General features: G+C 39.1%; 5 protein-coding genes across 6 annotated transcripts in view; 3 read left to right on the forward strand and 2 right to left on the reverse strand.

Moving 5' to 3' along the window:
* cnnm4b (cyclin and CBS domain divalent metal cation transport mediator 4b) overlaps positions 1-15,289 on the reverse strand; it is a 50,290-nt gene extending 35,001 nt beyond the window's left edge. For both annotated transcript variants that reach the window (XM_085367518.1, XM_085367519.1), the window contains exon 1: positions 13,877-15,289. In XM_085367518.1, the coding sequence (XP_085223644.1) occupies positions 13,877-15,278 (1,402 nt within the window). In that variant the 5' untranslated portion in view covers positions 15,279-15,289. The remainder of the gene's footprint in view (positions 1-13,876) is intronic.
* A 5,985-nt stretch (positions 15,290-21,274) lies between these two features.
* LOC146621730 (phospholipid-transporting ATPase ID-like) lies at positions 21,275-67,139 on the forward strand. Its single transcript, XM_085367520.1, has 28 exons — positions 21,275-26,837; positions 39,986-40,076; positions 41,541-41,599; positions 45,055-45,168; positions 46,578-46,676; positions 51,477-51,538; positions 53,178-53,250; positions 53,608-53,678; positions 53,795-53,877; positions 54,681-54,839; positions 54,922-55,010; positions 56,321-56,511; positions 56,634-56,842; positions 57,039-57,082; positions 57,560-57,725; positions 57,943-58,131; positions 58,263-58,378; positions 59,336-59,500; positions 59,594-59,705; positions 59,794-59,899; positions 59,980-60,115; positions 60,540-60,723; positions 60,855-61,078; positions 61,630-61,713; positions 61,875-62,120; positions 62,220-62,358; positions 64,942-65,072; positions 65,746-67,139. Exons 2-28 carry the CDS (start codon positions 40,034-40,036, stop codon positions 66,073-66,075), a joined length of 3,624 nt encoding a protein of 1,207 aa, XP_085223646.1. The 5' UTR covers positions 21,275-26,837; positions 39,986-40,033; the 3' UTR covers positions 66,076-67,139.
* Positions 67,140-77,230: 10,091 nt separating this feature from the next.
* On the forward strand, positions 77,231-78,578 carry LOC146621731 (uncharacterized). The gene is made up of 2 exons (XM_085368574.1): positions 77,231-77,955; positions 78,341-78,578. Exons 1-2 carry the CDS (start codon positions 77,231-77,233, stop codon positions 78,576-78,578), a joined length of 963 nt encoding a protein of 320 aa, XP_085224700.1.
* Positions 78,579-90,674: 12,096 nt separating this feature from the next.
* Positions 90,675-97,046, reverse strand: LOC146621732 (uncharacterized). Its single transcript, XM_085366847.1, has 9 exons — positions 96,955-97,046; positions 94,692-94,963; positions 94,001-94,154; positions 93,648-93,894; positions 93,298-93,386; positions 92,961-93,111; positions 91,942-92,099; positions 91,490-91,582; positions 90,675-90,792 (listed from the first exon to the last, which is right to left on the reverse strand). The coding sequence occupies exons 1-9, from the start codon at positions 97,035-97,037 to the stop codon at positions 90,675-90,677; spliced, it is 1,365 nt and encodes a 454-aa protein (XP_085222973.1). The 5' UTR covers positions 97,038-97,046.
* Positions 97,047-129,081: 32,035 nt separating this feature from the next.
* On the forward strand, positions 129,082-130,081 carry ier3 (immediate early response 3). Its single transcript, XM_085366848.1, has one exon. The coding sequence runs from the start codon at positions 129,139-129,141 to the stop codon at positions 129,724-129,726; it is 588 nt and encodes a 195-aa protein (XP_085222974.1). The 5' UTR covers positions 129,082-129,138; the 3' UTR covers positions 129,727-130,081.
* Positions 130,082-144,179: the final 14,098 nt, after the last annotated feature.

The raw sequence follows: 144,179 nt of genomic DNA on the forward strand, positions 1-144,179 counted from the left end.
AAGTGAATGTCACCCACCAAATGGCCTGTTCAAAGAAAATAATCCAATAGACAAGACAGTGAATTCTTTCTCACAAAGAACAAGTGTGTCTGCAGCTTTTATTTTCAGCTTGTCCAGTGGCTTTGAAAATGCCATTTACTTGCAGCACTAAACGGATGAACCTCGTTATTAAAAAAAAAGAGAAAACAATAAAATAAAAAAAAACGGCTAGAACATAATATGTCCTCAGTCATTTGAATAGGACGACTGCAGGCTACAAAGCAGGAGACTGTTTTGATAAATCTGTACCCTCCAAAAAACCCACCACAGCCAGATGGTGTAAATTCTTTTTGAGCCTGAGAAAAAACATTAATCACAGACATTCTCTAGAACTGCAGATAAAGTAAGCAAAGCATGCGAAAGCACAGGAGGAGAGCTTGCTAAAACAGGAACTGAGAAACAATCTGACCTTTACCATAAGAACTGAGCTCTGCTCAACTATTAACTGCAGCTTCTCCCTTTTTTGTGGAGCACTTCCACAGCATTTAGTACCAAAGCGTTTAATGCAGCTGCTCTATTTTCATACGACATCTGAAAATTAGTTTGCTCTTATCAGTTTGATAGATCACTAATTAAACTGAATGTATCAATGGCGTTCACACACACACACACACACACACACACACACACACACACACACAGTCCCAGCAGGTCAGATGACAGTGTAGTTCGTTTCTCTGCCCTCAAGCTTCTATGTCACCAGCCTGTGAACCAGGCCTGCTTGTTGACATGAAATATTGGTGACAAAAAGATGAGGGGGAGAGCAATGAGAAAGGAATGCCACACTTATTCTACCCACACACAAAACACACCCCACCACATATCAGCAGGACCACAGCCAACAACTTCAAAACATATCCACTGTGAGAGGCTGAAACAAACCCGGACGGCAGCAGACGCATGTACGCACATTCACACATGCATACACTTGCTCGTTATGTGGGACAGGTCAAACTCTTCAAACCCGTTTTTCCAGTTAAAACTGGAACCCCGTGCAGATAGAGCTACTGTGATCTTAGGGAACAGCAGGGCTGGAAAGTAATGGCTGCTGAGCATAGCGGATTCTTTTATAAACAAAACCCTCGACAGAGAGACAGAATCTACTTTATTCACCCTCCTGAGCATTTCTACTTTAAGCAGCAAAATTACAATGAAATGCAGTGAATATTAAGAGTGCTTCGCACAGTAAAACAATTTAATCTGGTAATAAACACAAATGGCTTTTAAGTACTGTAGTGTAGAAGATTATTTAAAAATATGACCAAGTGTTGAGACAAATTACTTATGAAAAATAAAAAATAGAATGACATGTTAACTGCTTTCAGACACGATACATGTATCGCCTCTCATCACTGGGCTCACCGCACTATAATTCTCCTGCTCATTATCTTAATTAATACGTTTTAATAGCTTTACTCCATGTCTTTCCCCACCTCTCTTTCCCAGTTTCCCTGTCCACTCTCCACCATCCTGCCTTGAACGAGAGATCTATTAAGCTCACTTCAAGCTTTTATTCATAGACTCTACTTGAGTAGTTTTTGCATGGCTCACAGTTCAAAATATAACCCCTATTTATCTCAAACATGAACTTGATGGTACCCTCACTTCATTCATTGTCTGAATGAAATCATTCTCCTGCCTCCCACCCTCCCTTTCAGCCAACTTTGTTCCAATTGGCAGAACTGAAGGTGTGTTATGCATTAACCCCTTTCTCCAACATCAAACATCTGTGAACATCTGTCTGAAACCAAAAATTAGAGCAGAATAGGGATTATATGAAGATATGTTGAGCTCATCATTTGAATGTTTGGCTGTGCTTAGCATGAGAATCCACCTCGCACATATAGTATATATTTTGTCCCCCCTGCCTGCTGTCGGCTGGATGCCCTGGATGTTCCTGTTGACTACGGAGGATTCATTCTTAAGTTGTCTAAGCTCAAGTTATGCGAATCCTGATCCATACGAGTTCCCGAACCTCACGAAACAACATGTTTACACCTTGCTTGGCACAAGCCTTTGAAAATAATAATTTTCAGAGTGCAAAGGTGACATTTTAGCATCCAGTCTGAAAGCCCCTTCAGGGACGTGATACGTGGGCGTAATGACAGTGGGCACAAAGTAGGTGTCTGTGACTGAAACAGCTTCTTTTGGTGTTCACAGAGTGATGTAATGGGTGAGAATGTCCAAAACTGATTAGAGATTTGGACAGCATCTTCTCAGCAACCAGCTTGAGCGGGACTAGACCAGGGGCTGGCAACTCCAGGCCTCAAGGACCGGTGTCCTGCGGGTTTTATGTCCAACCCTGGGTCAACACACCTGAATCAAACGATTAGTTCATTACCAGGCCTCTGGAGAACTTCAAGACATGTTGAGGAGCTAATTTAGCCATTTAAACCAGCTGTGTTGGGTCAAGGACACATCTAAAACCTGCAGGACACCGGCCCTCGAGGCCAAACTGCACATGAACTTATAACATGCCAAAAAACTCCCAAATACAAACAAGCCGGTGTAATCCAAAACCTTCACTCTTCTCATCCAAAACATGTCAGGAATGACAATGTTGTGTTTATTTTACATGCTATATCACTTACGGGTAATTTGAACTGACAGACAAAGCAATCATGTGTGGCTATGTTTGAGACACAATACAATTCTGCTGAGTTGCTCTTTCTTCGTGCTGACTGATATCATTTTGGCAGTAAGCCGGGAAGTGTTCATGTGACACACTTACACGCGCACGTGCACAAAACATATACACCAACTTGGAGTCGCACTGTCAGCACCTCAAGCCACAGCCACAGGGACAAGACAGGAAGAGAGAAAGACGGGGATGGCTGATAAGAACAGAGAAACTCTGTTGATTGCATAAGTGCTGATTAGACAAAACAAAGGTTCTCCACAAGTTCCCTGCCACTTCTGTCTCCCGCTGCAAATAGTGACAATTTTAATGCAGTACATTGATAACGCTTATCGTGTTGTAGTAAGTTTGTTATGACTGCTGCTCCCAAGTACAAGAAGGAACTCTCCATGTCAATTTTAAGCCAGCACAGACAAGGATTTGTTCAAAAGTGTTCATGACGTTTTGACCTTATAGATGTGTAAGAACTTGGTCTCTTTCATAATGGGAACACTGCTCTATGAGAGAAATATGCTTAGCATCATAGCCTAAAAATAGAAAATGTAATGTAAGGACGGGTTTTGAATTCATCTTCCACTGAACCCATTTAACAGATCAAATATTTTCACGTCTGGATGGCTAACTGTCTTTTCGATTAAGCAACCTTTTATGGAGAGAGCCATAAAATGGCTGTAGACCCATCATTCACGTGGGTTTAATCCCCCATAAATGATATTCAGTCACTGTAGACACTAAAGTCAGCTGACAAGCGTGTGAGCGAGTCAAATTCGATGCGTCGCTGTGTGTGCTTGTGTGCATTTACGCTCTGTGACTCAGCAGAACACCTGAGGGTCTGTCTCTTAAAAATAGAAAGCCAAATATTTGTTAACAGATGAATACAGGCACAACTACCTGTTAAAAAAAATGACAGGACTGGAGACTGCAGTTGAGCGCCAGCTGGGTAGTTAGTTGGTAGGTAAATATTTTGTCCAAAAACTCTAACATGGCCAAATATACAGACTTCAGAAGCTAAAGATGGTTTTGTAAACCTCAGCATTACAGTGTGAACTTGTTTGGCTTCGACACCAGTAATCCTCCATTACTGCCATGTTAAAAAGACACAAAATCCTGGATAAATAACAATATTTATCTTACCAAAGGAACCCATTTAGCGGGCAACCGCAAGAAACCACCACCTTGCACATACCCATTTGCAAACTGCAATCAGGTCTGTGTGTGTACATGGACAAGTGCCAAGCATGCACACTTACCAAAAAATAAATAAATAAAAAATGGTGAGCTCTGGCTAGCAGAAAAAGAAAAGGTGCTCTTTTTTCTTACAAAAGACAGAACAGTATGTGCAGCCACCAAATAATAACAGGACCTTTACAGATTTATAGGGGAAATTCAAAATACACGGTACAGTTCAAAATAATTCTTTAAGGGGACTTCATTTTTTATTTTCAATGGATTTGGGGCAACTGGTCTGTTCGCTCACTACCTAAAACGAGCCCTGTCAGAGAACCATTAAAAAGGCCTAGAGACCAGTAAATGAAACACTGGTTTCTATGGAAAAAAAAAAAAAGTATTTGCTGAGAAGTTTGCGAGTTGTTACTGGAGGTCGCAGCTGTCGCTAGTGGAAATCAGGTGCAAAGAGGCAAACAGTGCCGCAGCTCATCTCCGTTTAAGGCCACCCCTTCCTTTAGGCCGGCTTTTTTCTGATCACTTGCATGATTCAAAGATAAGATTTGAACAGGAAGATTGTGGTTTGTCTGAGACTGACATTTGCGGCATATCCTTTTCTCTGTGACATCATACAGAGACAGGAGTACGGGAAAAACTAGCTTGAAATCTAAAACAGTGATTAGAGTAATCTGAAGCCTGAGCTTTTGGCTCATTAGGATTGCTGACACAAACACTGACCCGATCATTTGAAACCTTGACCACGTTTAATGTGAGCATCCACCGCTGTGGAAAAAAACAACAACAACAACAAAGAAACATCAGGGAAAGACTAGTACTCTGCAAAAAATACAGCGAGTGGACTGCTAATGGGTTAAAGTCATTTTCTCTGATGAAGCCCCTTTCCAATTGTTTGGGGTAAGTGCATAAAGGACTGTCCGGAGAAGAAAAGGTGAGTGCTGCCATCAGTCCTGTCTCATGCAAATAGTAAAGCATCCCATTTGTAGGGCTGCTTCTAATCAAACAGAGTGGGCTCACTCACAATTTTACCAACGAACACAGCCATGAATACAGAATGCTACCAAAACATCCTCCGACAGCAACTTCTTCAAACCATCCAAGAACAGTTTGGTGAAGAACAATGCCTTTTCCAGCACCGTGCCATAAGGCTAAAGTGATAACCAAGTGGCTTGGGGAACAAAACATTGATATTTCAGGTCCATGGCTAGGAAACTCCACAGACCTTAATCCAATTGAGAACTTGTGGTCAATGCTCAAGAGGCAAGTGGACAAACAAAAACCCAATAATTCTGTCAAACTCCAACCATTGATTATTAAAAAAAAGAATGGGTTGCCATTAGTCAGGATTTGGTCCAGAAGTTGACTGACAGCATGCCATTGCGATTTGAAGAGGTCTTGAAAAAGAAGGAGCAACACTGCAAATATTGACTCTTTGCATAGACGTGATGTAATTGTCAATAAAAGCCTTTAGGACTTATAAAGTGCGTGTAATTAACCATGATACATCACAGAAACAACCAACATAAAGATCTAAAAACACTGAAGCAGCAAACTCATTTTTCAAAACTTTTGGCTGTGACTGTAAAATATGTAGGTGTCTTAAAGGGGAGGCGACCGTGGTTCAGGTGGTTGGGAAGCTCATCTGTAACCGGAAGGTTGCCAGTTCGATCCCCCAGCTCTCTCTGTCCTGGTCGTTGAGTTCTTGGGCAAGACACTTTACCCTACCGCCTACTGGTGTTGGCCAGAGGGGTCGATGGCGCGATATGGCAGCCTCGCTTCTGTCAGTCTGCCCCAGGGCAGCTGTGGCTACAACTGTAGTTTGCCTGGATCAGTGTGTGAATGTGAGAGTGAATGAATCGTGGAATTGTAAAGAGCTTTGGGTGCCTAGAAAAGCGCTATATAAATGCATTCCATTAAAGTGGACTATTCACATATTTATAGACGTGACATTTAGCAATAAAAGAAAAATATGAATATAATGTAAGATTAAAGTTTGTTTTGTTATGTTATAAAAAGAGTGGGAGAAGACAATAATATTTTTACAACACATAAAGCAAAACGAATGCAAGGGCAGTAAGTAGGTCCAACTTCAAAGTGATTCATAAACAGCATTTAATTAAAAACCAATTTTTTTTGTGTGAATGTCTGTACAAGGTTCAGTTATCTGTACAATTCCAGCTTTTAGTTGTAACTAACAGTCATTGCACAACCTGGCAACCGCTTTCTACAAAACTGCACATTTTTCTAGAACCATAACACTATTTGTATTCCAGTAAACCCAATCTCTACCAGGAGTTACAGGAACTCTTCCTCTCTAGAAAGTCAAAACAAAAAAAACAAGGACAGATGGGAAGAGGCAAAAACTAGGAAACTGGAAAGAACTGGAGGCAGTGATGGGGGGGGGGGGGGCACAGAGCGAGAAAGCGGGAGACGAGAGACACGCCCACCATAAAAACAGGAGTGGGGACATAGGTTTGTTCTGACAGCCCTATCATGTTGAGATTGGGTAATCTTTTACTCAACATCATAAAACATTCCTTAGAGGCTCAAATAGAAGCTGTAAATACTAGAGATGGCACGATACCACTTTTTTATGTCCGATACCGATACCGATATCATAAATTTGGATATCTGCCGATACCGATATGAATCCGATATAATGTTTTTTAATCAACAAAACTGTTTTTTTTTTAAATATCTTGCTGCATTTTGTATAAGTTCATACTCAAGTTTAAAACAACAACTACACTAAAGCTATTCTGTTATACCTGTATGCAAAAAAAATGTTTCATAGTTCAGCAATACTGATCAATCTAATAAACTTAAACCTACACCATCCTCCCTATTCTGGTATTTTAAAGAGTACTTAGCATAAATATTAAGCAACCTAACTAATAGGGTTCCAACTCCCAGCAACAACAAAAATAAATAAATAAAAAATAGGGAACCACCCCTCACGCTCCACCTCATGATGCTTAATCGACGTAATCAACCTTAATTTGATGCAGTGTGAAAAAAATGCACAGAAATCAATTATTTTTCAAGAAATATTAAATAGATTCAACATCTTTCTTCAACAAAATTGCAGACTGCACAGATGGTACCTTCCCAAAGGAAAAAGTACTATAGCTTACTAGGGTATATATATATTAGACTTAATAGTTACTATATACAGTAATGGACTTCTATTCATTTTGCATCAAATTAAAACTTTGGGTGTCAGATAATTATTTATTAAAAGCTTGACATTTTAAATGAGAATAAGAAAGAAAAGTATGTCTTTGTGCCCCCTTTTCCCTGTTAATGCCCTATCGGCCCCCCTGGCTAAACTTTGCTAGATCCGCCCCTGCTCAGTTACCAGCTGTCAGCTACGTAGAAAAAGATCCTCGAGTAGAAAGTAATATTAAATACATTCTAACAACAGCTGATCAAGCTTAAACGTGCTTCTGTTGTTCAGCCGCTGGTTTCCTCTTTCTGGTGCAAAGTGGGCCAAAAGCAAACTAGAGACACGGACTCACGACAGAAAAGCTGATCAGCTGATCGTTAAGCAGTTTCATGATTGAAGTAGCAGCAAGAAGAGGCAGTCGCTCCATATATCGTTTGTTAAGCTTAACGCAGGAATGCTTTACAAACATTCAGAGATGGACTTACACACTTGCTTTACTTCTCTCGGGGATAACTTTGTCGGAGATGAAATGCCGGGTTGCTAGCGAAGCTCCAAATGCTATCCAGAGCACCGACAGGTCCCGCATGCCACAGCCGCTCTATCACGTGATGCATACTGCTCCAACGTGCTAACGTTCTGAGGTGAGTTACGGCGTATTGCAAGTTTTGTGAGGTGCTTTCGTGATATTTAATGGATCGGATTACATTTTTTATTTTTCTCCGATATCCGATCCAGTAATTTAGGTCAGTATCGGACCGATACCGATACGTAATATCGGATCGGTCCATCTCTAGTAAATACTGCAGGTTCCCGGGCTCATGTTCACAGCTATTTCAGACTTTCTCTAATCCACACAGCATCAAAAGCATACGTACAGGCTCGATTACATACATGCACTCACTTAAATCCTTTTTAAATGGTGCTGAAGGTTCTACAAGGTCTTTTAACTATACAAGGCCAAGACCTATTTACTTTTCATTAGTGATCATGATTGATTACAACTAATAGTTTCTCTTTGCCATCTTAAGAAGGATTTGTTGAACACCCCGTGATGTGTGTATGTCTTTGATCACAACTGTATATCCATGTCTGTGCAAATGTGCAGGGAGTATCACAAGCACCAGCACGAGTGTATCTGTGCTTGCTTCACAGGCACAGAAGTTAAGAGGCTGATGTGTCAGGGCACGTCAAAGCCAACAGTTAAGTTTAGATTAAACAAAAAAGAAAACAAATATCCTCCTCGCCCCTCTGCGAGGGACCACGAGGGTCAGCGTGGACTCAGCGTGCAGTTCTTAATTTCACGCTGAGCTGTCTGCAAAGCAAACAAACCGCCTGCTAGAAAAGTGAACCTGACATTCATGTTGTTTACTGCATTCATGTGAGAATGTAATGCAGTGTAATAAGAGTCCTTGGCCCTGTTCTTTTTATCGGCAGCACTTTGTTTCTTTTTCATGGCTTTGACCCAAACGCAGTGGTCCCAGGAGCTGCTCGTGCTGTCAGGTGGTTGAAACTATGTGCACATATGGAACATCATCAGTGCCTTTCATATTAAATCCAATGTTTTTATACAGTGGATGTTAGAAACGCATACAGACATCTGTGGCTTTTAACTACATCCTTATTTGCCAATAGTTTTCTTACTTAATTATTTCTTAATTTTTTTAGTTACCCGAGTAATTCACGGATTTTAAAAAAAAAGTAAACAAACAGTGCAAACCCACCATCACAAACTTCTGAAGTTTCGATTTTCTTGTTATGTCCAAATGAGGTGGAGAAAGCTGTCAGCTGTTCTAAAAGTACTCACCTCACAGGGTTTGAATTTCAAGCTAATCTTATGAATTTCTTTTAGAAATCCTTCATTTACACCAAACTCTAACCACTACATGGCCCATAAAATCTCATTTTTAATCTGTTTTGGAAATATACCCACAGCCTAACAGACAAACGGTCATTAAACCAGAGCACACAATAACAGGGTGGGTGGGAGGGGCAGATAAGTGCCCGAACGCCGATAAACTGCAGACAATGTGGACGGCCTTGACAACCACCAACAAAAGCACCAGAGACTCAAGATCATACCCATCGTTAAAAATACTATAGGTTTATACACAAGTCAGAAAACATCAAAGAATTACAAATACAGTAAAGAGAACATAGGACGGACATACAGGTTCCCTTTACTCTGCATTCGTGTGTCCAGCCACACCCATCTTCAAACTCAAACCTTTATCTGGCTTTGAATTATTGTACACACCTGAGACCAGAGGCATTTCACACAAGAACCCTGGACAACATCTGGAAAAACAGGTCTGTGCTTTTGTAGGAGGCTAACTTGAGTTATATTGCACAGTTACACACTACTAGACACTATTGCACTGACAAAAATCTGTCTCCAGACATGCAAACAAAACAAGAAAAAACCCCACAAAGTAATGCTATTGTGGTTACTGGGTGGAGATTTTGCATCACTGAGCTTGTGGTTAGATGGCAACAATCTATATGTCATAAATTACACACAATCAATCTTCCACAGTGCCGTTACTTCACTGGATGGTTATAAAGATCATTTTGCTTAATTCAAGTATCAAAATATAATGATTTTACTAGTAAACTCACTTCATACTTAAAATGACAACTTCGTGCATGATGATATTGCTTGTGGCGATCCTTCATTGTGACAAGATTAGTATTCCTAATAAAGATTTTCTAAAGCATTTGTCACTTAATCCTAATGGCATTTTCAAAAGACAACTCCTCAGGGGCAAAATGCAAGCCAATAAAATACACGAATTACAACATGTGAGAGTCTGTTGACAGAGTGCACGTGGATCTCCAGGAAATTCGCGGTTCACTTGTGTTTGTGTGCTTTCTAAATTTTGCCTGATGTCCAGTGTGCACTAAGCCAATTACACAAGAGCCACAAGCAAGGCCATTTTACCATCACCTTTTCATTAAATTATAGAGGAACGAGTAATAGAAGTATGGCCTTTAACCATGTTCCATAAACTTATATGAGAGGTTTTAATTTACCAGTGAGTGTTCGGACTTATGTCTGTAGTAGTTAATTATCACAGAAGCAACTAGTTTCTTCTATAGGACGGCTGGGCTATGTAAAATAAGTGAGTGCAATCCTTGTCTCCTGAGATACCAGGATCTCCAGATATCCAGAAGCTCAGAGGAGAGCTACCTTTCCTTTGTGTCAAAGGCAGCCTGCTGAGGTGGCTGGAGCATCTAATCAGAATGTCTTATGGGCACCTTCCACTGTGGAGATTTTCCAGGCACACAGCTGACAGGAGACCTCAGTGTAGATCTAGAACTCACTAGAGAGATTATTAATCTCATCCGACCTGCGAGTACCTCAGAAATCTCCCACGGGAAACTGGAAAATGCTACTAGGGAAACAAATGTCTGCTTAACCTGCTGCCATCGCAACGTGGATAAGCGGAAGAAAATGTTGGGATGAGGATGAATATCATGTATAAATAAAAGTTTCCTTTAATGTCTGCTGTTGCCATTTCCAGTATGTCATTAAAATTTGATCTCATCTAATAAGGTCACTTCATAGTCCATCTGAAATGTCACGTCATGTTGACAGAAAAGGCTAGTGGGAATAACACACACACTCATTTCCTGTGTGTGTGTGAGTGTGTAACAGACACTGGTATCTATTCAAAACAGTCTTGACTATGACTTAATAGCCAAACTCTAAAATCAAAATGTAAATTCAGTGGTTTTGATTACGTGGAGCAAAACCCTGTGAAAAATCTGTGTGTGCGCTTCGAAGCTGCAGGATGCCATCGCTGTGGTAACTGATGCCGAGCTGCAGTGAGAGGAACTCGAGTTGCAGGCAGGGAGCCGGGTCACAGGAGAAGCAGGGGGTGCACAGGAAATTAAGCCTGCACATACTATAACCACGTTAAAGCCGTCCACCACAGCCTGAACATAGGCTCCTCAGTCACAGCGTGAAGGCTGACATGGTAAAGGTAATACTCTGAGGTATGTTCAGACTGTGCAGTGTTTTTGCAGTATTTGCAAGAATGTCAACATAGCAAATATTAAATCATCCCTTACTGTTAAAAACAGTTTTAAAGAACGTTTGAGGTTTTTTTTTTTTTTTTATAACTGTCCAGCTTTCATACCAATAGTCATATAAAAACAAACAGATATGTGTTAGCGGAAATAGATAACATCAACTCGCATAACAGCAGCTCTCAGACCACAGATTATCATCTCCTGTAAATAACATTACTTGTGCTGCCTGTCTTGAATTAGCTGAAACCATAACAGAACAGCTAGGTATGCATTTCAGCTGTTTCCGTGAATCCCACTGTGAACCCCCACTCCAACTGACCCAAAGTACAGATTCAGAAATGATATGGTTCTTCGTGACTACAGACAAATTTCACTAGGTTTTATGGAACAAATCGCTCACCACATCAAGGTGGACCGCAGCCCTGAAAGTTTCTCTGCATTTCCCAGAAAAGCAGATGTGAGAACCGAATGTTCAGCTTAGTCAGAGCAGACATTATACGGCCAGCTTCTGATATAAGAACAAAGAGGATGATGGGCATCAAGTGCCCTGCCACCTAGATGCTCTTTCTAGGAGACATTCTAGCATAAACCAAACAGTAGTGAGAATGCACCTAAAGGTTTTGTGTTACGTGTGGGGAAAGAGCAGCTTCAAAGAATGTCTAACCCAGATTTTCTCTACACTGGCTGAAGTTTGTGTGAAAAAAGCCTCTTTCCCAACAACCTACATGCAAATCCTGGCCCCTCCACATTGCATGACTAGGATGTCATCAAGGAGAAATGCAGTGACTAGCACTGAGTCTTACTCACAGCAGGCTAATCTACATAAAAGGCATGACATTTGAAAGTACTTGGTTTAACTTTCTGCTGAGAGTCTTTCAAATTATGTCCTTAATTAAATTACACTGACTATAACGTTTGCTTGGCAGAGCAATACTTATTTGACTTAACATTTTAATGTGGTTAAAAAAAAAAACAATACTCCAGTTAATTTATAAGTGTTTCTAATTGTGTTAAAAAGATGATTAACCTTAAGGTCAGACTGCTGTGTTTCTTTTGTTCCAGCATTCAACTCTGCACAGGTTTAGTCAAGTTCCCCCAAAAATCCGCAACAGTTATTTCAGGGCACTTTTTAGGATTAGGTGAAGATCATAGAAGGTTATAGACGGAAGCCCCAGCAATCCGTCCACCTCACATGAGCAAGCACTTAGCAAGAGCAGGGAGAAAAAATGAAACCTAACAGGAAGGTGGCCATCTGCCAAAACTAGCGGGGGCGAGAGAAAAAGATGCACAAATTTATTGCCCTTGCTAAATCTCATCAGCTTGTCAGCATATAAGACGACTTGTACAGATGTCATAAACAGATGTTTATCTGTTGTGTTACATCAGTTCTGCTCTGGCTCAAATTTTTAATCACAAGATGGCGTGATAAAGAGAAGAGATCAAAGTCTTTGAAATCTATTTTAATGTATGGTTATTTTTTCTGTCACAATAGAGGGAGAAATAAAGAAGAGCAAAAATAATAAGTACCGGTACTGGAATCAACTATGACTCATAGCAGCAACGAGAGGCCCGAACATTTTCTCCACTGTAACCTTCAAACTGAAGACTTTAAACACACAAACTTCTCATATTGTCAAAATTACTTAAAGAAAATCTCTCTGTCAAGATTTCAACACTGTAAGCACCTAGATTTACAGTGTGTGTGTTTTTGTATGCACTGCAGTTTATTACCATAGCCTCCCACCTTGCCAGCCGAGCTCACTTCGATGAGCTGCAGATACATCTTGGCCAAATATCACACAGCACTATGCACCACTACAGCAACTCAAAACTCAATTTCCAACACTTGATTAGAGCTAAATGAATTGTTACAGTGAAAGAGACAACATGCCGACAAAGTCCAATGACAGGATATTAATGATACTACAAGATTTAGACACAGTAAGCCAGTGTGTATGTGTGTGTGTCTGTGTCTTTGACCTTCAGATGAGAAGCCTGAGGAAGGAAAAATATACTGCAGCGGGAGATAGCGTCAGTGTTTGTAAATCGTCCTGAGAGCGAGTGTGAACACGTGAGCCTGTGTGTGTGTGTGTGTGTGTGTGTGTGAGGCAAAAGAGAGAAGTAAAACTGGGAAGTGTTATGGTATCTCAAAACACAAACCTGCCTAGCTTTCAACAGAGAACTTTCTGTCTGTCAAGTGATCAAGAGAACTACAACTACTTCGAGAAATAAACCTACTTATGGAACCTCACAACAACCTTCTGTTAGACAGATATAGCAAATGATTAAGACGACACTTTGATAAACTTGAACGAATACGTTTTTCAAGAAAAAGGGCATCTACCACTGAGAGACCATCTCTAGACAAAATACTTGACCCACATGCAGGAGTTGTGGTGCAGGTAGGATACATCTCAGGAATTAAACTTTCATTTACTCTTAAATTAAGCGATTTGATAAAGGGAAAGGTTTAAATAACCAGTGTCACACTTCTACTGAAAAGAGTTGAAAAAACGACCAGTCATATTTTTGAGAGCAAACTTAACCCCTGACTCTGTGGGTACAGATTCCCCTGACTTAAGCTTGAAGATGCCAAAACACCAGCTTGACTACTGCATTTTTCAGCATGTGGCTTTCAGAGGTCTTATAAGCGAAAACATTGCTGGAGCTCTGATTACTTCATCGTCTCCTCCATGCACCTAAGAAGTGGATGAAGCTGTACCAGAAACATTTGCTGGCACCGTACACTGCTGAACCAAATCACAGGTTTCACTCCTGCGTTATCACACCATATCACCAGCACCAAGATTTCCACAAACCTTTTTTGAACTCCTCCAGCATGGCGTCCAGCTTGGTGTCGTGGAAGACGAAGTGGACCGGATGGTTGTAGAATTTGGTGATGGTCTTCAAGGTGGTGCAGTCGTCTGGGTCCACGAAGGCCAGATCCTTGACGAAGAGGATGTCCACGATGTTGGAGCGCTCGTCTTCGTACACGGGTATCCTGGTGTAGCCGCTCTCCATGATCTCGGACATGGTGTTGAAGTCCAACACGGCGTCGCTGTGGATCATGAAGCAGTTGTTGATTGGCGTCATGACATCCTCCACTGTTTTAGTCCGGAGCTCCAGCGCTCCTTGGATCATGTTCAGCTCCTCTTTCACCAGGTCATTGTAGGGCTCGGTGACTTTTAACATCTCCACTAGCTTCTCTCTGTTGTACACGGTGCCGATCTCCTGGCCCAGCACGCAGTCGAGGAGTTTGCTAATGGGCCAGGACAGAGGGAAAGTCAACAGCATGAACAGCTTGGTGAGGACGATGGTGTTCGCCCCGACTGCTAATCCGTGTCGGGAGCAAAGAGCCTGGGGGACAATCTCGCCAAATATTACGATGCCGACAGTGGAGGCGACGACTGCTCCGACCCCGGACTTGGTGAGGTCGTCCAGGAGGATGGTGAGCGTAGTGTTGACCAGGACATTACCGAGCAGCAGTGAGCACAACAGGTAGTTGCCCTTCCTACGAATGGGCTCGATCTTCCGCGCGTACTTCTTCTCCTTCTCTGTGCCGCAGTTCTGCACGATGCGCAATTCCATCGGATCCAGCGCCATCAGTCCCAGGTTGAGCCCGCTGAACATACCGGACAGCACCAGCAGGAAGCAGATGAGGATAATCTGCAGCCAGATGGGCAGGAGGGACTTCTTCGCTTCCACCACGCGCAGCCTGCCGTCTTCTTCGTCCATCAGGTACCACTTCTGATCCCGGGCGTCCAGGACGCACAAGCCGAACACTTTCACCATCTCATTCTTACGGAGCTGCTTGATGCTGAGGGAGACTGTCCCTGAGGTGTTTTCGTCGTTTACCTTCATGGGTCCCCTAACATCAATATCATTCTGATCTTTGGGACAAGTCCTGTTTAACCATTTATCTGAGAAATCATCATCTTCTTTATTACTGACGAACAGTTTACCGAACCCGATGATATCCGAGCTGTTGGGGAACAAGTGGAGCCCGTAGACCCTTAAGGAGATGTCGCTCCCCTCGGTCACCTGAATATCTCCCCTTTCGGTGGTCTCGGCTGGCTTGTCGCTCTTCTCTAGCCTCATGCCGAGTATCCGCGTGGTTTCCCTCGAGTCTGAAACCGAAGCTTCAACCAGCCTCGTCGCAAAAACGTATGAAAACACGAATAAAGTTAACGTAAATCCCCAGCCACTCGAATCCATCGCCATGTTTGTTTCGCTCTCTGCCAACAGGCGAACTGACGTCACCTACTCGTTTCCACAAGCCCGCCTCCAAATTTACATATAAATATCACCCAATCGGAAGCGTTTACGTCACTAAAACTTGGGCCGAGCCCCAACAGTTTCATTTTTTTAAGGTCGACTGACGAAATTTCTTTTAAAGGTGGACCGTGTGGGAGCAGACGAAAATCAACGCATGAATGATAAACATTCACGATAAACAAATTTTAAATACACAAGTCATCCAATAATCACCTTTTATGATATTTTCCCACAACGATTACACACACATATATATATATATATATATATATATATATATATATATATATATATATATATATATATATATATATATATATATATAAACTTAATTATTGTGAAAAAAGATAAACAGTGTTACAAAGTAATTAACGTGGTCTTTAACTTCATTTTTATTGAAGAAAATACCAGTTAAGTTGTATATTTAGCTACTCTATGGCACAGAAAAACCCAAACTGAGTCATAAAAGTATCAACTGTCTTAATTGTGTTTACCCGTATGACACGTCGAATTAAAATACAAATGCTGAAGCAGTATCAAAATAAGTAGAATACAGAGAAATGTGTTTAAAGTCAATGATTTAGTCTACAGAACCTTTGTAATCGCAGTATGCACAATGTGACAGTTAATGAAATCAGTTTAACGAGATTAGAAGGGGTAAGTAGTGTCACTGATTTGAAATACAATGCATGTTAATGTTTTCTACTGTCTCTAGTAATGCTATTAACACTCCTCTGTGTGCTGTGAGCTGTGCAAACTGAATATTTGAGGCAAGAAGAAAAACCTTGGGTCACAAGTGAATAGAATGCCAAACTAGACACACTCACCGGTGGATAAGATACAACACCAAAGACAATGAAAGGATTAATCTCTGAAACACACATGCCTCTTAGCATTTTGAGAAAATAAATAAAACGTTTTAAAATTTAGTTTTTAAATAGAACCACGTGTGTAAATGTATTACTTTAATCTTGAATTACTTTTTTGTTGACATTGTATGTAAATGCAATTATTGAGGGCAGAGCACCATCTAGTGGTCAAACCGTGGTGAATGCAGCCTAACGTGCTGGTGTGAAAATAGTGAAGGAAATGAGAATGATTCTAATCGAATGATTCTAAGTAAAAATGAGGCTCAGAATTGTGTATATACATAATAAAGGCCTTCAGGCATGCAGCTACACCCATACAGGATCTAATTCAGTTCACTGGATGGATTTGTAAAATGTGAAAACTGCAGTGAAAGGATTAAATTCTCTGCATTTACTTGTAATTAGTGACAGAAAACTTTTTTTGTTTTCTCCGCTGAGATCAGGCTGGAAAATGTTTCTGGCCCATCTGACAGCTTATCTGAACCTGTTTTCAGGCTCTTTGCACTCCTTCTTTTCCCACCTTTAGGTCTTCTAGTTCTTGAACATCTTTTAAAACTGTTGCCTTCCTCCATCCTTCTGACAGTAACTTGTAGCCTTTTTTTCAACCTTTAATCAGATGTTGTTTGGATTAGTTTGTTTTCAGAGGATTGTATACTGATGCCTGTACACTATCACTCCATTTTATTTCCTCATGTTAACCTTAAACAAGTCTTGTTTTAGCAAAGATATGCATGATTTCCTGCATCTCACTGTAAGTTAAACTTGTCTTCAACAGAGAATCACATATTGCTCATTCATCCATGGAAATACTGCAAAGACACCTCTTTGGCTTTGTTACATTGAATATATTTGAGAAACAAAAACAAACAAACAAACCAATATGTTCATTTCATTGTATGGTAATCATGTTTGCACGTAGAATTTAGAGGTGTTTAGTATATTCTAAATACATTTTCTTTTATTTGTTTTTTTGTTTAATTTGTGTGTACTTTTTTCTTATTTCTGTTTTATTTTGGATCATACTCTAAACATAAAAAACAAAAGTTCTCCAGACTTTAGAGGACGTGATGAAGAAATAAAGTGTTTTGTCACCAATCCTTTTATAATCTTCTCCACTGTACGATGTGTAATGGTAACACAAATCTCTCTTTAGAGAAAAACCTGGAAGTACATGAAGAGCCACATTATTCATTTGATTAATTTAAACTTCCTTCAAATTTTTATTTAACTTACCTAGCCCTCCTCACAGGGTTGTGAAGAAGCTCGCACATGTTTCTGTTTCTATAATTCGAGGAACTGAACAACATGAACCTTTATTATTTATTCTTTCATTGTGTCAAGCTGAAAAATGTAGCCATTGTAAGGTCCATCATTTGCTTTCCTGATAGTAGTGATAGTATTAAAATTCTGACCATACACTGAAAAAAAGAACATGTTGGATTTACTTAATTCACTAGTGGACATTGGTTGCACAAATGATTTTCTTTGGCAGCAACTTAAACAACTGAGGTAAATTAACACTTAACTTTAAAACACAAGACAACTTGCAAGAAATAGCCAGTCTCCTTTTTCAGTGTACTTCTCTGCATTCATAATTTGTCACTCCACAATATGAGTCGCCACTGATTTTCAGTTGAGTTCTTGTATAATTTGGTGTACCCGGTCTTTTTTTCCCCATTTCCCTTCCTTAGAAATAGCTTCTTCACAGCCACACTTCCACTGAGACCCCTTCTGATGATGCTACAGTGAACTGTACATGGATCAACTGAAGGCCTGATGCATCTCTCAGGTTCTGTAACTTGTCCTTGTTGGATTTTCTCCCTATTTCTCAAGGACCTGACTTTCAGATACTATTCATCAGCTACTTTTAGCCCTGCCACTTCTTTAATATGCCCCTCACTTGTTTCATTAAATATTTTTCAAGGACACACAATATTCTGTGAATAGCTATTTGGGAATCACCTTGTTGGTGTAAAAATACTAATGTATTCCTGTCAAACTATCTTTGGCATTTTGATCAGATTCAACTAAAGAAATGGGAACACATTTTGTCTTTTGTGGCAAGCTACTAGTAAAAAAAGTACCTAAAGAGATATTTAACCACTCAAATGTGTCCAAATGATTTATTTGAATGACGTGTTCACTCCTGGAAAAGAGTAAGAAGACAAAGAAGAATTAGAGGAAGACCATGACCAAAGTGGTTAAGAATTTCCCGGCTGCAGTCACTGACTGCTGATGGATTTTTATGTTTTTAATAATAATTTATGTGTGTAAAGTAAAGGCGAGCCATCTGAAAAGGATGATTACTGAAAACAAATGAAGAATAAAACATATGAAACTTTGAACATGAAGGTGCTTTTTAAAAAATATGTTTTTAGCGACACCTTGTGGCCATGCACAATGCTGTTTTCAGCATTGTGCATGGCGGTCTATGACGAGAAGTGACGTGAAAGCCTGAATTCCATAAAAAAGCCAAAATGTGAGAAGGTTGTTGCAGTAGAGATCTCAGTTCACAGAAGCACACACGAACACAACAGTGTTAATACGTTGTTAGATTACAATATATGGCAACATTTAATTTCTTTGTTTTATACATTCTTATAAAATGTTGTCCTCAACCTTTCCTACTGGTACATATACTCTATGCAGTCATCACTGTGGCACGTTTCACCTTTATAATAATCAATTACTTATAAAAATCATTTAGTTGCAGCTGCTGAACATTGCAACCTTTCTCTGAGTTTTCTGGAGTTGCGTTAGACTTTAGGCTTTAAGCAGTAGTGGTTTCCTCCTTTGGTATTCAGGAAACTGAAACCTCAGACAGGGAGCTGTGAGAAATGCTGCAGAAACTTTCAACCAAACAAAACTGAGATGAAAAAGAAAGGAACATGTCAGTGGTGTAAAAACAAAAGGAAACAAAGTCGTAAATGCCAGTTTCAGGAAATGAAGGTGTAAGAAAGAAGAGACTTTGAGAAACTGTCAAGACATCCTGAAGATTTCAATAATGTACTAAACAGATTTGTGCAGCAGCTAAAGAAAGTGAAAGACAATTTAACTACTCGGATAGCGTTTGCCATTTTTACACTACATTTAGCACCAGTTTAACAAATACGAGTTTTCTAATAGAAAACCTGGTCAGCTTTTACTTTGTACAGCACCACAATGAAACATTCTTTACCACAGCTGCAGCAGAATAAAAGTAAAAGAACTGTTAAAGCTGGCAAATCTGGAATAAAAGCTGTATTTTAACAGTTAAATGTGTCACTGTTTTACTACAGGAGCTACACGTCAGATAAGTTTAGCAACCTGTGAGAAAACTTGGCTTTCTTAAAAAGACAAACATTTAAAATGCATCTGACGTGTTGTTCCTTATTGCCTATGTGGGTGCTTTTATCAGGGCTCAGGGGGTTGGGAAGCGTATTTGTAACCGGAAGGTCGCCGGTTCGATCCCGGGGCTCTCTGTCCTGGTCGTTGTGTCCTTGGGCAAGACACTTTACCCTACTTGCCTACTGGTGTTGGCCAGAGGGGCCGATGGCGCGATATGGCAGCCTCGCTTCTGTCAGTCTGCCCCAGGGCAGCTGTGGCTACAACCGTAGCTTGCCTCCACCAGTGTGTGAATGTGAGAGTGAATGAATAGTGGCATTGTAAAGCGCTTTGGGTGCCTTGAAAAGCGCTATATCAATCCATTATTAAATATGATAAAATAAAGATGTTTTTGTTTCTGCTCTAAAAGTTCAGTTTCACGTTTTCCTACTCTTCACTTTGTATCATAGTAAATAAACAGAAGGAGATATTTGAATCTTCATCTCAGGCCGTGAAGCTCCACCCACCTGCTGTTCAAACCTTGTGTTTGCAAGTTGCAGCAAGTCAGAGTGTTGGCTTAAACGGAAAGCAGTCTGGAGCAGCCAGGTAATAAATAAGGATTATTTTGAACTTTGAATCAGGCAAAGATACTCTACACATCAAGAATAAAAACAGGTCTGGAAATGAGCGTCACAGGTGTGCAGGTTAAAGAGGCTAGTCCTCCCACCACTTCCTTCTTGAACTTTAACTGAACTCTCCTTCAGTTAAAGTTATTCAAACCCCTTTAGCATTTGAAAGGTGTCAGCTGAGGTTTGGGGAGATTATTATTAGCATTTATTTTTTACAAAGTATATCTCAATAAAGATTAAAATGAGAGCACTCATCCTTAAGAATCAGTTGCGACCACTTAAACAAGCTACTATGTGCATGCAGCCAGTGACTGTGATTCTTATAAAACAGCATTAAAGAGACGTGTTATTTCTTTCTTTCTTTTTTGACTTATAAACACTGATATAAAATAACATTTTTGAATATATATTTGTTTTTTCTTTGAAAGATGAATTTCATTTGAGTTTTGGTTCTTACAGTCCAGCAGGCAGGCCTGTGTTGGGAGGGTGTACCCGATCTCTTCCTGAACACAGCTGCCACCCGTTTCTCCGGAGGAGCTCAGGAGTGCACAGCTGGCTTCATTCAGCCACCCAGCAGAATAAAAGCTGGTGAACAGCTGCTCAGTCAGTGAGTCGGTCACCTTGTAGCGTTGGCTTACAGGGTATGTCTGAAACTAGTGACTAGCTAGTCAACCATGACCTGGATGACTACACAAGCATAGTGAATAGCTAGTCTCTTGTTGCAGCAGGACTGTTTCCCTTTTACTTGGAGAATCATTTCCTTTTTTTTAGCAGGATATTTTAGGTTGTGGGTCTCTTGTTTGGTTGAAATAGCGGTGTGTTTCTTTGAGTAGTTGAGTCATTGTCAATAAAACTTTATTGTTTTACACTTTACTGTGTTTTGGCTTTTTCTTTTCCTGGTCCCTTAGCCTTTATTCGGGGGTGTGACACCGTTTTGCTGCCTATAGATTCATATAGAAAACCATTAAATTGCCTTTGCCTCTAGAAGTGGGTTTTTAGGAAACCGGTATCCTGTTTTCTTTTTAAAAGTTTTGTTTCAGGCTCGCCAACTAGAGGTCACAATTGGGCCACAACGATTGACTAAATTTTCACACAACATGACCAGTCTGCTGCTTTGCCTCTTCTCCGTTCAGAACTTTCTGTCATAGTAAATTTCCGTGTTTTGGTGAGTTGAATCTGAGCGAATAAACAGTGCGCCCTCGCAGAGGAGTGTATGGAGACGGAAGTAGAGGAGGGGAGAGCGTACGAGAAGGAGGGGAATGAGGCAGGAGCGAGTTGGTGGACAGGAGGAAAACATTAGCTCTCAATCCTTCACGTAGTTGGGATACTTTTCACTGTCGAAGAGGCAGGGAAGCCACAGCTCAGACTGCACCTCCACCAAGCCAGGACGCACGGTAAGTACCGCGTCGCTGCTCAAGTATTGCTGACCTTGTCTGGGAGTCAAGGAGACGCTGGAGGGTGGGGGAGTGTCGAGATGAAGTTGGGGGAAGAGATGGAGAAGAAAGGCGAGATAGCTGAACGGGAAGCTGCAGTGAACAGGCGAGAGCTGTCTCTCCACTGCTTTTCCTGCCTTTGCGCTCTCCAGGAAAAAGCAACCCAAAAAAGTAACGGAAAGATTTTGGTGGGAGAGAAAAGTTTGGCATTCTTGGGTGTCGAAAGGGAAAATATCGGCTTCGCTTTCTTTCCCCCTCCTCACTGCAGTAGCAGTCATCGTGAAAGCTTCCACAACAATGGGTTACTTCTGTGTTGTGTCGGTTTAGCAAAAAGCTGTTTCCGAAAATTGTTTCAGGAGGCAACTTTCTATCAGCGCGCTCCTCGTAAGAGTGTGTTTGTTGTTTTGTAGACGGTGTCTGAGCACGCAGCACTGCTCAGCTGTCAGATCCCGAGTTTAGTCCTCTTTGGTTTCAGAAAGAAACCACCTGGTATAATAAGAATTGTTTCTTGTTCTTGGGAACTGTAGTGACACTGATCATTTGAGAAGATATGGCTGTACATTGTGTGTCAGCACATTTTGCGGTTTTAGCACTGATGTCAGTGATGAGTAATTTCTTCATCATCTAGAGCGGAAGACTGCGAGGAAGTCATCCTGTGTTTACGGTGCAGAAGCATTACTTTTCTATTCCCAGCCAAACACTGAGGTGTTTAAAGTGTTAATTGTGACTTTGAGGAGGTGTATGTTCAAAACACAGAGGCGTAGCAAAAAAGTAACTGGACGTTAAGCCCTATAAATTACCACCTGAATCTCCCAAATTCACCCAGAAACATCTCAACAACTGCAAGGCCAAATTAACAACATTTGGCTCAATGGATGGAGTTCCCATTTAAAAAAACAAACAACTAAAAAGGAGTTTTTACAGCAGGCACATTAACATTTTGTTTACATTGTACCAGGACTGTTGTGTTGGTTTAGAAATGGACTGTTGGATTGTCTGGATTTCAGCCATCCTGTCTCAGTTTTTGAATGAAGATAAACTAAAGTGTGGTTTTGATTGATACTGCATACAAGATAAAAACGAAAGCATTTAAACACTTTTCAACACTGAACAGTAAGCCTGCCTGATGTTTTAGGGTGTAACCACTTACATGGAAAGGAAACTTAAAAAAAAGCTTTGATCAGCACTCAGCATGAGGCAAGCTCGCTGCCTCTTTCTGAATTTGTTTGTATAAAACAGGCTGATTTCTCAGTTCAATGGTCGGTCTCGCCTTCATTTTGATTTCAAACCATAAATGGTGTAAAAGATGGATGTAGTTAGTGCGATGTTATCCACTGGTTTTTGACATCTTTGAAGGCTGCCATACCCAAAAAATATGACAAGGAAGGATGGGCCTGACTGTCAAATTGCACGCTCATTGGCTAACGAATTGTGATTGACAAGCTGTTATCCAATGAGCTGGTTTCATAGTATACCACAGCTAACACAGTAGTACAAAGATTTAAAAGATGGACATATTATTATGGGGTGTCTGGACCCCATACTCCCTATACAACCATTGCAAGAGCTTGGTCTGCATAGCTGGCAATAAGTTGGACTTGTTCCCGGTGGGTAATGGGCTCCGCCAGGACTGCCCTTTGTCACTGATTCTGTTCATAATTTTATGGGCAGAATTTCTGAGAAGTTTCTCCATCCGGGAGGGGCTCAGAGTAGAGCCGCTGCTCCTCCACATCGAAAGGAGCCAGTGGAGGTGGTTCGGGCATCTGACAAGGATGCCTCCCGGGCGCCTCCTAGGTGAGGTGTTCCGGGCATCTCCTACTGAGAGGAGGCCCCGGGGCAGATTCAGGACACGCCGGAGAGATTATATCACTCTGCTGGCCTGGGAACGCCTTGGTGTTCCCCCGGACAAGATGGAAGAGGTGGCTGGGGAGAGGGATGTCTGGGCTTCTCTGCTCGCTCGGGCTGTGGCCCCCGCGACCCGGCCCCAGATAAGCGGAAGAAGATGGATGGATGGATATTATTATTGTTTTATACATTGTGGCCAAAAATGAGTGACAGAGCCCATAAACTTAACAGGAAAGTATTTATGGATTTCAAGACAGAAAGACGTTTTCTCATAGACTTTTTATTGGGCTGGAAGTGTTTTTGCAACAACAGCTATTGCCAGCTGCTGGCCTTCAGATAAAGAAAGAGGTTTAAGGTCTTCTGCATTGGCCTCAGTTATCTGACCCAATGTTCTGAACTAAGTATTTTAGTCAAAGTCATCTTGGTGTTTTGAAAAGAGAGATGACAATCAGTCACAAGATGATCCCACTTTTAAAGCATATCGGGCTTTATTGTTTATTTTGCTCTCCATGAAACCACTAATCACAAACCAAACATCAGTTTGTATCAAATAAGACTTCATTGGGAAAGGATTTGTTAAGGTCATACACGTGGTGAGACTTAAGGTTAATTTCACATCTACTTCTGTATAATCAGGCCTATTTTGTAACCCCCGGGTTCTTCCTCCGACTGGCCACTTAAAAATTGTCACAGATTCTAAATGTTTACTCTTTTCATACCGGTTGCCCAATCCATCTGTAGTTGCAGTTATATTGCAATTTACTTATGTAACCAAGTTAAGTGCGTTTAGTTTATGACCTAACTCTAGTCTTCTGTTGTGTAGGAAAAGAGCCATTTAGCCATTCACAGTTTAAATGAGTGAATGGGCTCAGGCTTTATTCAGTGTCTCTCTTCACTTACACAGATGTCACGAGACTACAACAATGCTTTGTTTGCTCCATCTTTTTATTAGAGATGAAAAATAATCCAGAGGGCCACAGTGATCCCGTTAATTCTGGTGCTAATAACAATTTTGACTCAAATGTGAAACAGGAAAGATGGCATGACTACGTGACTCTGTAGTTTAGCTAAATGCTGATGATAAAGAGATTTAATGTTGTTTGTCTGTTTTCAAATACACGGCGCTGACACGCTAATATTTGCAACTGTCTTGTGGCATGCTCGACTTAAGATGACTCCCCTGCTGGTCCACTGTTCATGTGAACTGTTTTTACATATAAAACATATTGAAAAAACTATAAAAAAACATTTAAAAACGGAAACTGCAGAAGTTATAGTTTCATACTGTTTTGTGTGTTTTATCCTTTGATACTCTACTTAGCAAAGTAGGCTTAATCATTCACTGCTGTGTGTAAACAAGGTTAAGTATTAGTCGATGCTTTCCTGTTGGTATCAATACATTTTTCTCATTATAATGAAGTGGAAAATAAACTCTCCATCTCTCTTTCTTTTCGTACTCCTGTGTACGTGCACAAAATCAGGTCTGCTGTGCTCTCTGTTCCCCCAAAAAATGAGCAATTAGTGTTAATGTTGCGTCCAACGTAAAATTGCATCACATCCCCGCCATTACCACCTCACAGTCGCCCGATTTAACAACTTTTATGAGAACATGTGAATATCAACAAAGACGATCTGAAGCTTTGGTGAGTTTTGTTAATATATGATGTATGAAAGTGTTGGATAAAGTCTATATTTGACAGTGATGAGAAAATGTTGTTGAAACATTTCACGAATTGTTTAGAAGTTGCTGAAAAAATTTCTGTCTGAGCCAAAGAAGTGTGTCTATAAACAGTCTGATGATGGTAGCAATCGGTGTCAAAACATAGTTAGTCAAGCTGGTCATGAACAGAAGTGTGATTTAAAAAAAAAAAACCTTTACAAACTGATTCTGTGTGAAGAGAAAACTGAAGCTGTTTGGTTAATCAGAAAATGCTACGAGATGTGAAACTTGTGATTGAACGTCAGCTGCCCCGACTAAACTTTGACTGAGGTCACGTGAGGTCTCAGTAATGTCCAGCCTTACGCAAATGCATTTATCACGCATGAAAATCCATTTTGTCACATGTTGAAGGTCTTTAATGTTAAAACATCTGAGTCTTTATGCTACAATGAGAATCTTATCAGGTTTAAAAGGTCAGTCATAATGTCAGTGTTTTATCATGTAAGAGGAGATGGGGAGTGGCTCGGTGGCCTGAGAGGTCAGGTGAATAATTCAGAGGTTAATTGTTTGGGTCTTTTGGTGCAGCTCTCGGGGCTCAAAGCACAGATACTGTATTGTGTCCTTATGTCATAACACTTTCCCATTCTTGCTTTGTTAATGTCTGTCACCAGTGGGTCTTTTTCAGGTCACTGCATACGCTTGCATTGTAAATGCACCTCTATCCAAATAACAAGCAAGAAATCTGTTCAGTTTTTTAAGGCTTTTAAAGGCATCGTTGTCTCAAGATGGAGGGATGTTGTTTAAAGGTTTTTTGTATTTTTAAAAAGAAAAAATGTAAGTCAGAGAGATGTGATCGTTTTCAGTCATGAGAATGTGATCACAGATTCATGCAGAGCTACTGAGCAGAGTGATGTTAATCATTAACTGACAGGAACCTTGAACAAACCAACATATAACCCAGTTTGTTATTTGTTTATTCAACCTATTTCCCGGTCATACTGAATTTTCTTTCTTTCTTTTTTTTTTGGTCCGTTGACCACATCGTGACTGACGTTAGGAGGAACAAAGAAATCAGATAAGTGGGAAATTAACAAACAATAGCCAGGAACCGACTCAGGCTGCACTGTACAATTAATTACAAAAACAAAAAAAAAAGTTAGGGTTTTTTTTTTTGTGTAGCAACACTAACAAAGTTCTATATCCCATATTGAATTGACTTGTAAATAAAACTGTTAAGGTGCTATTTTCTAGTATTCGCTATGTTTAAAGTTGACGTTATTGTTATTATTTTCTCAGAATTTGCAGACACCAATATTTTCAGATAAGGTGTTTGTGGTTTGGTTGCAGGGAAACAGTGCAATAGCCACCACCCAAGAAGTTGGTCTTGGTTCAGCATCTTCTGGTTCCTTTTTTTTCTTTTCTTTAAAAAAAAAATTCAAATACAGCCCAGATAATTAAATACACAAAATATTATTAAAACATATTAATAGTAAAATCGCATAAAAAGGCATTTTCTTTATTTTTTAAAAACTTTTTTAGGTCATATATTTTATTCAATAGCTCTGCAACAGACTGGTGACCTGCCCGTGGTGTATCGCAGCTCTCGCCCTAAGCTGGGATAGGCTCCAGCCCCCCCGCAACCCTGAATTGGATAAGCAGAAGAGGATGGATGGATGGATTTCATTCAATTAAACACTTCATGCCATCTCACCATGCACAGCTTCCTACAGTAGAAATGCATCTGCTGGTGTTGGATATTTGCAAAGGTGAATCTTTCCAACAGTTATTTCCACGCGTCTGGTTACTTGTGGTTTCACTTGCCCTCGTAGACATTTGCAGCTAAGGAATAAGCATCTAAGGGAAATTAAAGCGAGAGATTGCTAAATGTTTCCACTATGGTAGTGGTTTCCCCAAGCGTTTTAACATTTACATTATTTTTTCCTCTGGCCATAATAGTTCTGTATTGCTGCACACAATATGCTGTAATGGACTGAAATCTTGCGGCACCTCGAGGTCTTATTGGGCCAAAATCTCTCCTGAGATGTTAACATAAGCTGCCATAAAAAAATTTTCATTTCTCTTACAAATTCAGCAGGGGATCACTTAATTTCACTCACTGTGTAGTTTCTTTACTCTTTCCTTGTAAATGAAACTAGTTTTCTACGACTCCATCCAGACCACCGTGCGTCAGAGTCATCAAACTCAGTGTCAGTTTCGCTGAACCTGTGGTTTAACTGCGGCCAGGTGACATCCAGAGCCCGAGTGAAAGTTTTACAAACTGCTGTACTCAATGATCTAGATACATTTTAATGAGCATTTTTTGGTTTCATTCTGTCAGGAAGTGGGTTCAAATGTACTGTTCAGAATCGAATCACCAAAAACCTTGCTGATTCCTGCAGATATAAAGTGATAGTGGGGAAAAAAAGATTGATAATCACTTTAGAATTCTTATTGTTTTATCACTACTTCATCTCTTTGTTTTGATAAATCTCTTGATATCTCCTGGTTTTTATGACCAGTGTGAAACACTGTGAGGTCTCAAAAATGCACAAATGTTTTCTTTGTTGAATCACTTTGTTAAAAACTTCACGAGTGAAAGATTAAAATAACAGTCTCTGTCAGTGTGTGTAGAAGCATGAAAGGGTGTTGGTCTTTAAGACTTATTCAGAATTTATCTGATTTGGCTTATAGTCATCTTCTGCTGTTGAGGGCATTTTACAAGATCGCACTACTTCCAGCAATTGTTGAGTTACTGCAACAGTTTTCGGGACAGAAATCTGAAATATACCCCCCCCAACAGCTTCTCTTACTTGTAGTGGGCTAAATTAATAAGCACTATTCTTCACCCTAGGGTAAGATCATTCGTGTGTAGCGTAACATCAGGCTGGATTTATACATTGCTTCTTTAACTTTTCAACCCTTAAATACACCACCACTGGCACCCATAACTTTAATTGTTTTCTGTCTGACTTTATGAGGCTCTTATTTGTGCGGAGGAAATTTGCCACACTCTTCTTTCTTTCAGTTCATTGAGGGTTCTCTTGACATCCCACAGCTTTTCGAGGTCTGAGGTCTGGCTTGTTAGTAGGCCATTGCAACACCCTGATTCCTTTCATTTTCAGTCATTCCGTTGTAGATTTGCCGGGGTGAGATCATTGCCCTGTTGCATAACATAATTTTGGAAAAGATTTTGCTGTTTAAAATCTGATATGTCTATCTAGAGAAATAAGTTCAATTTAATTCATTTTATTTATACAGCACCAAATCACAACAACAGTCGCCTCAAGGCGCTTTATATTGTAAGGTAGACGCTACAATATATACAGAGGAAAAACCCAACAATCATATGACCCCCTATGACCAAGCACTTTGGTAACAGTGAGAAGGAAAAAGTCCCTTTTAACAGGAAGAAACCTTCGGCAGAACCAGGCTCAGGGTGGGCGGCATCTGCTGAAACCAGTTGGCTTGTCTTTGTAAGGTTATAATTTACCTTTGCAAAGGGGTCAAATAACAATACAGAGTACAGCAGCACTACTGGTATTTGACAAAGAATAACAAAGTTATCTACCAACCATGGCCACAGAATGCACTCAGAACATTCCACGCAAATGACAACTTGTACAGATGAGTAAATCTTAACACAGAGGGTTTTATAAAGACAAAACATAATACCATGGAGCCTTTCCTTCTAGCCATAAGAACAGAATAAGAAAACAGAGAGAAGGTCGAATTCCTAAAAATATAAATCACATCTCACATTTGACTTTAGAATACTTTGGTGTGCAGAGAAGTTCACAGTTGCGTCAAATAACTGGTCCTGTGGCTACAGAACAAGTACACATTAACACCCCTGCACCACCGTGCTTTGCAGTGTGGGTTTTTGTTTATATCCTGTGTTTGGCTTTCTCCAACATGGCTGTTATAGAAGTGTGCGCACTGGCTGATGATCAGTTAATCAAGTGCATTTTATTAACAGCACCTGGCTGCTACTTCCCCTCTTAATGCCTGTAGAAGTAGTAAGGGTGTACTTAGTTTTTCATGGGACTGCACAGCGTAGTTAACACTGTATAGTTTTGGTAAAGCGCTTTACTTCAATTCAATAAAATTTTGTTTGTATAGTGCCAAATCACAACAACAGTTGCCTCAAGGTGCTTTATATAGTAAGGAAAAGACCTGGCAATAATACAAAAAAATTAAGAAAGCTCTTGAGCAAGCTCTTTGGCGACGCTGGAAAGGAAAAATTTATTTGTATAGTGCTTTACTGGTCCCTAAGGACTAGTAATGGCAAGCTACATTGTAGCCACAGCCACCCTGGGGCGCACTGACAGAGGCAAGGCTGCCGGACACTGGCGCCACCGGGCCCTCTGACCACCACCAGTAGGCAACGGGTGAAGTGTCTTGGCCAAGGACACAACGACCGAGACTGTCCAAGCCGGGGCTCGAACCGACAACCTTCTGATTACAAAGCAACCTCCCAACTCTTGAGCCGGCAGAATCAGACTCAGGGAGGGGCGGCCATTTGCTGTGATTGGTTGGGGTGAGGGGAGAAAGACAGTACGAAGACACACTTTGGAAGAGAGCCAGAGATGAACAATAAATAATGATTAAATGCAGAGTGGTGGATAAACACATAAAAAGGTTAGTGAAGAAGAGACCTATTGTAGTGTAACTAAGGGAGGATTCAGGGTCGCCAAAAAGGAAAGTTTTAAGCCTAATCGTAAAAGTAGCGACTGTGTCTGTCTCCAAATGAAAACAGAGGAGCCTGAGGCTCTGCTTCCCATTCTACTTTTAAATACTCCAGGAATCACTAGTAAACCAGCAGTCTGAGAGCGAAGTGCTCTATTGGGGTGATATGGTACTAGGAGGTCTTTAAGATAAGATGGCTTCTGCTTATTCAATAAAATTAAATTTGATTCAGAATTTAACAGGAAACCAATGAAGATAAGTCTGTGTAGGAGAAATATGCTGTCTCTTTCTTGTCTCTGTCAGTACTCTCACTGCAGTATTTTGAATTAACTAAAGGCTTTTCAGGAGTTTTTAGGACATCCTGATAATAGTAATAAATGCATGAACTAGTTTTTCAGCATCACTTTGAGGCAGGATGCTTCTAATTTTAGTGATATTGCACAAATGGAATGAATATTTGTTTAATATGCACACTGAAGGACATGTCCTGGTCAAAAATGTCTCTGAGATTCCTCATGATGTTAATGGAGGCCGAGTTAATGCCAGAGTATTACCATCTATTGAAGTTACCTACCAACCAATATACCCACTGAATAAATGAATGAATACAATGAAAGCTAAACAGAAGAAGACAGACATAATTTCCTAATCCCCAAAATAGTTTTAGGTGATTGGCTAATTTTTGACTCAATTATATGTTTCAGCTCTACTTACCTCAAAAGGCTGAAGTGTACGGAAACATTCAGACTGTAAGGCAGCTATTATTAGCAAAAAGACAGATAACACAAGTACTTGCTGATAGAGACACAGGAGAAAACCTAGGGTGGAGGTTTGGGAATGCTGACCCCTGAAAACCAGGATCACCAAAGACAAATTTCAGTTTTTCTGTTAATCATTCTGAGATTATAAGTCACAAAGTCACAGAGCTCAGAGTAAAACGATATGCAAACTGAACACGATGACACCTTCTACAAATATAGTAGGTGGGAAATGACTGCAAAGATAATTCACCATTATCTCTGCTGTCATTTCAAAGGTTTAAATAACCACAAAGAGACAAAAAGCAGTAAAACATAAGAAGACAAGAATCAAAAACAACGTCAGAGAGATGACTGATAAAAAATACATAGGTGGGGAAAAAAATAACCGCAAACACCCAAAACAATCGCATCAGTTATGAGAAACCAACAGACTCATTTTGTGTCTTTACTACGGTAAGTCTGAATTCGTCCAGTGTAGGAAGCAAAGTAGTCTTCCCCCAGAAAACAATCCAAAAGTTTTTTTGTGCATCCTGCTCCTATGATGTGTAGGTATGCTTTAAGCATTGTTTGTTTCATCTTTTGATCTGTGAGCTTTTCCCATCCCTAAACATAATCAGGTAGGAAGTCACTAGAGTAAAACAGCGAGTGAAAGCAAAACATAACCAAGAACAAGAGCTGAACTCCAGTCTCATCAAAAGTCTGCTGGGTTTTTTGTTTCACTTTTTTTACTGTGTTAAAATGAAACCACTACCATGCGGCGATTAGAGGAAGAGTTACACGATGCTTTCTATGGGAACTAACTAAACTAAGTTTGATTTGTTCAGAGGAGCTGATGTAGGAAGGCTCAGGCATCTCACACATCATTGTGTGTCAGATAATGCAGTGTTGTCAAACTACTGGTGTGGCAAAGTGTCACTGGATTATAATATTCATGAGAAGGCTCTGTCACTTCCAACGCATCATTTTTCATCAGTCAGTGTTACTCTTGCAATGAGATGCATTTGAACCAAAAGCACACTCTTTTCTTATTGGTGTATAAATCTAACAGCTACTTTCAACATCTTCTTCATACACATGGGGTCTTCATAGCATAACTCCACACTTTTGTTTTGTCTGATTTGTACACCAGATGCTGGGATCCTCTTCTTATTAGGCAAACGTCTCAACCACATGGATACACTAGTATATAAAGCTAAGAAGAGTTTGGATGTAAATGAGTCGAACAAAGCGTAAAATAGTCCAACGTTCTTCATTTAATCTTTAATGTCTCTGTTTTAGAGACGCTGTAGCTCTTTGTGTTGTGTGACGTACTGCTACCAAAGTCTACCTTGTGCGTTACTGTGAGACACAGAAAACACCTGACAAACAATTATATTCCTTTAATCTTTGACTGAGAAGCTCTTAAACTTGTGATAACATTTAATAGCCATTAAGAGTTTTCCACTGCTGAAACTTTTGTAAATGTTTCCTTCTTTTCTACACACACCTTTTCTCCACAGTGAAAACAGGGCCCATTTATCCAAAACTCTGTTTGCCATTAGACAAAACACACAGAGAGGGAACATGCTTAGGGCTCTGAAAAAACAGCAGCTGTGCGCATTGGCTTATCTGTTACTGCAGGTCATCGTCTGATTGGTTCTTTTATGGAAACTGTTTTGCAACAGCTCTCATCTGCATGTGCAGTGTTGATGTCTATTTCAGGATGGCACTGACATTTGATGTTTGCAATATGTTGATAGCTTGTTGGAGAGCTTTTACCGAAGCTTTATAAATTTGACATAAATATTATAACCACAGCGCTTCAGTGAAGCGGAAATGCATTTTAAGCCTGACGTATGTTATCTTGGGAATTCTTTGGTTTCCTCTAACCTTTAAAAAACATGTTTTGAAGTTTTAAACTAAGACACCACCTTTGTTAATCCACAAGTCGCTTTTGTAATTAGTCATTTGATTGCTTTGTTAGCCTTAAGTAGTAGAAAACCATCCTTTTTCAGACTGGACAAATACAAAGGGAGCTTTTCTGTAATTTGGATTCATGCACACAGAGGAAAAGAGTCTTTCTTTCAGCTGCAATCAAGCAGTCTGTTTTGATAATAGAGCTCTGTTCAGCTCAGAAACCAGAGATCACCGATTGGACAAGACAGCCTTTCATTTGTGTGACCTCTGACCGGCCACAGGTGACTCTGACAACTTGGATACTCTTACACACCTTTGTTTGCATGATGATGGTGTTTGCTGCACTTTAAAGAGGAGAACTGCACAGAGAAAGTGTGCATGTGTGTGTTTGTGTGTTGTAGATGCATAAATCTGTTGTGCGTTATATATGTATGATCTATGCTGGACGATTTTAGTGGGAAGATCTGATGAAGGTTGGGATAAAATTAAGTTTAGCACAAGTTTTATTGTAAATTAAAATTGGGCAGCTAGCAGTTATGTTAATGATGATTAAGTGTAATTGATTCTTGAGTGTCTGTGTGTGTGCACGTTGAAGATAATTAAAACAAACAGTAGTGCATTCATCTGTGAAAGTGGTTTTATTTAAACCACAGTATGTTTATATTCAGTCTCCCCTTGACTCACTTATCTCTTTTCCACTTTGGTTTTAAAGCCAAACGTGAGTCTCAAAATGATTAAAACAGCACAAGTACCATAACTGGAGGAAGTCTTCATCCACTCCAATGTGAAATGTAGTTTTTAAGGATGTTTGACTTTTCGACTCTTTGGTTGGCTTTGTTGACAGATGAATATTTAAAGGATTTGAAAGATTTGTTCTTGATTTGTGTTATTCAGTTTTGTAAGAATTTCCCTACATAGCTAAGCTTTTCGCAATCCATGCCCCCGTGTACCTGAAATTTCAGCAACCAGGAAACTATTGGCTTCCATATCTGCACCGTACTGTATAAAAAGCAATTATCAGACTCTTCTCGTGCTTGATATGATTTATCAGTGAGTGAACATGTGATATTTACAGTAAGAGATTACACAACTCCAGCATGTTTCATGAGCCTGCAGGTTGAATTACATAACTAAACGCAAAAGAATGTTTTGTTTTGTTTATGTGTCATATAACAAAATACACATAACAAAAGTGGATGCCTGGTGCTTCACAGGATCCATAAAAACATGGAAAATCTGCAAACTTACATTAAAAAATGTTCTGCAAAACTATAACCACTATAATATCTCCATGAAACTGTGATTACATAAGAAGTGAACGTAGGAAAATGTTGTGCTCCTCTGGAAAAAGGAGGTGTGTATATAAAACCTTTGGGCCTTTCTTTAAGAATTTACAAGACATAGTCAAAACTAAATGCAAAGACTTTTGTGCAGCAGTGATGGCTGCACAAGTTTCTTTGCATATAACCTAACACAGGATAAGGATATACTGATAAGTCTGCTCTGAAAATTAAAACACGATACAAACACATTCTCCTGTGCTGATACTGTCAATGTCTGCACTTAAATTTGTTTTTATACCAGTGAAGCTCTTTGCAATTCTTGAATATGCTTCTGATATCGCCGCACAATAACACAGAAACATTATGCGTCACTCCAAAAAAAAGTTTATGAAACATCATATTGGTGCCAGATCTCTTTTAAAGATCAGAAAAAGTTAATATAAAAAATAATTCACAAGAAAATTCACTCTAAACTTATCACTAATTCAATACAGGTGTGTATAGTTGTAGGAGAAACCCTTATATTTATCTTGCGACTCATGCAGTGCCTAGATGAAGAAAATTTGCATTAATATCCTTAAAAAAATGAACAGTTTACAGAGTACAAGTAACTTTAATTATATTTTGTTAACAGTACTTGTACGTTGTAATTGATCAGATCTTAGCGACATTCTAAGCTAAAACAGCTGGTAAATCTCTCAGACCATCCATAACTTATTCAGTGGAATCAGTTTGGTCTTTGTGGTGTGTCAACGCAGCAGTAAAACTTGCAAAGTCACAGTCTGCCAAAACCAATTGCATGGATCAGAGAAACTTGAACAATCCACGCCATTTGACATTTGAAATCTTGCTAAGTCGTCCTGATGGCTGCAGAGGAATAAAATGAAACTTTTTTTCCTCTTTCACCAGGCTGGACACGCGTCTCGCTGTCGACCCACATGACTTCTGTGTTTGTCTGCAGAATAGACAGATTTTTTTTTTATTCAACTGAGTCACTTAGTGAATGAATGAGGGGTTTGTTTCCCAGCATTTAAGGGGTCTTGATGCGTGCTCAATCATCCAAGTAAGTAAATCCCAAAAGGTTGTTCATCTGGATGTAGCGTTTTCAGTGGGAGAAACATTTCTCAGACCTCACAGACATTGCTCCTTCAGTAGGCTGGTTTGAGTTATTGTGCAAATGTACTTTTTAAGGTTGGGGAAACCTGCAGTCAGCTGAGACTGAAGAAGTCACTTGGATGGGTGACAAAATGTTTCTCCCCCTGAAAACGTTACATCCAGATGAGCAGAATCAACCTTTTGGAACATTTAAGGGGAGAACATTATAAGTGTTTGTGTTTCTCACAGCTGCACACGTGGAGAAACTCTGGCTTCCTGGTATTTTTTTTTGGTGTAAATAATGACATAACAAGTTTCCTTAGAAACCTCACTTGTTCCATCAAACAAAACTAGTCTGTTATCACAGTGAAAGTGAGTCCTGATAGTGTTGTTTTGTAATCTATCATTGATTACAAAGCAAGTAAGCTCTGTTGACTTTAGTTGGGCAATGCGTCAAACCCAGTTTTTACTTCAGCGCACCATTTCCACCGTAAAATTTCCTATTAAATTCTTCTTAAAAAAAAAAAAGATTATAAGCAGAGTTTAAAGTGGGATTTGGAAGTTGGGCAAACGTAGCAGTCCACCGTGGGGTTAACGAATTATTTATAAATAAGTGACATAATTCATTTGTTCTTTGTGTACAGGCTGTGATCCATTCACCTGTGCTGCTATTCCGAGATTCACTGCTCTTTGTGGAGTTTTCCACAAGATACAACCAGATATGTCACAAGCTACATGGATGATTTCCAAAACTGAAGATATCCCTAAAGCTAGAATAACAGATAGAATTCAGTGAGCGAAACTAATCAATATCACCTAAAATATAAATGTCTGCTACCCTTGGTGTGCCTCACATCTCCCATGAAAACCACAGCTTGCTCTGTACCACTGCATTACAGAGCATTATTACCACATTGCTATAAACTACCAAGTTTAGCCTGGATTAAACCGACCCAGACTGCCTAAAGAAAGAAGAATGTCTTGGTTTAGGCGGACTGTGGGATGTCACTGTTTTCTTGTTATTTTGCAAATATCTCTAAGTATGCATTAACAGACCTTTCAGATTTAGGTGCTGGAGTACCGCCCCACAATGTTTTCCATAGAATTAGATATATCATTTGTGGTTGTAGCAAGGTTGTGTGTGTAAAAGGAGGCACAACTACTCTTTCTAAAATGAATCAAGGTCTGGTTAGAGTGATCCACCGGGTTGAGGTGGACCTACAGAGCAGAACAAGGTCTATTACCATGAGTTACAGTTCAAGTTAATGGAGGTAGTTTGCCAGACACTGGGACTCAAGACTCGAGACAGCTGAATGACGCTGAAGACCAGCAGTGACCAGATTTTCATAGTGAGAGCAAAGGGATTTACCAGTAGTAAATCAGCCATGTTTTTGTCTTAGATGGATGACAAATTAACCAGCCTAGGAGACCATCCAAATGTAGAGTGGGAAAAACAGCCTCATGTGAAAACATTCAGATTTAAGATCGTTCAAATAGTTTCATTGTCTAATTTCGTCTTTCTACCCCACTCTCATTTGAATAATTCTGTTTTATCGAAATCTCCTCAGGGTCATGAGATTTTAAAGGACATCGCAATTAAAATGTGCAACATTAATCTGCAGGGTAATCTTGATAAAGGGGAGTAGATGAACCCAGACTGCTTTGCACTAACACCGAGCCGCTTTAGGCACGTAACTGTAACCAGCGAGCAAAAGCAAAATTAAAAGTATCCTAAAACAAAGTCTGAACACAAAACTCCAAAACTGTGTGAAAACTGAGGCCCTGGCTTCTTAAAACAGACCATTAGCTCACAGCATCAAATATTGCTTCTCACGATGCTACGAATCAACAAAGCCGAAGGACATCTGATGCTTTTTGTTGCGATGCCTCAAACAAAGCGTCAGCGTGCGATGCTTGGAGATGAAAGTATGTTTCACAATGCATTGCATAAGTATCCGGTGGATGTTTTTTTAATTTATTTTTTTTACTCTTCATATATTTCCCAGCATGCATGCTGCTGAAGTCATTGATGGGCGGCTATCTGATCAAAACTGAAATCAAGATAGTTGCACATCAGTCACTTCCTGACACCATCATTTGTGAAGAACTTTGGTCAGAGGGGTCACACTGAGACAATGTTACTAGCAACAACAATCACAATCTTGTGATTGTTAACGCTACAGAAAATCCTGTGATAATAAGAGAGGTGTTACAGCTTTTATTCAATCAGTGAATAAATAGTTTACAAATGGTTTTTATGTTACGTTAGCTAAGAAAATAAAAACATGTGAACACTGTATTTCGTTATGTTAAATTGCCCAACCCCGACTGTATTAGTGTCTTTGTGTGTGTGTGTCTGTGTTTGTGTGTTCTGTATGTATTTCCATACTTTCCTCACATTCTTCAACAAACTCATATGGTTGATATTTATAGCTCCAATGCTGACGTCACCTTGGCAACCAAAGCTGAGAGGCGGGATTCAAAAACCACAACTACTTTTGTGACACACGCTTGCTTCTCTCTCATAACCACATTTATGCTCTGTTCTTGTACATTTCTTGAACCTGCTAAATGTTTTGTGCACTGTATGTGTGGGTGTGTCAGTCTTGTCGCTGTCACACGTCAACACTACACAACAAGCTGTATATTTGCTTTTTAACATTAGCAGATTTTTTCTTATTCAGTGCATTAAAACACAACATCCTCACAGCAATGCAGTCCCACATTGAGAAGGGAGAAAAAGCAAAACCTTTCTGACAAATGCCGCCTTGCTTTTGACAAACACCAGCTCTGCCATAAGCAAGGCTGTGAGATAGCTGATAACAGTCATCATGACTGTCTCTATGATTCCTACTGCTGCTTATACACAGCAAAATCTCCAGTGTTAAATTAACACTAGAGAGTGTCTATATGGGTCCACACCTCTGAGTGTTAAATACAACACTGTTGAGTGTTAAATTAACACTTTTGACAGTGTTATATGTTTAAAAGTAACCTAGTCAGTTTTGAAGATTAACAAAGACTAACACTGAGCAGTGCTGATTTTATAACACTGGAATATTTCTAACATTTTGAGTTATTTTCCAGTGTTAGAAAATCAGCACTGCTCAGTGTTAGTCTTTGTTAATCTTCAAAACTGACTAGGTTACTTTTAAACATATAACACTGTCAAAAGTGTTAATTTAACACTCAACAGTGTTGTATTTAACACTCAGAGGTGTGGACCCATATAGACACTCTCTAGTGTTAATTTAACACTGGAGATTTTGCTGTGTAGAAATGAAGTTGCATAATTTCCTGTGTAACTGACATTATGGTTCCTTCAACTGTATGAGATGTTTCCACATAACATTTTTTAACTTGCATCAAGTTGTTTGTTTAAAATCCTGTCTTTTTAAGAATGTTTCAGCATTTTGAGAGTTTAAATGTCACATCAAACAATATTTAGAAAAAATGTTAGCGGGGAATGTCAGGAAATGATAAATGGGGGTTCTAAGTATCACACTACTTTGGACCTATGACTGCCTCTTTAAAGTCAAATAAGGTCAAACTTTTGTCTTTAAAACCACACTTAAAGTTCTATTGCATTTGTTTGTATTGGCAAAATTTGGGACACGATACTTGCAAAAAGTGACTCTAAATATCACATTACAGATTTCACAGTTCTAACTTTTGCATTTCACATCTGTTTTTCTTTCAAGTTGACCCCAAAATGCTGTATTTTTACTGCATTATAAACTTTTTAAGCATGTTTCAAAAGAACGAAGAAAACAAAATGAATATATGCAAAATGTGATACTATTCCATTTAAATTTTGTGCTCTTGTTACTATTTTTATTTAATATTTATTTCTAAGGATTTGATGGAAAACTTTTCATTACCTTGCCAAGGTAATAAAAGTTTTCCAAACCTTCCTGGATCTAGTTCTGGATCTAGAGCTCCTGACCTAGAATCTAGATCAAGATCGACTTTAAAAGGTAATTATTCCTGAGATGGGCCAAGGCTCTAGTTCAAACCAACCAATCAACCCTTACCCCACCTCTTTGGCAGAGGTAATAATCTTGACTTCTGTAATCATGATTCTCTCTTATAAATTTGCAATTAGTTTGGGGATATTAAATTTATTGAAAAAATCTCCAGTGTTTTACCCATACCCTAACCCAACTAACTAACCGACCAACCCTAACCTCAGCTCTTTGGTAGAGGTAATAATCTCGACTTCTGTAATCATGGGTCTCTCTTACAAGTTTGCAATTCAATTTGGGATGTTAAATTTATTGAAACATTAGAGTTTTACGCATTTGCTGTTGATCAAATTCTTAAATAATATTAAATCCTAATAATAATTTTCTTTCAGTGAGTTTAAAATTGTGCCATGTGCTCCCACCAGAATTACAAACACCTTTTTGTCATAGAAGCAAACCCTTTTTAAATCTACATAAATTTCTATGATTTAGTAATGACATATCATTCTTGTTGCATATAAAATTTGTCTATTTATTTTGCACTAAATCCATTTTGACAAGTTACTGGTTTAAAGGGATTTGCGTATCCTCTTACATAATCCATGTGGTTAGGTTCGGCATTTGGCATTAACAGCTACACATGGTGTTCCTCACTTGGCGGAGACAGATACCACGTCCAGATGTTGCTCCTGGCTCTGCCCTCTTCCTGCCCTGAATGAGAAAAGAAGAAGTGGATTTGTGGCGTAAGAGGGGAGTGTCCCCCTGAGTCAAGCTGTCCAGCATGGGAAACGTATGAAGAGGCCTGATGTAGACCTAGAGCAAGGGGTTTTGGCACAAAAAAGACGTCTTTTCCTTCATTAGATAGCCTAAGAGCTGTGTTTTTTCAGTTTTTTCCCCCTATATCGTAACCATTTCCTAACACACCTTCCATTTAAATGTCTAAACCTTTTCTCCCTGGCCTGAAAATTGTTTCCGGTAAGAAACAAAATGCCTTTTAAAGGGCATTTTGAGGAACGATTACCTCATAGAGCACATTACGGGAAAATGCTCTAATGACGGCTGGCAGCAATTCCTACTTTAACAGCACTGATGTTTCAACTCTTAGTTTCCAGGAGAAAGGCAGTAATATATTCGAGAGTGAATTTACTTCCCTGTAAGGGAGATAATTAGTGACTCATTTGTATCTTTTGTTAAGCCACATTATGACGATTTCTCTTGATCTTAACAGATCGGTATGATGGGCAGATAGCAGGAGGAGGAAGAAGAGGAAAAGAAGATGTCATTCTTTGGGCTGGACTGTGTCAGGAAGAAAGAGAGGGGTAAGGTTTGAGCAGGTTTAGTTTATTAATATCAGCAGATCGCCATAATATTTACCGTCTGTATTTTCACTACTGACATTACTGAAAAAATAAAATGAAAAACAGTCTCAGCCTAAAGCTTTGGAAGAACTTCCCCAGCAGATTTAGTGTTTTTATAATGGCGTTTAAATAATTCTAATATTTAGAGTTCTAAACATTATTGTTGTTTTATATACAGTGCTTGACAACATTTCGACAGCAACTTTATTTCATCAACAGCGAAAAACTTGGCAGTAAGTGAAAGCTCCAGAACTTCAGCTGATGACCTGGGATTGTTTTTGTTAGTGTCAGGGAAGCAAGAGTAACGGGTTAGTGAGGTACGTTAAGCCAAAAGCCAGAGATTTCAGTCTCACAAATGATACTGGAGTTAGGTTGAAGGTTTCACTTTAAAATGCATTTTCACTAATAAATTTCTATACATGTTTTCAGTACAAAAAATTTCTTTGGCATAGAGTAGAATACAATAGAATAAACCTTTATTATCCCAGGAATGAGAAATTTCGGTGTTACAGCTCTTACAGCAAGGAAAAATAAAATATAAAAGGAAGACACAAAGTGGTAGACTGTGTGGACAAATGTGGAATATAGACATTAATATTGCACATTAGTGTGCCCACTAGCAGAAAGCCTGGATTTACTAAGAAATTGATAACTACTATTGCATACTCGAGCCAGCAAACTCAAAAATAGCCCAGCTATGTCGAACTTGCTTTACAGCAGATCGTTCTGGTGAACCCTAATTGAGTCATTGAGGCAGATAAACAGGTCCCGAGACTGTTTATTCAATTAGCTTGGCTTCGGGGCAGACTGAAAGGAAGCTGGGTTATTGACAAGCAAACAGAAGACTGGGTGGAGGCAGCTCATAGATTCAGTTTGCTATTTTTTCCCCTCCTAAATTAGCAAAGATTAGGAGATGCTATAAAATGCTGCAAACCTGTTGAAATATGGACTGGTTCCATTATGGCATGAGGACAGAACTGGTGTTGCACCACCAAAAGCACCAATTCAGCATAAAATAGGTTCCAGTGGGGTTCAGGTCAGACTCCAAAGCACCTGCCTCCAATTTTACAGGCGTTCATCATAACAAACGGAACAGGGGTAAAAAAGAGGGCATAAAAGTTAGTTTTTCTATAACAAGTTATACTGTATTACTGGATTTGAAAGAATTTCTAAATTTGGCACTAAAGCAGTGTATCATTAAACAAGGCCCTATTGCATTGTTGACAAGTCAAAATACTAGTGGGGGAAAAAAATCACTGCTATTTGCGTTTCACAAATTTATAGCATTTATAGTTTCTACACAGTTTTTTATTTTTTCATGCCAGAAAAAGATAAAAATCTACTCGCAGTTAAAAAAAAATATTTAGATACAAATCAATTATGGTCGTGCTTTTTGTTTTTTCATTTTTGTCTTTTCTTTTGCAGAGCTGGAAAGGAAAATCAGAGCAAACGACCGCGAGTACAATCTCTCCTTTAAATATGCGGTAAGTGCTGAATAGAGTATACACTGCGTGTGTGTTATTGGTGAGTTTTCCACTCACAGTTCATCAAAGTGAAATTCTATTGTCCACTACAAACATGACTAAAATAGAGATGGAGATCAACAACAGATGTTGTCGCCCACGTATCTTTTAGACAAAACACTGTTAAACACAATTTCTGTCAGTCTCGATATTAACAACAGGAAAAAAACCTCCTTGGGGCTGTGTTGATGTGTCTGGATTTTATCAAGATACGGGCTGTCAGCCAAAACCAAAGAGCTGAGGTTGTTGTTGAGTAAATGCCTTCATTTTCTGCTCTGAGTTGCTGCTGTCAAGGCCAAACCAGTGTATCAATAAATGTTACGCTTTAAAAACCAAAACGCGAACAAGAAGTTCTTTTAGTCTTGTGAACATAATCATTAAAATGTATCCAAAGCAGACATCATATAAAGTGTGTTCTTTTAGAATTTAGAATCCTCTTTATGGAGGATGCTGTTACTTGAAAAAAAAAAGAATAAAAAATTTGTAAATAATAAAATTTTCAAAAGGTGTTTCAAATAGATGTTATTAACGCTAAGCTGTGTGTTAGCTGTATGCTAACATTCGGCTTAAAGAGGACACAGCCATTAGCAAATAAATGAAAACAGACATAAACAGTCATTTCCTCTGTTTGGGTAATTGTACATTTTACAGTCAAAACAAACTTTCAAGCGTGTGGGTGGTTGTTCTTAGGGAAGAAATGCAGAGATAGCGTGACATGTGAGCTGCAGTCCAGCGAGGCGGTGGGGCTTCTTGATAACATCCACCTGGTGCAGACAAAATGCCTCTCACTCTTTCAGATATCTGTAGGGACGTCAGAAAAGTCACATAACATCCATTAGAAAAACCCTGTGATACTTAAGGAGGAGTTTCATTACAGATTCTGATCTGATTAAACCGTAGACAAAGACTTCTCTGAGGATATTTAATCCTGTGTATGTATTTTGGTTCAAACAGATTAACCTCAACATTTTTAAATGGGTTAATTTTACTTAATCTGAGAGATGCTCCTAGGAAATGTAGTGTAATTATCAGTGAGACATTGTCCTACAACGACCTAAAAATATCTACAAAAAAATATAAATTGAGCAACGCTGAGAGTGGTTAATGCCACAAACAGGTTGCAAAATGAATCGTTTAATACACTAAAGTTTATAACCATTGAGCAGCTAAGGAATCTGTTTTTACCAGTGATAGAAGCTCGAGCGTTTGTGAGGCAAAGCATTTTTCTATTTTATTTATTTATCTATTTTTCTGTAGAACCTCTGCTTTCAGCCTCAGTCACGTCACTTTTACTGATAAGTAAATTACTGTGTGTATGCTGCTACTTAATCACAGATGACTTGTAATCACATAGACAAAAACATGGTAGGAAACCATTAAGCAGTGAACCATTCACCATGTTTTTGTATATACCACTGCAAACATGTAATTACATTCTTTCCCTTAGTCTGTGTTTTGTCCTGTTTCTGAAAGTTCTTTTCTTTCTTTTCTCTTTCCCATCACCCTCCAACCAGTAGCAGCAGATGGCCCCGCCCCTCCCTGAGCCTGGTTCTGCTGGAGGTTTCTTCCTGTTAAAAGGGAGATTTTTTTTTATCCCGCCGTCACAAAGTCCTTGCTCACAGGGGGTCGTTGGATTGTTAAGGTTTCCTTCTAAATACTGTAGGGACTTTACCTTACAGTATAAACCACCTTGAGGTGACTGTTGTTGTGATTTGGCACCATGTAAATCAGGGGTCTCAAACTCAAGCTGTGGGGCCTCTGCTGGCACTGTCATCTCACATGAGGCCACTTTAGTGTTCAAGTAGTACCAATCCCTCAACATGTTTCTGCTCTCTGCTCATATTGCCTTCCTAATATATCATTTTTTGCTTTTTAAAGAACTTATTTTAACGCTGCACTCAGCAACAAACACATCCTCTCTAACAAAAATGTAACTTCAAAGGCCAAATTGCTTTATAGTTCTTCACGTCAATATACGGCCGCAAGTAGGTGACGTGGGCCGAACGTTTGAGACCCCTGATGTAAATAAACCTTAACTGAACTGAATAGTAAGACAACCCAAATTAGTGAATGCTCATATATGTTTTACCTTTATAGAAACGCTTGTGGCTGTTTGCTCAAAGTCTTACCCTTTGGTAATGAGTTAATCTCATCTTCAGTCACTAATTTAATCAATAATTACAAAGTCTGACTGTGCTTAAAGTCAATATAATGTTTCACATTGGTTTGCAGATGCTGCTGGACTTGCTGCTTTTTCAGTAAAGATCCAGAGTAACAGGATAATCCATGACAAACATTCTCTGTTGGTGTCGCGACCGTGGTACGATGTGTCACTGAAGTTTGTTGAAATAAGGCAGAGAGGCTTGGCTCATTTTTTTAGTTTGTTGAATAAAACATAGGAAAATGTCTTATTGAGAAGAGTAGACACAGAACTGCATCAGGGATATGAGGTCTCACTCAGAACAAGTGCTTTCTAACTTTATTACTTTCTCAGGCTGATTACAGAGTGCTCTGATTATTAAATTAGTTGGTGTTACTGAGAATCTTTTCAGGAATATTCAAGCTGTACTCTCACTCTCCTTTATGCTACCTGCCTTTGGACCCAAACATAATTTTAGCCATTCAGTTTCCAAATGACCAAAAGCACAGGCAAATATTTCTTAAAAGCCTTAAATGTGATTACCTACCATTTGACTGTCTTATCACCATTTATACTTAGAGCCCAATTTCCATAAAGCAAGCCATTAAGGTTTTATAGATTTATATAAGTGCAGTCCACAGAGTAAGAGCTTCACACAGTGACCGGATGCTTCGGATATAAGGCTTTATTTGTCCAGTAGTTTCCAAGATGTAACTCCTCACAGAAAACGCTTAAACCATGCCATATCTCATTTAATTTGTCCGTCAAGCTCATCTCTTTGTGTACCTCTGTGCCATTTCAAGCACTCGGGCTACACAGATCACTCTGTGGAAATCCCACACTGACCACTTGCATTTGCACTTTGTGTAGACCCCCACATCAGAAGACTTTCAGTCTCATGCGCCCATGCAGCAGAAATGTCATAGCAAGTACGGGGAAGCCCAAGATGCAATTACAAGATCAGTCCACCTAAACTGACCTGATTCACAAAACGCTCTGGCTGTTTAACCATTCGTCCAGAGTTACCCAACACCTCCACCCATCATTCTCCAACTACAACCCTCATTTAAACAGAAGGCTCACCATCAAATTCACAGTAGGGACAGCTAATTTTGTTTCCTAGGTCTATTAATAACTTTAATAACACTTTGCGCTTCCTTAAAAAATGACACAAATACTTTCATTCAACAAACTCCAGAATTTCTCAAAAGTAACTCTGCTGTCAGTTTTATTCTTAAATTTTTGTCACATCTCCTTTTCTTTCTGTCTTTTACAGACAAATGCCATCAAAACCTCCAAGTACAACTTCTTCACCTTCCTACCTCTCAACTTGTTTGAGCAGTTCCAGAGGATTGCTAACGCTTACTTCCTGTTCCTCCTGGTGCTCCAGGTGAGTTTTAAGCAAACCTGTCTCACTGTTAGTTGCCTGACACACTAATTACGGAGTGTGTATGACACTTTAATCTTTAACTTCTCAAAGAAAACAATGAAGGATACATGAATTAAATTGTTCACTAAAGAAGGAAAAGAAAGACAGAAGGAATTAAAAATGCAGAAACCCACATAAGGATCTGACGTCCAAAATAAAACTGAAAGAGGGAATAACACCAAACTCCCAGAGACAGCGTGATGCAAACAAAGGGGAACAGAATAATTACGCAAAGAAACAGGAAACAATCCTCAGCCGCACGAATCAACAGAACCACAGATAACACAAAGACGTGATGTAATGACTTATTCCCGAAAAAGGATTTTGTTCTTAGACTCCAACTCTTCTCCCAGTTTGTCCAAGAAACCAAAAAAATTAACCTCTGAAACAACTTCTTTATGTTTAATCAGTAACTTGATATATGTTCAGTTTTGCTTTTACTGTCAGAATCACTTCCTAAAACATCAAAGGAATCTTAAAGTTTGTCCACGGTTCGCACTGCAGTGATGTTTATCCGGGGTGGCTGTAGCTCAGGTGGCAGAGCAGGTCAGCCACTAATCAGAAGGTCGGTGGTTTGATCCCAGGCTTCCTCCTGCCTGCATGCCAAATATCCTTGGGCAAGATACTAACCCCGTGTTTGCCTACTGGTGGTGGTCAGAGGGCCCGGTGGCGCCAGTGTCCGGCAGCCTCGCCTCTGTCAGTGCACCCCAGGGCAGCTGTGGCTACAATGTAGCTTGCCATCGCCAGTGTGTGAATGTGTGTGTGAATGGGTGAATGACTGAATGTAGTGTGAAGCGCTTTGGGGTCCTTAGGGACTAGAAAAGCGCTATACAAATGCAGGCCATTTACCATTTACCATATTTAAGGGTGTGCAGTAATCCAAAAACAAGAAATTGCCTCATTATGTGCTAAACAGTCACGTTGCACGACAGAGTTTAAAGTGACCACTGTACCATAACAAAGGAACTTAGACACTGCAGTTTAAATTGATTAATAACCAACATCTGTTTTTTTCTTAATAAGTGCATCTAATCCACCAAAGTACACAAAACAGAAAATAGCTTTATTTAGATTTCCTATTGAAACAAAATTTCAATGGGAAGCAGATTTTGGCAACTCAAACACTACTCGGCAAACACAACACACATGTATAATTAAACAGAAAAAAATAGCAATAATATTGTTTAATAAAAAGTTGTGTTGACAAAGTAAGATCCTCTTTTCAAGTTTAAAATGGGCATAATGCACACAATCCTTTTTATACACACCTTTCTTTTCATTATGTAAGTAAACATACGCCCATGGCTCTTTACTTTATTCCAACCTGAGTTTAAATAAAGTTTTTCTTCTCTGCGTTTTGTGTTCTTCAGGTGATTCCTCAGATTTCCTCGCTGTCCTGGTTCACCACTGTCGTCCCCCTGATCCTCGTGCTGACGGTCACCGCTGCCAAGGATGCAACTGATGATATTGTGAGCACATTTGAAAATGTCTTCTGCTTTTTTAAGGCTAGATAGCAATGAAAAAACCAACATCTACAACCAAAATAATTCATGTCCTTTATTGTACTATTAGAAAAATTAGAAACTAATAAAAAGGTTACGTTTGTATCCACATCTTCTAAGTTTGCAATACAGATTTCTCAGTTTACATTTTAAATTCTGCACCCTGCTAAACCTCAAGTACAGATATGTTATCAGTTGTTATTATCCTTCTCATAAACTTAGAATTAATTCATTTCTAACTGTCACAGTTACTTATTGTCAGTAGATTAGACATGCGACCCTCCCTTCTCCAGACAGCTAACAGCGAGTGGCTAAACAAAGACAACAGCTGGTTATAAGCTAACTTTTGGCAGCAAATGCTAGACTGAAGCGTCCTAAAAATCACACTTTCCCTCTGAGTCCAACAAGGTTAGATCCATTTCAAAGAGAGTTTCACTAAAGCCGTCTAACAGCAGCTAGCAGAGGCTGAGCGCAACACTTACCGAAAATAAAGCTTACGAAATCCTCAGCAACTCACCTCACTGTCACTGTCATAAGACAGGAGTGAGCTTCACTGACTCATCCACTCATATTGGACTCCATTCACAAATCTTTACAGCCTCCTCTGGAGTAAATAGACCTGGACACTCGGCATATTGCCAGAGTTGTTTGTTCTACAGCAGCCAAGTAGCTTGAATTAAGAGGGGTAAGAAAACAGAATTCAGTCGACTGCAATCTGCAAAGTTACCGTATCTGTGATGAGATTTGGCACTCTAACTTTTAAGCTTCCAAATGCAAAACAGGCATGTCAGAAGATGCAAACACATCCCCCACGCACCCCAACACCCAAAAGAAGACCATACAACCATCACTATTGGGATTCTCTATTCAGTCAATTTATATAAACATCAAACAGCCCATCTCAAGCTCAATGCCTCTTCAGGTAACAACTTTTATGCAACTGTCTTTTTAATAATAGGATTTTGGATCTGATGTTAACTGTTAGTCACTCATTATGCGTTGCCCCCCATGTCAAACTTTAACTAGAATCTCCTTCAGAAACTGAATAATGAGAATCCCACCTCGCTTCACTTCAGACTTTGCATCAATCATTAACAAAAAGAGGACACCTGACATATTGTCATTATACACATATTGTCTACGACTTATTTATCTGTGTTTCACTCGATTTTTTTTTAAACTTGTCCTTTAAAACTGCTGTAGTGGCTGTCTGTCCTACCATAAAATTACCTTTTTCACACTATAATCTACCATCTCTCTAGTGCATAGTCTGTGTGATATTAGATAGTACTGATGTGAGACTAGAGCAAGTAATATTTGGTAAATTTAACATTATTTTGTGGCCTCCACTCTATCCAGGCACTTCTGTTGCCTAAAAGACATACATTCAACAACATGTTGAATAAAGGCAGCAACATAAAGAAGTGAGGAGAGGGAGCTGCCAATGAAGCTGAGAGAAGAGTAGATATGATTATTGTAACTCTACTCTGGACTCCAACTCGCTCACCTCCAACGATTGCAGCTTGTTCAGAATGCTGCGGCTCGTCTCCTAACCGGAACTGGAAAGTTTGCCTCCATTACTCCAGTGGTCTCTGATTTACATTGGCTGCCTATTAAATTTTGTATTGATTTTAAAGTTCTGCAGCTTACTTTCAAATGCCTAAACAACCTTGCGCCTGACTATCTCACCGACCTCCTCAGGCTCTATGCTGCCAGCTGTTATTTACGATCATCTGCTAAATTACTTCTGGCCCAGCCCAGACTAGGCGTGCCTTTGCCTCTGTAGCACCAAACCTCTGCCTGCTACCCTTCGTGCCTCTGACTCCATTCAATCCTTTAAAGCACGCTTGAAAACTCAACCTATTCCAACTTGCTAATTCTCACCGCTCACTAACTGCTGTATCGTTACTCATTTCTCTGGATTATCATGAATTTTCCTATCTCTGCTTACTAATGCCTTTGTTTGTTTCTCTATTTCACTTTGTTTTAATGGCTTACTGTTCAGTGTAATCATTTTACTGTTTATTCAAGTCAAAGTCAAGTCAAAGTTTATATACATAGCACATTTAAAAGACTAGTGTTCATCAAAGTGCTTCACAATGAAACCGCAGCGCGGGCAGAACAAAGAACAAATAGTACAATTATACTTTAAATTGCATTGACATGGCGTAGTGCAGGCCAAATGAAAGTCAAACTAATTTGTTTCAAAAACGTAGTTAAACAAGTGTGTTTTTAAATGGGACGGAGTACGGATTTCGACTGGGAGATTATTCCAGAGTCTAGGGGCAGGGATGGCAAATGCACGGTCACCTCTGGTTTTTAAATGAGACCTTGGTTGCATTAGGAGCAGTTGGCTGGAGGATCTTAGTGCTCTCTTTGGGTTGTACGGATCAAGGAGATCAGTTAAGTAGCTAGGGGCCAGGTTAATTAGAGTTTTAAAAGTAAGCAGAAGGATTTTGAAATCAAGTGATATTTGACGGGAAGGTTAGCGAGGACAGGAGTGATCTGCTCATGCCTTCTAGTGCCAGTTAAGAGGCGTGCTGCCACATTCTCATAGCCAACTCATTTTCATTATTTCAGCTTCCTTCAGCTGTCTGCACTCAAGCCAGTCTTTTAATCAAGAGATTGGACGCATGTCCAAACTGTTGCTCAATTGAATATTTCTTCAGACATTTTTGCGAAAATTTCAGCCAATTCCGTCATCTGGGAGTTAAAACTGATTAAGAAATAACTTCCCCTCTCTCTACGTCTACTCTACAAATGGCAATGACAGTTTACCAGTCAGGTAAACAATGACAGCACATTTCATTAAACAAAACCCAATGTGCTTAACACAAATGACCGAAAGCTGCAAGTTCAAAAGGGATACGGCTTTTTATTTAATTGTCAGAATGTTTCCTTATTCTTTTATCAATTTGTGAGAAGCAAACCAGAAAAAAAAGCACTTGTAAAACAATGATTTCAGCAGTTAAGGTCAACCAGACAAATGTGCATGTGTGCCGGTGTTTGCATGTGAGTGGAAAAGGACTTAATGCCAAACCATTAAGACTGGCTCAAGGAAGAGAAACAGAAGTCTTTTTGTTAAGCAGCAGAGATCCTGACTGGTAAACGTCTGCTACTTTCACAGGGTCACTTGGTTCAGGGTTAATTTGATCTCAGCATTCCAGGTGTGACCAAGTGTGGTGAGGTAGATGACCTTGCAAAAGCAAACTATGGCTGGTGTTTGGAATGCAGTTGTAAAAGGAGAGTTTTACAAGTTAGTTTCAAGTCAGCTGCAGAGATTTCAAACTTTGTAATAATGAATTTAAAGTAATGCTACATCCCAATAGTGAGTAATTATTGCTCGATCTTCCTGCTTTATACTGGTGAGAGTATATATCATACTTACTATTGTTTGAGTACTTGCGATTGTTTTATTGTACTTTTTATATTTTACATTTATATTTATTATTGAATCTTGCACCAAGGAAGTGGCACTCCAATTTCGTTGTACTGTGTACAATGACAATAAAGGCTATTCTATTAAATCACTTAAATTGCCATTAAATTTTTCACAAAAGGAAAAGACCCAACAGAATGACTCTTGAGGGAGACGTGTTCAAATAATCCAAGCAGAGGAGGGAAAACTGATATACAGACAAATCAAAGGGACAAAGGCATGTAAATGAACAATAAAAGTAACTAAACACAAGACAAACTAATTAAAGGTAGGGCAAACACTTACAAATGCAGATAAAAAAAGCTAAAGATAGGAAGCAAGATAATCAAAACATTAGGACAAAATATCAGACAACGGCAGAAAGTACAGGAACTCAATATAACACAAGAAATTGTTCAAAAAAATGAGATAATTGGAGATGAGAGAATTCACATATGAGTTGTTGCTAGAAAACTAATTGTTGGTTTTAGAAATTACTTACATTAAAACAATTAATTGCAGGTTTTTTTTTCTGTTTAAAAAATACTGTCATAAATTCAACTGATCAACAGCCATCAGCAATTGCCAGAGAATTGACAACAGAAGTTAACAGTTTTGGATAACCACTATCTTGATGTGATCTCTTCACAAAGAATTAGAATAAAAAGGTCGGGTGATAACAAGGTGGAATGTAAAAGGTGAAAAAAAATAAGACTTTGACTTCCCAGAAAGCAGAACATAAAATCCAGACAGAACCTCTTCAGGTTGTAACACAGAAAGAACAAGTTCAACATTAACTTTATTTTATTGTGGCTGTAACCTTCATTTTCTCTTCAACAGCCTGATCAGCATCTCTTTAATGTGTTGCCGTACAGATGAGTTTCTGCTCTGTGCAAAGCTTCACTGAGTTTGCCATATCTGAGCTGGGCCTTATTCATATTTGAAACAAGTAGTAACAGTAAATGTTTCCAATCAATAAACCACATTTAACCCTTTTGTAATCTGAATATAATTTCAGAAGGGAAGCCACCCTTCAGTTTTAGCTCAGTAGCAGACTCTCTGTCTCACATACAGAAATAAATAGTAAGTCTATGAGACGAGACAAAGAAGTGTCATCATGGAGGGAAGTAGACGTTTGCCTAAGAGTCTGAGGTTTAACTCAGCTAAAACCCTCTTCATTTTGTACAGTCACTGCATTATCATCTCTTCTCGCATACTCTGTTAGTTGGTGACTGATACCTTTAAAGAGAAATTTGGTCACAAAAAAAACAACAACAAATCAGTGAACTCAGTTTGAGTTTCCTGTGACCTTTTCTGACTCAGTCCTGTCATTTTGTTCTGTTTCCCAGAATCGCCACAGGAGCGACAATCGAGTTAACAACCGAAAAGTCCAAGTCCTTATTGATAGAAAGTAAGTTTGTGTGTGTTTGTGTGGGTGGGTGGGTGCTATGAATCATATCCTCATGCACGGATTCAAAGTATTTGATGTTTCAGCTCTGAAGGTGGAATGTCACTTATGTGCCTGTGAGATCCCAAATAGAGCATAGCTCACATATTTGAAATAGTAGACGTAAGAGCAACAACAAAACAAGTGCTGCCCACCATCCTGCAGCTGCTTCCTGTGGCTATATTGGAGCGCAAAAAGGAAAATACAGGTTCAAAAATATCCACTGCGCTTGGCTATTATCAGAACAATTAAACATTATACATCAAGTGAGGTTCTAATTGTTTTAAGGTCTCAAAATTGCCATATGGGATGTTATCACAAGGCCTGTATACCATGATGTGATGATGTTATAATCAAATAAGAGATAAAGCCCCCATTTGTATTTTTACTTAGGAAAGGTGTGGTGGATAAAAATATTTTAACTTATGTCTTCATTTCCTCCTGGCTGCCTTGCTCACTGTTTAGTCCACAAGCAGCTGCAGGAAAAAGTTTACTTCCTGCTGACACAAGGCCGCCTTCTGTTAAATACGCAAAATAAAGATCACTTCATTTTTAGGACTGGAGTAAATAGTTTATTTCACTAAAGCATATGTCCCGTTCATTATTCTGTGTTTAGTCACTGGGGAAGCAGCTGTGCTACTGAGATTCAGAAACAAACTCATACCACAGTACCTGTATTTATTGTGTTTTACATTCTGTTCTGTTTTTCCATTTAGATTTACTCTCCTATATTTTGTGTACTTTTTTTCTGTTTAATTAGAAATTATCAGTAAATTACTGAGTGATTTTTTTCTTGTCATATTTTATTGTAATTTCCTAAGCTCCATTTTCTTATAAGTTGTGTTTAATATTTGCTCCTGTACTTCAGTTTTTTGCAACTTTGAGGAAAAATGAAGTATATCCTATCAGAAAAAGGAAAATGCTGAATACTATTAAAAAGAACTGATTACAGGGTTGTAATAATCATTTTATTAATACAATAAATAGTAATAATGGTTTAAAAAATTCAATAGTGCCATTAGTATCCAAGAAACCTTTTCAATACATAAATCCCAGCAACAGTAGCCTCAAGGTGCTTTTTATTGTAAGGTAAAGACCTACAGTAATACAGAAAACACAGAAAACCCTGATAACAAAAATATTGTACTGTTTATATAATGATAACAAAAAAATACATGAAAATTATTTACAATCTTTGAAAAACTGATGTGAAAATTATTCCTTTACGTTGTTTTGACATGTTAAAGATTACTGCAAATATTAAGAAAACTTACAAACTAGAAAGAGATCATCCTAAAAATATGTCAGCTGTGGGAATCTGAAACACCAATATGAGCAGAAGCATGTAATGGGAAACTTGGCAAAGCATCCAGTTCCAGCCAACTATTAGAAACTCTGGCTATTATTGGCAGATAAATACACAGAGAGATAATACAGGACACTGGCAGGAACATCCAGCAAAAGGAAAATGACTAATATTAGGATGACCTTGGTGTTCAGTGGTTATTTGTGAGCCCTCAGAGCATTTGTTTCCTGACCATCTTCAAAGAAAAGGGAAAGTGATACTGTGCACACACACTTACCAACCTCTCCCTGTTCTCAGGCTACGGAGTGAGAAATGGATGAATGTGCAAGTGGGAGACATCATCAAACTAGAAAACAACCAGTTTGTTACAGTAAGTAGAGCATCAGAGGGTGGAAGTACTTCTTATTTGTTCGTTTTTCTCTTCCCCAACACATAGAATATAAACTGTACTTCATTGTGTTACAGTTTATTGTTGACTTCCTCTGGATGTTTTATTTTGTTCTTGTGGGTTGACTCGGTGAACTTTTAGCATGTCTGTTCAAAGGAACAGACTCATAACCAAATTAGGTTTAGGGGAAGTTTTTCATATTGTAATTTTGACGTTTTCTAAAAGACAAAAGAACAATCAGAGATGTCAGTAAACCTAACGTAAGTTTTTAGTTGAGTAATAAAATCCTGTCATTGATCACATACATTTTTACCATTCATAAATTCTTTGTGATTTCAGGCAGACCTCTTGTTGCTCTCCAGCAGTGAACCACTCAACCTTGTGTACATTGAGACTGCAGAACTCGATGGGTTCGTCTATTTTTCCTCCTTTTTCACATCTAACCACATCCTTCTGTTTTCACTTCCGCTTTATGCAGCCGTCTTCTTTCTTCCTCTTTTTAACTTTCTCGGCTTCTCTTCCTCAGAGAAACTAACCTGAAGGTGAGACAGGCCCTCCCAGTGACGGGAGACCTGGGGGATGATATTGAAAAACTGGCAGATTTTAACGGTGAGACTGTAAACACACACACACACACACACACACACACACACACACACACACACACACACACACAATTTTTTCAGTGTAATGCACTTTGATGTTAAATGTAAATGTGCTATATAAATAAAAATGACTTACCCTGTTAAGGTTATTCCTCACAGTATACATAGAAGGTTTTATTTATATAATAAATAAATGGCAACCTACCCAACGCAATACTCAACGTAAGACATAATAAATAAGTTAAACTTCATTCACAGTTTCTGTAAAGAAATCTGGAAATGTTGTTTATTGTTTATGGCCTCCTTGTAGTTTTACATGTTTTGACTACACAAAATACATGTTTATGAATGTAGTCAATGCCACTCTTTCCATTAATGCTTATTAACGCTGGTAATTTTCTAAACCAGTTATGCCCAAAACAATAGACAGAGAAAAAATTAAATAAAGCCGAGGCATGTAACGGTTACTATTACAGTTATAGTTATTCTACACTGTTTCTTTATTCTCATCAAGGTTTTATCTTGAACTCGTCTTATATAGTAAAAAAGCGCTAAAATTAAGCAAGTGCCAGAAATAAAGCAACGATCAGCAGATGAAAGTGAATAAGTGAAAACGCAAAGAAAGAAAAAGTTCATGTTAGGCTCACGTATTTTCTAACCCATGTTTTTTTTTTTTTTAACCTTCATTTAACTTTAATTCATCTGAAGACAATTTGTGAACGTTATGGAGGTATTTTGATTTTTCAAATTGGTAGATGTCATACTCTTTCTAAATCTAAACCTGGCCGTGTCTTTCCTTTCCTCAAGGTGAGGTCCGCTGTGAACCCCCCAACAACCGCCTCGACCGCTTCACAGGAGTGCTGAGCTTCGCAGGTCAGAAATATTCACTTGACAATGAGAAAATCCTGCTGCGAGGCTGCACCCTGAGGAACACTGAGTGGTGCTTTGGACTGGTGCTATTTGGAGGTCAGACACACATTAATAGGGAACTACTGTAGTGGGAATTATGAAACTTGTGACTTCAGATCATTCTGTTTCTCTTTTGCAGGTCCAGAAACAAAGCTGATGCAAAACTGTGGGAAGAGCACGTTCAAGAGGACCAGTATAGACCGTCTAATGAATATCTTAGTCCTCTTTGTGAGTGCATTTGTTTTATCACATCTCAGGGTCATCAATAATTTATTGTTTTTTAATGAGATTTGTGAAGAAATGAGCTGACTGCTGCTGAGGTACTGAAGTTTAAGTTTACAGTTAAATCAGTTCATTACACTATTTCCCTTCTGCTAATGCACCACAATTTTTTTTTTTATTGGACATTCTCCTCACCAACACTAACGATTTATTTAAAATCAAAAGATCTGATGCAGTAGAGCAGCGCGAACAGGAGAAAGCAAGAAAATTGTGATGTATCCGAGACCGTAAAGGGGATGCATGCATAGTTTGCTAAAGCTTCAAGGTGCAATGGAGTAGCTACTACCACAGCAAAGGAAGACAAAGCCATTAATTTAGTTGGATAAATCAGTACCACTCATTCTTAAAAATGTAAAACTTTTAAACCAAACTTTAAACTACAGTCTGCCCTTTTTTTTTAACCGCATAATTAAATTACATTAAGTACTACAATTTGCCTTGTGGAATCAATAAAGCATCCATAAATGTATTTATTTCTGTACATGGTTGTATGAAATGTTCCCTTTATTTGTGCAAAATATGCATGAAATAACTTTAACCTCTTAAACAAGATCACCCCATTTTTTTTATTTTGAAGTCGGTCAGTTTAAATTGGTAATCTTTCCCACAAACACTGATGCTCCACATGCTTAATTAGTCAAATGCTTCTTTAAACAACAGAACAGTTTTCATCTGTGCTGAGGTAGTTCGATAATTATAAACGTATTAAATGGAAACAAATGAGCTTTTCTTTAAAAAATTTATAATGGTATTTCAAAGTAACTCCAAACTTTTGATTAAAATAAAAAATTATCATGTTTTTGGTAGTTTATCATTACCGGCAATGAGAGATGGTTATACATCTATATACAAGCTTGTATGCGCAACGTCACATGATGAGGTCGAGGAAGATCCCGTAGTGGTTTCCCCCTGAACCCGTGGTGATGGTACTGACCCACATCTTTTTTTCACACCATGGCTCATGTGACAACTCACATGATCAATAGTGGGTCAACGACCCTCAGGACGACCTCCACTAGGGGTCATAGAGTACCTGGGACTCTGCACCATTTGTTTTTAGATCTGAAACTCCTCTCAGATGACATCATCACAAACTCACACGTCTTTTTATTTCAAGCTTAAGCAGATCATGGTTGTCTCTGTTTTGGATCTACGACATTTGTGTTTCTGAGTTGTAGCTGAAGTTTATACACCAACACAGGTTTTTTTTGTATTCCTAAATGACAAAATAAAGCCTCTTTCTACTCTTTCTGCAGATTTTTGGTTTCCTAGCCTTCATGTGCTCTGTCCTGGCGATAGGAAACTACATCTGGGAAAGAAATGAGGGCTCACAGTTTACTGTCTTCCTGCCAAGGCTGGAGGATGATCCTGCTTTCTCATCCTTCCTCACATTCTGGTCCTACGTCATCATCCTCAACACTGTGGTGCCCATCTCTCTCTATGTGAGGTAATAAGTGTGAAATGATGCTTTTATTACCTTGTGTTACTTTTTTACAATGAATTTAACAAAATGAATGCAAAAAAACGCATATATGACTACACGTGCCTCTTTTCAATATCTGCTTGAAGTGTGGAGATCATTCGTCTGGGGAACAGCTTCTACATCGACTGGGACAGGAAAATGTACTATGCCCGCAATGACACCCCTGCTGAGGCTCGTACCACCACTCTGAACGAAGAGCTCGGCCAAATCAAATACGTCTTCAGTGACAAAACTGGAACACTCACCCAGAATATCATGATCTTCAACAAGTGCACTATTAATGGCAAATGCTATGGTAAGAGTTTTAGTCATGAAGCTGAAACAAGAAGACTTTCTACTGAGACTTTCTAAAAATGCATTTTTGGATTCCTTATTCGGAGAAGTTGGATGGTTTTTCACGCACACAAAGGTTTACGTCAGCTGATGCTTTGTTCAATACATTCTCTTCATGTATAATAAAGTTTGATTAAAAATGTTATTCTGCTCTGCAGGAGATGTTTATGACTACACAGGCCAAAGACTAGAAATGAATGAGGTGAGTTTACATATGCAGATTTAAAAATTAAATAAATAAAAAATAGTTTACTGGTCCATATGACTGACTGACAGATGGCGTCTCCAATGCAGTGGTAAAGTTTGGTTTCCCTGAAATAGAATTTTTGGATAGGTTTAAGGAAGGTAGTTAAGAGAAACATTGGACAGAATTCCTGGTCCCTGGTATGTTGAACAGTTTTCCTTTTAGACTGCTGCTCCTTTACTTTCTGTGATTTCTATATTTAGACAGTTAAACAACTTTAGTTCTTTACCAGGTTTACAGTGATTTCACAGGATTATATTATTAAATTAGTTAAAGTTTCTGACACATTTTAGTGTTCTTATAACAGACTCAGTGTGCACTCCTCTCACCTCTCCTCATCAGCCTAAGCAGGTCCAGTTACATTTCTTTCCCTCTCTGCTTTATCCTTCTTTCTTTCTTACTTCTTTTTTTCTTGTTGTACATTTACTCCTGCAGTATACAGACACAGTAGACTTCTCCTTCAATCCGTTAGCCGACTCTCGGTTCGTCTTCCACGACCATTCTCTGGTGGAGGCGGTGAAGCTGGAGAACACGGAGGTCCACGCCTTCTTCAGGCTGCTGGCTCTCTGCCACACTGTCATGGCCGAGGAGAAGAAAGAAGGTGAGGACGGTACAGATGTTTCAGTGAGCAGTTAAAAGGCAGTATGTGTGTTTTCCAGTCCTTTTTTTATTCAGCAGTTTATTGTAGAGGTCCTCCAATGAAAGAAGCTCTGGCTTGAAACTGATCAACGTGAAAGCATTTTTTGCTGCAGCTAGAATTATGAACTTTAATAAATAATCATATTTGCCCTGCTAAATATAAACTTTTTGTTCTCCAGGAGAGCTTTTCTACCAGGCCCAGTCGCCAGATGAGGGGGCTCTGGTGACCGCAGCCAGAAACTTTGGATTTGTCTTCCGCTCACGAACACCAGACAGTATTTCCATCGTGGAAATGGGAAAGCAATGCAACTATGAACTCCTGGCCATCCTGGATTTCAACAATGTCCGCAAGAGGATGTCAGTCATAGGTATATACATACTATATATGTATCTATATATCTGTATATGCTTCCCTATTTAGCTCTCATACAGACTGCTCTTTTTTCCACTGCAATTTGAAACATTGTTTGTTTTCATGTATGTACATTTTTGTATGCAGTGAGGAGTCCAGAGGGCAAGCTGTCTCTTTACTGCAAAGGTGCCGACACAATCATCTACGAAAGGCTGCACCAGTCCTGCAGCAAGCTGATGGATGTCACGACAGAGCATCTTAATGTTAGTATTATTTCTGTGTGTGTTCAAAGAGAGATATTTGACTCTGCTAGGCTATGTCAACTGCATTTGTACGTAGTTCATCCCTACATGCATTTGGATTTGGGATGAACTTGCTTCCCCGGAGCAACAAATTATTGAATTTATATACAAGTATCTCTGATAATCATGATGAAAAACCTTAATTTGTATAATACTTTGCACTGTCCAAAATGTCTGAGCGAGTGCAAAGATAACCAGGTTCAATCTCCACTAATGACCCAAATTTGAGGCCGTACTGACAGAATAAAGAGACATAACATAATAGATGTTTTTAAGTTCATTTTAAAGCAGCAGTTCAAACTAGTGGATTGTTAAGTGGAGTTGAGTACACATTAATTCTTGAGCAATATAAGGCTGTAAAGGTAACAGGCACAACCTCTCACATAATACTTTAAGTAAAGTGCTGTAAGTATAGCACTATTTTTAAACAAACGTGTCGGTACGTTCTTTGTCTTACTGACAGGAAAGGAAATAAAAGATTTAAATTCATGCTTTATGGAAGGAGTTTGTTTGTGTGGGTTTGATATAAGATAAATTGCAGTTCTCATAGTCATCATAAATGGGGATAGATATCCACCACAGCTTCATTTGACTTTATTTGCCTTGTTTTAAATATTTGTGTTTGGACAACAGCAGAGCTGTAGCGCAGGTACGTCAGAAAAAGCTGCCATGTTCAAAGTGCCTTTCTTTATTCCTCCTTCTTCTACGTCTGTTCTTTTAGGGAAGTTTTGGGAAAGTTCTGATTAATTTCTCGCTGTCATTTTTGCTCCTCTAATCTTGAACTGAGCAAGAGTTTGACTTTTGTTTATATGTGCAAATGCCTTGAGCTTGTGTGTGCGTTTGTGTATTAGTGTGTGTGTGTACCTTCTAGTATCCAGCGTTCATCCATATAAGTATACGCATGTGGAATTTCTGCAGGAATTTGCAGGGGATGGGCTGCGGACTCTTGCTCTTGCTTACAAGGATCTGGATGAGGAGTACTTTAACCAGTGGATACAGCGCCACCATGAGGCCAACACTGCACTGGAGGATAGAGAGGGCAAACTGGACCAGTTGTATGAGGAGATAGAGAAGGATCTCCTGGTAAGACGATAAAGGCAGCTCATACTGTAAAAACATAACTGTGTGGTAAAATGAACAGCATTCTGATTATGTGTGTGTTCTGTGTGTGTTCAGCTGCTTGGAGCAACAGCCATAGAGGACAAGTTGCAAGATGGAGTACCTCAGACTATCGAGCAGCTGTCTAAGGCTGACATCAAAATCTGGGTTTTGACCGGTGACAAGCAAGGTACATAACTTTGAATAAGATGAAAGTTAATGCGTATGGGGAACAGACTCCAGTCCACACACGGTGATGTTGATTGTCTGTGTTGCAGAAACCGCAGAGAACATTGGTTACTCATGCAACTTGCTACGGGAAGAGATGAATGATGTCTTCATCATCTCGGGCAACTCACTTGAGGATGTCCAGCAGGAACTGAGGTCAGAGGAAATCTTAGACTAAACATTATTTTACTATCTCATTATGACAGGTTTTCATATACTGTTGATTTTTTTTCTAGAAATGCCCGAACCTCCATGAAGCCAGATGCAGCTGAGAATTCAGAGTTTTTACCCGAAATGGATAAAGGTGTGAAAGTGGTCACAGATGAGGTGGTGAATGGGGAGTACGGCCTGGTCATCAATGGACATAGTTTGGTACATACATACATACAATTTCAGTTTATGTGCATGCTGTCACTCTCAAACTTTAAAAGATGTGCTTACTTTGTAACTGGCGAGTTGCTGCCGTATGCAAATGCTGTCCTCAGTTTCTTACTTAGAGCCTAATTTTTTATTGAGTATGAAAGATGTGTTTATTTGATGAAACAAGCTCTTCTGGAAGTCCAATAAAATAAAAGTACTGTAGCTACAGTGGGGAACTTTTTTTTTCTATCCATGAAACTTTATTTTGAAAGACATTATGATTTAAAATCATCAAACAGCGATGCAAAAAAAGCCCGACCTTTTTCTTGTGCTCATGTTCCAGTCTTTGTTAACAGTCATGGCTCTGTCAGTCACACGTTTTTTATTGCCTGTCTTCTTCTAAGCTCACCTTTTTCTTACCCCCTCTGTCCCTCAGGCATACGCTTTGGAGCACAGCCTGGAGCTGGAGTTCCTAAGGACGGCATGCATGTGCAAAGCAGTGATCTGCTGCAGGGTGACTCCTCTGCAGAAGGCTCAGGTGGTCGAGCTGGTCAAGAAGTACAAGAAGGCAGTCACACTGGCAATTGGGGATGGAGCCAATGATGTCAGCATGATCAAAGGTAGCAGAAGAAACTCAAACTGCTTCATATGAACCTCCTGTTTGTTCTCCAATGCTTTCCCAAGTTTATATATATATATATATATATATATATATTAGTCTTTCTTCATTCTCATTTTTTTCCCCACACAGCGGCTCATATAGGTGTGGGCATCTCAGGCCAGGAGGGCATGCAGGCTGTGCTGTCCAGCGATTACTCCTTTGCCCAGTTCCGTTTCCTGCAGCGCCTCCTGCTGGTGCACGGCCGTTGGTCCTACCTGCGCATGTGCAAGTTCTTGCGCTACTTCTTCTACAAAAACTTCACCTTCACCTTCGTCCATTTCTGGTTTGCCTTCTTCTGTGGTTTCTCTGCGCAGGTGAGAGACGAGTAGTTACAAAATTATGATCGAGCCATTGCAGAAATGCCTTTAACCTGCATTTTCCTTGTAGTCAAGTTAGACTAAACATAATATGACATTCAATCTGTAAATAATTATATATAAACACTCACTTCATTGTGTGTCATGAAAAGGCAGAACAAACCAGTTAGAGAAGTCATAGTGAGATCTGAATTTTAGTATGTAAATGAGAATGGAAGGGGTAGAAAAACCCCCAAACTGTACTAAAACTCTGAACAGCAGACATATTATTAACGATTTGTCTTTATACAGTAATTTTAAAAAATGAGACATGAAGCAGAATAACACCAGTTACACCAGAGCCTAGGTACGGTCAGTGTAAATAAGAAAAATACCAAATTATTTTGAAAGGAAAATAAGAGATACAAAAAATAACATCAGTTTACAAATTTCAAATATGATGCTGCACATTTTGAATGATAATGTGAAGTCTGTTAATGTACTTCATTTCAATTGAGTCCAAAATTGAAGAAGTTGGTTAAAGGTCCACTTCTGTTTTTGCTTTTCAGACTGTGTATGATGAGTGGTTTATAACGCTCTACAATCTGATGTACACAGCACTACCTGTACTGGGAATGAGTCTATTTGATCAGGTAATGGGATCATCTGTATGCATAAAAATATCATGGCCATAAATCTGAGCTCAAATGAATTCCTTCCCGCCAAAAAAAAAGAAAGAAAAAGAAAACCCCCGAAAACAAACCCAAACCAACTAAAAAAGGATCTAATGTCTTTGTCTCCCCCTGCTGGTTAGGATGTGAATGATGTGTGGAGTTTCCAGCATCCTCAGCTCTATGTTCCAGGTCAACTCAACCTGTACTTCAGCAAGAAGTCCTTCTTCAAATGCGCCCTCCACAGCTGCTACAGCTCCTTGGTGCTCTTTTTTATCCCCTATGCTGCTATGTATGACACAGTGAGGGATGATGGGAAGGACATCGCTGACTACCAGTCCTTCGCCCTCCTCACTCAGACATGTCTGCTGTTTGCCGTCAGCATCCAGGTATCCAGAAACCTTTCTTTTGCATAATTTTTCAAATGTTTATTTGTTTATTATAAAACGTATATAACTATAGAACCTGCTGGCTGTCTTTGCCCATAGCTGGGGTTTGAGATGTCCTACTGGACGGCAGTTAACACGTTCTTCGTGTTGGGAAGCCTGGCGATGTACTTTGCTGTCACATTCACCATGTACAGTAACGGCATGTTCACCATATTGCCATCAGCCTTCCCTTTCATAGGTGAGTGACAAACTTGCCATCTCTGACAGCTTTGAGTATCCAATCCATAAATGTAACAATGTGTTTTTTTTGACTGCATGTCTGCTCCGGCTGCTCACTCTTTTATATGAGGCTAAAGTTAATCTCAAGTAATTCAAATAAGACTAACAGTGTTTGAATTGTGTTTGGTATCTTTGCAGAACGTCTGCTTTATGAGGTCACGTGGTAGTGGCTTTCAACATGTTTGTTTTTCTCACTAAATTGATCTACATAGTCTTGGAAAGTTGTAAAATTTGGGATAAATACTTCTTTTTTTCCCCGCTTATTCTCTATATACAAAATCAACATTCAATTTTTCTTAAATTGAAACAGTTCTGTTTTAATACTTTAAAATGTTGAAACATTACTTTTTTTTACATAAAATCTCCTTCTTGATTTAAAGGCCTTTCTTTTTAGGCTACCACAATGTGCAACAATATTTGACAGTCTGAGTGTCTTTAGACTGGGAAAAGCTGAGACACCGTTTAAAGTAACACACAATCCTCTAACGCTGGGCATGCACTGTGCCATTTCTGGCCCATTTTGAGCCGATTTTTCAGTCGTGCGACCGTTTTGGTGATTGGCCCGAGTTTCGCCTTCATCATGTGTCGTGCATCGTGTAGTATACGTGGGGTAACGAGAAGTGATTAACACCTCACGACCAGCTCCCGATCATCAGTCGTTTGGTCGTAAGAAAATCCAACCTGTTTGAAATCCTGTCTGCCGCCGTGAGGGTGTCACCGCAGCCTCTCACACTGCGCACACGCAAACACAGAAATGAAAGTGAAAAGACGGCGCAGCACGGCAGTGCGGCGTGTGATCTGGACACAAGCGATGAAAGCACAACTTGTAGAACTTTGGCAAGCTCATCTGAGCTATTTCGATGTGGCCTCACAAAATTATCACGACCGCAACAACCATGAAAATAGTTGGATGGACAATGCTGCTCAATCACAGCTGCCCGATTAATGTTTTTCATTAGCAATTTAGCAGAGTTGATGGTGGTGGTGTGCGTGTCTGTGTGAGTGAAAGACAGAGAGCAAGAGGCAGATTTTGTGTTATAACCTTCATTTTATGGACGCACAGTGTGAGCACTCAGGTCGCATCAGAGCATCGGGCTGTATAGTGGGAGACCCTGCATCGTGACCTACGAACTTCTAACCCCTGCGAGTCAATCGCACAGTTTGAGCTGAATAACGCGACTGAAAAAATCGCACAGTGCATGCCCAGCTTAAGAGCTTTCACTGCTTCACCCTGGTGTTTTACAGTAGATACCTCTATATATAAGGCTGGAGCCCACCAAAACAACTCCCTGATAACGACTGTGTGATGACTATTCTTCCCGTCCCATGAAGGCCACCTGGGTTGGCTGGCAGACTGTTTACTTAGCCTGATAGTGCGAAGGACACTGTCTCCGCTGAACTCTGGACACACACACACACACACTTACACTGACAAGCACTCACTCATCCCCCTCCCTTTCCAACGCCTTCGATGCTTGTGCCCTACCGGGGAAGATAGCAGTCAACTGGACCAGCGCAGATGCTGCAGGACCGGATGCGCTGTCTACGCCGGCTCTCTCTTACCCTTTACCCGCCCCTGTTGCTTGTCTCGTGTTTCTATGGTGTATTGATAGTCATGTGCTTTTGTGCTGAGGTGTTTTTTCTGTTATCAAACTGTTCTCCCACCAGGAGCTCAGTCTGAGTGGAGTTTTTTTTTCTCCTCCTCTTACCTCATGTAGTGTATTTTCGTTGTTTTTTCCTATCAGCCTACCTTTCTGACATGTCTCCCCAATGTGATGTTTGTGTAAAGTTGGTCAGAAGGTTCCTTTGTGAGTGCGCATGCGCCATTAGCGTGCTGCCTGCTGTAACCCCAAATTTCCCTCGGGATGAATAAAGTATTCTGATTCTGATTCTGATACTGAGGTGTCAGTATTTAAGGAGGTCTGAAATGACAAGGCAATGGAGCCTTTTTGGGTCACAATGATCTGTGGCGACCTGGCTTGTTGTCTAGGAAAAATAATTGTAAGACTATTTAAAATGATTTTAATAACAAGATATTTATAAGAGATAATTAAAAAACCTCTTTGGGGGGAAAGGATAAATTTGAGAACAGAGATACTGCACTCTAACACATCACCTGTAATACAATCTCTTAAAATGAGTATTTCGATGTGAGGACAGCCTGGTCTTACTAAATGTTCACGTGTGTCTAAACATTTAAAATGATATTTACCCCAAGTTATTTTCTTTTTGTTTTGATTATTTTGCCTCAACATGAACATTTGTAACCTTTAGTAAAGTGGAGCTATTACACCTATTACCTTTTTTTATTTGTGGACTCCACGAATACTAATTATCCTTTCTAATGACTCATCTGTTGTTAGGAGAATAATCCAATATTCTTCATGTTTTCATTGCTCTGAGGGTTAACAGGTTAATTTGATATCCATAAAATAGAACAGAATTCATATATAGGGATAAAAGTCTGGGCCAGGAGTACTGTAAATAAAAACTCTTCACACCTGTAATAATACAAACCTTATGTATGTGTGTGTTTATTCAGGAACAGCACGAAACTCCCTGAACCAGCCCAACGTTTGGCTGACGATCTTCCTCACTTCCATCCTGTGTGTCCTTCCCGTCATTACCAACCGTTTCCTGATGATTCAGCTCTGCCCCACCATCAATGATAAGGTAGCAGAGGAGATGCAGCTCTACCTGCTGTGCTTGACTATCATGGGAAACTCACACCTCCATTTTTTTAGGTGTTAGACTTTTTAAGAATCTGCCGGGAAGCTGGTTTAGGGCAGTGAGACGCTTCCTCCTCTCAGTGTGACTTTCGGTTTCTGAGGAAATCATCTTCAGTGTCCTTTTTAAACTATTGCTAATAAACAAGTGTCAAAAAACAGGGAAAAGGTCATTTTACAGTAACGTTTTACTCACAACAAAGTAATCTAGAAACATGGCATAGAAAACTACTCGAAACTAATTCATCGTACTTCAACAGCTAACTTGCCAAAAACAAGTACAGGTTAAAAAGCAGAGCTTATTGAGAATCAAGGGTCAGTGAGTTGAATTGCAGTTTGAGGGTGCAACCTGAATTCTGTGTACCTGAGATACAAGATAGACAAACAAGACGTGATTCATCCTTTAACTAGTTTATTTGGATAGATGTGTTTACTCCTGAGATTCAAACCCACGGCTCTCTGAGGAGTTTCTCAAAGGATTTGTCTTTTTAAAGGTTTTCTCACATATACAATATGTTTAAGATGGACTCATTAACCTTCTGGCTTCTTATTTAACTAAATGTTTCCTTAAAACACCCACTCCTGCATTATAACTGTCTCATTTCCTCCCCAAATGTTAGGTTATGTTCAAAGTGAGGCAGGCGAAAGCAACACCTGCTCCACCAACTCGACGTGCCCGCATCCGTCGCACCAGCTCCCGCCGTTCGGGCTACGCCTTCTCGCACGCACAGGGCTATGGGGACCTGGTGACATCGGGTCGGTTCCTGCGGCGTCCTGCCCTGACACGATCTTCTGGTTTCACCCACGCAGGCCGCACCACTACTAGCTTCAGTCCAATGGGACGATCGGCCGGTTACAGCCCAACGGGACGTCCTCAGAATAACAAGGTCCCAGACGTGGAGGTGACTTCCCTGCAGATGTATAGGACAATCACAGATTCTGCTCCCTGATGGACAGCACATTTAGGACTCTGTGGAGAAATTTGGGAGCAAATAATTAACTACTGACTGGAGAGCTACATGATGTTGGCAGCCAGAAGTGTTCAAAGGTCCTATTTGTTGCAATGAAGAGCTTGCTTGGGCTTTCCAGAGAAGTTCATGTCAAAGATTTTTCATACCTACACAGAAGACGAGGTTTGAAGAGTACATGACTTTAGCTCCTTACATTTTTCTCTGAAATGGTGTCATCAAAGGGAACTACAGCAACAAATGTAGCCACTTATGATGGGTATATGAATCGTCTTCTTAAGATGCCAGCGGATGAGAGGGTGATTAATGAAAGCTTTCTGTCAATATAGATAACAACCGGGTGCTTTGTCTTCAAATAGGAAAGGAAACAATATGTCATCATGTTTACAGGCTACCCAGTCCACCTGGGAGTCCAGCTGGAAAGCAGTGTTTGCAGAGGAAATAACGAGCAAAGCCATGTTGCACAAGATATTGACTTTTTAAAATCTTTTTAAAGCATTTTATTTTCTTAATTTGAAAGCTGTACAAGCGGTCAGCACTTTGGCTGTGTCACAGTGGCAGTGGGGAATAACCAAACGTATCATAAACTGCTTCTTCTAATACAATACCATATTAAGGGCCCAGGGGTGGAGCGGGGTGTAATACTCAGAGAAGAAAACTCATAAATTTATAAGAGAAATGTCGAGGAATCGCATCACTTAAATTTAAGGTTTGGTAAAACCAAAAAGTCACAGAAAGTAGATTTTGGTATGTTGATAGAGTCAGTTGAGACTTATTTAAACACTGTTATTGATCCAAAAATGAATTAAAACATTTCAATGGAGAGAAATGTCGTTGGCGTTGTAGCAACATTTGTACAAAATTTAAATTTGTGAGGTCTCTGCCCCATAATGAGTTTATTTATTTTATTAAAGTTGAGCGCCCTGAATACCCAGAGGTGGGTAGAGTAGCCAAACATTGTACTCAAGTAATAGTAGCACTACCTCAACATAGTTTTACTCAAGTAAAAGTAAAAAGTAGCCGTCCAAGAAATTACTCAAGTAAGAGTAAAAAAGTATTTAGTGAAAATGGCTACTTGAGTACTGAGTAACTGATAATAACATCTGATTTAATGTTTAAAAATGAGCCAATCAGACAGACAAAAATCTGAAGTTTAATACTGAAAAGCAAAATAAAAATACTACATATAAAAAAAAAAACATAATTACAAAATAATAAATCTAATCTTTTCAAAATCATTATGAAACTAATATTTAGAGAAGGTAATATAAATGTTGCTAGAATTGGGTAAAGTACTTCCAGTAACAATACATGGTGATACTTTACTTCTCCAAATGGCACAACAGGCTCAGCAGATAGAATAACATTAAAACAACAAACCTTATGTACAAACAAGAAGTCTCACTTTGACATAAACTGTAGGTCTGTGTCTCGTGCATTTTTGGTTATTATTTTGTTTATTATTGTTTATTATTCATTAAATTAAGTTACACTGAGTAGAGTAGCAAGAATTTCTTCCTCAAGTAAGAGTAACAAGACTTCATAATATTATTACTCGAGTAAAAGTAAAAAGTACAGTGTAGAAAAACTCCTTGAAAGCATTTTTTTCCTCCAAAACGTTACTCAAGTAAATGTAACTGAGTAAATGTAATTAGTTACTACCCACCACTGTTAATACCCCATAATACACCAAAATAAAAAGCAATAATAATGTTTATATGGCCATAATATTCCAGGTTTACACTTTGTGGTTTGTTTGTTTTTATTTGTGTTTATTGTTTTCTTGTGTGCTGAAAGCATTTCACCAAACTTGCCAAATTTGGGAAAACTTGGCAAAAAATATCTTTTTTTTTTATTTACATCCAAACTGTTTAGATATTTAAATAATAAAATAAATCCTGGAGTATAATGAGGTATACTCTTTGCTTCAAGTAAGTTATTGCTTACCTAAAACAAATTATTAGTAAAGGTCAATTTCTTATGAAGCCCCACAGCCCACTGCCCGTTTTTGATTTCTGCCACATTTGATTGATATTAAACACCTGTTCAATGATCCCAGTCTGCTGCTTTTAAGGATAAATTGCAAAATAAATGTGAGGAACTCACGAGATAATTGAAGAGATATGTGAAAAGTACATACAAATATTTTGGACATTGTATCAGTATTCATCAGCGTGTAAACAGAATTAACGAGAAGATATGACTCCTTGGTTGAATGACTCCAAACATTCCCAGCTTGGTGACAAATGTGGGAATGGTGTTCAAGGCTTTTACGTCAATATCTTATAAATCAAAATCAACCCAAACTTTATCTCATTATAAGAGAGTGGACCAAAAATAACTTTTGCAGTTATACATTAACAAACCCTTTCATGTTTATGTGGCTGTGCTGTAGTCATCAAATGGTGCAACATGTGGAGCATAGTGGTAATGTAAATAAGTTAAAGGGCATATCCTACTTGAACAGCACGGGGATACCAACCCAAAGGTTTCCGGTCTACCGGCTTATTATTTTTTACCAAAAATTAAAGGACAGATTGTTCTTTATGTTTCCACAAAGTGGTCTTCAATTTTCTGCAGTGCAACTTTATATTCCTTCCTTTTGATTTACGTTTTGGTTACAGCAGCTGATGCATCCAGATGTTGTCTGGAGCTTGTTTCTAACAGACTGAATTGAGTTCCGGCATCCCGGTGTGTCTGAAACACACCTTCTGTGGCAGATTGTGCCTCCTCACTAATGTCCGATTTTCCTCTGCCATTAAACTAGCAAAACCAAAAGGGGAACCTGTTCCTCATCGAACAAGAAAGTGGACTCTGATGGCTGTATAGAACCTAATCCAAGTAAGACATGCTGTAGAAACTTGATAACATCTACCTGTGTTTGGGAGGTTTATCACAATGTACACACACTACAGAGTTGATTAAGAAATCCTTTAATCCGTTCAGGGACACATTTGGCTTCACATTTGTCTTCATGCCACTGAGCACCTGTTTTGTTTTTTGTCTTTTTCGTGCATTAAAACCGAACAGGGTTTAAAAACACTGCTCAGATCATTCCTATGGACTGTGCTGTATAAATAATAATATTTATACCTCATTGTATTTATCAGATCGCGTGCTTGGTAATCACTTTCATTTGAATTTCATGTATTTGCTTTAAGTTGTAATGTATGTCTGCATTTGTCTTTATCACCATCTCTTTCTTCAAGTGTTGTATCAGCCTGCTAAAAATTGGAGCAAAAGAAAACGCACATGCTGCCTTATTATTCAGATAAAATGATATTTTCTTACTTTTCTTATTTTATGCAACTAAGAATGTTTGATCAAAGATAAAGCTGTTAAAAAAACAAATCAAAGCTGATTGCAGATGTTTTAAGTTCAAAAAGGAAAAATGTTATTTTATACAGTGATTTTCAATTATTTGTTATATTAACGATCACTGAAAGCTTAAACAGTGGTCCAAAACTGGTTTGGTATTTGTAAATTAATGATGTTTAATGTCCGATTTCCCCTTTTTGTTCCTTGTCCGGTTGTGAATGTTGACTCTGTAAAATTTAACCCCCAACGATACTTTTTAAAGGCTTCATACATTGTGACTTTAGAATAAACTACAAAGTCACACAGAAATTAATGCTGGAAGTGAGTGTGGTGAAACTGGTTTATATCACAGTTATTATTTACATTATTTACAGTACAGGCATTCTTTATAGAAACAGTTCAGAGTTAGTATAAACGGAAAAAACATTTTCTGTTGTTTTGGAAAATGATACTGCAATTGACCTTTAGCCAAAAGTCAAAATCAACAGAGCAAGTTGAGCTTTGAGTCAGATGTTTCTAATTTCATTACATTAGATCCAACTTCCCATTTTTTCTGACATCTAGTAAATAAATAAAATGCAAATCCTCCAGAGCTCTTTGATGCTTGTGCACGTGTCACAAGCATGGCTTTTATTTTGGACGGCATCTTTAATTAGGAAGAGGGAAGAATCTTGTTAAAATAAACAGTTAAACATAATTTAACAGAGTTTTGTCTGTTTTATTGATCCATAATAAATTAATTAAGGGTAGTCGCAGTCCAAAACACCTTTTCCAAGTGGTATATTAAAAAAAAATAAATGGTAGCCATACATATAAATTCCAGCATTTATGAGTTTGTTTTTATTATTACTGCATCTGCTGCCTTGAGTGTAACATAAGGGATTTTTGACAATTGTTTCTCAGACATGACAAAAATCAACTTAGCACTGCTCTTTCTGATATCTCCTTCATGTTGTTTTGTACCTTAAAACGTTTTTACTGCAATAAAAAGATTTGAAAGATCAACATACTTCATCGTTACACTCTTTACTTGTTTTTGTTATTAATACGTTGCACTACTTTCTCAGTAAGTTAATAGTAAGTAATAAAAATGCTGCAAAGTGACACTATAGCTGGAGTTTTCTTCCACTGCAGTTATACTTGCACATAATTGGAACATAAGAAAAAGCAGAAGATGTTTTTCGTCTTTCAGTCTACAACAACCGTTTTATCGTAACCGCCTCAAATGTTCCTTAACCTGCTGATTTTTTAACCTGTTCTGATGTCATGACATTTTTGTGAACCTTGATCTCTGCCTACTTTCTGGTTTTGCTTGCTGTTTTCCATTTGTTTTAATAAATTACCACAGAGAGCTCCTGCCAACATACACTGTCTGAGACGTTATAATAAAAAACCCAAAACAAAGGTAGTTAACTAAAGCTGCAGAGCATCATTCAAAGGGACAGTCCCCTCTCTAAATCAAAATAATGGTTCCCCTCATTGTCATTCAGTGTCACTCAGTTCCATAACATTCAGCAGCACTATAGATTTTATACATTGAATCTGAAAAGTGGCCCTCACATCTTTTCTCTAAAAGTTTTAAAGTAGAATAGATGAGTTGTGATAGTGGGCGATACTACATGAATCATCCTCCTTATGTCAGTCACCAAACACACTATGTACCTTGTCATTAATACTATGTAATCAACCCTTTTCACATTTGCAAACCTCAATTCAATTGGGTAAATATCACAATGTTACATTGAAAAGCAACATAATTAGTTGGATATTTTAGCGTCTAAGAATAATTCATAGCGAATGATCAGATTTCAATCTAATCCACCTGTTTTAGGGTGGAGCTTTTAGTTGTCAAACCAGAGGAAAAACTTAAAGAACCATTTGTGGCAAAGCAGATAAGACGAGAGATGAGATCACATAGAGGCAGTTCACTAAATTATCAAGCACTTAAAGTAACATTATTCAGTACAGACACTGGAAAATCACCCTGCCACTCCACAGACCTGCACACGAAGCAAACTGGTAACAGAGTTGTTTCATATTAAAGTTTTTGAATTGATGCAAACCCTCCCTTTACTGCACAGACTAAGCACAGAGCATCATGTGCCACAGTTTCACACATGGAGAACAGATTTGTAGTCCGTGGCATCAATGTAGTGGCAGCCATCCTGTTTATAGTTAATCCTGTTAAATGCTGCCATCCATATCAGTATGCTCTGTTTGCAGTGTCCATTGGCATTCTTTTAAGTGTGCTACTGCAAAGCACGCAAAGCATCCATGAAACGCATGAAAAACTACATTGTGAAAACTAGTTCTTGTTTTTCCAGCTAGCTTCAGTATTTCCTCCCTCATTCTTCCTCACCTGGTACAACCTCTCTCCTCTCCCTCTCTTCATCCTCCTCACTCAGCTACAAACTAGAAAATAACAAAAATATAATCTTATGATTATAAGAGCAAGTGGGGGATCCACAGTTGACAACAGGACAAAACACTGCTAAGTTATGTGAAATCATCAGAATTGAATGTGGGTGAAATAGAAGCTACAGCTTTATAATAATTGGAGAATTTGACTACATGTCGACTCTTACCCGCTTCTTTTTGCTCTGTCTTTCTTTGCTCTCTCCTCTCCTCCCTCTGTCTTTGTGCTGTCACCCAAAAGTTAAATATTACAGTGAATAAAGATGATGACATTTACGAAGGTGGGTAGTAAAACTCGCTTTAATGAATACCTGGAAACGATGGAGGAAATGAAATACACTGATTTCCAAGTGATGGGTTTGAGCGTAAGCTGAAACTTGGTGTGAAACCAGGAGGAAAATTTCTCCTCTCCGTTGATCCTTTAATCAGCATCACTGTGTTCAGGTGTGTATGAGCTTTTAAACAGCCTAGCCGGAGTGTTGGGCCAGTGGGTGATTTGACTAAAGCCGTTTCCGCCTTTCATTCAAATACGAAAGCGAGAAGTTGAGCTGGACAGAAGTCAAAACCAACTTTGGCAGTTACAGTTAAACCCGAAGGGTCGTTTTATCCGAGGCACCGACTCATAATGGTGAAGCGTGGGGCAAGAAAAGGCTGCAAATAGCGATGATTATGAGCGGTAAGAGCAGTTTTCTCTGCACGCTCACCACACCTCACTCATAAATCAAACAATTTTACGTTTGTTGTTTATACACCAGCGCATACACTGGGCAGAACGACTTGTCGTAGAGGTTTTACACATCGAGAGAGGTTTAAGTCGAATTCGGCTTTGTGTTGTGTAAAGTTGTGACGAAAGAACTGATCGTTTCTGATCTTTGCTGTCTTTTAATTCCCACTCCAGCTGTTTTACATGAAGTAAATGGTGTCATCGTTTTATCCTCTTTATGGTTAAAGAGTGTAATGTGTTGATTTTGTTGTTGATGAAGATTCAAGTTTTGTTTTGGTTTTCCGAGCTAACTTTATGCCCCACTTAACTCTTCACCTAACACCTTGTTGTGGATCATCGTTTCCATCTTGAAAACTTGGCCTACTGCAATATAAGAAAACATCTGAAATGCCGCAACATTATTTATATGTATCCATATTGATGAACTCCTTATGGGGGTAATTTTAAAAACGCCACACAGACTGGCTTTTGTGACTCATTCATATTTGTGTCCATTCTTTCAGGAAATGCCAGTCTTTATGTAAATACGAAAAAATACTAACCTCATAGAGGATGACTCATGTAAAAGTTTTTGGAGTTCAGTTACACGTTAAAGCATCTGAGGTGATTCCTGCTCAGTGTGCTTTAGACTGTCACAGCGAGCAGGCCGGTGTTATTTTGCATGACATTTGCCTTTTGTAAATAAACCGGACAATGCAAATTCCTGTGCAGTTGGATACTCTGTGGAACGTGGCTCTAGCACCATGTTGTTTATTAAAACACAGACTGTAATTCAGTTTTACGTAAAGCTATGCAAACCAGTGGAAACATGTTGCCAGTTTAATACAGAGCTGATGTGAGAGAACCACAGGAGGTGGTACCGGTAAGCGCTTTCTTTGTTTGTTTTTTAATGTCGACTGCTAGAAATCCTTAGTTTTGAAAATTAAAAACTATTCCAGGTGTCTTGAGCACCCTATATGTATATTTTAAAGTCATTTGTGTCAATTTCTTTATACATGCAAAATGCATGTATAAAGAAAAATGCTCTATACAGAGAGTTCTTAAGAACGAGAACTAAAGATGCTGAAATCAGATACAAAAGATATAAAAATAGGTTAACTAATATACTTAGATTTAGTAAAAAGGAATACTATAAGAAGCAATTAGATATAAATAGAAATAATAATAATAAAAGATTATGGGAAATCCTGAACAGTGTTATAAAATGTGGGACTGGACAAAAGAACTATCCCAAGTATTTCATTTGTAATGACCATGAAGAATACAATATGGATGTTGTGGCAAATAGTCTCAATGAATTCTTTGTAACTGCTGGACCAAATTTAGCAAGAACAATCACTCATCCTGGGAAAGCACAGGAAAAACCCGATACACTGATTGACAGAAATCCATATTCTATGTTTCTCACAGCCGTTGATGAAAATGAAGTTCTTGAAATTGTCAAAAAATGTAAAAATCACAAATCTTTGGATTGTAATGATATTGATATGATAGTGGTTAAAAGAGTCATTGAGGCTATTATAAAACCATTTACATACATCTGTAATTTATCATTTCAAACTGGTCGATTTCCAGACAGAATGAAAATAGCAAAAGTTATACCTCTATACAAATCTGGAAACAAACACCATTTCACAAACTACAGGCCTGTCTCTTTACTACCTCAATTCTCAAAAGTTCTTGAAAAACTGTTTAAAAACAGACTGGAAAAATTTATAGATAAACATAAACTACTCACTGAGAGTCAGTACGGATTCAGATCAAGCAGATCAACATCACCGGCACTATTAGATTCAATAGAATACATCACAAATTCCATAGACAAAAAGCAATATGTGGCTGGGTTATTCATAGACTTGACAAAGGCATTTGACACTATAGATCATGATATATTAATAAGAAAACTGGAACGTTATGGTGTCAGAGGGGTAGTTTTAGATTGGGTCCGGAGTTATTTAAGTGACAGAAAGCAGTTTGTGAAAATAAATGGTGGTTGCTCCTTATGTATGGACATTGCTTGTGGTGTACCCCAAGGGTCAGTTTTGGGTCCAAAATTCTTCAACTTGTACATTAACGACATCTGTAAAGTGTCCAAAGTATTAAAAATGGTTCTCTTTGCTGACGATACAAACATTTTTTGCTCTGGTGATGATCTGCAGAATTTATTGGAGGATATGACTAATGAAATAAGTAAAGTGAAGTTCTGGCTTGATAAAAACAAATTATCATTAAATTTGACTAAATCAAAACTGATGTTATTTGGAAATAGTAGTTTAAATACAAATGCAAAGATTCAAATAAATGGTGTTGATATTGAAAGAGTCAGTGAAAATAAATTTCTGGGGGTAATAATAGATGAAAAACTTAACTGGAGAGCTCACGTAAGATATATTCATTCCAAAGTATCACGAAGCATTGCAGTACTAAACAAGGCAAAACAGGTATTCGACAGAACATCACTTCATATTCTCTACTGTTCACTGGTTTCACCATACTTAAGCTATTGTGCAGAGGTCTGGGGCAACAACTATAAAACCACATTACATTCACTTTTTACTCTTCAAAAAAAAAGCAATTCGAATCATCCACAATGCAGGTTATAGGGAACATACAAACTCACTATTTTTGCAGTCTGAAATATTGAAAATTGACGATATAGTGAAATTCCAAACAGCACAAATTCTATTCAAAGCAAAAAATAAAGAACTGCCAGGTAATATTCAGAGTATGTTTTTTTTGAAAGAAGGAAGTTATAATTTAAGGGGTTTTTGTAACTTCAAAACAATGAAGGTACGTACTACAAGAAAAGGCTTTTGTGTTTCTGTTCATGGAGTGAAACTATGGAACAAACTGAATATGGAATTAAAGCAATGTCCAAACATAAAACTGTTCAAAAAGAGTTATAAAAATATGATCTTCTCGATCTATAAAGAAAAGGAAAATATTTAAATTAAGTGAATGTCTCTATTTAAAAACAAACAAACAAACAAAAAATTCATGATGTGATATTATAGTATATAGTATATCAGAAATCTGTTCACTATTTTTATTACAAATTATATCAGTAAGGAAGCTGACTAAATATTCACTGATAATTTATGGCAAAGGGGTGGGATTAAATAAGTATATACTTCTTCCCACTCCCTTTCAACATGTAAATTAATCAGAATGGTTTTTTGTATGTAATTTGTATAGTATATTTTTTTCTCTCTTATTTCTTTTCTAAATGTACTTGTATATTGTTCACATGTTGAAATAAATTACCTATCAATCAATCAATTTCAGACTGAGGTCTTAAAGATCAAACGTGTGGTCAAAAGTTTGGTAGAGAAGTGTATGTGGACTTTGTGTTTGAGACAGCATGAATGTGAATGTAGAAGTGTGCTTTGCCTGCAAAGCTGGAATGGCTTCAGTGAAAAGCTTTTGTGCTTTTTGGTGCTTTTTGTTGCATTTTGAATTCGCAAACTGTCAGTTTGTCCTTTTCTGTAGTTTCTAAGAAAGTGGCGTATTTTTTTTATGCACAGGCCCTTGGAAATTGGTAGTTTTAAAATAGTTGAGCACTCTTGTGTCTGCTTCACCAGCAGCAGCACTGATATAGGTGAGCAAAATTGTTAAGTGCCCACAACAGCCATAAATATGATGCGTAAGCTACTTCTGCCTCTTCAGATTGCAGTATTTAAACAATAGTATCCAGTACACATTTATGCCCCTCGATACCTGTGTTTACATAAATATTGTGTTAACCTCGCTTCTTGGGTCACAGTTGGTCTTTCAGTATAATAATAATAATAATAATAATAATAATAATAATAATAATAATGATGATGTATACTTTATTGATCCCCGTGGGGAAATTCCTCTCTGCATTTAACCCATTCACTCAGTGAAGCAGTGGGCAGCCACTGGGCGCCCGGGGAGCAGTGTGTAGGGACGGTACCTCAGGGTAGCCGTTCAGTGGATTTGAACCCCCGACCTTCTGATCATGGGGCCACCACTCTACCTACTGAGCTATCCCTGTCCCTTTTAAAAAATAAAAAATAAAAATAAAAAAAAATAAAAAATTTTTAAAGAGGTTTTTTTTTTTTTTTTTAAATTTTTATTTAAAGAGGTTTTTCTAAGAGTGCATTAACACAAAAACATTTTTTTGACCATGCTGAAAAACTCCAGCTGTGAGTGCTTCGGAATCTGGAGTATCTTGTCAGCTGAGACACTCTGGTTGCTATGTTACAAAATATCCAGTCGATATTACAGGTATCTGACTTTGACCTTGGCTGTTGCTCTGCTGGTAGAACCACACTGAAGAAAATGTCCAAATGTTATTTCTATTATAAATTATATTAAAAAGATATTAGTGTAGGGCAGGGAACATTGGCATCAAACTGGGAATAACTTTATTTTAATGGTTCACACAGGGGAAATGCTAATGTCGGTGTTTAGATTCAATTGAGGCAATAAGATTTAATAGTGGTAGTTTTGGTTATTGACAGTGTGTTTCCTTTTTAGAGTGTGGAAAGGGTGTGATGATCTGAAGATTAGGGAGCAGCAGCATCCCTCTGTCCAGTCTGTTAATCCATAACTGATGCGTCTCGTCCCTGGTTACTGCTGAAGGCTCAAGCTTCATCTCGTTGCAGCTTTGTTGTTCCTGTGTTGTCAGCTTGTCAGCGCGTCAGCACATGAGACATGAATCCCTACGGAAATGAATATCTTGATTCTCATTTGAGTGGTGCCGCAGCATCTCGAAGTTCACCCCACGAATTGGCTTTAGCGCCATCGTGCGATCAGTCTTCTCCAGTCATCCACCCAGATAATAGTTCTGCTACAGTTTCAGGCCACAACATTCCTCCACACGAGGCCTCATCAGACCAAGAAGGTCCCCAAACCCTGGTCCGATCGCCAAGTTCTACATTCCCGCTTCCAGCTTCAAATCCAGACTTCAGTGTTGGAGCCAGGTCTCAGTCTGATCTAGCTTCAGTCTCTACCCCAGAACCTGGTTTCACAGCAAATCCCTACTCTGCGTTTGGCACCCCGTCTTCATATCAGATCTCTGTGATCATCCCCTCCACAGACCTCCATCCCATTCCCCTCCCAACTCAGTGCTCTGAGGAAAACTGTCCAGACTTGGAGTGTGCCATCTGCTTCAGTCAATTCAACAATGTCTTCCGCTGCCCCAAGATGCTGCAGTGCAAGCATACGTTCTGTCTGGAGTGCCTGGCTCGCATGAACGTCAAGTCGGCCGAGCCCAACGCCATTCAGTGTCCGCTGTGCCGCAGCTTTACACCCTTGCCTTCCCTCGGCCTGCCAAAACTGGCCACAGACTCAGATGTTTTGTCTTACCTTCCAGCTGCTATGCAGAGAGTCTACAGCATCCGTTTCCTCCGCAGCAAAGGGAAGCTGGAGGTCAAAAGGTCAGTGAGGGTGAAAGCCTTCTTCTTGCCTTTTTGTCCAAGTGGTTCTTTGAAAGTTCAACTATTTTCTTACTAGATTTCCCCAGTATTGCAAAGGAAAAACTGAATAGCAGGAATATTTTAATACTCATATTAATCTTAATGTTGTTTTGGAGTGAAATCAACAAGTCGCGCTGTTTATCTGAAATGTATTTTACTGGTGATAGTAGAGCTGTGAAATTGGGTCGGAGCAATATATCAGTTATTAATCAGCAAAAGGTGTGTGTATAGATGGATTGTGTATTTTTTTTCTAAATATTTTTGCACTGGTAACTGCGCAGAACTAAATTATTTAAATAAATGCATAAAACGTTTAGTTTGAATTTATTTAATTTTTGTTTTTAAGGTCTACTGACGGACAACGTCGGTGGCCTCGGCAGTCGCTAACGTCTCTGAGATCCATCCACCGCTCTCTGGACGTGGGCATTCCCAGTGGGAACGCAGAAGGTCACGGTCATTCACGCGGCACTGTGTTCAGACTGACGAGACACCCGGTGTGTCGTGCCTTACTCCTAACATCTGTGGTGATGATGATGGTGCTTCTGACTGGTGTCATTATCTTCCTCCTCACCTACCGCAATTAACTGAGTGACATCTTGTCCTGCAAAGTCTTTTATAAAAATTGGTGTCATGTCACGTAAAAAAAAATTCTCCTTAATCACACAAAGCAACAGCTTTTCCTGCTGCTATTTAAAGACTGATCCAGATGTGCAATAAACATCACTATTTGAGGCGGTGTTGGATTAAACAGCTTATAACTAGCCAATGAGCTTCAAAGCAAAGAGCTCCTTTTTAAATACAAAACTGCGGAAACTGGATAAAGACAACTGAGAAGCTAGAAGAAGGTGGACTTTTAATCGTGAACATAACACTTCAGCTTCTAATAACTGCCCAGGTATCTTTTCTTGTTTTATTCCTTAGTTTTACAAACTATCAATGCACTTTTATCTGCCTCCCCTGTGCCAAAGGCTCTACATGATCAGCTTGCTGTTGATAACTTGATTAACATAACATCTTGTTGTTCAAGCCATGAAATGGTCAAGAACGGACAGTAGTGGGAAAGAAAGTAGATCCAGTTGATTTTCATTGTAGCATTTTTGCAAATCTTTGTGTTTGATGTTTTAAAAAAAAGCTTTATATTAAAGATGAGGGATGACGCACTAAGAGCAAAAACTGGTTGTCAGGTTCAAAATGCATGTTAAAGTCTTCATGGCTTACATTTAACCGCTAAAAAGAATTGTTTTGCAATTTTGTTACTATCATTTAATAAGTTAAAGCCATTATTATAGACTATAGTTTTGGTCTGGTTGCCTGACTTTAACCACGAGATTCTTTAAACTTACCACAAGCTATTGCCTTCTTCCTTCCTTGTTCTGCTCTGTGTACGTGTGTTCTTTTATTTTTGCAGCACAGTTCCCCCCCCCCCGGGAAACTTTGAGCACTTTAAAGGGGTGAAACCTGAAGTGTGAATGTTGCACGTTTGATTCATACGTGTATTGCTAACAACAGGTTTCATTTAGTTGGAGCTGCAGCTTGGGTTTCATGCAAATCACCTGAACCGCAATTTGCGCACATTGCATTTTCATAGATGCTGGATCATTTTTGTGTTTTCAGCATCAACACTGTAGGGTTTTCCATGCACGTAGTTTTACTTTAATATGTCTAGGGTTCGAGTTATCTGCTGCTTAATTCTTCATAGCCACAATGGAATGACTTGAAGGCTTATCCATTTAGTTTTAGATCAATATCCACTTAACTCTTCTCCTCTTTGACAAGGAATTTTTTTTTTTTTTTTTTTTATATGCATATTTGTTTTTCTATGCTGTGAGTACTATGAACTAAACTGTTATAAATTATCCAAGGATATGCAGCTCATTTTTGAAAAGGCAAAACGGGGGTATGTGGGTAAAATCGCCTTTAAATGTGTGAACTTTGGGTTTGCATGTCATATTCTGTTACATTCAGCAAGCGGCTGAGCTGTGGGATGTCTGGTGAATGTTGCCCCAATATACAAAATATTTGCTCTAATACTGCAGATTCTCACTCCAGTTGATATTATATTAATCTACACCTCTGACATCAAGCAACACCTGTTGTAAAACTATTTTGACTTGCAAATCAAAGATGAAAATGCTGCTGCTCCCCCCCCCCCCCCCCCCCCCCCCCGGCCATGCCTTCTAAAATGTATACCCAAAAACCAAGTTTTAACTGCAGATTCGAACAGTTGTTTATGACTGACAGCGTGAATATATTTAAAAGTTTACCATCCTATTTTCCTGTTTTGTGTTTGTTTGTTTTTGTTGTGTGTGGTTTTTTTCTTTTCTTTTTTTTTTTCTTTTTTAAAATGCACGAGAAAGTCTTTCAGGTTCTTTTGTGAATAAATGGTGAAGTGAAAAATAAATGATTTTATATATTTTATGTAACTGTTTAGGGAAAGCTTGCAAAAAAAATTTGTGATACTAAAATAAATTTCTTTGTTTTTAATTTGTCATTGTCCTTATTATGCATTTATTATATTTTAAATACAAAATGTTGCTTGGGTTTTTGTTTTTGTTTTTTGCGTTTGTATCAAGGTTGGACTGTATCAACCTTATTTGGAAAACCACTTTCAAATTAAATTAATCTCTCTGATGGTACCTGCTGGCTGGCTATGGCAGGTGGAGCAATAGCATCATATAAAGTAAAGTTTATGTCTAAACAAGAAGCCACTGTGTCCTTGTTGGCCGGTCTTCCTTTGTTACTTCTCTTCTTTTCACCTTTTCTATCCATTAGCCTCCCAAAAATAGAGTATTGTCTCATTAATATATCAGAAGTGCAGCAGCACAGTGTGTTTGCCAAGAGAGCAGTGAACATAATTTCAGTGATGAATTGTTTTAGCCCAGGAACTATAGAGGTTTTGGTTGTTGTTGTTTTCTTTTTTGACCTGAAATTTTATTTTACTTTGATTCACGCTTGAACTCACTTTTTACACTTTTAAAGACTTGAATTGCTTGAATTTCAACAAAAACTTAAATAAAATCAAGGCCTTCTACATCATGCAATAGTGAACCAAAGTGTTGCTAAAACAGCTCACACACCCCAGAAGTTTGAATGATTTTTCTTATTGTTTGTTTGTTCAATTTAAGGAAGTTAACAGACTTTTCCATAAATGATAAAATGGAAAATTCTGTACATTTACAGTATACTCTGTACTATTTATGGACATTACCTTCAGCTATAAAACAGAAAATTCCATTTATTCACAGTATATATATATTTTTTTTATCATTAACAGAATTTTTCCATCAATAGAAAAATCCAAAGTTCTGTTTATATTACAGGCAATTCCTTTCACTGTAACTCATTAAATGTGCTTCTTTATATCCTTAACCTTACAATTATGACCTAATACAACATTTGCTCAAACATTTTGGCAAATTTTAAATTGAAACTCAAATTGAAACTTTTTTTAATTAATTTGTGCTTAGTACACAACATTGGTAAGTAAAATACTCTTTATTCTCCTCAGTTCAAAAGTATACTAAAATATTATGACACCATCCATCTTGTCATACAATGACTTAAGGAGGTAATGCATTTAAAAAAAAAAAAAAAAAAAAAACTTTTTAAAATTTGAGCTTTTTTTTTTTTTTTTCCCCTTGAAATCAGTTTGTTCTCATGTGTGTTCGGAGAGCCGGTTACATGACAGCACAGGGTTTATTAATTATTATTATTAATATTTAACTATTAATCAAAGTTTTGCTGAACATAAGGATCTGGTTTGCATCAGTCACATGACTACCATTAACCAATGATCACCCTTGATGCTGGTTACGAGCTAGAACGAGCTCGCAAAGAGCACGCGCATTTTTGCCATCTAAGCGGTGCAGGAGAAACAGAAATTAATTGGGAGACGCAGACTGATACAACAAAAACAGTAAGTTGGGTATACAGTGTAGACGATAGCGTTCGGGAGTATAAGTAGTGCTGGTCATAGCTGCTAGCTAACTGGCTAATGGTGCCATTGGGTCTGTAGCTCTGTCTACCGTTTTAGGGAACATATTTCATTTTAAAGTAAGTTACAGGGATTTTCCTGCCTTTCTGGAGGACTTATATTTCAATAAAAACTGTATAATATGCATATCCACATAATTATGGATTATTGTAATTATATCTGTTTATACATTTTCGATATTGTCTTCAGTGATTTTCATTTCTTTAGACTCTACTTCAGGCCAGAGTTTGTCAAACATTTGTACCTTGAAAGTTTCACCAGGGAGGAGCACTGCTTTTTCTTTGGCCTGTAAAATGACACCATCAAAATATCTAGGTGTACGGCGTAATCCTTAGGAAATTCCCAAGTTGGTACACTGATTGGCTATCCTGTGGCACGGTCAACTGCATCTACGGGGCTGGCAGGACTTGACTGTTGCCTGCAGCACATCCACAGGTTTTTGAGTTTATTCTTGAACCAACATCCACATGCAATTTCAAGAGCCGTCTGCCTTGGCTTGACTGTTTTTCTGCCAGCAGTGGCAGTGACAGAGGAGACGTCGAGTGCAGGGGTGCCCTGGGAAGACCTCAGATCTGCAGCTGTCGACTGCGAGCACAGGTCCACCATGTTTCCTACAAAATTAGAGAGCTGTTCTGTGGTGACGTCGTCTGGGCAACCTGACAGAAACTCATCCCACTTCTCAGGTGTAATGTTGTTGAACAATTGCCCTACAAGTGATGTATATTTATATATATGTACACCTATATATATATATATATATATATATATATATATATCTCTATATATATAGCAAGATAGAGGTAGAGAGATATAATATCCCTTGGTTGTGACGTCAAAGTGCGTCACAACCAAACTAAACTGTTGCCTATCAACCGCTACACGTCTCTGGCTGAATGCCCAGAACAGTTTTTTTTTTTAATGTAGAAAAAATGTAGGGCCTATATCAGGGGTGGGCAACTCGCTGTGCTGGATCAAGGACACATCTAAAACCTGCAGGACACCTGCCCTCGAGGCCTGGAGTTGCCCTTCCCTGGTCTATATGGTCCATCAAAGTGATGTTTGAAGTAAGTGATATGGTTGACAAACTGAAATCCACACCATGTTCAAAGATTTTATTAGAATCATGTGTGTAGGCTGGATTTCAAAAGGTAACTATAAACCATCCAACCCGATCTGGAAGTGCCAAAAACAGCCTTTATCTGGTGTTGACATGTTTTCCACGTCCCTCCTGATGGCTTCGTCCCAGAGTCAGAAAGATGCATGTTAGTTTTACTAGTATCTGGTGCTAAATTTTCCACGGATGTGAGCTGTAAAGTGCTTAAGGTGTAAATAAATAAAAATGAATATGTATTGTATGCATTGTATGTACGTGTAGTTAAATGTGGTTTGCTAAAAGTACTTGACTGATCAGTAAGATTATAAAAGTACTAAAGACACAACTTTACGGCATCAAAAAGCCAGGAACAGTTCCAGCAATGCCTTGCTCCATGCAGATGTTAGTGTAATGTGGATAACCGACTGCTAAAGGGTTGTTTTACAAAAAAAGATGACTTCTGAACAGGGCAACAAAGTATTAAACACTTATAAATAGAGCAGTTCATATATTTATCTGTAGTCAGTTATGTGGCTGGAAAACTGGGCAGCCGGAAAGATCAGATGTATACTTTTCTGTTGTTATCATTTCAAGAGGAATATTTGAAACGTAAACCTACACCATGTTGCTCAATTTCCTCAGAATCATCTGTGTGGCCTGAAATTAAAAAGGTAACATCAAACCATAAGGTTCGCCTGCTTGCAGAGCTTCCAGGACCAAAAATTACCGCCGTGTAGAGTTGGCATGTTTCCTCTGTGCTGTCTCTGGTTTCTTTACCTCCCACATTCCGAAGGCATGCATGTTAGCTTAGTTTTTGATCGATGATAACTTGATACAATGAATTCCAGTCTCTTTCCCCCCCAAAAAAAACATGTTTACGCTCTGGTACAAAAATCGATTTTGGCTTCTTTGGACAGTTTCCATTTTCATAACTCTGCTAAGGGTGAACTGTTTTATTATTCTCTACTTGTAATCGGAAGTAACTGTCTGCTCTTGATTAGCAAGTCTGATATTTTATTAGTTTGTTATTTAGTGATAATTAGCGAGGGAGATTTCGATCAAACCTACCAATCTGATGTGCGTGATCCTGGATCAAGCCTTCTCAGTTCTTATTTTAAATCTGAATTATTACGCCTTTATATTTGGCACATTTTGAATAAAAATTAACCCATACTAATAATCCACTTTATTGTTTTACCTGTTGGATTCGGCAGGTGGAGCTGTAGCACCAACATATGAAGTAAGATTTGTGCCTAAAGAGGCTGTTACACATCACCTGGATCAGAAATCTACCTTACAGGACAGATATGTCAGTTATAAAGTAGGCATAGTACTAACACACAATATGTATCTGGCCACATACAAGAGAGAAAGAGTCACATGTTTCATTGATATGTTGGTTTCCACATATGTGCAAAAGTGATCAGGTCACTGATGAAAATGACCTGGTTGGGAAAGATTCTCTGATTAAATGTGCAGAGGCAAAGATACCATGTACACACAGCCTTATTTACAGACTAAAAATATATATAAATTGCACAAAATTATTTTTTATTTAGGAAAAAGGAGAAATCAAATCTTACTCATTCAGTAGATTAGTGGGGCGGTTTACACATTTGCCTAACATGCTAGAGATCTTCTGTTTGACCCCAGGAGGAGACAGAAGTCCTATGCACCTGAGGATTCATTTGTTGTCTAGTTCCTCCTAAATCATTTGAAGTCATCCCCTCTGGTTTCCTTTGTCATATAATTTTCCCACTCATCTCAGAATGAAAGAGGAAAAAAATGTATGTCTCTCTCATTTCAGAGGAATATTTGAAAAGTAAACCCCTTACATGATTTCTTGAGAATCACCTGTGTGGGCTGGAATTAAAGAGGTAACTTCAAACCACAAGGGTGCCTCCAGGGCTGAAAAATGAACCCAGTGTGAAAGAAGTGAGTTTCTGTGGTATTTTCCCCTGTGCCTCCTTTAGGTACTTTGACTTCCTCCCACAGTCCAAAGGCATGCTTTAGCTTAGCTTAGCTTAGTTCCTCCTACGCCGAGCGGCGCATCGGGCAGCTAGTGATCTCCATCGATGTCGGTCAGCAGCGACTGCTTCAGCTTCGTCCCAGGCAATGTCGACAGTTCTCAGGTCGTCCATAAATGTTCGACGCCATGTGGTCTTTGGTCGGCCTTGCTTTCGCTTGCCAGTTCGTGGACGCCATGTCATGGCAATCTTAGCTGGGCGATGAGGGGGTAGGCGTAAAATATGTCCCGCAAAGCGAAAGCGTCTTTCTGCAACAACATCGGCTAATGGGCGGGTGCCTGCTCTTCGTAGGACCTCCTCATTTGTTATTCGGTCCCGGTAGGAAATTCTCAGGATTCGCCGCAAGCCACGTTGTTGAAGCACGTTCAGGTGTTGAATAGTTGCACTTGTTGAGCGCCAGGTTTCACTAGCGTAAAGTGCAGTAGGGAAGACGATAGAGTTCAGTAGTCTGATCTTGACCCTTACATTCAGGGAAGTCGAGTTCCAAATAGGTTGGAGACGTCGCAGGACACCAACTGCCTTCCCTACTCTGGCGTCGACATCCCGATCAGAGACCCCGTCATTCGAGATGATGCTGCCAAGATATGTAAAATTCTCCACCTCTTCAGCACGTTGTTGGTTGATCATGACAGGAATGCGGGCACGTGCATAGCCAACTCGGAGTACCTTGGTTTTTTTGGCGCTGATTCTTAATCCAACTTTCGTTGCCTCCCTCTGCAGGGCCACGGTCAACTTTTGGAGGTCTTCCTGAGTCGAGCCCAGCAGGGCGATGTCATCTGCGAAGTCCAAGTCAGTGAGATTACGCGCTTCGTGCCAGGGCACACCGATGCCAGCTTGGTCAACTGATCGTCGCATGATGAAGTCAATTACCAACAGGAAGAGGAAAGGGGATAGCACGCATCCTTGTCGGACGCCAGTATTGATCTTGAAGAAGGCTGTGCAGCCGTCATCCGTCCGGACGCAGCAACGGGAGTTGGAGTAGAGACAACGAAAGGCATCTACAAACTGCTGAGGGACTCCATAGTGGCGTAGGATAGCCCATAGAGTCGGCCGGTGGACGCTGTCAAAAGCCTGCATGCATGCAGGCTTTTGACAGCGGCATGCAAAGGCATGCATGTTAGCTTAATTAGTGGTTGTTGATGAACTGGCCATGACTGAATCACATAAAATTCTACATAATTAATAAATAATCCAGACTTCACAGCATTAAAAAACGTTGTTCAAGTGCAAAAATCAACTTTACAGTTCTTCCACCTCTACACTTTCATGGTTGAAATGGCCTAAAGCTGAAACAAAGCTTTAAAAATCTGAAGCAATAACCTGCTCAGGACGTCCTATCAGGGTTGATTGTTTGAAAAGTCTCCACTCAAACACGTGATGTGAAACAAAATAGTTTCTCACGGTGAGTCGGCTGCAATGTCTTTAATATGTCCTTTATGATTGTGTGGGTGGGTGTACACAGGTGTGTTAAGAGGTGATTTTGTACTTGATATCAGTGCACACACCTTAAAAACACCATGAACAATGAAACAACCTTGTAGCCATAGAGACCAGTCATCCTGCACAGATTTGCCTCAAAGTATCCGAGGGAAGTGTCCACCTGTCAGTCTCGCAAGATCTAAAGGGGGAAAAATCCCAGAAACATAAGATCAACTAAATCCAGGTTGGTGCTCCAAGCCCTTTCGCTACCCTGAGCTCTACAGCATCAGCTCATTTGGTCAAAGGTCTACTCTGAACCAGCAGAGGTCGCTATCACTTTTCCTGTGACGTGTCATGGCCTGACACGGTGAATGATGGTGATCCAAAGCACTTACTATCAAAAAAGAGAACAACAAAAGGAATAACATGAAATGTGGTGAGGATGAGCTGGAATGCACTTCAGAATGCATGATGCAGAGGTATATAATGAGACCCATTACATTTCTCAGTTTCTACAACCTCGAGTTCTTTCTTTACCTACTTACCTTATGCGGAGACACAAGGAGAGAGGAACTGAAGCAACAAGTATAATTAAGTTAAGTAGCCATGCTTTTGTAGCGATCACCTTTAAGAAATGTCAATTAAACATTTAAACGTTTTATCTTTAACTGTATTCAGAAGGTGACGCATCATTCTTATGTATTCTTATGTATCATGTGTTCCTGTTGTGTTGTAATTTCTTAGTAAAAGACTAAGTCTTAGTAAGTAGACTTCTGTGAAGGATAAGTCTGTGCATCTTCACTCCTAGTTCCTCTTTCTTGCTTCCTAGAAATGAGATATCCTTGATGACAGTGCACTGAGATTGATTTTTGGGTCACATGGGGGAAGACAGAAAGGAGAGAAGGTAATAAACCACGCAAGCAGAGAAGCAAAACAAAATAAGTAATAATAAGTGATTGCCCGTATTTCATCAGACCCACACGAAAAATCTGCTGTGATGCACATTTCAACACCTCCTTAATGACTGTCCAACCAAGAGGGATGACATCAGTAACAATTTTCTCAAGGAATTTCAAAGGAACTGCAGGAGGAAGTGAACCAGGTCACCATCAGTCCATGTCGGTTCAGGGCCAGGGTTTTTGGTTGGGTTCAAGTTGACACAATTTTAACCAAATAGAAAACCTTTTAAGAGAAAAGCTGTAGAGACAAAACTGATATGAGGCTTTGTTCCCAATGTAACATCTCGTAGTAGCTTGTAGTAGAGAGGAGCTGGACCTGAACCTTTGTAGTAACATTTTGCATCCAACATTTAATTTTTTCCAACTTCTTTCTTTCATTCCTCAGACACAAGTACAGCAGACATAAATGTGCAAAAAAGAGAAAAAAAGTTATACAAATAAAATTACAATAAAAAACTTTTCATCCCCACTTTTCTTCCAGGTGTATGAATCTCTTATATATTTTTACAATGCACTGTTTGCCTTCATATAGACCCATATAATAAAGAAATAACCATTTCACTCAGTAGCTCCTGGAACAGTCTGACATTTTCTGTAAGCGAGGACAGGAGAGGACGGCAACATTTCTTTGGTGCGTTGACCTCATTCAGAACACTTTCATTTTTCTGCCCAACACACACACACACACACACACACACACACACACACACACACACACACACACACACACACACACACACATTTTGTTTGTATGATAGAAGGCTTGTTGTTGACGAAGGATGGAAGAACATCCACATTGTCTCATGATGATTTGCCTCTTTCCCAGGATTCCATGGTGTACGTGGGCACGTGGGCGGGACTGGATGGTCAGCTAGTCTGGTTTTCCTCAGAAAGAACAGGCCTGATGCCACTAATGGGAGCTCCACAAAGGAGAAAACTGCTTTTGTTACGTTATAGTTAATATTCTGTGTAATTGGATACAATTAGCTAATTATTTGGCATTGGATCCATCAGAGTTCTATTGCATAAACACTTAAATTAGTTTTGAAATTTCTTAAATGAAGTGTTTTCAGCAACGTGATTTGCTTTATTAACTATTACCAAATAAGTAGGATTCAAAGTTAAGGTTAAGAAAAGTGGGTATCACTGATAGCGTTTCATTTAGAGTCTGAACAATCAGCTTTATTAAAGAGTAAACCTGTGGTTTGATCAGATCTGACTTGCAGAGAAAAAACCCACATAGTCAGATGTTGATTATAATTTCTAAACTAATTTGTCCCCTTAATCATCTGATGATTAATGCACAACCCTTCCTGGTCATATGGACACCAGGCATGGTTGTGACTGTCCTCATGTCTACAGTCCCCTGCGTCTCGTGCACAATCTTCATTAAAATGTGAGAGCCCCCACCACCCAACCAGTCGCTGCACATGGCTGACCCTCCCTGAGCCTTGTTCTGCAGGCAGTTTCTTCCTGTAAAAAGGGAGATTTTCCTTCCCACTGTCGCCAAGTGTTTGCTCAAAGTGGATTGTTTCAATCTAGGGAATTTCTCTGAATTATTGTACTGTGTTTACCTTATAATCTAAACTCTCTTGAGGCAACGGTTGCTTTGATTTGGTGCTATATAATAAAACAGAATTCAATTTCACTGAGTTTGTGCTAAAGAAAAACTGTGGTGAAGCACAGACATGCGGCTTATTTGGGCAGTTTACTCATTATTTTTTTATCAGTCACGGAGGCACCTTTACCTGTTGTTGTTGGGAGTGTTCAAGATCCATGCTTGGGTATGGTTGTGCCAGTCATATTGAAGCCAAGTGTAGTTTCAATATTAGTGAAAAACTTGGATTTGAAATCCAGAAAAAGTAAAATTATGCCCTTACTCAAGCTAAAGCAAGTTGTTTCTGACCCCTGTCAGAAAATAAACAAATTCATAAATACACCGATGTAACAGAAGCAAACATTTGTGCAATGTATGGTTTTACTCATTATATATATATAAGATAACTCAGAACGAGCAGAGCTACTGTAACAGGCTGCCACACACGGGGGGCGCCGGAAGAAATATATTTTCCAGTTTTTTTTAAAGAACTTTAAATTCTGTTTTATTGTAGTTATGACTGTCTATTTCCATGAAAACTGTGTGTGAATCATAATAAACTCATACTGTGTAAAATTCTCTGGCTTTTGGATCCAGAGTGGTGAATGTAACTGTGAGGGGAGAGTCACCCTCTGCAGGAAAAACACTGTTGAGCCAGTTTATTAAAAACAGATGTCTATGCTATTAATTATGTCTATGTGTGCTGCAGAAAAGCTTGTAAAACCCACAAGTGTATCGGAGCCTCGTGACTTGTATACGTATGTGTGTATGCGTGTGAGTATGGGTATTCCAGATTGGCCTCAACTTCCTGTTTGACCTAAGTCAACAGACTCACACATACAGCTGTAGCACTGCTGCTACGTCATGTTGCATCACTCGCCAACACTCACTGCTGCTGACCGTTCAATGTGCTTTCCTGTGCACTCAGAGTCACCTAGGAATTTTTTTGTAGTGAAATCTGAGGCTGTGTGCATTTTATCCAGTCGTGAAATCGCACTTTGGCGAAAAAAATAAATGGAGGAATGCAGAGGTCGCAGCAAATGTATGCAGGCCAAAATAGCTTAAACAGTGTAATGGTAAATGGCCTGCATTTGTATAGCGCTTTCCTAGTCCATAGGACCCCAAAGCGCTTTACACTACATTCAGTCATCCACCCATTCACACACACATTCACACACTGGCGATAGCAAGCTACATTGTGTGTACAAGTGTACACCATGTGAGATTTTTTAAGAGCACAGACAGGTTGTCGTCTGAACTATCAGCTTATGCGGGCTGTCGTACATACATACCAGTATGATTAAAACTTCAACAGTGAGGTTTAATTGCCAGATTTGGATGATGACTATACCGTGCAGATTATGACGCGTGTGGGAATAAAACTTTAATCATTAATAATTCCTGAGACGAACACAAATTTTTAAACGCTGATGTTTTTCTTTATGTGGACATGACCTGACATACAGATGTGGACGTGTTAAATGCTTAAACGTGCTCTCAAGTCAGTATGTTTGTAGACAAATACATCAGCATTTAGAGGAAATGCAGGAACAGAATTCTAGGTTTTTTTATTTTCTTGCTGGATTTGGGTTCAGCAGACTGATGAGGTGGAGGGTCCTGCTTCTGCATGAGTGTCCCGAGAAGCCAGGTCAGATGGGTTAGACCTATCATCAGAGGCTGTGGTCAATGCCTTGTGACAGCCGGGTTTCCTGAGAGATTTATAAAGAAGCATAATGAAACAAAATCCAACCGCACAGTTTCTTTTTTAGCACTTCTAATTCTTAGAGGCACAAAAATATTATTGAGAAATGACATCACAACCAACAACCTAATTAATCTCACACTCCTTTTACTTCTGTTTTTGTCCTCTACCCACTCCAAAATCATACTGAGGATGTTGAACTCCCTAATGCTCCACTTTATTCCCTTTCGTAAGAGTTTTTTCTCAGCAAACGGCTGCCTGCTGATCAATGATGATGAGTCGTCTCTATTTTCTGAGGCGGCTGAGGTCCTTCGACATCTGTCTGACAATGCTCAGGATTTTCTATGAGTTGTGGCTAGTGCTATTCTCTATGTTGTTGCATGCTGTGGGAGCAGGTTCAGTGTCGCAGATACCAAAAAAGACTCAATAAACTGATTGGCCAGTAATGTTGTGGGGATGGAGCTGGATTCCCTTAAGGTGGTGTTGAATGTTGTCCAAGATAAAGACAATGCTGAATAATACCTCCCACCCACTCCATGACATGTTGGCTAGCCACAGGAGCACATTCAGTGAGAGACTGAGATTACCTAAAAGCACCACTGAACGACCTGTGGCCATCTCCCTGTACAACTCCTCCATCTAATACACTGTAAGCCAGTGGCAGCTGGCTGCTGGTGGACTGATGTCCTGCACCAGAGACGTACCTCCATCTGGGTCGAGGTAAGAAGCCAAGATCGCCCGGCCTGTAGCGGCTCAACAAAAACAGTGGATCTGTGCCAAGGTTCAAAGTCTCTGGGCTGAGGACAAATAGAATGACAGGACTGTTGTTATTAATTAACATTTTTTTGCGTGTTATCATTTTCTACTTTACCTTAGCACTTTATCTTTTCTTTTTGAGAAAAAAACATATCATGGTGTTTTTGAAACCAAAACAAAAGTCACAGCAACTAAGCAAAAGCTTATTTATAGAGGCGTACATTGTTTTTTGACTATTTTGAGGCCAACTGGGAGATAATCTGGCTCTCATGGGCCTCAGTCGGGCAAAGATCCAGTTCACTGCTATGAAGAACCTGGCAGCTTTCAGCAGATATCAGGCCACCATTTTCACGACTCATTACACTAACATACACAAACCGGGCAAAGTGTTTCCAAGCACCTGACTGTTCTGGGGCCAGATGTCTGCAGTTTCTGCCCTCGACTGCTCTTCTCTGGGGAATTATAAAGAGCGGACTCTGTTCCATGGGATGTGTTGCTTTCCAGGATCTCACGCAGCTTCTGGATCTTCCCCTGAGCCTCAGAGAATTTCTCTAAGCCCTTCAGAGGACAGAGAACAAAACCATTATCTCGGTGGATGAGACAGTGTACACATTAGCGGGTAAGTCACAAAATAATATTTTGTTCTCATAATACTATAGCGTTAAAAGACAATAAGGCTAATCAGTTAATAGTGTTCACTTCACCCTAGGCCACCTAATGTGAAAGTGTTAGAATTTTGAGTTTCTTTTTGTGTTCAGAAAAAATCAAAGCACTCACCAGTAGTTGGCAAATTACATCTTAGTTAGGTGAAAGATTTATATGAAATCTTGCCTCTTGCAAAACAATAATCAATACAGTGGCTCAAAATTTCACCTAAAATGAATGAGGTTAATGTGAATAGAAGTAAACAAACTTGCAACAAATTACTGAATTTTACTCACATCTGAATCAAAAGATTAGTTCATTATCAGGCATCTGGAGAACTTCAAGACATATTGGGGAGGTCATTTAGCCATTTAAATGAGCTGTGTTGGATCAAGGACATGTCTAAAACCTGCAGGACACCGGCCCTCGAGGCCTGAAGTTCCCTGCCCCTAATCTAACGTATCACACACAGAATAACTGTTTCACGATACCATCGTTATTGTTGTGTATGTCTTATGATGCCATTGTATCATTTGTGAATTAACATTTATACCTTCATGCCAGAGTTTTACCTGTTGTGGAATATCTGGATACCTGGTTTCTTGGATGCCTGTCTCAATAGCAGAACATAGGGAGGATTTCCAGCAGTCTTCAATTAATACCAATCAAACTGGACCACCAAGCACAGAACTATCTCCCATACAAACATTATGATATGCTGTGGCTGCAATCAAATGGCTAAAGGCCATAGTTATTGTCAGGCTGTGTTCTTACCATCACAGCAGGTCTCAGAATGTTTGCTGCTTTCTCCATGTCTGCCTTGAGTTGCCTCCTCCTACTCATCTCCTCCTGGAGCTCAGCCTCCAGCTGAGCTGCCTCAGCTTTCTTTTGACTGCACACTTCAGAATCCAAGTTCAGCTGCTGTCTGAAATTATAACACAGAATAAAAGTTGACCCAATGTGGGTGTGGCTCAGTGGTAGAGCATCTGACTGTAGAGAAGCTGTCTCTGTTAAAGTCTCTATTAAAGCTTTTGTATGTTGCTACTATCAGGAAGTTAAAAAAAATAATCTTGGAGAAACAGAAATAAATAAAAAGTAAAGAAGTAAAGACCTCAGGTCCTGTTTCTTGGCCAGCAAGAGGCTGTAGTTATTCAGCTGAACCTTGAGCTGCTGGCACTTCTTCGACAGGTGATCTTCTTTCTGTAAATCGGGTGATAAATATGGAGACATGAAGAATGAAAACGAGTTATCAGTTAAAATAGTGTTACAATATTTTAAGGCAATACATATCTTCCCACATGCCTCATTCTACATAATAATAAAAAGCAATAAGACTTGTATGTTGCATGTAGCAATGTAACATCAACTTTTTAAACAGAAGGCAGATGTACCAATTCAAGCTACCACAACCTCTAGGAATTACGCAGGCACATTTATGTCCCTTCTATGCAGACATCGTACCTCCTTGAGTTGGATGATGTCCTGGCTAGCTGCGTGGCTGTCCCTCTTCATGTTTTGTACTTCAAGACAGAGTTCACTCTCTTGGCATTGCAGGATGGATTTCTCTTTCAAGAGTTTAAAGCTCTCTGCTGTAAGCTCCTTGACTTTTTTAAGCACCTCTGCGTGCTGAATCTTCTCCTCCTCAACAATTGCTGAAACTTTATTTTTGATGGAGCTCCACACTTGTTTCTCACAGTCTTGAAACACTCTGTTGTTGGAGAACAGGGCTCAGTAAGTCGACGCAGCATCCAGAGGGAACAACTCCTCCTGCAGTTATAACTGTAGCTTGAATTTAACTCTGCACTAGACCTTACTTTGCCCCCTGTAAATCCAATTGTTTCTGCAGTCTGGCGATGGCAGCTCCATATTCTTCCCTCGTAGTGTATAGCTGCTTCTCAATAAACTCCACGTAGGCCAGTCGCTGTGTCATCCTCTCCCTCTCCTTCTGCTGCTGGTCCAGCTTCTCCTCTGAGTGGTGGAAAGGAGGTGCAAATGAAAACAGGAAGCTAGAAACATCCCAGTGTAAGCTTCACACAGTCTCAACAACGGTTTTGCAAAAATCATGGTTTGGACACTGTGGTTATGATGTTTTTGCAAATCTCTCAAAAAGGCAGACACAAAATTTAAAACAGCAATTTTAAGGTTCAACCCACAATCAAATTAATATATTTTTCTCCTGGTCTGGCTATAAATGTGCACAGTGGTGCAGCAGCTAGCTCATTAGCACTGTTGCCTCTTAGTGAGAAGGTTCCTGGTTTCAAACTCCCGACTGGCTGGGCCTTGTGTGCTCGTCTTGTACCTGTGTGGGTCCAGCTAATCCACCTTCACCCCACCCCAAAGATACACATCTTAGGTTAACTGCTGATTCTAAATTGGGCATGTGGCATGTGGTGGTGCGTCTCTGTGATGGACTGGCCAACTTCTGCCCCATGTTTAGACCAGCTGACTTAACCGAACACAAGATGATGAAAAATAATAAATGATCTGACTCAGCGTCTATCTCACTTTGCAACGTGCTCTTTGACTTGAGTCTGTCCACTTCCTTCTGTAGCTCCTCCTTCTGCTGGTTGAGATGCAGCTTGAGCTCATCGGTTTCCTTTTTGTCAGCTTGCTGCTGATGCTCCAACACCTTACTCAGCTCCGCAACCTTTTTCTCTACTGCATTTGAGGAGTCTGTCAGGTAATTACATATATCGTCCCTGTCCCTCCCCATTGCTCCATAACAAATTCTGAGGTCATCTATCAGTTTCTTCAGCTCGTCACATCTGAGCTGACACCTGCAGTACAAAAAAGGACATATGGGTTTAGAATTTATGAATCTAATATGAGATGCTGAGCTGAAACTGCTGTAGCTGGTACATCAGAATAGTGAAAAAGGAAGTTTTAAGATTTTATAATTGAGGAAGAAATAAATTTACTTGGTCCTTACAGAGGGGTGAGGTGAGGTTGACAGGTTAAGGAGGTGAGTTGAGCCTAGAGTCTGAAAGATGGTTATCTTTTTGCCATTGTAACTTTTGCTGAACAGATAACCTGGTCCAGATCATGTCATGTTCAGAGTTTTGCTTTAAAATCATCTGGAAGCGCCACGTTTTCACTAACTCTTTTATTTACAGTATAGAGATATAGAGTCTCTGCTGATGGACTGCATTTATAGCAAATGTAGCTGTTAAGTTTTGTTGTTGTGAAATATGTGTTGTATTGTCATTGGAATTTGCATGTAGGTCTAATCATATTCAGATGGTGATACAGAAAATTTTCTTGTTATTTTATGCATAAATGCTATGTCATTGCCACACTGAAGAAAGTTTCAAGTTCTTGACTCTGATTCTGAAAAAGGATTGTAATGTTGCTTCCTTTTTTACACCTGAGGTAAAGATCATAAGGAAACTACGGGCTCAGATTCAGACGGAGGATTCAAACCCAGGTCAGCTAAAGTTATTCTTCTATATTTTACAGTAAATAGAATTTTTAGCTTTCATAATTAAATTATGGATTTGAGGCTGTTTGTTGTCACTATTTAATTTAATTTAATGTCTTTCAGATTTTTTTAAAATCACATGTAAGAAGAATTGCATAGCAGTTAGGCACCATGTTATTAGTAGCTGGTACTGTAGAAACCTTCAAGATAAAAACAGTCAGTCACAACATAGCTGCCATTTGATCCAAAAGCTGATGAAGCACACACAGATACATGTAACCTATGAAGCTGTTCTATAATCACGTGTTTAAAAGTTTTGGGACATTTTTGGTGGTGGTCAGAGGGCCCGGTGGCGCCTGTGTCCGGCAGCCTCGCCTCTGTCAGTGCGCCCCAGGGCAGCTGTGGCTACAATGTAGCTTGCTATCGCCAGTGTGTGAATGTGTGTGTGAATGGGTGAATGACTGAATGTAGTGTGAAGCGCTTTGGGGTCCTATGGACTAGAAAAGCGCTATACAAATGCAGGCCATTTACCATTTTTGTGTTATGTTAAAAGTCGTTTACCCAACAAGTCAAGTCAAGTCAAGTCAAGTCAAGTTTATTTATAGAGCACATTTAAAAACAACCAAGGCTGACCAAAGTGCTGTACAGTAAATACAGATAAAAATACAATAGAACACAATTTCGTAATAACACCTCGCTGATAAAAATAAAATAAAATATATAAAACAAATAAATTAAACCTTTCTAAAAGCCAATGAAAAGAGGTGAGTTTTAAGAGCGGTTTTAAAAGTTTCTAGGCTTTTGGAGAGTCTGACGTGAGGAGGTAAACTGTTCCACAGTCTGGGTGCAGCCACAGCAAACGCCCTCTCTCCCTTTGTCTTTAATTTATACCTGGGAACATCTAAAAGCATCAGGTCGGCTGACCTCAAAGATCTCCTGGGGCGATAAGTACTAAGGAGTTCTGACAGGTAAGAAGGTGCAGTGCCATTTAAAACCTTAAAAGCCAGCAATAAGATTTTAAAATCAATCCTAAAGGCAACTGGGAGCCAGTGGAGAGAGCAGAGAACCGGAGTGATGTGGTCTCTTTTTTTTGAACCGGTCAACAGGCGAGCGGCAGCGTTCTGCACCAGTTGAAGGCGATGTAGACAGGAACGATCTAGGCCAGCATAGAGGGAATTGCAGTAGTCTAGCCGTGAAGTAATAAAAGCATGGACCACTCTTTCTAGATCGTTCCTGCAAAGGTAAGACTTGACTTTGGCTAAAATCCGCAAATGATAAAAAGATCCCTTAACTACAGAGCTGATTTGTTTATCAACAGAGGAGCAGCAACATAGAGCAATGGTTTCTTACCTTTCCAGCTCCTTATCTAAGAACTGAATTTGTGTCAAATATAAAGCCTTGTCTCTGTCAGCAGGAACTGTCTCATCTGCCATAGTTGCTGATTTTTCCGCCTTTTTTACGATAAACTTGTTGGTGCTGTGTTTTATCTCCACTCCTTTAACAGCACATTTTCAAATAGCACAGAGAAACGATGTTAGTTGTTGCCAGGATACGCTGCATTCAGGGACCGCTTGAAATATTCAGCGCTTGATGTATTTGCTCTAAATGCAAATGTATATATAGTCTGCTGGTTGTTATGGTTCATTTAAGACTTCAGTTTGTTTTTCGTTTGTTTATTTGCAAAGTTGATTTTCAGTTTACAAATTTAGTAGTCACATTAATGAGATTAATGAATTATCTGAAAGGAAATCTAGCAATTCTAGCAACAATGCCCAGTTATACAGTTATTGTGATAATAATAACTGATTTATTTTATATATTATATTTTAGTTTGTTTTTTTAGTTTAGTTTAGTCATTTATATCATTGTTTATATGTATTGGGATTATCCTGAAGCACCTAATTACTAATTGCATGGTTTTATAGACACTTATAATCACTGTAACTGATAACTGTTTACTGCCCTTAGTTTTCATGCTCCTGAGCTTCTTATCTGTCTACAGAGCCACCTTGCACATGCAGAGGAAACACAGCACCTCTCAAGCTGCAGAGCTGTACATGCTTGTCTGTTGGCTGACAGTCAGTCTGCTCTGGGTTTGATCGCATTACTCCCCATGACAAAAGCTCAGTACTGCTTTGTGAGGTAAAGAACACAAATGCATGGTCTCTGACTATCAACAGGCTTACATTTGTGGGCTTTTAAAGCGTAACTACACCTTCAAATTATGCAGTCACAGCAGATGCATCGCAACAGAGGAAGGAGTTATGAACACTTCACTGCCACTGAATATGTGTGTATATAATTTAGCCTTGACAGTTTTACTGCATTGTTCACCTTTTGTACAGAGAGCAGAGGTTGATGAAAGGTTACATGAAGACTTCAGAAGTTTTTATCAGTCAGTAGATTTTTTTTCTTTCCTCTTCTTCAGTTCTGACAAAATCCCTCAACACAAAAGACGCACCATGAGAGTCGTCCAACCCACGGATCTATTGATACCTGCAAATAGAGGTGCTCCCTGAACATGTGGCTGCCAAACCAAAATGTTTCTCTAATTACTCTGTTTGGTCTCAAACAGACACACAAAGTTCACAAAATCAAGTTGATCTCAATGACTCATTTACTTCGTTCTTTTTTTCATATCACTTGTTTGAATTTGTGACTTTGATTCAGTTTAATTTCTTTCATTTCTTGGTTTCAGGTTATGTTTCCAGTGTAGTTTTTATTGTTTGAAAATATTTAGTCTTCATTTAGTTTTTTGAAGTTGACTCGCAAGCTTGTAGACATCCGAAGTCAAAATTAACAAATACTAAAACTTAGGGTATTTGATTTTTTGGGTGATATGATTTTGTTTTAGTTAGGTTTACAAAATTATTTCAGTTGGTAAACTATAATAACCTTGATCCTTGGTCTTTTGCAGGAAACAGTAGGCGTACATTTTAAAAAGTGAATGTGATGTTTACAAGTTTCTATGTAACGAAGCGTGAAGTCTCATAAAAATCCTAATATGAAGACTACTACTTACTACTTAATTAAATAACAGACCTCAGTAGCTATGTTACAATATGACAACCACAGCTGGGCAAACTAATTATATCTAATTATATTATTTAGAACTAATTATGTGTTTTCAGTTTCTGAAGATTGAGCACGATCTTTCTTTTGGCACAAAGTAAAAATATCAATTCCAATATTCAGTCAGACCTTATAAAAGTAAAATGTTTGGTTAGCTGCGTGTGACTCGAACAGAGTTCAAACCCAGCATACACCTGTGTTTGCATACCTTCAGGTACAGTCAATCATAATCATTGCTGAGGTTTCTCCTATGCACATTGTCATAACCTGTGAAGTGTCCTGCACGCTACCTCCACCACCCACAGATATTCAGCCCGAGGCCGGCATACTGTAACTCAGCTGTCTCTGTGTTATTGTCTGTTTTTCTCTGTTGCATCGGCCCCTGGGAGGACGATGCTCTCAAAATAAAATAATGTGCTCTTTGCACGAAAAGTGAGATGGATATGTTTCCTCACTGGGAAAGGATTAGATGGTGGAAGACATGAGCAGAGAGACAAAACAGCTTGTGGTGGAAAGTGAGGGTGTGGAGGTTAAGACATTCAGCTCTCACGACACGAGTCGTGAGTTCATTTTCTAAAAATATATTTTCCTTTTGTGAAAAACTACAACTCTAGCACTAAGATATTTCATAGAAACTTTAGACAAATTAAACTCTCAGAAAAGGTTCATTCTTTTTTTTTTCCAATGAATTATAAGTTATCAATTATTCCAGCAAGATGCAAAAAACTTTTTGAGTTCTTCCTCTTGGCAAATAATCACTGATTATTTGCATATTAAATTTAATGTGAGTCGAGCAAACACGCACGTACAGAAAACATACAAAAATCTTCATTATCCTTGCATGTAATGCCTTGTCATATCTCACAATATTAAAACCTTTAGCCAGGACTGTCTGCAGTGACAGTTATGTCTCCATGTTTATGCAAAGATTTTTTGTTTTCTGGTATTTGCTGGTCCCAAACCATCTTTGGCTACAACAGCCAGCTTTATACCTCTCTCCTTGTCCTTTGATTACCAATATTTTAATTCTTGACTACTCCTGAACTTTGCCACAGTAAGAGCACCTAAACCTTAACCCTGTCCTATTAACATTAGAGTTTGTGTCCTAGTTGCAGCAACAACAGATAAAAAGAATGAGAGACGAGAACGTGATCTGCTGCAGGCCTCGGGCTGCTGAGCACGGGAGAGGCACACATCGAAATAGCTGCTTAAACAATGTTTTTACCAATCTGTGTGTGAATATGCTACCTGTTTGTTTCCCAGTTGTCATGGCAGCCGGTAATTAAACCTAAAAGCATACCAAGTGTTGCTGAACACAGCAATCAGCTTCTGCTCCTCCTCCAGTTAGTCTCATATTTTGTGTTGACTGGCTGACAATATCACAAAGAGATTTAAAGACATGAAGCGCATGAGACTGGCTCATTTGCTTGCTGTAGTAACACAGTTTTACCTGGCAACAGATGGAAAGTCAGCGCCATCAAACATTTACGTTTTCAGTTTAATTTTCCTTTAGTCAGTAAATCCAATCACACTGCTCTAAAGCATGAGGCCATGGGTATCTAACTCTCTAAAGTAGAATTTTATTAAATTACTTTAAACGAAAAAACCTTTAGGAATTGTTCTAGAGGATTGTGGTGGATGTGTTGCAAATTTAAAGAGTGGCAGGTGGTGGCGGTGGTGGAGGTGGAGCATTCATCAGTTGTCATAACACCATAAAGTCAAATACGGACAGGCTGTTCAATTGAAACCCAGTGTGCTCACTGATAAATTCCACTTGGTGCTGCGATTATTATTATTAGCCTTCAAATTACAGGTTGTGCTTTTGGAACAAATATAAACGGATACCTTTTAACTGCCATGACAAAGAAGAACAAAACCTTTAGAAACCACTTACCAACTCAAATTACACCTGACCTTTACCATTTACAACATCCTGAATGCCACTGATGTTGTTAGGATACTAGAATGCTGCTCGCTTATCTCAGCTCAGAAACATTTAGATGTTCCCACAATAATTACAATATTTTCAAGTTATTCACTGCAGGAAAATGTTGTAAATAGAGGTGCACTCTGTAAAGTACATGTAAAGTAGGCCCTTGCATGAATGTAATGCAGTTGCATCTCTCACATGCCCTGCTTATAAAAAGGATGCAATGTTTACAGATGTTGCCTAATCACACCACAGTAATAATGTTGCAGTTATCTTTGTGAGGACCAGTTGGGTTCAGACCACGGCCATCAAACAGACCCCGGGACCAAAGTTGACCTGGCAAAGACTCCAATCTGGCCCACTCACATTTCCAGCTTTGGAAAATGTAAAGGAGTAAAGGTATAAATCTTGGAATTTTAACTGTATTTGCATATGATTTATAAAGTTTCCTACCGAAAAAGACCTCCTTCGTGGCCATGCATATCACACCAACGTAATTAAGTAGCAGATAAACAACTGGGCAATGAGAAACAGAACTTTTAAATTGAATTTACACATTTATCATGCAGAAACACTGAGGTGTACCATACTGTAAGATATCTCAGGGACTAAATGCATAGTTAAACTTCTTTACATTTACAGAAAGGAGAGTTTCACTGGTCCAGCCCCCCTTAAGATCAAAGTAGGCTGTGTGTTCTTTTTAATTATTATTATTTTGGATGCCTCTCTTTGTTTTACATGGCTTCAGTGGTCTGAGGGATAAAACTTAGCTCAAATTGGTTAGGTAAATTGGTTAGGTAAATTGGTTAGGTAAATTGGTTAGGCTGCGAGTTTGGCACTAAATTGAGAGGGTTTCATTTAGAGGAGGTAGAAATGTTCTGATATTCAAACCATAATCTTGTTGGATGAAGTTATTATCCACCTACATTTTAAACCAATTATAAGAAGAGTTGGAACGAGGCCCATTTCACAATTTAGATGAATTGAAACTGGAATTTCCCTCTTTCGAAACAAAAGCTAAATAATGAAGCTGAATTCTTTGGGCAGGGTGTTAGCTCCTGTGATTACTGCTCAGGGAAATATTTGTCTGTAGCATTAGGCTGTAATAACTTTGATTTTCAAGCGCTAACCTGCCTTAACCTTTTGTTTCCTGCAGCCCAAAGGCCGAGCCTTTTCCTCTCAGGTATGAACCAGGAGATAGGTATTCCGTCTCCATGCCAGTACAAACGATGTGTAGCTGAGTCTGAAGCATCAAACAGCATTAGGGCTGCTGACAAACATGGAGGATTAAAATAAGAATGAAGGGGAGGAAGTATTGGTTGTCTGTGCCAATCGCATCCCCTCTGATACACAAAGACTTTCTGGTAATCCCACCGCACCAGGATCCCTTTTCCTAGGTAAACCACCTGAATGGAGTGGAATCTTTGGAATGCGTGCCTGTGTGTTCCTGCGCTGAAGAATATGCTATTAGGCAACTGAGTTTTAGTATTCACTAGTAAGCGTGCTTTATCATAAAAATGATGTATTTGTGGTAAAGGATGTGAGGCATTAAATCTCCTCCGGTGGGTTTAGCCTTGAGGGCAAGAGCATTTGAGCGTACGATGGGGGCATCTCCTACACGTCATCCTTCTTTTGCATTTTAGTGTTACAAAGTTAGATGGAAAAACGAACGCAGTTTTTACCAGAACTTGTTTGGTTTCTTTTAAGCAGAAAGCTCCTTGAATCACGACACTTTCAGTAATTTGAAAAAACAAAACAAACAAACCCGACAAACAACGAATGAATAAATTTATGCCTTGTTAGATACTGGGTTATGATAAAGATCCCATTTTCTAAATTGTTTAATCCTGCTGTGTGTCACAATTCTATTACTTTTAAATCAAAATTATTGTGGCTCTGTCCCTTTAGTTTATTTCTTTTAAACTTCAAATACAAATAAATCACATTTTGCCCTTTTTCAGACAACAAAAAAGCCATGATATAACATAAGAAACAGAACATGAATACAGAACTATAGAAAGTCCAATTTAATGTGATTTTATATTATTGTAGATTCAGACCCAGGTCTTCATATAGTTTGTACAGTTCATACAGTCTGTAGTTTTCCGTGCCATTTATAATATTGGTTTCTGCTTTTCTCTTTGTTTTATACCCACATGTAATTTTCCAAAACATGTAACTAAGGAGTCTTTGCAATTAACATTAATTTACCATTACCATTACCACCACCCATTTACCGTTTCATTTTAAGACAGAAGGATGAGCATGGTGTACCAGACTCGGCAAAGCCATGCCAGTACCTGTCCTACAGAGTCTGAATCATTTCCTTTCATTTGCACAGTGCTGAGTAAGGTTTCTCTAAAAGTTTATATCTGAACTAGGAGAACGCGATGATTAACATTCACGTTGAAATGTGTTACATCTCTAAGGAAAGTGTTTTCAAGAGAAAGAGAACAAGCTGCCTATAATAATATATCACAACCTCAAGTTATTCATGTCCAGCTATTAACAAATCAATGCCTATTATCAATTATGTTTCAACATCTAGCATGCTAGCCTCATTGGATTTTTTCTGTACAAAGTACACTTTAAAAAAAAAACCTAAGAAAATAAAATGTATATACACAAAGTGTAGTAGGCTACTAGTCGCTTAAAAGTAAATACTGTCCAGAGTTGACCTGCTTTGGTGGAGGTTTGTGTTTTCAGAGTGCTTCTTGTTTTTAGGAAAACACTAAATTTGCCACAGTAGTGTGTGTTCACACAACTGTGTGACGTGTGAACCATTCACCGTAGAATGTTTTACCTGGTATATTATGTGAACAAAAGAGTGACGTTAATGCTTCCAAAGCACAACGCGTGCACATGAGCTTTGTCTTACGCTTCGTTCCTGCGCGCACTAAACAATGCTGATGACAAAAGCTGTTACGTTTTATTTTTTTATCTACCTATACAGGTGCTGGTTTTATTACAGTGTTTATTGTAAAATAATATTTATAAATGTATTTTTATATTATTTTACCCTAATGTTAACAGTCATTGAACAGTTGTGGTCTGTGGGATCAGCTGAGTGTGTTAACATCTTACATCTTTGTTGCTTTTTATTGTCAGTCTAAAATTGATGCAACTAACTGCAACCACAGCAAAAGGATTTCAACAGTATTTTTCTTCTTTTGTCTTTTATATCCTTTTCACTTTCTTTGTGGATCAAACATGAGCTTTGGGTGGGGACAGAAAGATTACATGAGTCTTAATATAAATAGGCTAAAGGACAATACTTGAGTGAAATATTTGTTCCCTTTGGTCAGGGCTTGAACCACTGACACTCCCTAAGTGAATCACAGCTTACGCTCACGTGCTCCTCGGATTTACCCTTTTTCCAAGCTTGGAAAATATTTCTTCTGATTGCATAGCGTGTTCTCGAGATTTTAAAACTGGAAAGTTGAAACAACGGATGCTACTGAGGATGCGTTGACCACACATTGATTTTGACTTGACATACTAAACCCAAACTAGATATAATTAACATACTAAATAAACAGATTAAAACTCCAATAAATGCTCCAAAATATGAGATTGATTATGTGTCATGGTTTGAGTAATTTTAAGAATTTATGATATAAAATGTTCATTTAAAATTGTGATTAGTTCAAAATGAGCGATTAGTTCAAAACCATAACAGTAACATCAAAACATGTTTTTGTTTAACTACAGCTTATCAAAAGAACCCGACAGAAGACCAGCACATCTAATACATGTCAACTGCAAATACAAAGTCATCACTTAAGAGCCTTTGCGAATGTGTTTGATTCATCATAATACAGAACACAGTAATCAATACAATCTTGACTGGAGAAGCAGATAAATAAGAACATATGGATTATGAAATGTTTGAAGGATTTGAGGCTCTGTGAGGCAACTTGAGATTTAACTGTTTGCGAGTTTTAACAGCACACAAAGAAGCTGTAAATGAAGAGAAAAGCAAAAAGTCTGTCTTTCTTACAACAGCCTTTCAAGTGCATGCGACTTATAATGTCAAAATTAGTGGAATCACTGCATGACAGTCGGTGTCCACTCACTGCCTGTTGCATGCAGCACTTTGGGATAAATGACTCTGCAGCTTTACTGTAATGCATTTGATGATATATTGTGTGTCGCCTGCAAAAATACAGACAAGAAGCTAATCAAAGCACCCTGAATACATTCCAGAAATTTCAGCAAATTTCTGTGGTCAAAGCCTGAGGAGAGAGGGAAGACACAAGTTCAGCCCACACGCAAGGAGAGGTGAGGAAACCTGTAGCTTTACTCTTTGAGCTCTAGAATTGTGTGCTTGTCTACTGTGCATCTTTTTTCTGTGGCATTCACCTTTATTGCAGAGGCTGACCATAAAACATGACTTGAATGTACTTTTATTTGATAAAAATCAGTTAGTTGGAGCTCCAGAAGATGTTTTGCTCGTGCTGCCGAAGGAACATATCCGCCAGTGATGATATGTAAAAACCAAAGATAAAAATCCTTCTGAAAAATAAAGTTCCTTCTAAGGAATTGTGGCGTTATACGTGGACCTGTTGAGTCCGTGAGTAAAAATGTTCCGTGTGTAAGGCCCCAGTCAAATGTATTATCAACAAGACACATTTCATTAAACTTCATGGCAGAATGGTGATGATGGAGAGTATTTAACTGAGCCAGCAATCCTCAACTTTGCCTTCTGACTTGAGGTGGTAATGCAGCTGCACCATGGATTTTCCCTACAGCAGGGATTTGTAGGGAGGAGGAGGCAGAAAAGCTTCCTTGGGGGGGAAAGGAGTTTGCGTGCATCCAAAAATAATCTTAACTCCTAACAACAATAATTCCCGAGGTGGGTGGCGTCCAACTGGCCAAAGGCAGACTGACAACACCTACTCTGCACATATTTAAAGAGTGTGTGCTTCAAACTCAGACCTAGAACCAGACTGGTGATGAAGATAGATAGGGCAAAACAGATGCATATGCTGCGTGCAAAAACTATCTGAAGTCTGACAAAGAGAAGCAGGAGCTGTTTATAATAGAGACTTCCTGATAATAATATAAAGGTATTAAGATCAGAATACCAAAGCACAGAGAAGCTGAAACATAAGACTAGCAGGACAAAGAAGAAGCTTAAGGGTCGACAATGCCTTTCTCTTCCTGCTGCAAACCTGTGCCTGTTGCCCTGGGGCCTCTGGAAGAATCCAGTACCCTGACAACATCCTACTCTTCTTCTCCACCTCCCTCTCCAACTCGGTTTCGCCGTCCCCGTCGGGTCCTGTATCCAGCCTTTCAGAGCAGGAGGCCCCCACTCAGGGAAGCTCCTAACAAGGCCTGTCGCTGTCTTCTGTTCCTGTCTGTGCTCGTCTTCCTGCAGATCTACACAGAGGAGCCACACACCTGCACAGGTTAGTTTGAGTACACTGACACGCACTGATAAATGAATCATTACATTAATGTCTTTATCTTTCAGAAGTCACTACAAAGTCTCCTTTATGACTGAATTTGATGCAGATCAGTAAAAATTAGTGTAGAGCACTTACTCGTGTCTGGGCGAAGGGTCGTTATGGGTTTATGGCTAAATGGCTATTTTATACAAGATGTCCATACATGTTTTAACCACAAATAAGGGGAATTTAAATAGGCATTTATAGAAAGTGTTGAACTTTAGTTGAACTTTGTTCTTTGAATTTGAATTTAAAATTGTCATTCTGTGGATTCACAAGATATTGGCAAATACACTGTTCATTTTTTGATCAATAATTAAGTGTTAACATACAATACTCTCTTTATATGAAATAAAAACTTATTTTACAGTAATTGAGAGCCAATGCCCAGATCCAGCAGTGTGTCAACTTGAGGCTGGTGATGGGAGCCTAGGCACATCCCAAGGATGGACAGGGGAGGAGCCCTGGAGGATTCAAACAGTGGATCGAGGATCAGAGACACAGGTGGAGTGTGTGGTGGCATGATGGAGGACAAAGTCACTAAATGCGAACAGAGTGAATGAGAAAAGGGTAAAAGAGAGGAATAGCCACACAGACAAGGTTAAGTTCGAATACTGTGTGGAGATGGTTTCCTCTTGAAAACATTTCTACATGCTAGTTTGATTGGGGATGGATAGTGGTGGTTTCCAAAGAATGTGCTCCACCTGTTCTGTCACCGCCACTGAGATGACACTCCAGCTCGACAACAGCAGTTATGTGGGACAGTGAAACGTGGATGAGTACAGTCAAAACTGATAAGAAGGGTAATATTTTCCACTGAAGATGTGTCAGGCAGATCTCAAAGTTAAACTGGTGTGACCACATTACAAACAAGGAAATGTGGAGAAGGACGAAAGCATGAAACAGATGTCACCAGAAGAGAAACAGAAATGAGAAAGGCCTAAGCTTACATGGTGTACAATGTGGCACAAAGACTTGAAGCAAATCAGTAGTGCCCGGCAAAGACACAGGATGACCTATTGTAAATAATAATGTTCAGTCAAAGGCTTACATTTTAACATTTCAAATAATTGTAACTATTTTGTGAATATTTCTGTCTGAGTGTGTAACCCTGTGGTAAAAAGTACGTATTTATTCAGAGAGTGTATTTTTATATAGCAGCACCATCCGTAATTTGTTTGCTACACTCATTTTAACACGCATCATCTGCTTTTTTAAAATAAAGAATAAATTGTTTATGCAAATGCCTCCATAAATACGACCATGCCTTACAGTACCTTTTTCCGTTAGTGTTATGCTTAAAAGATAATGTATTTTTTACTCAATGCATGTGACTAAAAGTATGTGAGTGCTTGTTTCACCACTGGTGTGCAGTAAAAACTCTTTGTATGATGACATGTTTCTGGTTTGACCTGTTCTCTGCTCCGAAACTGATCATTGTTGCAAGAGGCATTTTCAAACCAATCTTCACTCTAACTGCTATGTGAGGTAAACTGAGCAATGCCTGTGTGGGTGTTTACTGTGAGCACAGGGGTCTTTGAGTCACTGACTCATGGGTAATCCCTCAATCAGCCCACGCAGGCTGCTATAACAAACACACACAAGTCTGAGACTGTCAGGTGGAATACGCAACTGGCTGGTATCACTGTGAGAAAGTAGATGTGTTGGCACATGCCCGGTATGTCTACTTGTGTTGAGTTGTAACACCAGCTGATTTCTCTGATACAGTGTTGATGTCGTTATATATAATTTATATTCTGCATTAACTTGGATTACCTTTTGAACTTTAGACTGGAAGATTATGCTACAAAAACAAAAACTGACCAGTGGCACAGAGAAAACTGCTAAAATTAAATAAAATAAAGAGCGTAAATGCAAATATTTGTACAAAGCTTTGTGCAAAAAGCAGTTTTAAAATCGTAATTGGTGTGAATGTGTGTGTGAATGGGTGGATGACTGAATGTAGTGTAAAGCTCTTTGGGGTCCACAGGGACTAAGTAAAGCGCTATACAAATACAGACCATTTACCATTTAATTAAAGCAAATGTGTTATGTTTAATCATTTAGCTTAAAAAAGGTAATGAATTGTAATTTCATGATATTAAACTTCTTTCCAAGAGGAGATTCTATGTGACTGGGGAAATTAATGATAACTTAACAACACAAATAACACGAAAACCATCATAAACCGTCACATTCAGTCTAGACATTCAAAACATTAGTAGTCAGAAGAAACGGCCTCAAGAAACGACAGAAAGAAGACATCTGCCTCAAGAAGATGATGTCAGTATGGACTCGTAATATTTAGCATTTGTGTCTTGCTGTTTTACATGTCTCTGCATATGATCTCATAAAATTAGTGCGTGCATGAGCTCATCGTGTCATTCAGCAATATGAGCATGTGCATCACCTCACGTCAGCAGGTCAACACACTGTCGGTTTGGAGTAGCAGATCGTGGAGCATGTATACCAGTGCACAAATGCATTTATAACCCCCTGCAGCTAATAATCGCATCAAGTCTGTGCTGCAGGTCTACCCCAGTCTGCCAGCATTTACCACAATATACCATAAATCATGTAAACAAGCCGAGCTGAGTGAGTTAGTGTGCCTGTGTGACTGCTGCAGAAGTGTTTTGTTGCTGATTTTATTTGGCACCTTTAACAGGAACAAAATGTAAGATATCCAAACAGCCCTTGAGGAAATACAGACACATTGAGTCCAATCGCTTTGTCAAGTGTAAAAGAAGGTCACCTGTTGAAATACCTTTTTCACGTTATAGTGTTCAAGTGACTGAGATTCCCATATTAAGGTCATCCCCTGTCAGTGATGTGAAGAGTAAGACAAAAACTGTCTGAAACCAGGCATGTAATCTGAAGCATGAGCTTTTGGCTCGTACAGAGTATTTGTATATACACTGACCTTGTTGTGTGAAACTTCAGGTTGAGTATGAACACCTACCATTGTAACGGTATATAGATGAAAGACATGGAAAAGCAGAGCAGGTCTAGTGCTCTGTGTGAAATTGTAAAAGTACAATTTGCTTTGTTTAGATAAGATCGGGCATACATATAATAAATTCACAAGCATCATAAACTATCATAGAATACACTTACGTAGTGTGTTTGTGTTTGATGTTTACAGAGAGGACAAAAAATCTTTCACAAATTGTACACTCAAGCTTATTGATGAGGTCATGCGACATAATCTCAAAGAAGAAACAAAGAGGAACATGGCAAGCTGTTAGTAACTATCAATAGACTCATTAAACATTGACATGTGACATTTTTGTCACAGGTGTTTTAAAAGCACACTAACTTATGACCTCAATGGAGCTGTAAAACCTCACTCAGCTGGCATGACTGAGCTAAACAGAGCCATATTTAGACAGACAAGCACACAGAGAGATGTGGCTAAAGGCTGAGGTGATAGATTCAGCTATAGCACTGTGAGTGACTACTGAGGTGATTAAAAGTTAAAGCCTTTTAAAAAAGAAGAAGAAGAAGACATGGCGTCACCTCAGAGCAGGATGACAGTTTGATGAGCTGGAATGTCGGTTTCTGTCAGGGATTCCAAGAATATGTGTGTGTGTGTGTGTGTGTGTGTGTGTGTGTGTGTGTGTGTGTGTGTGTGTGTGTGTGTTTGTTTCCTTCCGGCTGTCGCCAAAGTGCTTGCACATAGGGGGTCATATGATTGTTGGGTTTTTCTCTGTATCTATTATTGTACGATCTACTGTACAATATAAAGCGCCTTGAGGCGACTGCTGTTGTGATTTGGTGCTATATAAATAAAACTGAATGGAATGAATTGAATTGAATTGAATTGAAGTGTGTGTGTGTGTGTGTTTGTTGACTGTTGTGTATATATGATTCACAGATGTCTTAAGAGCAATAAAATATTTACTGTAGGTGTGTACGTGTGTGCAGGTGAGCGCACAGGTGTATGACTGTGTCTTTGTTCATTTGGTTCCCACAGTGTCACATTAAGGCACAGATGACATACACTTAGTAAGTTGGTCAGACTCCGGTAAAGGAAACTGTTGTAACATTGCAATTCTCCTTTGCCCTATTTACCCATTTGATCAAAAAAAAAAAAAAAAAAATTAAAATCTGTGATAATTACAGTGAGTTCACACAGTGCCCTATTTATTCAGTAAGGTTGCAAAATTTGGGAGCATCTTATCTCTATGCTGAGCCTGGTTTCTGGTTTTGGTGTTTTAAAATTTGCATATTTTTTGTGGAAATCCCCAAGACAGCATCCTGAAGGGCATTCCTCTGATCCAGTCTAGATAAAATAACCATGCAGGCCCGGGGGAAGGGAATGTCCATTCATCTGCTCATATATCCATCTTTTTCCAAGATACACCCTGGACAGGTCATCAGTCGATCATAGGGCTAACACAGAGACACAGATAACCACCCACATTCACATTTACACCAGGGAATTTTCTCAGACTAAAGATGGAATGAAATGCAAGGTTGGATCAACTCATCACAGATGGCTCCAGGAAAAATGGAATATGACACACACATACACATTAGGGAGGCAATAGCTAATATGCAGAAGTCATCCACTGGAACATCTTTTGTGGACAGGATATACATTATGTGAAGTGGAGGTGACTCCAGTGTACAGAGTCTGATCCAACCCAGCAAAGTAGGGTGACCACATGCCCCACTTCATGTGGGACACATCATTTTATTGGATCTAGTTTACCAAAGTTTGCAGACGTTGCTTAAAAAGTCCAATGACACTCATAAAACAGTTTAACATGAAATGCAACAGAAAACAAAAATGCACACGTGTGCAAAGATTATTGTACAAGACCATTTGCACTGGGCCCATGGCAGTTCACCGTGACACAAGAAAGTGTTGTCAACTTTTAATCTCTGTGACCGACAGAAACTTGACACGGCTTGGAAAATTTGCAAGCTCGTCAACTAAAAATAGGCTGTGTGAAGATTTTGCTGTCAATCAGCCAACAATGACACTGCTCACATTGTCTGGCAGACAACCTTAACCGAGAGAAGGAAACACCCCTATTGTACGAGGAATATAAACACAGAAAGGTTATCAGATCAGAACAGGAAGCTTTTTTAGACACTAGAGATAATAATAAATGCAGTAGGTAACTCTTCTCTGTAAAAGCTGGACTCTATTTCCGATTTGTTGACTTTAAACCTTGATTTGGCTTTAGTTTACTGAACTTTTCTCATTGTGTGGTTCTCAATTAACATATCTGACATTTGTTGTGAGTGGAGAAAATCTCCATTAAGACCACAAGCATTTGTGTACCCGGCTGTACACATGTTTATTTGTACTATAAAGTAGACAAGGAGCATTTTAACATGAGATTATGTAGCGACTGACTCACCTCAGGAGCCTTCTTCAAATGGCCATTAGATAAGCCACATTTTATTTTATTTTTCGTGTTTTTCAGCTCTGGGGTTTTCCACATGTTAATGCCTGTGTCCCTGTGCGTGTATTAATGCCCAGAACTAATAGAAGCACACAGTAATTCTATTAAGGATGCATGCAAAACATATTTTCCTCTTCCTGGTTTTCATTCTGGGGTTTTTTTGCACGTTTGTGTATGAATGACTCTTTTCAGAAATAATCATGATTATCTCATAAACTCTCATGTTTTTCCTGTTGGGGAAATCCTTTGACGAAAGCTATCTGCAACCATCCTATTAACCATGTTGATAGTAAGTAAAGAGTAAGATGGAAATCATAAGTAAGCAGATTTGAGTTTGTCAGAAAGCCAAGAAGAGCTGCAGGATTCTACTAAAAGGTCTTGTAATATCATGAGGGGGCTGTAATCAAACCTAACAATACAAATGGGTAATTGGTATTTTAACATAACGAAATGAAATTTTCTTCTCATATTCCCTCATTCAGCCGGTCATTCAAATTTAGTATTTCTGTATAATAGGAAATTACATCAGCATGACACACTGTTAGCCAAATAATAAATAAATAAACAGGTTGCCAAAGCATGTCCCAACTAGTCAGACTCAGAACAGTCTTCTTTAAAGACAGACTCGAGTCCCGTTTTCTGCTTTACTGTAGAGATGTGTCTGTGGTGTACTATTTCTCTTTTGCCTACCTAGCTGATTGGCCAAGTTGTTCAGATGCACATCACCTTCACATCTCCCTTGCAGAAATCTTTGCACCATATCTGAGGTTTGCGTTTGGAACATTTTGTCTATGCCAGCTCCATAGAGGAGATGCTTGGGAGTACAGCCATCATCCATTGTCAGTACATGCCTGAGCCAGCACACCTCTGTTTCAGCAGGATGCTGAATACTTACACTCCGGTGTAGTTAAGCATTTTTTTCTGCCCTGTAATGTTCAATACATGCTTGCAGCAGCACATATGAAAAGTGCTGAACTTCAGTTTCTGTCATATCAGTGTTCAGGTTTCGCTGTCTTACAGGAGAATACGTGTACTCGATCTTGATATAGTCTGTCATTAGTCTGTCACTTTTCGTTGGTATACCTTGTACCAGTTTGTCCTGTTGGTGCAAAGACGTGGCCCTCTTTCACTCCACTGTAGATAACGAACTTGTCTGAAGTTTTCCAGTTGATGAAGTTGAGTAGCTGGTTTGCTAACCAATCTTGCAGAGGCTCTAGAAGCGGCTGTCCCTGCTGTAAGGTTTATAAAGGTGATGAAGAGTGGCTGCTTCTATTCTCTGCAGCTTTCGAAAGGAGAAACTCATTTGATCTGTTGGTTTGGAATCTATCTATCTATCTATCTATCTATCTATCTATCTATCTATCTATCTATCTATCTATATATATATATATATATATATATGTACATACATACATATATATATACAGCTGTTATACAATTGAAAAGCTTTGTGCAGTTTTTCCTGGAAAATCAGGTAGCTGCTGTGGAGAACTGAAAGATTGTTCATACAACTACAAAATAATATTATATCTCTTCAAAGATGTCAGTAACTCTATTTTAAAACGACTACAGTCATAATTTCTTCTGAACTGTCTTTGTTTCCTGACAGTAAGAAATTCATCTACATTTAGCTACATTTTCCTAGAAGGAATCTTTTTGTCACTGTGTATGATCAAACTTTTGCCTAAGACACCTCTGAATTTTTCCAGGTGCTGATGTTAGTCCAGCAGTTACAGGAAAAGGGGGAAAAATGAGTGACACAGCACCATCGTTTTTCTAGCTAAGACGAGTCTGGGTATTTGTGTTAATGATGGTTACTCGGAGTCAGAGCAGGTTACTCAGAGCTCGCTGAGGCCCCCCGGCCCCATTCTTTCCTCCCCCTCACACGTGCTCATCCAATCAGATCAAGAGAAAAAAGCGAACAAACAAACACACAAAAAAGATTTGATGCTTCCTTTTTGGCTTTAAAACAGTCCAAACGTAACACTTTAAGGAACAGAGAGATTGTTTCATACTACATTTTAAAGTGTTTTTTCATAAAGTTTATCATCAATGTGCACGCTTTTCACTAAATGCATTCTCTTGCAATTTTCTGTCTCGCTTTACAGATTTAAATTTCGTAGCAAACTTGCAATACACAAATCCTCAGAAAGAAGATGACCATAGTTGGGTGAGTTGTACAAGAAAGATCAAATATTTTTACTTCGTGCTACGATGCTGCCCTGAAAAGATGGATTTATGGGATTAAGCAGACAAAAGTGATGACAGAAGCAGTGTCGGTAACTGTAGGATGCCCTGTTGCTGGAATCCCCAAAATTTCTAGACAGGAGGTGACGATTGCAAAGTCAGCAGTACAGTAGTCACAATAGACCCATTCATGGGAAACAGCCTAGGCTGAAATATGCTGGATTTATCCTTTGAATTCGTTTTGTTGTTAGAGCTACAGTAAAAAGGGGTTGTGTGCTAATGCACCCCTTCCTCCCCCTGCAGCTGTCGCCTGGACGCTGCTCGGTCCGGCACGTAGGCCAGTTCACATGGCAGCACGCCAGTAACGGGGGGAGCAGTGTCAATTAGAAGCGTCTTTGATCAGCATTACTGCATCACAGTGACCCACATGGTCAGTCTGACGGATATGTGACTGGAGAAAATGACGGATAATATGATGTGTGTGCAGAGTGACCACGATTCCTGGTTTAAAGGGTCAGAAACAAAGAAAACACAATGAGAAAGCACGAGCAGACATTAAAAGAAACATGTGGTCGACACTGCAAACAAAACTGTTTAAAGAAGAAAAAGCTTTTGTGCTTCGCTGGGTCATATTTTACAGTAAAAGTGGAAATATGTAAACGCTGTCAAAGAGTTCAGACAGCAGACAGAGCTGTGTGGTCATCTCAGTCGGAAATAAAACACGAGCAGCAGACGATTTGAATAGTATGTGGGAGGTTTTGCACAGCAGTGTTACTGTCAGGGTGGAAAAGACGTTACACTACTGAGTCAAAGGAAGCTTACGGAGAAAAAATATTTTCCGACTTTTTCACCTCTTTCTAAAATGATCAAAACCCCATTTACTGCATAGCTGGCTACCAAATGTAATAAAAAAAAAAAACATAGAATAAAGTAATCGCTTCTTCAGTGACCTGAGTGAAGATGGGAACTTTTGTGGGATTTTGTCTTCAAAGCATTTAAGTTTATTTAAATTTAACCCGAGTCTGGCTTTCCACAACCTCACATAGTCTGAGCAGACAATGAAATGATCTTTAAAACACGTTTTCAAGTTTTTAGTCAGCCATCGTTGAGGTTTAACTTTCATACGTTAGCAATTTAGCACATATAAATCTTAGAAAAGAAAAAACACGATACATCTCTGTTAGCTCTGTGATTGCAATGCCGTGTAAACAGCTGCACAGGACTCTGCTGAGCTTAGGAAAACCCAGGTGTTTTTGTGCCTTTTTCTTATTTGTATGTCATCTAGCTTTTTCAGCTTGCAGGCAGTTTGTCCTGTTTGTCTGCTTACAAGGAAAGACCTGGGTCTCTATGTTCCTCTTTTTTTCTCTTCACCTTTTGCATACCTGGTCTCAGCAGATGCGCCTCCTCACTAAGCCAGGCTCTGGTGGAGGTCACTGACTGTTGAAAGACAGTTGTTCTATCCAAGTGTTTGATCATATTTGCTGTGTAATATGAAACCTCTTCACATGATTGTTGGATTGCATTTCACTAAAAATAATGACATGCGCATTTTTATGCAAATTTACAACTCAATCTGTTGAACTAACAGATTGAGTATTATTTGTTGTCAGAAACAAAGTAAAATTGTGTTTTTGTTTTTTTTTACCTCGTAATACAAGAAAACGCTTACAAAAGGAGCTGCCATGTAAGGCGCAGGAACAGTCACGTTTTAATCTGGTGATTTGTCATGGTGATACTCCTCTTAGTGAGATCAGAATCTCTAACTAGACATGAGGAAATAAAGTTTACAAAAAATAAGGCACTAGGGGCTCCTGATTGTTGCAGATATTAATTTGTTTTCGCTGCAGACCCGCTGATAGAAGTAAGAATTTCCTATCATGCATCTGTAAGAAGCTAAGTAAGCGATAAGAAGGTAAGTAGGTATGTTTGCGATGTGATGTGCATGTATTAACTTGTTATATTGTAACTGTTTGGATGTGCTTGAGCAAAGAGAATATTTTAATCCATAAAATAGTGCTGACTGCACACTGTGAACATCTGGTCTGCTCAGCCTTTACACCCGACCCAACGGGGAAGGGTTAAACACAGAGGAGACATCATGGACTTCAGCTTTTTGGTCTGGTGAAACAGTGCACCTAACTTAAACAGGCTTCCCTCCATATAGTCTTCATTTATAAAGTGCCCTGGAAACCAGATTTACAGTTAAAAGGTGTATTCTCCCATTTCAGGACAGCGAGTGAGTATTTAAAAAGAGAGAGAGAGAAAGTGGACAGTATATCATTTTTTTGTTTTTTAACATACAGCCAGGGACCGTACAAAAGTGACCCCCCCTTAGTAGTTTTTGGTTTTAGTGTCCCTGATTTACACTAAGATATTGATCCTGTTACCAGTTTGCTAACATAAATCACTATACTTACACTATTAGCAGCAACCTTTGGCACTGTTAAATATAGAACAGCTTTTTAGAGTAGGGCTCCAAGGTGTTTCTTGTGTGGCTTGCAAATGCAACAAGACAGAGTGAAGCATCCACAGGTGGATGAGATTTAGCTGTGGGCTATGCGTTTGCTGGACATGCTGCATGTTTCTGCCAGTTTGTCTGTCTTTGTTGCCTTTTCGGGTTCCTGGTACACAAAGTTATTCAGTGTAATTGATCACCTAGATCTGGACAGATTACCTGGAGTATTTAAAAGATGTGCGTCTGAGCATTTGCTCTCCCTTCATCCATCCATCAATTCTAGATGTTCTATGAATCATTCAGTTCTTGAGAATCTGAGTTGGTATCAGTGATGAAACTGCACGTACACAATTGTTACACAACTTTGGCTTAAGAAGTCATGATGAATGAAGACAAGTTTACTTTTACTGTGAAAAAAGGAACTTCCGTATGTTTGTATTTATTTATCACTGATCACACTGGTGACTAGGCTTGTATACTGACGCAGAGAAAGAATAGAGAAAGATTGATTTAGAGATAATATATTCACTTTAAAAAACAAAAAGGTAAGCAACCATTCATGATTTTTAATCATACATTTCTTGACCAGGGTGTTCTTGATGTTTCAGTTCACTTGATTATTTGACACTGTATTCAAAAAGAGTCACTGAGGAAACCATAATTTACTGAAAAGACAGGAAATGACATCACACCTGACTAAAAACAATCCACAGTACAGCAGAACAAGCATATAGCAGATAGCATAGAAGTCCTGCTCTTTATGACTCTGAAATGTACCTGTGTCAATGAGTGTATCCTTCAACTTCAATTTCATGCTTTGGAAGTAGAGGAAAGGGAACTCTTGTTAGCGGCACAGGGTTTCAGGCTGCTTCAGCTAGATGTTCTCGCTTCAGTGATGTTACACCAAAACTCCAAGTGGACTCCAGTTGCATCCTAGACGATGAATCTGAAGTTGGTTTTTAGCACTAAACAATGCTAACACCCAATGTAAAGATCACAGCTAAAAGAAAAGAGGTAATAACAGGACTTTCAAGGAGGATACAAACAACAGCAGCCATGGAGGGATCTGCTCAGCGGTGCACAAGAAGATGACCTTGAAGGGGAGATCAGCCAAAATTGAAATAATGTTGAGTTGTATGGGTTGAGTCCAGGAGACTTTTGATCAGATCTTGCATGTAGTACCTATTAAACAAATTTGATGTTACTTTAATCTTACTTTTCCATTCTAACTACATAAAAGTGGCTCTTTGGGTGCTCGGGTTCACAGTTTTTCAGGATTTTCTCTGACATAATACCTGAGTTTTCTGAAATAAACACTTTTTCTCAAACTGTGCCTCAGTCTACAATTCAAACTCCTTAAGATCTGCATGTCTCTTAAACATAATATGCCTCTGTGGATAAACCCACCAACCCACAGACACAGAACACTGAGTATGGGGCAGAGAGCCGGACCAGCCCACTGGCCACCAAGATATTTCTGTATGAGGTCTAATTTCAGTCAATTTTGCTGTTAGTGAACAGTTCATCAGACAACCAGTGGCTTGCCTCATCGCATGCCGTATTTGGAAAGACTGGTCCAAAAGATTCTGACAGCATGAATGTGTTTAGGAATCTCACACCCTGCTGATGAAAAAGGTGAAACTTGTTGTGACACATCTCTCAGCCATGTTATCCTCTATTCACCCAGACATTCAGTCAAGGTTCCCACTGCTTGTCTGAGTGTTTGCCTTTGTGTTTAGGCATTTTGCAATAAGGACACAGATTCATCAGCTGTCTATTGGCTCTTGCTAATTCAATCGATTGCGCAAAATCAAGATACACCCTTCAGTAGAATTTAATTATAAGTGGATATCTGTACTCCCAAAGATATTTATACACCTTCAATCAATTAACATTAAATCACCAAGACATGGGTAAAACAGTAAGTTCTTGCACAGGCTCCTCTTATATATTAATCCCAGTATAGTCGAATTTTTGGGACTGACTGGAAAATGAAAGTGCAGAATCAGGTTTAGGTTGCAGTAAGTACAAATATGTCGGTGTGACGTAATACTAATTGTGTTCTCGGTTTCTGATAGATCAATGCTTCAGATGCTTCTAATGCTTTTGATGCCTAAGATGCATAAAGTTCTTTTGATTTTTTCCAACCAAAGATCACAGTTGAACAAAAGCAAAGGAATCAAACGTATTTCAAACATGCAGGAAGTGTACAGAACAAGTTTTAGACGTCTGCTGAGACTGAAACCGAGAGAAAATGTGACAGCATGTTTGAGCACTGAATTATGAAAATATCCCAATCAAAATCCATATCATTATCCGTGCCATTTAGCAGTTCCTGCATGAATTCATAAAGTACCTTCAAAAATTTTGTGTTTCCAAGATGTCTTGACCCTAAATATGAAGGCGTTTACAACTCATATCGCCAACCAACCTAAATGTCTGAGTTGTGCAACTGTCAATTTCGCTGACAGTTGAGCAACTCTCACATTTCTTTTAGTCTTGCTTTGTTTCATGTGGGTGATGACTGCATAATTGCAATGAAAGGAATACTGTGAAGAGAATCCAGGCATTTTTCAGCTTCAAAGAGGAAGTTACAGCCACTTCAAAGTAATACTGATGGGAATCTGTGATGATAATTGGCTTCAGCCACGTGTATGCTGATACTGCACGTGGAAAGTGCAGGTAGTAATGAATGGAAGCTTTAATGCAGTTGTTGGGAGTGTAGGTGCAAATAGTTTCCTGCCCACACAGTTTGCAAATGCAGGAATAAAAAATGCCAGTATGCAAGACGAGGCAAGACAAGGTACATCTATTAAAGCACATGGGCTTAATATAGTGGAGTAAAAACATAAAAACACAAAAACGAAATAGCAGTCTGTTTCCCTTTTAAATAAAAGAAGAGTGAGATGGTTCATAAAGAATATTTCAGGATCTATCATAAGTTTCTAACCCAGATTTAAATATGGTCTTTTCCAAGATGCCACTATCTAAAATGTCTCATGTAAAACCTTTTTTGAACAACATAATTAAATCAGTTAAAAGTGTGATGGTCTACATTAGGACACAGTAGAGAAGTGCTGGCACAATCAAATATTAATTTTGACCGAGATGATTAACTGTAAAAACGTATCTTTTGCATTCCCTGTTTGGTCTGGTTAGCTGCTAAAATCTTCTCACTTTCACCACTTATTTTCACATCCAATAAACATTAGGGTTAAAGTTTGTCCTAGACATGTTAGATTAGTTAGAGACCCAACTATTGGCCTGCTATGGCAAGCTAGTTAATATCTTAAAAGAGAGTCAGAAATGTCCTTTAGTCCTGACATACTCAGAGCCAATGCTGAAACCTGATAGCCATATTCATTATGTTAAGTTTTTTTGTTTTTGTTTTTTTACTTTTTATTGGATTTCTTTTGGCAAATTATTGATTTTGGAAAAGTGCTTTGTATAAAGATCTTGATGCATGCTAAATCATCCAGGTAAGTACATCCCAAAAGGTTGATTCTGTTCATCTAGACGTAGCGTTTTCAATGGGAGAAACGTTTTAAGAGAGTCACTTAGATAAGTGGTGAAATGTTTCTCCCATTAAAAATGTCACATGCAGATGAACAGAATCAACCTACTTTGCATAAACAGGCCATTATCCATGACGCCTGTGCAGTTGCCATTGTGAATGTTACCAAATGTCCAATGCTAAATTAATTCTGTAATAATTCTGCTACTAAATGAGCTAGAAGGCCAAAGGATCTTCAGCATCATATACAGTAAAAGTTTAGACCACAGCATGATTATCGTTAAACAGTCTCTTGCTTCAGACAGTCTATGCATCACAATGATCATCATCCTCTTTGTCTATCACAGCTTGGGAATTATCATCTTTGTCACACTGGCGGTTATGCTGACACAAGTCAGTATACGGTACATTCTTGGCTCTGTGTGACCATCAGCCAGAAACAACATTCGCATTTACACTGGCACCCCCTCAGCGATGGTCACTTGGGCTGGGATTACCTCTGTGGTCATTGGCTTTATCATGCCATCGAGTGTTTAAAGTATCTGTTTTGTGGGGGATCCAGCTACAGATCCTACAGATCCAGTAGCTGTTGCCTGTGTCCATACCATTGTTCAGACATGCAGAGTCAGTCAGGTCTGTCACTGATGCAGCCACTCACATCCTTGGTCAAACGTACTGTCAATGATTTTATCACCTTGTGTAGAAATTAGGCACAAAAAATGTACATATATACAGTGGGATGCAAAAGTTTGGGCAACCTTGTTAATAGTTCTTATTTTCCTGTATACATTGTTGGTTGTTACAATAAAAAAAAAAAAAAAGTCAGTTAAATATATCATATAGGAAACACACACAGTGATATTTGAGAAGTGAAATGAAGTTTATTGGATTTACAGAAAGTGTGCAATAATTGTTTAAACAAAATCAGGCAGGTGCATAAATTTGGGCACCACAAAAAAAAAAAGAAAAGAAAAGAAAAAGAAAAAAAAAGAAAAGATAAGAAAAGAAAAGAAAAGGAAAAGAAAAAAAAGAAAAGATAAGAAAAGAAAAAGAAATGAAATCGATATTTAGTAGATCCACCTTTTGCAGAAATTACAGCCTCTAAACGCTTCCTGTAGCTTCCAATGAGAGTCTGGATTGTGGTTGAAGGTATTTTGGACCATTCCTCTTTACAAAACTTCTCTAGTTCATTCAGGTTTGATGGCTTCCGAGCATGGACAGCTCTCTTTAACTCACACCACAGATTTTCAATAATTTTCAGGTCTGTGGACTGAGATGGCCTTGTTCTTCTGCATGAATGCCTTAGTGGATCGAGAGCAGTTTTTCGGGTCGTTGTCTTGTTGAAAGATCCAGCCCCGGCGCAGCTTCAGCTTTGTCACTGATTCCTGGACATTGGTCTCCAGAATCTGCTGATACTGAGTGGAATCCATGTGTCCCTCAACTTTGACAAGATTCCCAGTCCCTGCACTGGCCACACAGCCCCACAGCATGATGGAGCCACCACCATATTTCACTGTAGGTAGCAGGTGTTTTTCTTGGAATGCTGCGTTTTTTTCCTCCATGCATAACGCCCCTTGTTATGCCCAAATAACTCAATTTTAGTTTCATCAGTCCACAGCACCTTATTCCAGAATGAAGCTGGCTTGTCCAAAATTGCTTTAGCATACCTCAAAAGGCTCTGTTTGTGCTGTGGGCAGAGAAAAGGCTTCCTCTGCATCACTCTCGCATACAGCATCTTCTTGTGTAAAGTGCGCCGAATGGATGAACGATGCACAGTGACTCCATCTGCTGCAACATGATGTTGTAGGTCTTTGGTGCTGGTCTGTGGGTCGACTGACTGTTCTCACCATTCGTCGCTTCTGTGTAGCCGAGATTTTTCTTGGTCTGCCACTCCGAGCCTCAACTTGAACTGAGCCTGTGGTCTTCCATTTCCTCAATATATTCCTAACTGTGGAAACAGACAGCTTAAATCTCTGAGCTTTCTGTATCCTTCCCCTAAACCATGATGGTGAACAATCTTTGTCTTCGGGTCATTTGAGAGTTGTTTTGAGACCCCCATGTTGCTACTCTTCAGAGAAAATTAAAAGAGGAGGGAAACTTACAATTGTCCCCCTTAAATACTCTTTCTCATTATTGGATTCACCTGTGTATGTAGGTCAGGGGTCACTGAGGTTACCAAGCCAATTTTAGGTCCAATAATTAGTTCTAAATGTTTTGGAATCAATAAAATGACAACAGTGCCAAAATTTATGCACCTGCCTGATTTGGTTTAAACAATTATTGCACACTTTCTGTAAATCCAATAAACTTCATCTCACTTCTCAAATATCACTGTGTGTGTCTCCTATATGATATATTTAACTGACATTTTTTATTGTAACAACCAACGATTTATACAGGAAAATAATGGTTGCCCAAACTTTTGCATCCTACTGTAAGTACAACAAACAAAGTCCTCTGGCTGAGGAACACATCCATGGTCTTTTTTGCTGTGCAATCTTCAGGTGCTTAAAGGTGGCCCTAGTGTGCTCGGGAGCAGACATGATAACAAGTTTTTCCATTGCTTTTGTTTTATCTACAACACAGGACAGGCATCTTGGCTGCCAGACAAATTCAAATAAGATAAAGCCAATGAGTGATATAACCAAAGTAACAGGGCACCATTGGTGTCCTTTGCATGTGCAGGTTACACAACGTCAAAGAAATCCGTTAAAAAAAACAAGGAAAAAATCACTACGATGTCAGATTGTGAAAAGCAGAGCTAACCTAATCGTAATCATACTGTGGTCTGACTGTTCACGTTATACTGAAGATGATTACACAAATCTGCAATGTTCATGTGTGTTAAATTAAAGACAAAATAAGTCAAAATAGATCTATAAACTTCTCTTTGTTTATTCTTGGTGGTATCGATGCCCTGGCCTTGAAAATTTTGATTTGGCATTTAAAATTAGTATTCTGGCTTATTTAAAAGCAGAGACAGAAAATAAATCAAATTCTTCTTTCTATCTTTTACAAAAAAATGTAGTTTTGTTCAGTGTTATTTAATTAAAATGGGTGATTCTGAAAAACCAGAGTTACAGTTACATTCAAGAAGGGTTAGGTTAGAAACGCAAAGCTTTTTTGTGTTCCTTGTTAGGGACAATTGTGCAGGACTCATTTGAGTAATACTTTAGCAACCTTTTTGTAAGTTTTTGCATTTTTAGTGGTCGTCTTAAAACAGGAAAAGGTTGAAAATCTTTCTACATCTACCCAAAGAGTGAATAAAAATAAAAAAGTATAAAAGCAAAACGCCAACATGGTGCACAAACTGTGTCACAGCCTTAACCTACTACTTCCTTGTGCAGTAGAAGAAATAATATACCTATTGTGACTCTGTGGACTGGAGAAATTGATGGAAATGAGGAAGATAAAAATTAAATCTGCAAAGAAATCTGCACCATTTAAAGTATTTTTGCACATCCTCCATGGATGTTTGCTAATGTCATACTAAAACTATATCCAAAACTGCTCAAACAATACACACAGATGGGAATAAAGTTGCACAATACTTCTTGTTATTCATTTCATTATGTTGTCAGTTTGTTTCTTCCTCATTTTTGAGGCAATGTCAAATCCTGTGCAAAATGCACGTAAACCTCATCTAGTTTCTTTCGAAAAAGATAATCTCTGCATTATATCACAAACCAGCCGTGTGAAACAAAGGCCGAAGTCATCTCTCTCAGTCCTTTGCCAACTGTACTTGGGAGTAGGTGGAGGAAGAGATTTCTTTTTTTCCCCTGTAAATGGTTGGCGGTTTAGCTGTAAACAATAAGAAACCTTCAAACAATGATTATTATCATAAGTCAAAGAGATTGTTTCCTTGAATCGTCAACCTCACCTCCCTGAGTGAAATGACCTTGAAGTACCTAAATGAATGCATGTGCTTTGAAGTACCTCAGACACACTTTTTAGGTTTTCTAAACATTGTGGTTTCAAATCCAGCTGCACGCTGTAAGAAGAAAAAAGAAGAGAAAAGTCAAAATAGCAAGGCACTATGATTCCATCGCGTTTTGACTTTCTTACCTGTTATTGTTGACTTTCAGCTCAGCTTTCACTGTCTTGTTACTGTACAACCCCTGTTGGTTCCAAGCCCAGTGGCATTGGTTGCATTTGGTGTAAAAATCTGCTACTGTTGATCTCATGACCTATTTACCACTATTTGCTTAGAAAGCTGCACTCTTCCTCAAAATCCTAACCCGGTCAGGTCTATGCACACACGATTATAGCCTCTTCCATTGTGATATGTTTTATTACGTTTCAAAGTTAAAATTGTAAGCAAGCGTTGCTAATTGCTAATTTTGCATCATTTTGCATCATTTTGATAGTGCCAGTTAGTAAGAACAATTCCCCCCTTGGTCTTTCAAGCTACTTTAGGTTTTGTGTAGAAAAGCTGGCCTGCACAGAGCCGTGAACAAAGCCTCATTAAACACTTTCGGCAAGAAATGGATTGGCAACTGTAAGCTACGCTGTGAATGCCAAGTGTTTATACGGTAGTTGTTCTGAATAGCTAAAGCTCATCTAAAACTGTTCTGTGGAAGACAATGAGAAAGGTTTGGTTTTTTTTGTTTTTTATGCTGAAGCACAACTGTTAATGGTGTTTCATTGATTGAACACATCAGGCTAATCATCCTATGACATAGTTGGCAGCATTTTAGTGGTTGAACATACCCTTTGAAGCGTCCAGTTTCCAAACATGCTGAAGCCCTTCATCAGCCAAGATCGGTGGTTAATCTGCAGGTAGGTTTAAAAGTCTGGTGAAAAGCCTGAAAACAGAAGAACAGATTTAGCCTTGAGGTCGAAATACATTTTCCAGGCTGCATTAGAGCTAAGCTGACGCCTTATAAATATAAACTCTCCCTTAATTTATTAATAAAACATGGTGATTAATGTTAAATGCCCCAGTCTGTGCACAAATCAGCATCTAACCTCTGTAACAGTGGACAGGAATTACAGGAGTTTTAAAATTAAAATACTGAGACTCAACCAGAGTGTAGGAAAGATTTTGTTGCAGGTTTCAAATACAAGAAGCCAAATCTGAAACTACAAACAGAAAAGAAACAGCTCACATTTGAATTTTATAAACCCTTACTTTTTGTCAAGCTGAATCTTTCTGGATTAGATTGTGAAAGAAAGTGGAATTCCCTACAGGGCAGATCAGCTATGCTAAAAGATAATCTGGCAGTGTACAGTGAAACTGCAGGTTGATGCAATCCACTTCCAGAGAATTGTTGGCTTTACAAAGGGCGTAAATATACACCGTTTTCACTTGAAAAGGCATGAGTTATGCATGGAAAAAGAAAAAAGAAAGAAAATTATTTTATTAGATTTTTTTTTACAGTTTCTATTGACCATTTAAGACAGTTTTATACATTACACTTTGACTCAAAAACCAAGCATTTTTCTTTTATTTTTTTGACTTTCTTGAAAAACCCTGAATGAAATGAGCAAATGAAGCTGATTTGGATGACTTATTAGTACCGGGTTGGTTGCCTTTTGCCTTTAGAACTACCTTAACTCTTTGTGACATAGATCATAAGCTGCTGGAAACATTCCTCAAAGATTTTGGTCCATATTGATAAGACTGCTTCACATAGTTGCTGCAGATTTATCTCCATCATGCAAATATCCCGTTGCTCTATATTCCAAAGTTGTTCTAATGGATTGAGATCTGATTACTGTGTACAATGTATTTGAGTAGAGTGAACTCTTTGTCATGTTCAAGGAACTAGTTATACATGATATGAGCTTCCTGTCATAGCATGTTATCCTGCTGAAATCAGCCAGCTGAATATGGGTTCACTGTGATATTAAAGAGGTGGACATGGTCAACAATAGGCTGCGGTATTTAAACAATGCTTAACTGATACTAAGGACCAAGCAGCCTGAACTGTTGGTACAAGGTAGGCTGAATCCTGACTTTTGGAAACTGAGGCTTCATTCAAACTGCAGCCTCAGTTTCCTGTTCTTAGCTAACAGGAGTGTGGTCTTCTGCTGCTGTACCCAACTGCTTCAAGGTTCAACATGTTGTGCATTCAGAGATTGTCTTCTGCATACCTTAGCTGTATAAGAGATTTTAATCAGTTCCATTTCAATTCAATTCTATTTATCTAATGCCAATTCACAACTATAGTCACATCATAACACTTCGCAATGTCAGTTAAAGACCTTACAATGTTAGAAGGAACCCCCAGCGATGAGATGACCCCTTATAAGCAAGCACTCGGCAACAGGGGAAACGAAAAACTCAGCAGAACCAGGCTCAGGAAGGGGCGAAAAGAAATCATTCCAGAAGAAACACAAAGCCTCCAGCAGGGGATCCAACCCTAACCCTATGCTTTCATTAAAAAGGAAAGTTTTAAGCTTAATCGTAAAGGGTGTCTGCCTCCCATTCAACACAAATCAACCTGCAGTCTGAGAGGAAAGTGCTCTGTTGGGATGAAAAGGTCCTATGATATGATATGATGATCTCTGTACTGTATGTGAGGAGAATGATTTTTAAGTGTAATTCTGAATTTAACAGGGAACCAATGAAGAGAAACTAACATGGTAGAAATAAGCTTTCTACATCCAGTTAGTACTCTCACTGCAGTGTCTTGGAACAAAAGAGGATTTTTCAGGGTGTTGCTAATTTTAGCAATATTGTGCAAATTGTTATGTCAGTGGCACTGGTGGTTTGCACTGTTGCCTCACAGGAAGTGGCAATAGTGGAGTTTGCATGTTCTCCCCATGTTTGCGTGGGTTTTCTGATACTCTGGCTTCCTCTCACAGTTGAAAGACATGCCGTCAGCGGGGTTAGGTTAACTGGTTATCCTAAACTACCTATAGGTGTGAATGTGAATATGAATGGTTGCCTGTCACTCTGTGTCAGCTCTGGGACAGACTGGTGACCTGATGTACCCTCGCTCTCACGTTATGACAGCTGGGATAAGCTCCAGCCTCCCTTTGATCCTGAATTGGATACAATTTCAATTAATGCTGCCTCTTATGAGGTGGAAGCAGTCTGGCCATTCTCCTCTGACCATTTCCTCAAACAAAAACTGTATATTTTCTCTTTTATGAGCCTTTTTCTGTAAACCAAAGATATGGTTGTATGTGAAAATTCCAGTAGACAAGCAGTTCAGCAGGTTGTCTTCACCATGTCTATGTGGTAAATGTGACTGGCTGATTTGATATTTGCATTAACAAACAATTGAGCATGAGTACCTACTGAACTGGCCATAAGAAAAAACAGAATATATCTGCTAATAGTATTAATATCCAGATTTCTAACAGTCTCAAAATATAGTCACAAATCAGCAATCAGAACAACTCAGCCTCAACAACAACAATACAGTTTTTACAAAATTACACGCTAGATCTATCTCTCAGAGTGTGGACTACTCTAACAGCATAACATAATTTCACCACTCACAATGACCCACAGCTCAGGGTGACAAAAATCACATGTTGGAAAACACATCAAAACTCCCCTCCGTCAATATCTGTTATAGGGAAGCACAGGGTAGAATAAAAATTCCGAGTCACGTTTTCACATGTCTTACGATCCTAGTTTTGATTTGACTTTTTTTTCTGTTCTCTCAAACACATGAAGAAAACACAAGATCAAAGGATGATTTGATCATGTGGCAGCAGGGCTTGTTCAGAACTCAGCTGTTGTAGTGTGATTACTTCAGAGAAGGATGCCAGTGAGATGAGCCTAACACAGCAGATTTGTGTTTGCTAATCACTCTCCCTGATTTGCCTGCAGTAGTCTGCTGGAAACCAAGGCCTATGTTAAGACACCGACATAAGCTTGGAGTGTCTGCACAAGCACAAGGCTATCGTGGACGTTTGACTTGGCCTAAAAAAGCCCGTGTGCACTCCCACCAGCCGGCCAGTTTGGGGAGTGCACAACGCTGTGTAACTAGTGTGCAGAGAGAGAAAAAAAGCATGCTGGCCTTTGTATTTCACGTTTGTGTACTCCGTCCTGTGCTGGCAGACTCTTTGGCTACATATTTGTATTTGTTTGTATTGATTTTTGTTCATGTGAACTGCATGCTGGGCATAGCATTACGCAAAGCAACAGACAAGGATTTTTGCTCATACTGGTGATTGTTATGTGTGAATACAGTGATCACAAACTGGGGTTTGTGGCCTGTCTCTGGTTTTCCTTTCTGTCACATTCAACTTTCACTTGAATTTAAATTTAAGCTGGAACTAAACAGAACAAAAGGCCAAAATCTTTGTTATTTGTTGTTATTTGTTCACTTTGAGTTTGTATGAATCCTTGTTCTTCTGCATGCAAATAAGCTGCCACAGCAAAGTTACTGTAGTCAGCCTCACTGTTTCCAGGTCAGCATTTGGAGAAGTCATTTAGCTGTAACACTGTAATTTGGGAATTGGAGGATTTCCTAAGGGAAAAAAAAGAACTGTCTGACTGAACATGAATCATTTTATTTTTATTTCAAAGTATAGGTTAGAGAAGTGGCATTTACGTTTACGTAAATTACAGTTTACTTTTAATCACAGCAGGATATGTTTTCACTCTTTGGCATGAAATGTGTGTGTGTCACTCAAGGTGTGGGAAGGAAGTTGCATTTGTTTTTCCCCCTTAATCTGCCCCCCCCCCCCCCCTCCCCCTTTTTTTTTCATAATCTACATGGCACACATTTAAATAGTATTTTTCACATTTTCACATTCAGCCATTCATTCCCCTTTCTCAGGTTCGAGTTTGAGTGCTCAATAACAATAACATCCTCATGTTTATTTGAAGGAAGTTTCCACTAACATAACTGTTGCATGTTGCTGACAACATACTGTAGAGCGTAAAGTGTTTAGAGTAAACTGAAACCTTGGGGCTCTCCCCAAAGATTTCAGGATGTCATGTGAGTACCATGTGAAGGTTAATTTTTATAAAGTGTCCAACAACCAAAAATGTGTGACCTTGTTGATGAAAATATGGGATTTTTTTTTTAATTCTGGGAGAAAAAAAACCTTTTTATTTTATATCTAACAACAATATATGACAGTTTAGTGGTCTATCATTAAACCAATATTTTAAAAATCCGCAAATTAAATGATCATTTATATTTAGCATTATATTCATATTATAATTTTAAGTGATTTTAAATATAATTAAGATTAAATTCGCTCATTTGATTGGTTCAAATACTGAATAGTCTTTTAATGTGGGGAATGTAGAATGTAGTCATTCTACCAAGCCCTGATGATTCAGCTTCCATCCGCAGCCTGCTCGGTCAGAGCCTTGGCACATACGACATATAAAAAATTGTTTAAATGTTTTTTTTCCTCACTTGTGCAATACAGGGAGTGGCTAACGATGTAGAAAGGCGTGGTTAAAGTGAACAACCTGCGTTTCGAATGTATAAATTCGAGGTCTTGGCGCCTGGAGTATATCTAACTTGCAGCAAACTACGAACAAGCGAAACAAACAAATCCTAGAGAAAGCGACCCAAGACTACGAGAAAATGTACGCACGGTCAAACAGCACGACTCTGACTGTTGAGCAGGAGAGATTCGCCTCATGCAGGATGACGAGCCGAAGCACGGAGCCGGAGGTTTTTACCTTTGAGCGGGTACCGGCTCAGGCAACCGCCGTGCGCTCCTACGTGCCCATCCGGCCGAAGAAGCGCTGCACCCGGGTCATGTACCCCGCTAAAGTCCGCATGCACCTTCCTCCTCCAGAGAAAAGCCAGGCCAAGCGCTGGCTGGTCATCCTGTGCCTTGTGGTGCTGTGGCAGATCTACACCGAAGATCCTTGCACAGAGACGGCGCTGGGAAACACGGAGAGCCCGATCGGCGACTACCAGGGTTTCTCCTTCCAGTCAGCGGAGGAGCAGGCTTGCCAGCTCTCAGACCTGTGCGCCAAACCCGAACTGATGCCAGCCACACCGAGCAGCTGTGAGGACGGCGGATCATCCAACGAGCAGATAATCCCGAAGCCCACCTGCTCCCAGCCCGGCCAAGAGACAGACACCAGCCGGTCCTTCGAGCAGAGCGCCGGGAAAAGCATGGTGGCACTGCTGGTCTACCACAGGCTGGGCAGCGACAACTAAAACTATCAGGACTGGTTTCACTGTAAACCGCCCCAGACAGGGCTACTGGGTCCTAACCCGAACCGAACAGGAGCTGATCCTGAGTAGTTTTTGGAGAAGAGCGGTGCGCCCTGCGCGGTGTAGCCGGGAAAGGAGCTCCATGCGCCGGCTAACAAGTCTCGCTCAAAGCCGAAGCAGGACTATTAGCAAGAAATGAGACAACACTCGAAAGAATCAAGGAACTGTGAATACTGACAAGAAACTGAAACTTGATTTTAAGAAAAACTTGAACTTTTCTCTAACGGCATTATAGGCCTGCTGGCAAAGTGAATGTTTTACATGTTTAATTTTGTCAAGGAAAACTGTCACTACTATAGGCCAATTATATGATACTGACACTGCTGTTGTTGTTATTGTTGTATATATGTTTTATTTAGTTATTTATTATATTATTTGCTATTTATTTAATAATAATTTTAATAAAAAAATGTCTAAAAGAAGTTCCTGTTTCCTGCCTTTTTACTGAAGCACACCAAATGCTGTTTATTGGGTATTTTTATTTCTCTAAACACATGTTGCATGTGTAGTTTACAAGATGAATATCTTACAGCCTGCACAGGATCATAGTCTGCAGATATGCATCATTTGCATAGTCCATTTCCGTCCATCGAGTTTGAAAACTACATCAAAGTCAGTCATTTTTCAAACCCTTTAAGGCTCTATCACATTGCATTTTATATATGAATAACAAACTCACGGGATGCAGTGCATTCAACCACTCAGTAGAAAATCTTCTTCTTTTTTAGTTCCAAGACAAATGCAGAAATATCGAGTCAACAGTGATCCAGATTCTGGGATAAGCGAAAGGGAAAAAGTAAAATCAGCACATATACACTTTAAAACACAAAGGCTGCTTTGGTTTTAACTTTATAGATGCTAAGACGCTAAGAGCGTCATTGCCTGAATTAGGAGACAAAGGACCATAAAGGAATTCTTTTCCCAGTATGGTGTGGAAGAACATGACTTGTAAGCACAGTGTGCTTACATTTGTAAGGCTTTCAACAGTATGGGTGCCACATTCATGTTCGTGTGTCTGCAGAACCAGATACAGTTAGAGCAAGACATGTTTATCATTCAGCAGCTGCATCTAAAATTCTGTTAATGGGCAGATACGTTAGAGACTAAAGGGTGTTTGAGATTTTAGATTCAGTCCAGAGTGATTTCTGCAGACTTTAAGGGGGAAAATAAAATCCTTTCCCCACTTTCCCTTTTTTTCATGCTTTATCTCTCGAGCCTTCAGAAGGCTGCTGAGTCATGAGTGGTTCCAGCTTCGTGTTACATCACAGCAACAATGAGTCGTGTCTGAAAACCCTTCCCAGTACTTTGTTATTGTAATGATTAATATGCCGCTGCGCATTTCAGTTGCACACACAGTAGAGTGTTGAGATTATTCATTCTTATTGATGATATGCTTCAATATACTTTATATGACTTCATGCTACTTCCGCCGGCTTAGGGCAACCATCGCCTGGAGGCACCCGGGGAAGATCTGTTGATGTTTGATATTGGAGGTTGCCATGTTGACACTGTAAGGCACAGGTAAAAATCGTAATATGACAAGTATGACAAGCACGGGGTGGAGGACCCTGAGAATCTGTAGGACACTGTAAGAATATTCCAGTTGTGAAACAAATGGCCTTTTTAAACAGTTGTGTGAAAATAAACCAGCACATTAACTCTGGAATTGTTAGATAGTTGTTCATGCCAGTTGATATAATGTAGGTACTAGATGTAATACAGATCTGATTTCTGGTTATAAATCTCAATCTGAAGAACTGTACATTTAATCACCATTTTGACTCAACAATATGTGAAAGAGCAGATTTCTGCCTGTATTAACATCCAAAACTAAAGCATCAGATAACGATAAGTACAACAAATGTGTTTGAACCCAAGTAGTTTTTCAGTTTTTCTGTGTATTAATATAAAATATATATTTATCTTCTTGTCCCATCACTCTCTCTTGTCCTTGTCCTTTTCTCATTTTCTTTTTTTTTGGCACATCTCTGTGTTAGCCATAGAAATACAGTTCCCAAATTCTATAAAGTTGTAAAGTGTGGAGATAATTATCTAACATATCTTTTGTTGCGTTGGTGGCATGTTTTGGGTCATTGCCATTCTGGAAGACCCAACTATCTTCAGTGTTCTGGCTGAGGAAAGGAGTTTCTCGTCCAAGGTTTTACAATACATAGCTTCGCCCATCACCCGAGGTAAAGTCCTCCTATACGCTTAGCAGATAAAAAGCCCCAATCATAATGTCTCCAACTCTGTGCTTGACTGTGGGGATGGTGTTCTTTGGGTCATAGTCATCATTTCTCTTCCTCCAAACACGGCAGGTAGAGCTGATGCCAAAATACTCAGTTTTGGTTTCATCTGACCACAGCACTGACTCAAAAATCTTCTCAAAATCATTTAGAGATTAAAAATTATGAAAGGCCTGTACCATGTTTAACCTATGTGGTCTAAAGAAGCAGAGAGCGTAGCATGTAAACTATGAAGTTGCTTCTTCTATCTCCAACAGATCAGTATTTTGCACAGCACCTGCTGCACCATCTGTGTTTTTACACGAGTTGAGAAAAGTCTGTTGCAAGACCGGATAAAAAAACATCTACTGAAGAATTGTTATGGATGTACAGTAAAAACACTGCTTTCTCGAGCCAAGTCAACCAAACACATCACATATACAGTAGAGTTGCGAGGATGTTCAGTCACAGACGCAAAACAATGACTCACTTCCTGTTTAGTGTACGGCCTGATCTGGTTCAGGGTTGTTGGTCAAACGGAAAGCAAGCCGTGAAAGTCAAAGTGGATATTTCTGGAAAAGTGAGTTTTTATGTTCCAAGGGGTTTTGATCAGTAAGTTAGGTTTGCATAGTAGAATGGCATAACTTTGGTATAATAGTCCATGAACCTAGTGAATCTAATGAAGGTGAGCCTCAAACAGTAAATATTTTATTCTAACCCTTGAGCTCAGGTGGATGTTCATGCCTTTGCCTACCTTCAAGTGTAACATTTCATATGTCTTATTACAGACAGGAAACTGTAGGTGATTGAAAACTATAGACATTCTGCCACTGTCATGGTATATAGAGAGAGTTGATTTTCTGGTCAGTTTATGTTCCTACTTTCATCTCAAGCCATGGGTGTTAACCAAAAGAAAAAGAGGAGTGTAACTGAGTTTTCTCTGAAGGCTTTCTAGGCTCTCCTTTAGGGATGGGTGGGGAACTTAGCCATTCAGAGTCACTGCTCCTCTACATCAGAAGGAGAAAGCTGAGGTGATCTGACTACGATGTTTCCTGGATGTTTCACTATTACATCATGTGAGAAGACCTCTGTGACATGTTAGAGAAATTCCGTCTCTTGGCTGGGCCAAGAATCCGTCTGTGTCAACACAGAGAGGAGATCTACCTAGACTACTGTTGCTACTCCTGGAACCTGTAAAAGTGGATGAAATGAATGGAGAGATAATTAGTCTTTTTTAGTTTGTTTGCATTTAGAAACAATAATGAGTGGACAGATCAACAAGCCACAATTCAGATTCAGATCCAGTATCCATAATCCTGATTGACCAGAATCCATGTGCTAGCAGACCAGCCAATGGTTTTCCAGACTGTAGCCGACCTGGTTTAGAAATGATGCAGTTAATTCACTTTTTTGACAAATATCTTTAGGATTATGATTTCAGTTTTAAAGTTTAGCCTCCCATTAAGCCTTTCTATGTGTATTTGCCATGCTGAGTTTCTCTTTTATTAACTTAATTAAACATCATTATTCTACAGTTCATGTAAGTTACAACTTTAATGCACAAAGGCACTTGTGCTCAGACAAATGTTGGCTATTTGGAACAAAGCTTGCCCTGGGATGAACTGTGATCTCTCCGGGGTGTACCCTCCCTCACCGTATGACAGCTGGGATGGACTCAAGTAATCTTTGACTAGATAAGCTGTTAAGAAAAACTATGGCTGGATGGATGAAATAAAGCCATTTTTTTACAATAACTCAGACTCTTTAGTTTTGCACATGAAAAAAACTTGGATTTGCTCACTGATCCTCTAACGGGATGGTCAGATTATTTGGAAAAAGAAAAAAAAAAAAAAACCTCTGATGTAATGTTTCAGAGCAGTAAAAGCTGAGGTCAGTCAGCTTTCCTGGAAGTTGCTCAGTGGAACCAAACCAGAGTGAAATATAATCTCCCAGTGTCTCGACCAGTGAGGTTCCCCAGCTAAGATTTTCCAAAAAAAGCTCCTCCCACAAATGGAAACATACAGGCCAACATTCAGTCTGTCAAAATTATTATAAAGCTCTTCTTCTGCACTGACTGTACCAAATATTCACAATAATTTTATCAAACGCTTTGATCCTAAATTGAACCAAAAATCTCTCTAATGTAACTGAAATAATTGCTGATGTTTGCATTTTTTTTTATCAACTTGTTATATATGATTTCCTAAGTAACCTATGAGAAGCAACAAAGGCTCCTCTCCTCCAGATTTGTTCATGTGCAGCTCTGTGTTCAAATGTTGCATAATGCATAATAAAAAGATGCTTGGAGACCAGACCAGTGTGAACATGCCCACACCTCACTGCCTCATCGGTTTTACCCAGTCAGAGCTGCTCTGGAAAGTTCCCACAAATTTCTTAGTTCTCTTTTTCAGTGGTCAGTCTTTTGCTTCATAATTCACCTTTACAAAGCAAACGTTACATCGCAGGAAAGATTTTACAGATGAGCAGGATATTGATCCAGAATTTGTTTGGTTTCTTCCAGTATGTAGGTTTCTTTTTTTTGTTTTTTAATGTCTTAGTCTAACTTTGGTCTCAGTTACTTTCCCGGTCGGGTTTGTTCCAGTTCAGTTTTTCTTGTTGAAAAAAAATGTTTTGTTTAGCTTTTTTAGGTTCAGGGGTTATTTCTTGTTGTTAAAAATGTATATGGTGTTTGTCAGGGGGTAACTTACAATACTAACCATACAGTACTGTCTTGAGTCACCCCATCCCATTTCTCCCTCACAGTGGAACACTCCCCAAAACCTGAAAATCAGCATTATTGTAGCAGTGTGGGATCTTCTTGACAGAGAACAAAACAAAAGGCAGCTAACAGTTAAAGAAGAACTTTGGAATATCATTAGGAAGCCTGGAGAACTATTCCTGAAGACTAAATCAAGTAATTACAAGCAAGCAAAGAAAGATTAAGGACTTGAGGTGTGGCTCGTGACGTTTACACAGTGCTGTAGATGAAAAGACAAACACTTATTATTATGTCATGTGTCAGTAATCATCTAAATCAAAGCTTCCTCTGGCTTGTTGTCTACACTCTGTTGACCTGTGTTTGTTCAAAAGACAAAGTTTTTCCAGTTATTTGCTTCCAAAACAGGCTCGACGTCTGAGGTCAGCATTTATTGAACATTTCTAAATTAGTTCTAACTGAAATTCCAGCAGATCAGCTTATCTCAGCACCAGCTGATATATTTCTATACACCCTACTTGTATATAAGGTACGACATAAACTGCTTTAGCCTGCCTACAGTTGCTGTGTATCTAGCCACCGCTCCTTGGTGTTGTGTCTCAGTATATCTATTGCCATTAATGCCTGCTCTGATCTTTGGCTTCAATGTCTTTCCATTAAAGGTCCTTCAAGGAAAACAAGATTCCCATAACAGAACCGTGCCAACATCTATAACTCTGTGATTTTTTTGTGTGAAGAATTTTGACCTGAGCTCTAAAAATAGTTGTGGAAAAGTGGAGCCAAGGTCAGAAGAGTTCTGTTTACCCACCAAAGTATGACTTTATGTCTGAACTTGCAGCCTGATAAGACACTGACTTATGACATAGTTTCATATCAAGTTTTGCCATTTACTGGTTGCAGCTCTTTCCCCTGTTTAACTGTTGGTAAACCGTTAAAGTCACTGATGATGAAGGACGATGGATGGTCCAACTTTAAGTGTTATCTATTAAACATTAAATAAATAAAACTAAATTCTTTGTTCTCTATATTTGTTTAAACCTGACAAATCTAAATAATAGCCTAGAACGAGGTGCACTCTGGAGTCAGTGCCCGAGGTTCATTTATAAATGAGTCTGAGTGCGTGACTTATTTCCCTGAAGTGGTAGGTAGTTGAGCTACATCTCTGACAACGTGACGCAAGCTGCTCAGGATCATTGGGATTAAACAATTGTAGATTTGTGACAGTTGACAGTTAGGCAGTCCTGTAGCTGCAGTAACACTCTGCTCTTGGCCAGATGACAACCTTCAGTTCGATATAGAGCAAGCTACAATAACGGTCACTAAAAATGTAATATGAGGAAAAAGAAACACTAACAGCTGGCGCTTCAGACAGTAAATGGTAAAAAAGAAAGTTTCCTTAACCAGGAGCTGGTTGCACTTCATTTCAGTGAGAAGCACCGTAATATCAACATTATATAAACCATTGTTCATTACTTAAATGTTGTTTTGTAATTGGCATACATTCAGCACAGAGACAGTTTTGTCTTGTCATCCATTGTCTGTTCCTTACATGAATGACCAAACTCCTCACCATGTTTCTAAGAGCTGCTTGTGTCATAGATGTAGACAGAAGTGTAGTTGACAGATAAATCATCAGCTGGCATTCACACCTTCTCACCTGTCAACCACAACAGCCCAGTACAGCATTCAATACATTTTAAAAGCCTAAAAGTTTTTAAATATCCTATGAAATGTTCGATTGCATTAACATTAGTACTGCAATATCTATAAAACGAACAAAGTCTCAAAACTAAAAAAAAAGTTTGTTTTAGGCATTGATGCAAGAAAGAAATGACGAAAATGAAAAGATTCCTGAAAGTAAATATCAAAAAGTAGATTAAAACTTTCCATGAGATGCTTGCAAATGACGTGTGACATCTCTATGACCAGCTGAATGAGCACATATGGAAGAACTGCATGTAAACGGATCTACTGAGAGCTGTTTTGTTATTTTCAGCTGAGTCATCGTGATGTATTGTTACTCCTGCTGTGGTTCTTATTGCAGTTCTTCTGACTGGGGACTGTCTGACTAATGGGTCGTATCTGCTGAGGTTCACCCACATAAGATAACAACTCAATCGCATTGCATGTCTCCACAAAATCTACTGTTTACATCTCAGCAGACGCTCACACGCACACATTTGCCAACAGCCCACGTGCAATAAATGTGCAATAAACAGCAGCACAGACACACACATACAAATACATACAATGACACACGTGGATGAAGCATTGGCCTCAGTGGAAACTCTGCACTCTGCTTAACTGCGTGATCACTCCATAAACAACCAAACACACTTTATCCATCTTATTTCAGCGGCAGTCAGCGAGACCGTTTCATCTCGTGCTTGAAAACTTTTGTCTTTTCTTTCTTTTTCTTTTTTTACAGAAATCTTTACAGGAAATCTTTATTTGCAGGATAAAGCATGTTTAAAGTTTTGAGAGTTTTCAGCTGTTTAGCATAGTCTCGTGGCACTTCGTGAAATACTCCTGAGATGTAATCTGTTGAAAAAAATAGACCTATACCCCCTTAAAAACAACAGCTTTCACACAGTCTGAGGATGCTTCATGATATACTGCTGAAACGATCCATTCACTTAAGACTTTGCATTATTTAGAGCATTTCCCGCCAAATTTATGTAATATCCTGTAATGTCCAATGGGTTTCACCAAGAAGAATGTCTTCCTGATGGAAACCACTTAGCAATTACAGAAATTATACCCAAAGAAATCTGCCCTAATATACATAAATGTAAACTTGTGCATCAGTTGCTGCAACTCTAATATATTATTTTTGTATTGATTTTGTTCATTTTGCCATTTTTTCTTGACTTGTGTCATAATTTCACCCTCTAAATGAGTTACTGTTTACTTCAAGGAAGGAGCTGAGCGTGATTACAAGGGTTAAAGAAAAGAAGGCTGTCCTCCTACACTTCCCTTTTTTTCCCTCCATACCAACACAATGAGTCACAGTGGTAGGAAGTATTGAGAAACCTACCGGTTTGTACTGGAGTGGAGCAGAAAGGAGGGGCAGGGTGAGCACTGAGATCTTACAGAGAGAGAAGAGTGGAGGAAAGGACAGGGTAGGGTAAAGAAGAAAAAGGGAAGACAAGCATTCAGTGGGAGATTCCCCGGCTGTATCAGAGCGGAAGCAGAAGACCAAGTCAGGATTTCTCAACAAATGTTGGTCAATAGTGACGTTTCAACCGGAAAGAAAAATCTTACTAAGTAGATTTCAATATCACCCGATGGGTCAGCCTTAGGGTGAAGAAGCATCATGTAAGGGAAAGTCCTTAATACTTCTTTTATTGCAAAAGGTGTCTCCAACACCAGCAGTATAAAACAAAAGTAGTTCTCTATGTGGAGAGCTTGGGAGAGTTATATCATCAAGTAAACTTAAAAGGGACCAGACACCAAAGAGGTTAATAATTCTTTCAAAAAATACTACTTGTAAAATGATACAAATACATCAGGACCAGTGATGGGAATAAAGGCGTTACAAGTAACGGCGGCGTTACAAGTAACGGCGGCGTTACAAGTAACGGCGTTACTTTTTTCAGTAACGAGTAATCTAACTAATTACTATTTCTATTGTTACAACGCCGTTACTGTTACTAACAAGAAAATGCGATGTGGTCGCGTTGCTATTTTTCAACAAACAGACGGTTGCAGCTGTGTTCAGCTTACCGCATTTTATATCAGTTGCCGGAAGTATCTGTAAGTAATCTGGGCGCTACAGCTTTAAGCAGCTGCGCGCGCTCCCGCGGACGGCAATCACTTTCTACCCGACAATCACTTTTTGGCACAACACCTGGAGCTAAGGGGGCAAAACAATCGCATGAGTGCTGCTGTTTGACTGAGGAAAAATATAGCAGTCGTGGTAAGCCAATCACATGACCACTTCAAGATGACAAAGCAACAAGGTGATATATACCAGTTTTTGAATTGTGTCAATAGGCCACATAAAAACAGAGTCATGATAAACAATATATATTTATATATATTTTTCCTCAATAGTTTCGTCACGTTTACTGTCTAAGGACAGCGCTCGCAAGCACTCTGCTTATGACCAAAAAATTAAAAAACAAAACAAAAACCAGCCTGTTCGTGTTGATGGAAAAATGCACCATGTCGACCAATCAAAAACTGATATGGCAACATGACATTCGGTTGTTTAGGAAGAGGGGGAAGTTTTAGGAGTGACGACGAGAGGGAGAGCAGAAAAAGAGAGAGAGCGAGTTTTGAGATTTGTGACGTTTAGCATGTTTGTAGTGTGTAGTTAATGTGTTGTCTTGTGTAGTTAGTGTGTAGTGTTGTGGCTAGTTTTGTGTTGTGTGTCAGAACAATAAGGTGACTGCTGTCTCCAGGTAGAAACAGGAGTGATACACCTGCTGCTGTCAGACCTGCAGGTATCAGGCTTGTGATGTTCTCCTTTATAATGGACAGAAATCTTTAGAGTGCGGCATCTTATTGAATGCAGAACACCTGATTGGGGTAAAAGGTAAATGGCTGCAAATAACTTTGTTGTTTGCAAAACTTGTGCCTATGATTTTAAAATTGACAATTTATATTTGAATAAAATTTATGAAATATGATGATGATTAAACATGTTTGTGGTTGTTACAGTAAAAAATATTACTTTTTCTACTCGGATTTTATGTTTTTTGACTGATTTTAGATCAATTGTGTTAATACAGTATGTCAAAATGAAAACATAACTGTAAATTAGGACACGTGAGGTTGTGCTGAAAAGAATGATACCAAACAAGGCAAATAAACAGTTTTTAAAGGTGAAACGTAGAGGAAACATCAAAAGTAGTTAAAAATGGCAAATTATAACCTGGACCCCAGAGGGTTAAACTTTTTTTTTTTAAGTAACACAATAGTTACTTTTCAAGTAGTTAATTACTTTTAGAATCTTGTAACTCAGTTACTAACTCAGTTACTTTTTTGAAGTAACTAGTAACTATAAATAATTACTTTTTCAAAGTAACTTGCCCAACACTGATCAGGACACATTTTTGTCTTATAATTTACCTTTTTCCCTTTCTAAGAACATGCTAAAGTACACATACTTTCATTACAGTGTTTTGTTCAATGATGTTATGATGGGAATTGGCTGTAGGGGTGTAGGAGGTGGGGTGGCAGCGGCCCTGGCATGCCCAGGCCCTATTTGTATTAAAAATGGATTGATGGGTGCCTGGAGCCTTCAGTGGTGTATACGTGCGCTCTGCATGATTGCTTGCATGACATCTAGGGGGTTAGGTGTGGCAAGGTCTGTAATTCCATTCACTTGCGTGTCACAGATAATTTGCTATTGGAGGGAGTTAACGTACTATGAAGGGGGGACAATAGAGGAGAGTGGGTTGCAAATTACTTCCACAGCAGAGAAGGTGTGGAGCAACACAAAGTGCTTTGCTTTTTCACAGTGAGTCTTTGTTCGCAGGTTTTTTGTCAGGGTTTATGTCACTGCACAACCTTTGTCGTGATCAAGGCTCAGTTTATTGTCCAGAGTGACTCACAGGCATTCAAAGCACTCACTTGTAAATGTCACAGGTACAAGAAACACTCAGCTATAAATAGTTACTGATGCAAGTAAGGCCTCCATAATTATTCCGAGTTATATTTAGCTGCAGGTAAAAGAAACAGAAAACGCCTCTAAAAAAATAAACTGTATTCTTAATTATATTTTGATGATGTTTTACTAGGTGATATTTATTATGCTTAACAAGTACATTTGACCCTGCTGCATTAAGAATAATACAGCAGGTCCCACACGTGGGAAATTTGTTGTGTTGCAGCAGAAAGTGGACAATACAAAGTTACAGCAGCAAAAATAAGGAAAACTAGAATAAGATCAAAAGAATAACATACTATATAAAATAGAATAAAATACTATATACAGTAGAATGTGTGTGGTCAATTTTGTTGAGGAGTCTGACAGCAGATGGAAGGAATCACCTGCGGAGTCTCTCTGTCCCACATCGTGGGTGCTGCAGCCTGCAGCTGAAGGAGCTGCTCAGTTCTCTCAGAGTCTTCTGCATTGGGTGGGAGATGCTGTCCAGCAGGGATGACAGCTTGTTTATGTACAGAGTGTATTTATGTACAAAGACCAAATATCTTCACCGAGGCTGAAAACTATCCTGACACTATCCCCAAAAGTTGATTCTATTCATCTGGACGCGGCGTTTTCAGTGGGAGAAACATTTCGTCCCTCATCCAAGTGACTTCTTCAGTCTCAGCTTACTGCAGATATCCTGACACTATGCTCTGAACTGAATCCTGATTCGTTTGTGATATTTTCTGGAGAACATCAAGATAATTTCTCACAATTTTCCTTCTTTCAATTTTACTTTTGTAAAGATATGATCCAAAATAACTAATACCAGGCTAACTCACAATGATAGAGCTTACTCTAAAATTTCAGGAAGAAAAATTAAATCCAAAAAGTATTTTTCTTTTCTTCTTTCTAGTAGAAATTTCTGTCATTGTTAGTTAAAACTTTTACTGTTTTATGCATGATGATATTGTATTCTTAAGCAGCAATCCTTCATGTTGAGTAACCGCTCCTTTAAATCCTTCGTTTATTTTTAAAGCTCATAACTAATTTTGCCTCAGAGCTGCATAAATCCAAGATTAGAAAACAATTTGAGGTATTTCCGAGGTGGGGAACACCCACAGTCCATCTGAAAGGCCTCTGGAAGTATGACTCTGCACTTAAATGCAGCTCCACCTGGTTTAGGTGGGGCTGCAGGGTGCAGAATCATACATCGGACACCTGTACTGTGGACTTTGGGATGTTGCTAATTTGATATTTCCCACACCTCCCACTTTCTCACCAATATCATTTGACAGTGTAACTGACCAGTCAGGCAAGAGATTTAATCTGCACCCCATTCAATCTGAAATGTCACCATCATACCTCAGTCATGAGGTAGCAATGCTGCACATTCTGTGCCACCATGATGGTGCGGCGGCATTTATGAAACAACAAAAGAGGGTGTAGCCTGATGTCATTCAGTGAAACATACCTGAACGCAACAGCGACTGGTTTCACAGGATTACAGCAGCTTTCTTTGGTTTGTTTTTTGTTCTGTAGGACCAGTTCATGTGTGTGTTGTGCTTTAGTATTTAAAATGCTTCAGTTAATGTGCCTCCAATTTACGTGGTTGAAAAAAACGTGTGATGCCATCCTTTAACAACACGAGGGACGGAATTGTCTCAGTATTGCGTCACTGCACCGACATCAAAGGACAGCTTGGGTGTGTCTGCGAGATTCTAGCAGCTATGACATTCGATGCAGCAGGAATTAGAATGAGCTAGGAATACCTATTCCACCTCTCCCACTTCTTTATGCAGGCTTTATCACCCTCTCAAACAGGCTTGGTCTTGATATCTGCCAAAGCATTATGGTTTTGACTGGGATGCACAATTATACATTGTTAGGTACTGAAAACTGAGTAACCACAACAGTAGGATATACCTAGCAACGTGGTTATGAATCCTGAAACTTGAGCTTCGTGCATCTGAATATCCCATGTGTGTTGCACAAGGGAGTCACGCCTCTTGGAATTTAAAAAAAGAAAAGAAAAAAAGGACATTACATCTCCTTAAAGAAATATCGCTCTAACGGTGTTTCCCACATTTTAAATGTCATTTTTGAGTCTTATATGATCAATAATAATAATAATAATGTAATATTGAAGCAAAGCCCCATGGCCTTTAATTCACATAAAAGCGTAGAAATGTGCTGTATAAAAATATCAGTCATGTGATTCAGGGCACATGACTCTTTTTTTGTCTTCCTCACACAGTTCAGCTCTGTGATCTTCCTCCAGGAAAACTTGTCAGAAATGTATCCACATTTAGAAAAGAGGGATGTTTCATTGTTAATTGTATTTAATTTAAAGTTGTTACAAAATATACTGCATGTTACCTTGAAGTAACATTGTATTTTTATTAATTTCCTCTGTATAATTTTGTTATTGTATATTTTTACTGAGGTCAGAAACATAAGAGGGGATGGGAACTGACAACTGTGCCAGTTTAGAGCTTTTCTCAGTTGCTCAGGTGAATCATGCATTTCCAGGTGGTTCGATTCCTTTATCCTGCCATATCTTTCTTGTGGAGTTGCAGTTCCAAAAGCATGACGTCAGACTGATGCATCTTTTCACACACCTGAGTCACATCCAAGCCTTTTATCTGCTCCATTTCTTTCCGGTTTTCAGCCATAAAACTTTTCATGTACAGACTTTCTTTTCTTCCACAGAGAAGTGACCAGAATTTGATAACAAAGGTACAAAGAAGATAACGTGCATTAAATACAAAATTTAAAAAACACACTGTTATCAATAGAATAATTACAAAACCCTAACATCATAATATTCATACTATCCCTACAAATCATATGATAATGTTAGCTGTAAAATGTCCATGCTAATGTACAGTCTACTGCAGTAGGGTATAGTACCAAAAATGGTCATGTCTTCTAAAACCTCATGTTAAAATGCACGTGTTTAACATGTAGAACAAAAAATGACTTTAGTCCATCCATCCGACCAGTTCAGTTCAATTTAATTCAATGAAATTTTATTTATAAAAGATTAAGAACAAACTTTATTATCCCACATGGGAAATTTGTTTTGGACAAGCTGTGCTAAGCAATATTTGCATAATAAAGCAATGCCAAAAAGCAATCAATAAATAAGTTAATTAATTAATAAAAAAAATTTCCCATAATAAAACTCAATTTTTAAAAATTGTGATAAATCCTTTTTTTTAAAGTGCCATAGGGGAGGAAGACAGGACAAAAGATAGACTAGAGAGTGTATAAATACATAGTGAAAAAAAAGGTGAAGAAATATTCAGTGCATCATGGGAAGCGATTAGCAGCCCAGGCCTATTGAAGCATAACTAACGTAGGATTCAGTGTCTCTTGATCCAGCCCTAACTATATTCTTTATCAAAAAGGAAACTTTAAGCCTAATCTTAAATGAAGAGAGGGTGTCAGTCTCCCAAATCCAAACTGGGAGCTGGGTCCACAGAAGAAGGGCCTAAAATCTGAAGGCTCTGCCTCCCATTCTACTCTTAAACACACTAGGAACCACAAGGAAGCGAACAGTCTTAGAGCGAAGAGCTCTAAGGTCTTTAATATAACAAAAGTCATAGGATGAGTTTATTTAAGACCTTGTATGTGAGGAGAATGATTTTAAATGTGATTCTGGGTTTAACAGGGAGCCAGTGAAGAGAAGGCAATATGATGAATCCAGCCATCTTTTTTATTGTCACTTCTCCAATCCAGAGAGTTAAAGCCTCTCACAAATGTCATAGGTCAAAGGACACGATACACCCTGAACAGGTCGCCAGTCTATCCATGCCTCACATCATCATTTAACCTCTTTGAACTGTGGCAGGAA

Source organism: Diplotaxodon limnothrissa, linkage group LG12, assembly GCF_057381915.1.
Source record: "Diplotaxodon limnothrissa isolate DT_005_m linkage group LG12, D_limnothrissa_male_GT1.1, whole genome shotgun sequence".
Lineage (NCBI taxonomy): Eukaryota > Metazoa > Chordata > Actinopteri > Cichliformes > Cichlidae > Diplotaxodon > Diplotaxodon limnothrissa.

What these genes read in the sequence shown, in the direction of transcription:
- LOC146621731 (XM_085368574.1), top strand. Translation starts at nt 77,231, where the DNA reads ATGAATCCCTACGGAAATGAATATCTTGATTCTCATTTGAGTGGTGCC. An exon ending in GGGAAGCTGGAGGTCAAAAG is followed by an intron (nt 77,956 to 78,340) that starts GTCAGTGAGGGT and finishes TTTGTTTTTAAG; the next exon opens with GTCTACTGACGGACAACGTC.
- ier3 (XM_085366848.1), top strand. Translation starts at nt 129,139, where the DNA reads ATGTACGCACGGTCAAACAGCACGACTCTGACTGTTGAGCAGGAGAGA.
- LOC146621732 (XM_085366847.1), bottom strand. Translation starts at nt 97,037, where the DNA reads ATGGCAGATGAGACAGTTCCTGCTGACAGAGACAAGGCTTTATATTTG. An exon ending in TTAGATAAGGAGCTGGAAAG is followed by an intron (nt 94,964 to 96,954) that starts GTAAGAAACCAT and finishes TTTGTACTGCAG; the next exon opens with GTGTCAGCTCAGATGTGACG. An exon ending in TTACCTCGACCCAGATGGAG is followed by an intron (nt 90,793 to 91,489) that starts GTACGTCTCTGG and finishes TAAATCTCTCAG; the next exon opens with GAAACCCGGCTGTCACAAGG.
- LOC146621730 (XM_085367520.1), top strand. Translation starts at nt 40,034, where the DNA reads ATGTCATTCTTTGGGCTGGACTGTGTCAGGAAGAAAGAGAGGG. An exon ending in CAAGTCCTTATTGATAGAAA is followed by an intron (nt 51,539 to 53,177) that starts GTAAGTTTGTGT and finishes CCCTGTTCTCAG; the next exon opens with GCTACGGAGTGAGAAATGGA. An exon ending in CAAGAGGATGTCAGTCATAG is followed by an intron (nt 58,132 to 58,262) that starts GTATATACATAC and finishes TTTTGTATGCAG; the next exon opens with TGAGGAGTCCAGAGGGCAAG.